The sequence below is a fragment of the Pteronotus mesoamericanus genome, unplaced genomic scaffold, assembly GCF_021234165.1.
Source record: "Pteronotus mesoamericanus isolate MK-2021 breed Mesoamerican mustached bat unplaced genomic scaffold, CSHL_Meso_final contig_90, whole genome shotgun sequence".
NCBI lineage: Eukaryota > Metazoa > Chordata > Mammalia > Chiroptera > Mormoopidae > Pteronotus > Pteronotus mesoamericanus.
Genome location: NW_026555277.1, coordinates 30,226,729 through 30,370,907, shown reverse-complemented (window position 1 = coordinate 30,370,907; position 144,179 = coordinate 30,226,729). Strand labels below are relative to the sequence as shown.

At 43.1% G+C, this 144,179-nt stretch overlaps 1 protein-coding gene and 1 pseudogene across 5 annotated transcripts; both read left to right on the top strand.

Moving 5' to 3' along the window:
• Positions 1–43,187: 43,187 nt before the first annotated feature.
• On the top strand, positions 43,188–43,985 carry LOC129080667 (60S ribosomal protein L7-like; annotated as a pseudogene).
• Positions 43,986–55,439: 11,454 nt separating this feature from the next.
• Positions 55,440–141,938, top strand: CD44 (CD44 molecule (IN blood group)). 5 transcript variants are annotated; one of them, XM_054585914.1, is made up of 17 exons: positions 55,440–55,682; positions 91,135–91,300; positions 94,710–94,843; positions 100,589–100,657; positions 101,895–102,125; positions 109,918–110,019; positions 112,512–112,625; positions 113,079–113,195; positions 116,189–116,317; positions 117,818–117,946; positions 120,835–120,936; positions 122,708–122,797; positions 123,587–123,793; positions 126,966–127,028; positions 130,517–130,588; positions 132,578–132,656; positions 138,538–141,938. In XM_054585914.1, exons 1-17 carry the CDS (start codon positions 55,616–55,618, stop codon positions 138,740–138,742), a joined length of 2,076 nt encoding a protein of 691 aa, XP_054441889.1. In that variant the 5' UTR covers positions 55,440–55,615; the 3' UTR covers positions 138,743–141,938. The 5 variants fall into 5 exon arrangements, with proteins under 5 accessions (XP_054441889.1, XP_054441888.1, XP_054441890.1 ...); XM_054585913.1 differs by having other exon boundaries at positions 109,897–110,019; XM_054585915.1 differs by lacking the exon at positions 116,189–116,317 and having other exon boundaries at positions 109,897–110,019.
• Positions 141,939–144,179: the final 2,241 nt, after the last annotated feature.

Below are 144,179 nucleotides of genomic sequence, written 5' to 3'. Positions count from 1 at the left end.
TGGTTTTTAAAAAGTGTTAGAACATTAGAAAAATACAGAGGACCAAAGAAGAAAAGCCTGGCACGATGTTGCCAGTGTTAACATTTTGGTGCGTTTCCCGTCCTGGGTTCTAGCTCGGGAAGAAGAGCTTTGGGGTCGATGGTACTGGCCCTGACTCACTCCGAGCCTCCTTCCTCTGTCTCACTTGGGAATGGTGTTTGAAATAAAGTGAAAGCTTACTCAGTGTAGCTAGTACAATGACAGATTTTAACGCATACCATTAATACCACTTACTGTAATACAAGACTCTCTCCATGTTTTAAAATTGCTTTGCCAGTATTATATAAATGGATTTATAATATTCATCAAATGGCTGTTCCGTAACCCACTGAAGCTGCCCGCAGCACTAGATGTGAAAGATCGTGAGTAGAGCTGTTTTGGATATTTCCGTGCGTAAACCAGAACACGGTTGGGGAGGAAGAGTCCAGCATTGCCCCTTGCTGGGTGTGTTCCTGTCACCTTCGTCTCTGTTAAAAAGCAGCTCTTAGTTGGACAAGGTGGAATTATCCATTTCATAGGTTCCTGTAACCTACTTTTCCTTCACTCTTTTTCCTCTTTTCATTTTTCTGGAAATCATTTCCTAGGTTGTTAGCAAGGATACTGGGATATGAAAAAGAGGACATTCTTTGCTTTAGGTACTTCTTGGGAGGCTATTAGGAGCCAAGGTAAAATGTATTTAGGAAAATCAATCAGACAGGTCTAAACACTGCTTTAAAAATATATATTAAGTGTTTATATTTTTTCAAACTATTGCACTGCTATGGTAAAACACACTTCCATTAGGTATACTGTAATTGTGTGTGACAATAATAACAATAACTTTTTTAAGGCAAAGAAAATAACTTACAAGCCCACATTATTTTTCCTCTAAAAACATCTAAACTTCCTGTCACAGAAGCTCCTGGGGGCCCAGATATTATTATTCCTCTTTCCTCCTCTAATCACCTAGACATGCATTTTTATAGTATCCACTAGAACAACAATGATCCAAATAATAGCAAGAACTAATATTAATTGAGTGCTTACAGTATGCCAGGAGTTGGTCTAAGACTTTGACTGGATTTATTGATATATTTCATCTTAACAGAGGGAAGATGTCTACTTCAGATTCAGTTTACCTTTTTGAGGAGGTGACAGCCACAGGAAGAGTTAGGGGAGATGCTTCTGGCGGCGGGGAGAGCCGCAAGTGTGGAAGGGCACAACCTATTCTACCATGGCTGGGAATCAGGCAGAGAGCAGGGAAGGGGCATCAAACGCAGCCGGAAGAATATTTATGTGAGTAGCAAGATCAAATGCATACCTTGAAGGTCATATACATCTTCTGTTTGGAGACAGATTGCAGGGGAAGTGGGGTGTACACAGGAAGCCACTGCTGATGTAGTCAGGCAATGCAGGAGGGAGGCCTGGGCTTGGGGGGTTGTGGGTGGTGATGGACAGAGGTAGATGGACCCAGGATGCGTTTCAGAGACAGAATGGACAGAACTTGCTGATAAATTATATAAAGAAGGCAGGATGAGGGGTATATAAAGATACAGTTCTACGTTTTTAGAAAAAATGTGAGTTCTTAGACTAATGGGTGTGCCATATTCTACAATGGCAAACTCGGGGGTAGTAACTGCGTTATAGGTAGGGAAATGGAAGGTTCTATTCTTACCTTGTCATTTGCCAAAATTAACACTGTGGCCGAAAATAAAGAACACACAACTAGAAGCTTTCACTCTAGTCATTTTTGTGCAGTAAAAAGAGACCGAGACAGACCTGGAACTAGGCTCAGACCGACGACTGCCATTTTTGAGTTGTGTGACTCATCGCTATTTGATGTTGCAACATCCTAATCCCTGCAAGGGAGTTAATATTGCCTGCCCCACTCTTGCCGATGCAGTGTATGCACAGCTCCTAGCCCACTCTCTGGCACATACTAATTCCATTTCTTAAATGGGAGTTGCAGTTCTTTGAAATAACCTGCACAAGATAAAGCTGTTGTATATGATAAATTCTTCCTTGAGTGGGTCCTGTATGTCCATCCTTTAGTCTAGGTGACAGAACATGACATGGATAAGGGACAGATGGAAGGCACTGGGGCTCCTCAATATCTTTGTTATTTGCTGTTAAAAAGCTTTTTTTAAAAAATTGAAACTGATGGCCTTGAAAAAAGAGAAAACAGTTTAAAGCACATTTGTGAATAGTAGATAGTCAGCATAATGTTCTGATTCAGAGCACGGAGCCTGGTTGTGTGGATTTGAACTGCTTCTCTGTCACGAGCTGTGTGACCTTGGGCAAGTTACCTGACATCTCTGTATCTAAATTCCCTCATTTGTGAAATTAGGATGTGAGTGATCCCTGTCTCGTAGGGATCTTAGGAGTTTTAGTGAAGCTAATATATATAAAACCATAAAAAGATGCCCGGGGAATAGTAACCTCTATATAAGTATGTGTTACATCAAATACAGATAGTTAAGGTGCAAGAGAACAGACGAGCTGAGAAGGTGAGGGAAAGGCAAAGCTGGGAGGTGAGGGAGACAGGGGGTGCTGGGCTCTGGAGGAGGGAAAGACGCTGCGGGCAGTGATGAGAGGGGCTGAACACAGACAGACATTTATGCTTCTTGGTTGAGTCTTGTCAGTCGCCTCCAAAATAGAAATCCCAGGAGGACCCCAGCCCCAAATATTAGAGCTAAATTTTCCCTTCTTAGAAGCAGCTTTTAATCCAAGTTGGGCTCAGGCAAGGCAACATGAATTAAAACATGCATTTCCACTGCTGCTGCTTCTGCCTGCAGAATCTCTCTACCTGGAGTTTGTAAAAAAAAAAACAAAAAAAACAAAACACCAAACTGTCCCCTACCCCTACCTGTCTAATTTGGCTAGAGTGTGTGACTTCCTGTGGCTTTTGGAAACTCAACTGAAATCCAGCCACAGATTACTCCTCCAAAGCCTTCAACATTTTCATTTTCAACATTTAAAATGGACTGGGGAGGGCAGGAGGCATGTAAGTTTCCTTTCTTGTCATCTTTTCTTGAAGGAAAATGCTTTGTAGGATGTTATATCTGGATGGTAGATGACTTTTATTATTAATCCTCATCTGAGCCAAACTAGGGAAAGAGCATCAACCTTTTTTAAAAATGGGGCAGGAGAAAGGCTGTTAGTGCATCTCCAAGCTCCCCTGGAACTCTAGGAGGCCTAAATAATGCCCTTCAACTTCTCCATATTCCCTGCTCTAAAAGGATTTGTGCTGTAGGAAGACCTAACTAGATGAAAAGTCAGGCAAACTGATACATTCCTTGCCCACTGAATTAGGCCCTCGGTTCACCTGCAATCATTCTGTCACTCATTCATTCAACAAACACTTTGGGTGCCCCACCTATATACCCAGGACTGTACTGGGTGCTGTGTCTACAGGGAGACAGACAACAGACTCTGCTTGTCCTTGAATGGAGCTTACATTATAGTGAGGGAGATGAACAGTATGCAACACATTCACGAGATAATTTCAGAGTGGTAAATACTAAGGATACAACAAAACAGGATAATGCAGGTAGTGTTGAGGGAGGGGAGCCTCTTTCAATAGAAAGTCAAGAAAAGCCTTTCTTCACTGCTAATTTGGTCTGAGAGCTAAATGATGCAACAGACCCCCAGAGCTAGGGAGAAAAACATTGCTACATCACCTTTAAAAAGTTCCCACTTTTGGTGAGAAGAATGCATAGAAAGGAAGTAAGAATGGGAGTGAGGGGACCAGTTGGCGGGCTGTTTCCATGGTCCATGCTGGAGCTGATGGTTTCCTTGACTAAGATTTTGTAATGAAGACAATGGCGCCATGTTCTGAGATGAGAGACTGCGGGAGAGGAGGGATGCAGTTTGATTGGGAGAAAGAAATCAGGAGTCCTCTCCAGTTGCATTCATTTTGATGTGTAATAGCTGTTTCGGGCCACAAACACTGTGCAGCTTCATTCATCTTCTCCCTCCTTTAGCATCGCTCCATGAGCTAAGTCAGTCTCCCACTCTGGGACATGCATGGAATACCGCGTGGCAAAGGTGGCTTCCTGCAGGCCAACAAGGGTCCAGATGATGCACACCAGAAGTGGAGAGGGAGCCACCCCGGGGTGAACCTTGAACGAGATGAAATGGGAGTTCACCGGAAGACAGACAATAAAGTCCTCATCCTTCCCTCTCCTAGGGATGACTCTAAGGTATAATATCGTCAAACGGTTCTTAGGGAGAAGTTCTGTATGCTGAGTGGACACAACTTCTGAGGGACCTTCTGGGACTCTGGGTGGCTCTCAGTGAGGTGGAAGCCAGGGCAGGGATGCAGCTCCTAACGTTACAGCACACCTCCCTTTGTCTCCTTCCCCTTTCTCTGCTACTCCCAATATCTTGCACACCTCCCAATCATCTTAATCCTTGCCTCGGGCTCTGTTTTACAGAGAACCTGACTAAGACAATATCCAAACAGCAAGGTCAGATAGGCAGTTAAATCCTGGGGCTCAGGAGAGAAGTCGGAATTGGAACTACTAACTTGGGGGCGCATCACAAGGTCTGTAGTGTTAAGGGTCATAAGACTAGTGCAGAGAGAGGGTGGATAGAAGTATGAGTCAAGAAGAAAATGTGGGGCACTCTAAAATCTCATGTTTAGGCAGAAGTGGGCAGATCCAGCTGAGGGGAAATGAGAAAGAATATTCAATGAGGTAGAAGAAAATCTGAGGGGGTGTAGTGATACAGGCAATAAAGGGGGAAAGTGTTGCAAGAAAGGTGGGACTAGTCAGGTGGGTGGAGGCTGGCTGAGAGGTCCAGTAATGGAGGGCAGAGGGGAGAGCCTGAGGTTCAGCAACGCGGACGTTGTGGGCGGCCTTGATGAGAGCAGTTTAAGGAAGAAGGGTTGGAGTGGGTCAAGGGGAGAAAGAGAAATGAGGAAGTGGGAATCGCTAACATCACAGATGAATCTTGGAAGAAATTTAAATGGAAATGGGGAGGAAATAAACTGAGTAGCAGCAGGGATGTCTGTTGGCTGGGTGCTGTAATCAGGAAATGTGTGTGGGAGAAGTGGATTGTCTGGGAGCCCAGAGACCTATGTTCTAATCCTTTGTCTGCCATTAACCAGCTAAGGAGGCCCTAAATAAATCAGTTCTCTTTCTGGATATTAATTTCCTCATTTTTCAAGTAAAACATCTCTCAGATCCCTTCTAGCTCAGAAAAGCTACGTTCCATGGAGATGTTGAAGCTGACAGAGGAGGAACAGTGAGTAAGCAAAGGAGAGTCCTCGTGGAAATGGTGTAAATCTTTAAGGGGCAGTAAAAGGGAACCTACTTCCCAGGGCAGTAAGGAGGATTAAACATGATAATGCATACAAAGCTCTTAGCGCGGTCCCTGACAGAACACTAAGAACAGTACACTTCCTTTATTACTAGAAAAACAGAGGTAGTCTCAGTAGCAGAAACGTGTAGGGTACTGTGGCGCACTGATCTACTGCACACACAAGAGAGTGCCGCGTGGAGACAAAGAAGGAAGGAGAAGAAGCGGTGGTGAGCGCGGCAGTGTCTGGTGTGACAGTGAGAACTACGCCAGAGGCGCCTTGTGGAGTGAAGTGTGGTTATCGACCTTGTGCTGTCAGCTCAGAGCTGTGGCTTGGAGGATGTGAGGGCCGACTGAAATGGGAAGACATTTTACTTTTAAAGAGCCTATTCCATGTAAAAGTAAGGTAGGGATGCAGAAGCCAAGAATAGCCAAGACCACCTCCAAAAAAAGAACAAAATTGGAGGACTTACTCAACCACATATCAAGATTTATTATAAAGTGACAGTAATTAAGACGGTGCAGCATGGGCACAACAATAGACAAATGGTGGGACAGAGTAGGGAGTCTAGACCCAAGTGTGTATGGAAGCACTGATTTATGGAGAAGGGGACACCGCAGGGACGTCGGGGAAAGGACAAACTTACAATAAATGGTGCTGTGTCAAATGGATATCCAAATGGAAAACTAAGAATCAAACTCAACTCCTGTCTCACACCACAAGGGGGAATAAAATCAATCCTATGTGCTCTGTACATTGTAATGAAAGCTTCTAAAAAATAACATAAAAGGATAACTTTTTGATCATGGTAGGCATATACTCTTAAATAGGACACAAAAAGCCCTAACCATAAAAAAGAATATCTCTATATTGAATTTTATTTAATTTTAGAATAGTAGCTTATCAAAACTAGTTTATCAAAAGGTACCATTAAAAAGTTTAAAGAAATGTCAAGTTACAGAGTGAGAAAAGGTATTCCAGCACATGGAACTGACAAAGAGCTCAAATTCAGAGTATATAAAGAACTCTTACAAAAGACAGACCACCCAGTTAAAAACATCTCACAAAAAATAGAATGGCTAATAAAAACATGAAAAGATGCTCAACCGGTCATCAGGGAAATACAAATTAAAATGTTGAGCTATCACTAACCACCCACAAGAAGGAAAATAGTTAAAATGACAAATAATACCAAATGTTGGTGAGGATGTGGAGCAACTAGAACTCACATACATGGCTGGTGAGAATTTAAAGTGAAACAGGCATTTGGGGAAAGTTTGGAATATCTACTGAACCTAAACGTAGTGTGTACAAAACCTGTCAAATCCATCCCTGGGTATATGTCTGACATGCACAAAAAAAATATTCATAATAACCTCTAGAGAGAAACAAATCAAATAGTCATCAAGTGTAGAAGAGATGAATATGTATATCCATAGAATGAACTACACATGAAAATAAATTAACCACTACTACCTTGGACACTGATGAATCCACAAGTAAAACTTCAAATGAAGGAAGCTAGATACAAGAGAACACATATGGTGTGATTCCATTTATATAAAGTTCAAAACCAAGCAAAAGTCACCTGTGGTGTTACAGGTCAGGATCGCAGTCACTTTAAGAAGCAAGAAGGAGGTAGCAGTGGGAAAGGGTGTGAGGTGGGCTCTGGGTGCTGGTACTCTTCTATTTCTTGACCTGGGTGGTGGGTACATGGGTGTGTTTGCTTTGCAATAATTCATGTAAGTCTAGCACACTTTTCTGTACGTATTCTCTGAGGAAAAAAAATAATAATAAAGGTTTATCTAAGGAAATAAGAAGGGAGGCGTGATTTTCATTTTAACAAATGATGAAATATTTCTCCCTGCCTCGTTTCTAACTCCACTCCCTTATCCAGCCGCCCCACTTGTATGCGAACTTGTTGTTCTTACCAAATGTGTCAGTCAGAATGGAAAAAATTGAATGGATTTTCACAGAATTTTTAAAAGTTTAATGTCTTCCTTGTAAGGCCATTAAAAAAACTGTATCCTCAGATAAAACCATCAAACCTCATTCTTTCTCCATTTATGGTTAAGAAAACTGAAATGCTGAGTCTGGGAACAACAGTAATCTTTGGGTGGAATCAGAGGGTGGGATCAGAGGGTGGCAGTGGATTGGAAATTCATGCAATCATTCAGTTGGGAGACATTCATTAAGCACCTACTATACCTCAGGCATTGCTGAGGGCGCTGCAAATACAACAGCGAACAAAAGAGAAGGTCCTGTTCTCATGGAATTTATGTTCTAGTGGAGATAGAAAATACACACGTGAACGAGCAGAGGCGATGGAGAAAAACAAGGCAGGGGCCTGGGGTAGCAGGTGCCAGGGGTAAGGTTCTGCTGTTGTGTGGAGAGTGGTCAGGGAAGGCTCACCCAAAGGTGAGAAACCTGGAGAAGAGGGGTGGCCATGTGGGTGCTGGAAGAAGAACGCTCCACGCCGAGGGAGCCTGAGATGAGAACAGTTTCTGTACTGGAGGGACAGCCGGAGACCAGTGCGGCCGGACGGGGTAAGAAAAGGCAGGAGCAGAGTTCAGAGTCAGGGACCATAGGGGCTTCCTAGGCCATTGGAAGGGCTGTGGTTTCTCCTCTATACAACATAGAAGCCACTGGGAGCTTTTGAGTGGAAAGTGGAACATGATAGGACGTAACTTGTAAGAGCCACTCAGGCTGCTGGGAAGGAATAGAAAGAAAAAGGGTAAAAGCAACATCAAGGAGCTGGGTCAGGGAGTTGTCATGGTGATACAGCTGAGAGACCCCGGGGCCTTGGACCAGTGGTGCAGACCGTGAAAACGGGGTGTATTTTATGGTAGAGACAAACAGGGTTTACTGCTGGATGTGGATTGTGAGACAAAGAGAGGAGTCAAAGTTTTGGGCCTGAGTGACTGGAAGAATGAAGTTCTTGTCAACTGACATGTGGGTGGAATGGTTGTGGTGGAAGCTTCCAAAATACTGTTTGCACATGTTCGGTCTCTGTCTATTAGACATCTAAGTGGAGATAAAAAGAAGCAGTTGGAGATAACGAGGCTGGAGCTCAATGGAGAATTTGGTACTGAGGCTGTAAATCTGGGTGTTGGTTAAAACAAGAAGGCTAGATGAGGTCACCTAAGAAGAGGACACAGACAGAAAGGAGAAGTCATCCAAGGGTTGGCCCCCTGACATCAGCCCTGCCCTAAATCTTACTTCCACTGCAGAATGAGATAGTCTCGTGCTGCAGGAATTGGTCTCCTGTCATTGTGTCAGATGGCTGATTTGTTCTAAGTGTAAGGATAAATGGGACAACACCACATTTTGAAATTGGACCTTGGTGGAGATCAACCATTCAGGGAGGGAAACAAGCGAACATCTTCACATCCCCTCCCTTCCCTGGCCTCAGCTCAGCTGAGATTTGAACTGGTGACCTGGAGGGCAAGCTTCTCCATTCTAGAACAGATGTGCCAAGAACCCATGGCCCTGTCCTCTGGTGTTCTCTGTGCCGGTCTGCCTGTCCAGCCTAGGGCATTCTGTTCTCTCAGAAGAGTTCTTCATTCCTGGGCACCATTTCACACCAAGCCAGAGACTGGGAGCTGGGGGAGGGTGGCCTCTGAGGAAGCACAGGTCTGGGTAGGAGTTGTCCTCTACATTTTTCCCATTCACTGAAAAGCCTAAACATTTCCACTCCCTTTCTAATGAATCATCAGCTGAGCAGGGTCCCTGCTAGAAAGTTCATTAAAGCCCTACAGGATTTTAAATTTTGAGCAAAGAGAAGAAATGGCTGGCAGACCCATGAAAAGCTGCAGACAGAGTCTGTCTCCACAGTTCCTCTTTATTTCTGAAAACTAGATTATGAGGGAAATGAATACACATGCTGCGGATGAAGCTCTTGAAACATCTCCTAGTTTTCTCCCTTCATCAGCTTTGTTGTCACCACTCAGCCTCCCTAGGACTTGTTTGAGGAAGTGCGAGCAAGAAAAGCACCCACAGAGAGGAGGGTAGTTGGAGGAATAATTGCAGCAGAGATGTGTTTATTGACCTGAATTTCCCAGTGTCCCATCTCACTTTCAAGAGATGCCATCATTTCCTACCTTAGCAGCCATCTTTTTGAATGATTCTGACTTGGTTTCCCTACCCATAGCCTCCCACTCTCAGCTTGGTCCCCTTTTCCTTTCTCTCTTCTCCTTTGTGATAAAGGAGTAATGCACACACAGAGCTACTCCAGGGTCTTCAAAGTCTTTAGCTGGCACCTGTCTGAAGACCTCCCATTCTTCCCTCTTCTCCCATTCACTGGAGATGCTACTCTTTGCTTTCCTACCTGAGAGGGAAGGTGGTCCAAGGAGCCCACAACCTAAAAGTGGGGGCTGGGTTAATGTAGCTGGTGCCCACCTCTTTCCAGGATGGGACTCCCTCCGAGGCAGCACTGAGGACTCAGTACACAGCAATAAAAATGGAGAAGTTTGAGATCTTTGAAGATCCCTGAAGAGTTGGAAAGACAGAACTCTCTCTTACCTCAACCAGAACACAAACATGAAATACAATTCACTCTCTATTTCTTGTAGCAGGTGAGACAGCAACTGTTTTGGTGTAGCCAAACTCCATACATGCAAACGCTGATGGAGGTCAATGGAAATGTATGTTTTTTGACCACCTCTCCATGTGTTCCCCACTGGATAACAGGTAAGTATTAAAAACAACCTTTTGTACTCAACAAAAATTTGGTGAAAATATTGATAGTACTAAGTGCCTTTTCTGCTCCAAAGATCAGCCTCACAGTTTATCCAGCCGAGCTCTGTGTTCTCTCACCTACTCATTCAATATCTTTTTATTGAATGATTACCATGTCCCAGCCTTGGTGCTAAGTGCTTCCAAAAAGAATGGAGAACAAGGCAAATGAGACAGTAAAAGTGATGGAAGAGGCAAAGAAATAAGCAAATACATCAAATTATTACCCATTTTAGTAAGCACGATGAGGTATCTGTGGGCCGTGAGCCCGGAGGGTGCGGTTTGATGAACTGCATGCTAAACATAGAAATAGGCGCAAGTTGCATTTTACATGTAACTTAGGAAATTGTTCTTTGGAGAGTCACAGCAGGATTTTAAAATGAAATTGCTTGCCCCTGAACTAGAACGTCAGTAATGTCCATGATCTCATGAAGGCAGTTCACATCTCATAAAAAGCCTTTCAAGTGATGTGACTTTGCCTCTATGAGAGGAACAACCCAATTGCCCCAGCCACAGACACTACTGGTTGTCTACCCGACAGCTGTCCTTTACTTGCCCACCCCTTTCCCATGATCTTATGTAATACACGGGGAGGTTTTTATGACAGAGAATGTCCCTGAGAGAATGGTCCAAAACTCGCTATGGGGCACTTGTTTGGAGGAAATGTGGATCATGTCATCTCCCTGAGAGAGATGATGGTATGAAGGTTCAAAGGAAGCAAGGTGGGCTGAGACTTTCTCTTCTTATGTTGTTGCTTTCTTGGACTTGAAGAATGAAGCCCTCTGACTTCTCAGTTCCTCTTCCAGGGACCCACGGCCACACTTCATCTTCTGTGGCAGCCTGGACGTGTGATCATTTTCTTACAACTAAGTTTCTGCCTGGTGGACAAGAAGTGAGTGATCATATTTTACAAAGACCTGCAAATCCTGGGTGACTTCCTCAAGTCTCCCCAAATCTGACCGCCCATGGTGAGAGTTCTAAATGTTCCAAAGGGCTCTTCACAGACCTCATCTCAACCTGACTTGATTTTAGATCACCAGCAGGTGTATATAACTCTTCCAACACAATTAGATTATGAGTAGTTGACTCCTTTGAAGGAGTTCAGATAAATTCAAAAAGCATTCTTCCTAAGAAAATGTAGGGAGTTTCAGTTTGGAGGTATAATGGTTATTGGAAATTTGTTATAATGAAAGAAAATAAACAGACAACTTTTTTTTTTTTTTTTAAAGGAGGGAAGGAAGACTCCAAAATTAAAGAGTAAGCTCTGTCTATTTAAAATAGGATTTGGCTTACAAAACCTTCAATTGCACTTAACATTTGAGAGAAATATCCCACAAAGAAAAAAGCTGTGTAGAAAAAGGCGGTCAAAATGACTCAGCTGCAGTCGGGGTCAATGAATGTTATTTGAAAAGGTGTGTGTGTGGAGCTCTTTCAAAACTGTTGTCTTTTCTAATGTAAAACTTTATTTTTGAAATACTTCTGTTAGGTCCAAAAGTTCTGCCCTGGTGAATAAGTGGACTTATTTATACTTGTATTTAGTTGCTTGTGAAGTCTACTTTGCATTTTCATACCATAATCAGGTCTTTCTAAGGTCATATCGTTGCTTTTAATAACAGCATCAATACAACTGATAATGTTGATTTTTCTTCAAGCTGAAGCACTACATGTGAAGCTTTGGAGTCATGTACTGGCTGCCTTTACTTGGTTCTGCGGGATTTTTCAATCATCTAAGAGAGACGGGTTTTCTCTAAATCTGTAGTTTTTGTAAGACAAACAAAGCCTACCATTGGTGGGTAGTCCCATTGACTTATGCAGCGGTAATAGGCAGATGAAGATTCCCCAGGAAAATGCCCAAAGAAGAAACAGAAGCAGTCCAAAACATTAGCAACTAGGTCTTAAACTAAGGTAGTATTTATGAAAAGAAAGGGGGTGGATCCTGGTTATAGTGTGGAAACAAAGGCAGAAAGAAGTTGGATCAGTTGGGTGTGCTTATCCTCTAGACATACTGGAGCCTCAGATGCTGGCAGAGGGAAAGAAGAAAGCTGGGAACTGCCAGGCCCAAGGCTGGTACACCAAGTGTATAAACTAGCACCGGCCCCTGATAGGGGAATGGGGCAGCCGTTAACATCATGTCAAAAAGCTGTGGCTCCCATGAGCTAATACGTCAACAACTATATCTAAGTGGAACCTTTTGGGCAGGATGAACAAGATCACAGAATTTTTTAGAACTAGGGGTCAGTTAAATCCAGGCCCATGACCATTTTTGTAAATAAGTTTTTATTGGAACAAATACTACAATACCAGAATTCATGCTACAATAGCAGAGTTGAGTAGTTGTGACAGAGACTGTAAGGTTTACAAAGTCATTTTTTTTTTTTTTTAAATCTGGCCCTTCACAGAGAATATTCGGTAATCCCTGTTCTATAAAATAGTGAGGTTTAGAGTCAACATTGTTGTTATAGGTGTTGTGTTTTGCTTGAAGGCACACCCTAGGCATGGGCTAAAGGAAACCTCTAAAAAGAAAAAAAATGGTAAGGTCTAGGCAGAATTTCAAAGCTACAACTGAACTAGAGTTAAGGATGTTGGGTATAGACAGAAAAGAAGGCAAAATCTCAATCCTATGGACAGGACAAACATGGCGGGGATTAAGGCAGGATTGAAACCCACTAGACCTGTGGGATCCAAGTTTACCTTAGTTATGGAAGATACCAAGTCTAGGACAGCAAGTTTAATTTCAGGACCTTCTGGTGGGTTTGAAACAGTGGTTAAGAAGATCTCAGTGCTCAGCTGAGCAGTGTAGGCAGAGGTTGCCCCCAAAGGAAGAAACTATGGGGGTCCAAATAAATTGTATCTTTTTGCCAGAAAGTAGGAAGATGGTGCCACCCTCTCCATTTCCTCCATATGTTATCTTATCACCCTCATCAACCCAAAGTGATGAGGTTGAAATGTCTCCAGGGTAGGTCTGCCAGATTTGGTAAATAAAAAAAATACAGAACACTAAGTTTAATTTGAATTTCTGATAAACAAAGAAAATATTTAATGTAAGTACATATGAAATATTGCATTAGACATATTTATACCAAAAATTGTTATTCGAAATCCAAATTTTCCTGGAGTCTTGAATTTTTTCTGGCCCAGGAAACTGGCTGCCTTTGTTATAAATTATGACTAAACTAAACAATATTTGGACTCCTGGAACAGCAAGAAATCTCAGGTCCTTTGGTGTCTCCTCCAGTTATTATTTTGTTTCTCCCTCCTTCCACATACAGGTTCCTTCCTCACTTCTTTTCATCTCCCCTCTGCCACTTCCTTTCCGAGGGCTGTCCGGGAGACAGGATCCATTGCATCCATCAACACTTCCAAGAATTATAATATAGCTTCAGCTGCCATTGATTAACCAGACAAGGGCTGAAAACTGAGAAAGAAGAAGTCTAATTTCTTAAAGTGGTGACTCACAGGAAGGAAACCTGGTGAACAGGCAGTTGGATGGTTGGCTTCTGACTCATAGGAAGTTTCTTTGCTAGAGATTTCGAGCCATCTATCACTGTTAGTTTGCTATTGACAAACCACTGAAGTTTCTCTGGCAGCACACAGAGATTGTTTGGTAAAAGACTTAGGTTTAGATGAACAGTTGGGCACCTGCTGGATGCAAACACTGAATTAAAATGGACATTTTTGGGATTTACAGAAAGGCTCAGATAAAAAGCAGAGGGCTCTGTGAAGGCCACATTCGTGGTTTTTAAGCAGTATGCCAGCACCGTAGCTAAGGTTCCAGAGGAGTCAAATCTACAATATGTGTCTTGCTCTATGCCATGGTCATAGTGCAAAAACCTCACCTGCAGTGAAGAGGAGGTGAGCTGTGTGAGCTAATGTTATAATAACTTTAAGGGCTTAGCTACGACATAAAATATGTAGAGAATATTAAATTGATGTGATTTTCATTATGTCCCCAATCAAGCATTTCTTTAGCAACCTTCCCATCATTGTGGCACTATTGGAGGTGCCCATTTGGGTCTCCCTTCAAGAAAGATCTTGAAATTCACCTGTAAGAAGTGCAGTAGAATCCACCTCACCTTTGAGCTGAGGACTGCTTGTCCTGGGACAGCCCCCAGCCAATGGCTGAGTGGGTGCTAGGCCTAGACTTTTCTTTTCGACATGGGACTCCTCTGATGAGCAATCTTTGTTTTGGAATTCCCTACTGGGTTGACCAAAACTTACTCAGATATGTCAGATATGGTCTGAACCCTTGTCCAATCCTGCTTCCTCCCTCTTTTATTTTTGCAAAGTGTTACTCCCACTTACATTCTTACATTCTTAATTCTGCCTCAGTGCCTGCTTCTCTGAGGGCACACTTGACACAACCCTCATGGGCCCAGGAAAGTGGGAAGGACCGGCGCCATTCTAGTGAGGAAAAAGATATTTTGAGGGATATGTCCTTATCAGAAAAGAAGGTGGAAAGGGACATGCTCCTTCCTGTTTAGGAGAGTACAGGAGTGAGAAGAGAGGTGGAGGCAGGATAAGAACTTCAGACATCAGGACCTTGCCTTGCCTCTTCCTTGGGGCCAAACCTTACTGGGGAGGGAACTATAGAAGCAATCAGAAAGCTATGGGGAGACTAAAGAGTATTGGGGCAAGTGGCCTAATTTCCCATACATGGTCTGGAAAAGGCTGAAGCCCACTTTTGTCTTGGCACCATGTCTAACATGTCTTGCTTGGGACAGCGCAGTATTAGCGGAGAGAAGAAACTTGGTACCTAGTGATGTGACCTATGCCTACATTTCTATGTGCCCTGGTGAAGGTCAGGCAGGTTCAAGGGGATCAGTGGAAATGTAGAGGCCTGAAGTTAGGAAGTGGAGGCCAGTGAAGTCAAAGAGTTTGATTTCTAGAGACAATGGCAGTATCAGTGTCCTGTGACTATGGATGCCATGGCATGCCCGTGGGCAAACGAGACCAAGAGCACCTCCGGGGACACCAGCACAGGACCTAAACACCCAGCAGAGGAGCCCACAAAGACCAGAGGCCACCATGCTGATTCCCATGCTCATAGTTACATGGTAATGACACTGTCACCAACCAGAGACCCAGGTGCTAACGTCAGGAGACCAGAGGCTATTGGTACAGGCCAAGGAATGCTGACTGATTGCACAAGTCCCGTCTTCTCCATACTCTGGAGGGTTGGGGCTTACAAGGAAGATCTGATGGAAAACAAAGAAGCTGCATATCTATACATGTTAGACAGTGGGTGAATCAATTAGTGACCCCACTACGCTGACATAAAATATTTTACATTTTGAATTTTTGCCCAAGCTACGCAGTGCAAGCGGGTCAGACTTGGTGTCTCTGAAGTCATATCTGAATAGCAGCTTCTTGCTGAGAACCTCCATGGATTGGATAAATTATAGCATCCATGTGTGGTGAATGTTTGGCTTCTCTCTAGACCACATTTTCCAGGAGGTGGGAGATAAACCACTGGTGATAGCTAAGATGATTTCAGGTTGTGTGGGAACACCATTAATTAACACTGAATCACACCCACAGTATCCCATTTCCAGTTTCCTTCAGCCCTTCTTAAAACTTAAGAGAAACTTTAGGTGGTGTTCTTGTCTCTAACCTAACACTTTCCAATTCCCCTTTTTAACAAAGTGAGAGCAGACTTCAGACTCCGAGTATCAGCAGCCCCCATGCCAAATCTGTTCTCCATGAAGTAGCTACAGGATTCTCAGACAGAAGTCAAGTCAGGCCACTTCTCTGTTTAACACCCTCCAGTGTCTCCTCATTTCACCTAGAGGAAAAGCCTAACCCTTTCCGCGGGCCTCAAGGCCCTACCTGACCTGACACTCCCCACGCTCCCTCTCTCCTCCCCCCTCACTCACTGCATCAGCCACAGTGGCTTTGTGATTAGTCTCAGAACGTTCCTTCCCCAGCTACCAGCTCCCGACTTCATCGGCCAAGGTTGGACTCAGATGCCACTTTTGTAGCAAGGACTCCCCTCGGTTATCCTAGATTTCAGATCCTTTCCACACTCCCTGCCCTCCATTCTGCTTTATGCATGTGTGTATGTGTGTGTGTGTGTGTGTGTGCGCGCGCGTACACACAATACATTTCACTTGTTTGTGATATTTTGTTGAAGTTTTGTCATTTTTTATAAATTTGTCATCTTTATCTCCGGCTTCTCTCACTTGACTGTGAGCTCCATGAGGTCAGAAATTTCCATTTTGTTTACTGCTGTTTTTCCAACATCTAAAACAGGGCCTGGTATGTGGTGGATTCCCACATAGTATTGACTCAGGAGTAAATGAATTCTCTGTTGCTTCTGTGTTATTGTCAACATCACTATTTACCCCTCTCACGTCTCCCTTTTAATCCTGCTTCCTTTCCTGGCAAAGCAAACCCAAACAAAATACCACAAGATGCTATTAGTCTCTCCTTCTCAACTTCATGGAAATTCTGATATACATATGTATTTATCTTTTCCTTCCAGATAGGAGGTTTGGGGTGTGGAGTATCAAGGGAAGAAAATTTGGAGAATTCTTGACCTGGCGGGGCTCTGCCTTTCCCCCAGCTCCCCATTTATGTCCCCTCTGCCCTTGCTACTCACACGGTTGTCAAATTCCTGCAGCTGAGCTCTGCTCTTCAGCAAATTGTGGGGTTTGGCCTGGAGTGGCTGGAGCCCGCAGACTCGGGGTACCAGCATCCCCTCATTGACTTGAATGTGCAGCATCAGAAACATGTGGGCTAGGCTGCTTCTTCAGAGGGCTGGAATTTGGAGTAGCCGGTACATTTGATTGCATGGTAAATCACAAACACCAATCTAGAACTCCGGAATGAAGATCAGTGCTCAATGGAAGGAGCAGGTGGAAGGAGCAAGCGGGCCCAGCCCCTCACAGCTGTCTGATTTCCGTTTGCAGTTTCCTCTCCTCAGGACAGCACAGGGTCGGGTTACCAAGGAGATAGAAAGGCATATTCTGATGAGAGGCTCTCCAGAGTGTGGGTGGCCGCAGACAGCCAGCATGACAACACCCTAATCCTTGGCTCCGCCCCTCCTCCCACACCCCAAAAGAAGCCACACAAACAGCTGGATTTGAGGGGTTGCCTTGGAATTCAAACCAGGGCTTGCTCACATATACTCTCTGGTTCTTGGTGCCTCTTTAAGGAGGAGATTCTTCCGTTGAATGGGCCAGCTTCTGTAAGTCTTGGGCGTGTATTTGTATTATAAGAAAACACCCGGCTTTTTCGAGGGTCAGAAGAGATTAGCGGCTGAGCTATTATTCTGTTTCCATGTGGATGTCAGATGGCGAAATGGGGCCCTTGATCACCACGGAGACCCCAGTAAACTGGAAGGAGATGGGCCAGAAGCCGGGCCCATGGTCAGGAATTCCTCCTCTGAGCATGGAGAATCTGCACCAAACTTTGAGAAGGAACAGTGCCGTCTAACCGCTAACTCTGAAGATGAACTGGCCGGTTTCTACATGCCAATATCTAAACAGGACCACATTTGACGAGCCTTTGAGAGTATACAGTAATTACATAATAAGGCTACTAAACACACCTAATGCTTTCATCTTTACAAAGCTTGTCTGTTCTCATTCTCTCCACATGAAAAGGGTTTACATCTCCCATTTTACAGATGAGAAAGGTGGAGGTGTAGTAAGTTGCTGCTACCACAAAAGTAGCAAGAAAGCATTTCAAACCCGGGTCTCATGCCCCGAAATGTGGGGTGTTTCCCAGTTTCTCCTGGTAGATGACTTTTTTAAAAATGAGCCGTGCAAGTCTAAGGCCTGAAACCGCAGAGCTTCCTGACGTGGCTGTGAACTGCAGCTCTGGGCCAGAACAAGAAAAGTCAAAGAGAAGAGGAACCAACCACATTGCATTGGAGGACCTTAGCCTGTTTCTCACGTGACGAATATTTACATGTGTTCCCCACACAGTCTCTATAGCAACTGGCAGAAGTACAACAATGCTTCATTGGTATTTGCATGAGGTTGAGAAGGGAGGGCTCCAAGATCCTCTTTCTTGCAGCAGACCCGGCTATTTCCATCCACTGGCTCCGTGACTTCTCCCAGCAGTCATTTGGCATGAAGCTTTCAAACAGCAGGGAGCCAGCCAGTGAATTAACCCAATAGGCATTTGAACCACAGAGGATGTAAGGGCCTCATCTGCTCCCTCTTCCAGGCAATTATGCACAGAGTCAGGAAGGGATTTTGTTATTAAGTAGTCTCAATAGTAAGGAGCTGAGAGGCTGTGGTTTCCAGCTTTTAATCATGTTTAAGGCATGTCTTCATTTTTCTTATCGTTTCTGAGGGCGCATCATTACCTAATTCTCCCTGAAGAGTGAAAATTACTTTATGATGCGTATGCATCAATGATACATATGAGCTGAGGCCCTGAGCCAGTAAACACCATTTTTCTCAGAAACCTCCTTCCTCACTCCCCTTTCCCACATCAGCGTTGAAATCATCCTTCCTTCCTTTTCTACTTCCAATGCTGCCTGCAACGCCTTGGTCAGGAATGAGGTCTGTGTTGTCACGATTAAAACCAATTCAACTCCACATGTGTACAGCAGAATATTCTGTCTCTCAGCATCTCAGTTTGTGACTTCTGTGATTTACGTGGTGTTCATTAGTGCATTTGTTTCAAAAGCACCATTCTAAGTGCTTTGGGAGAAACAAGAATAAAAGAATTGTTGACTTTCAAGTATCTTATGATCTAGTTTAGCAAAGATCTCATATGGCATTGAACAAAATAGTACACACTCAACATGTAACCAAATACATCTGTCATCTGTTAACACCCATACGAAAAACTGAGTCCCTATGCATGTGTCCCAGGCAGGGAAGGGTTCACAGGCAGGCCCCTGAGGCAGTCACCAAGACTCATGCCCAGAAGGCCTTGCACAGTGTTTAATGCACTACCATTGCTGTCTTGCATTTCTTAATTTATCTTTGAATTTATCTTTTGTAACTGAAATCTGATGGGACAACAGAGCTCAGCTCACTGGTGGTCCTTCCCTTGCACCCCCAGCCCCTGGAGTTTCAGATCTCACCTGACCTTCTCTTGTCGTCAGTGACTGTTGCCACCCTTTGCCCAGGGTGGCTGCCAGTTTGCCAGTAGGCAGGAAGACCCCATTCTACCTTCTTCCCCCTGTAGGAGACATGGGAGCAGATGTAGGGAATGTGGTGGTTGGGGATGCACCGCATGGCATCTTGGGAAAAAGCATGATAGTGTTGTCCCTACCCTGGGCTGGCAGTATGTATCATGGTGCATTTGACTTGGTAGGAGTCTCTCACCTGCCACATCTGAGTATCTGGTGGGTGCTGGAGATTGTAATCCCTTGGGAGGCACCATGGGTTGAGGCAGCATGCAACAAAAAGGGCTGGTTCTCAACTTCCCAGCCATACTCTCTCCTCTTGCACTTGAGCCCCACAGTTATGTACCAGACCAAACGTACTCCTGCGACCCCCTCCTTTCAGTCAAGGTAGGTCTTGAACAACTGCCATGAAAACAGACTGTGGAAGCCAATCCTGATTTCCTATCAGCTCAATGAAAAACAAATTGTGTTCTGTCTCTCAGAACCCATTTCAACCATAAAAATAACAAAATTAATTACGAAGGACGTGAGTACTATGAAGTCACTCCATAAGTATGTTCGATCTATTTGATATATTTAATAGACTTAATGTAAATGTGTTCCACATCTTAACCTTTTCCAAGCATGTGTTTATTATGGACAATCAAGTACAATATAAAATTTACATCCTAAGTGTGCCTTGTAGGAGATTTTTCTGCAGAGGCTGGACCAACTGAAGCTTTGTTCTCTAAACTGGGGCAGACATTGTAAGTGTTGAAAAGTGTCATTTTGATAATGATTTCTTTCAACGTTCTTCCAGCTTTGGAAAGGAAGAGTTACAAATAATAAGGCATGAGATTCTCCTCAGGGGTATGTTTTTAGCAAAATTACACCTTGTAAATTTTCCTCTCCTTGTGCTCAACAGCCAGGCAACTGCATGAGAGGGTGGTCCAAGCTGATACATATTCATTAGGCAGTTGCTATGATCTGTGCTGAACCCTGGGTCCTGGGCAGCACAGAAGATATGGAAATAAAGAAGAGGGTGCCTGCCTCCAAGAAGCATGTAAGACTCTCAGCTGAGGAAGGGATATAAATTTGAGGTTGCTGAAAGAAGCTGGCCAAGATCATGGGTGCCGGCCAGGCAAACCTTACTTACTGGTTATTCCACCCTGGGCACCATATTGTCAGCAGAAGGCTGCTTGGCCCAGGATGGCCATGGACAGGTCTTGATCTGCCCATTGGAAGTTGCTGTCTGCAGCCTGACACATAACTTTGCTTCCTATTCTCTGTCATGGACATTTTTTTTTTTTTTTTGAAAAGCATCATTTCTTGGGTCAACATGAAGATTACCCCATGGAAGATCCTGGAAATGTTAACTATTGTTATTAACAGATATTATTGAGAGAACCATGCCAGATTCCAGGCAAATTGTCCCTTCTTTCGAGGTGTCATGGTAAATTAGAGGAGATGTACATGTAAGCAAATGACAAAATAAAGTGTGCATAGAAATCAGACCCTGGGAAATGATGGTCAAAATATTTGACCTTAACTCTCAGCTCTGACTAGATGGCTCACTGACTCATAGTCAAGCCTCATAACTTCCCTGGATTTTGGTTCTTTATTTGTAAAATGGGCTTGTGGATTAAGGGAGAGAAGTTGTTTATCTGATTTCCAAGCTGCCTTTCTATTTTACATAGAAATAATCTTAGAAGTAATTTGTGCTCTGTTGGCAAGATTCTCTTTGACCTATGTGTTAGTTTTCTAAATACCTCAAACTGAGTGGCCTAAAAAATAGAAATATGTTGTCTCATAGTTCTGGAGGCTAGAAGTCTGAGATCAAGGTGGTGTCAACTTGGCTATTTCTTTGAGTGTGATGGCCTGCTCCATGCCCCATTCCTAGTTTCTGGTAGTTTTCTGTCAATCTGTGACATTCCTTGGCTTATATAGCACTGTCTTCATGTTCATGATGTGTTCTCGCAGGTGCATCTATAACCACATTTCTTTCTCTTTTGTTATAAGGGCACTGGTCTTATTGGATTAGGTTATATACCTCAGTATAACCTCATTTTAACTGTATAATCTCGTTTTAACTAATTGCATTTGCAATAACCTAATTCTCAAATATGGTTACATTCTGAAGAGTAAGACATCAATGTATAAATTTGGGGGGCACTATTCAAACTCATTTTATTCATTTCTACTTTGGAAGCCTTGGTCCATCCTTATGGTAAATCTTTTTCATTTCAGTTGCCAGCTCTGATCAATTGGAGTGATTACCTGGGGTGTCGCACAGAGATGGGTTGTGAATTGACATCCAGGATTAACGGGAAAAGTTAATGGAACTGGTTTGGATTTCTTTCCCATGGGTACAGGATATAAGGAATAGGTGTTTGTCATGTAACTTCTTGACCAAGGAACAGGGCTTAAAAATGCTGTTGCTCATCCCAAAAGGAGGGACCTCACCAAAAAATGAAGAATCCTCAAAAGAATTGATTTTTTCTTTAGATGTCTCCAAATGAGATGATCCCCAAAAGGTGAACCTTGCTACATTCCATAATCTTTGCAGGGCCTGTTAGACCAGCCCATGAGAATGACAAATGTCTAGCAGGACTCAGCTATTCCACAATGGCAGTAAAGGGAGTTAAACTTTTACAGACATCATCGGCCTGGGCTTTCTGAATGTGTTCCGCGTCGAGACTGAGAACTTGCCTTGGCTGAAGAGTTGCAGCTGGAACCAAATAGGAAGTAAGTTTATGGAAGCACCAAAAATGAATCCACACTCCCACTCTTGACACCTGCAGCATAAGCCACCAGATGATGACAGCACGTGGAAGGGTGCCTAGCTTGAGCTAGCCGAGCTTGCTACTAGAGCCAAGAGAAGGCGAGTGACAGGAAGCCAGTTGTCTGTGTCATGTGGATACAAAGAAAGTACTTTCAGGCCACAGAAGTGCCTGGGGACCTTAAAGACAGCTTGCACTATATAGAGAAGTCCTTCATTTTTGTTTCATCTGCTGAGGCCCTTGAGAAAAACCTGGCAGACTGACCAAAGCCAAGCTCATGTACCACCAAGAATATTTCAGTTGAGGGAAGATGTAGATAGGAAGGATTATTTTGCTAACAGCTCCGTAGGTCCCTGGGGTACAAGACCCCAGCTTTGGGATCAATGTAGAAAATTGTAAAGCTAAAGTAGCATAAGAGGACCTATGTGAACAAAGCACAGGTTTGGTACACAGAAGATTCCAGCACCTCAGTCAAAGATAGAGCAAAGATTGGGTATCCAGAAGAAGAGGACTTTAGTCATAGCTGTCTAAATAGCTATATTAATTCATTACTGCATTCATTTATGCACTCAACAAACATTGAGGGCTATCTGTCTCCCCTCAGTGTTAACTTACACTGAGGGGAGACAAATGCTTTTATAAAGTAGGACCCTGCCCATAAGGAGCCCACAGACTCGTTCACCTTTAAAAATAGGTTTTAATTTATATACTCTGATTGATTGGTAATGGCTGCCTAGAGTACTCCTTTGAGGAACATTTGAGAGCTCACGTCCTGATTCAGAGGAGTGCCATGATTGACTAGTGATGTCTACTTTGGCTGCCCACGTATCTGTAATCCTGGTGGCCTAGCTTTACGTCCTAACTCCATAGTAGCATTTAGTCATAGACCCATGAACTAGGCCACTTACATGTATTACCTGTAAAATCCATCTCCCACTGCCTCTTCCTGCCTTGGCTGAGTGACAAAGGACTGCACTGAGGCTGAAGAAGGTGGTTCTGAGTTTGACAAACAGAGAAGCATGATATTTTCTTTGCACCTATTTCTGCTCCTCCTCTATAAGGTAGAAATGGGGGGTGGGGTGGAGTTGCATGTGGAGGAGAAATCTATGGACAGTGACAAAAAAACACTCTACTTTCTTCCAGGGGTAGGGGAGATAATAAGTACAGGGAAAATAAGTACTATAATAGTACCAGCTCACACTGACTTGGTGTTATATAGACAACAAAATAAAGAAAATCCAACCAGTCAGGTTACTGGTATTTATCTAGTATGAATGTGGTTAATCCTTTGACAGCCTTGGCAAGTCTGCAGGAACTGGAGAGTGTTAGGTGGAGCTCCCAGTGGGTGTTCAATGAACCCTGTTCCGTAGCCCCGCTGAGGAGCTCAGCTTGGATTTAGACCCATAAGACTTAGGCAACTGTGGGGCAACAACAGATTTAAAATTCACTGTTCCTGAAAGTCTGTTGGTTTTGTGAGCCATCTAGTATACAAAGGCTGAGTACTTAATAAGTATTTAGTTGAATATGGACTTTGTCATCTGCAAGATCTGTTCTCTGCCATTCTCTACTCCTCTGAATTTGAGCAAATGTCTTCACCTTCAGGATCTTCATCTGAAAAACAGCAATAATAATAGGACCTTTCTCTCAGGGTTTCTGTGAAAATAGAATGAGTATGAAAAGTGCTCACCAGGAAGTCTGACATAGAGTAAGTACTCAGTAAATGATAGCTATCCTTATTAACAATGAAGCTCTGGACCCTTTTAGAGTATCCCCCACATTCCATCTCCTTTCCGCCTCTTCTTTCTACTCAGAAGCAGTATTGCCTGTAAGTCCCCATAGCTGGGTTTCTGGGCACAGGCCTCCTGTGGACCTGGGTCTCCCCTGTTTTCCCCAGCCAGGCCTCGCCACGCCCTGTGAACAAATGCCATGTGACCGTCCTCATGTTTCCAAAAAGATGTACTATTTTCTCAGCAGCTCAGCTCCCATTTTCAGACCCCCTTTGGCATGTGTCGCTGCAGACAAAGCTCAGTGTGTATGTGAGACCCAAGCCATTGTGACACTGTATAATGAGAGGGAAGGGCAGGGGAGGAAGAACCGGAGCTGCTCAAGCCAAAGCCAACAGCGTCCTGGAAGCCAAAGTGCTCTGGCCAAGGGCTGTTTACACTTGGCTGTGACAGTGCCTGCTTTCCAGGGGGAGGATCTCAACACCCAAAACCACAGGGCCCAAGCAGAGCTACTCCTGCCAGACTGCCCCACTGGGCCGTAATGATCTGGTCACCTGGCATGGACAGGGCAGTGGGGACAAGTTTTAGAGAGAAGCGTCATTGGATAGGGAGGTAGGAAAGAGGCCCTTTGGTTTGTTCTCTGGGTTTCAATTTCCTTTACTCTTCAGGAAAACAAGACTAGAAAACAGAGTGCCTGCCCCACTGTGTGAGAGTGGAGAAAGCATGGAATTTGGTGGAGATGGCTCAGCTTCAACACTTGTCTCTGCTGCCTTCCACCTGCATATTCTTGGGCAAGTCCCCTAGTCTCCCTCATCCTCAATTTCCATATCTGTAAAGAGGTGAGTCATCATTCCCAGAAAAAGCATGGTTTCCATCCCCTAGCAATGAAAGCATGATCCAGACAGTCTGAATAATGCCACTATGTAGCTGACTAATTGGGCCAATGGGTCTGGCCCCTCTTCCCCTTCACTGCATCAGAGTCAGCAGTCCCACTTTGGAGTTTATCTCTTGGTATTTCACTTAATGTTGGTTTCCATGGCTTCCTTCCACCCACCCTTCTCCACGCAGGCTTAGGTCCTGTCTAGCCAAGGGAACTCAGAAACGACTCAGCACACCCTATGTCTAGTTTTGTTTACAGTAGAACATCAGGCCTCTCCTCTATCAAGGCCCATATTTCCTGTTGGGACTGGGACCTACTGGGAGAAAGTCGTGAAAGGGGCCAACACTCTTCTTTTGGAACCTTGACTATTTTTATACAGCCTGAAGTTTCATCATCCTCATTAGCAGAGAGCCCTGAGGCCATATTTCAGTCTTTGAGAGAAGCAAAATATGATTCAAATTTTCCTGTGGTGGAAGGTAATAGAGGTGGCGCTGTGGATATTGACATCTTCTCTGCAGGATGCAGGCTGACATTCTCCTGAAAGCATGGCCTTGTCATTGTCTGGAACCAGTTGTTCCTTGCAAACCCTCTCCAGGGAGTGGACTCTGAAACCACTGGCCAGATTTCAAATATGTACAGCTCAGAAAGAGGGATATTTTTCCAGTTGGTCACTGGAAATAGAGCCCAGGAAAGAGCCCTAAAATTGGAAAGTACATTTCACAGCAGGTTTCTCCCCCGCTAAAATAGAAACGTGGCTTTGCTGTACAAGAGGCAGGACTTGGGGCCCTGGTTCAGGAAGGAGAGGAAGGCTGGCCTGACTGGCAGGCCAGCAGGGTCTTAACTTGCTGAGACCCCACTTTCCTACTGCAGAAGGAGTCCCATCTCCTGCGATCTGACTTCAAGACCTGGAGCATGGCCCTCCTGCTGCCCAGCCCTGCTGTATTTCACATGAAAGGTGAGACCCCTCCACCTCTCACCGTTCTGCCCAGACCAGTGTGCTGAGTCACCAAAGCGCACTTTGGGCTGTCTGGAGTCATTATTCTATGTAGACTAGCTCCTAGAAAAACCAATGTTTTGGAAGAACCTGTAGATATTTAAGGTGGTGGTGGTGTATTTGCTGAACGAACAAAGATAGGGATTTGTGTCTTCTACCATGAATTTAAAATGTGACTTGTGTTTCCTGAGATTGTGCCAGACAGGATGGCAAAAATGAGATGCAGTTGACAGCAGTAAGTCATGTTTCACTAGTCTAACTTGCTTTTACATACTTCAGCCCTTCTCAAAGTGCCACTCAAGTATATCTGAGCTTTCTTGGGGTATTTCTAATGTGCTCATCCATAAGCCTTTGTCATTTCCATGTGGTGCCTGCCATTGTCCTCTTGTCCACCTCTGACCTCTTCTAGAGGAGTCCCATGTCCACAGTTCTTCAGCCAATAGCCCCTGGGAGAACACGCTCATCCAAGACTTCGTCCCTGCGTACCAGGCCGCAACTCAGCTCCATTGCGCCTGCAAATCATCTCTGCTCAGGTCTTACTCACAGCCCATCTCTCCCCAGAACCTTGACGTTGAGGTCATATGGGGCTGGGCTCATGTAGATAACCAAGTGACATGACCATACTGGATCCAGAATTATCCTGCCCTTCCCATGATGTTTTGTTATCAGGCCAATCTCTGCGGACATTCTCTCTCTCCTTAGGGTTTCAGTCCCAGCTCTGCTGCTGACTTGCTGAGTGACCTTGGGCAAAGCATTTGACCTCTCTGGGTTTCAGCTGATGTGTCTTTAAAACATGAGAAATGTGTTGGCTGGTTTCTATTGTCCCTTCTGTTCCCGGATTTGATGACCCTTTGGAGGCACGGTGTCTCATCAATGGCACACAAGAAGTTATTAATGACTTCCATGTGCTAAGCACTGGTCAGGTGCTCTGTAAACAAGCAAATGCTATTTCTTTCCTCTTGTTGACAAGAAACAGACCTCTCAGACCACCATTCTGCTTAAAACCCTCCAGTGGCTTCCCATCATTCTTAGAAACACTCCAGACTCAGAGGCATCCTACATCGGTGACATCATGCCATACTTCTTTTACTCTTTTTAATATACTCCAGATGCATCAGCCTTCATCTGTCCCCTGGAGGTGCTGCATCCCTCACCCCAGGGTTTTTTCAAGTGGTCCCATCTAGAGTGCTCTTCTCCCAGACTTACAATTGACCCTTGCTTATCATTTGGGTCCTCAGGGTGCTTTGTGTGACATCCTTCTCATCCCCTCCCCCGACCCCCAGCTTCTCCTGTTCCAGGGCTTGGCAAATTATGGTCAAGGGTCAAATTCGTTCACATCCTCTTGTTTGCATATTGCTTAGGGCTGCCTTTGTATTATGGCAACCGAGATGAGTACAGGTTACCCCTGCTATCCAAAAACAGAGGGTTCCTGTGAAATCGTTCGCAAGCAGAAATGACATAAAACAAGGAAGCGGTTACCATTAACATGGAAAAATTTGTGAGTTTTCCCAGACCCCAAATATAACCTACCAAATCACGCCAAATACACTTACTTACGTGCAGTTTTACACTAAGTGTTAATGCCTTTATGAGCTCTCTTATGCTTTCTGATACCTTAGGACACATCTTGTTAACAGATGCATAGAATAAATGGAGGTAAAGCCCACATGTTCACAGACACAGTTCGGAGCGCCGGCAGCTTGATGTTGAGATGCTGAGTGTAGTTTCCGGGAAAGAAGGTTGGCAGAGCCACTCTTGCTGCTCAGCGTGCAAGCTGCCTCTGTGAGAGCTTGCCTTGAAACAAAGCCTGAATGCATTATCAAGTATCGAGGCCTGTGTGTCTTCACTTTCAATTCAATTATACACTCAGTTATTGACTGACTAGTGTTTTCTCATATGACACCAGTGATTGTTGTTGTTACTGAGGAGGATTTAAATGTGTGAATCAGTGGCTCTTAGGATAAGGTTCCAGAGCCAACATCGTCAGCCTCGTTTGGGAAATGATTAGAAATGAAAATTCTCAGGCTATACCCCAAACCTCCTGCATCAGAAACTCTAGGGGTGGGTCCTAGAAATTCTTATTTTAACAAGTCTGTCAAGTGTTCTGATGTACGCTGAAGTTTGAGAACCCTTTATCTAGAACAGCTGCTCCTAACTCTGACTGGAATCGTCTGGGACTCTCTTTCAAAATAGCAAACACTGCGCCCCATGACCAACCAATTAAATCACAATCTCGGGTTGAGACCCAAGCAGTGGGAGTTTTTAAAGCTCCCCAATTACTTTCTGTTAAGCAGCCAAGAACTGTTGATCTAAACACTTGCATTCAGTATAATCATGGATGTAAACAGCTCTAATGTAAGGCAAACTGACAGCATTTTAGAATAGAGACATTAAAAAAAAAGTGTTATGGATAAGTAAGGAGTAATCTGTAAGTAACGCCAGATGCTATAACAGATAAACATCCAAAGGACTGGTTTGGTACCATAAAATTTCATTTTTGCAACTGTAAGAGCCCAGTGCAGCTTTGTAAGTCTCTGCTTCCTGCAGCAGCTCAGAGGACAAAGCTCCTTCCTTCTTGCGGCTTCCTGCTCCACTAGATCCTTGGAGTCTTCTCCATTCAGCTGATGGAGGAGGAAAGACAGTAAGGGTCTCAGGTCATTTGGCGTCAGTGAAAGTTGGGGGGAAGTGTGAACCCAGGAAGCAGAAACTGCGGAGGCTTCAGCAGGCAGTCATGATTACATGTCATTTTCTCCAAGTGACTGTCAACAAACATCTTGACTATATGAACTCCAAGTTTGTTGGAAATATATAGACTTTGCCTTCTCACGAATAATAATATATGGTCTTACCATGCTTTTCAAAAGAAAGGCAAATGAAGTAGTTATATAGTTGGATATCCAATTTGGATAAGCCGCATACAGAAAAAGCATGAATGCTTTTAGAACATAGTGAAAACAGCAGGTTTTGAGGAGAAAGTCACAATAAAGGAAAGAAGAGGAGGAGGAGACTATGAGAACCTTTGGAAGTCAGGGAGAAAGTAATTTTACCAGTCTAAATATAACCGAGATGTTTAAGACAGAAAACTACCTGACAAATGTGTCTGTGACTGTTTTCATGTACACATTTATGTCTTTTCAATCAAGCCCTCTATATATTGTGGGAAATGTCATTTCTCGGCTGTGATAATCACTTGGCACTAATATCTACCAGAGGGTTTGCATGAGTTGCTTTCTGGGTCACGTAGTGACAAGTACTGGGCAGCCATGGCTGTGGGTAGTTTAGGGAAAGGCAATGGTCTGTGAGAGCCTGGCACAGTTATTTACAAAGCTCCTGCACCATGGCTTTGACTATTTTAGGCAAACCAATTTTAAAAGTTGACTGTTTCGAAGGTGTGTCAGCAGAGTTTTCAAATCCAGCCAGAGATGATGGTTCTTAGATCTAAGGTAGGTGAGCTACATCTAAAATCAGAACTCAAAGGGTTCTTTTATCATTGATTCAAGAAAAGCATATACAATATGCCATGTTTGTCAGAAACCGTCATGTTCCGGGGATGCACTTGTGAGCAACACAGAATGTGCAGGTCCTGCCTTTCCTGAAATAGCAGGCTTGTGAGGACTGTGTACAAGTAACCAGCTCATACAATGCAGTGTGGTAAGTCCTTTGTGGGATCTTAGAAGGCGTCCAAGGCAGCACTGACTTAGTCCTCGGAGGAAAGGGTGTATGGGTTATAATTATGCTTTCCTACAAATAGCCAATTCCACCCCTACCTTAACCTCTCTCCGGGGTGGGGGGAAACAGTGGCTTTACCAATTAGGAAACTTTATATTTCCAGAAGTAGGTAGTCCAAGGTTATATGACAGCCCAAAGGCCTTTTCTCAGTTACTCTAGTATGTGGATAGTGGCCTCATGGTTACATAATGACTCCTAAACTTCCTGGCATTGATTCTATATTCCAGGCAGTAAGAAAGAGAAAGTGTAGATGGTGAAAAGCCAGATGAACCTATTGGAGGTTTTCCAGAACCTCATTCCATTGCCTCCTTATCGTTTTGGCCACACCTGTCCCATGGTTACTCTAGCTGCCATGATGATGAGGAATGTAGCTCTTGGCTCTAAACTTAGTCAGCTCAGACTTAACTGAACTTCTGTTGATCAGAAAGAAGACCAAGAGGCTGCAGGGGAGACAACTGCAACAGTTGGACCCATGGTCATGGTAGCTCACTCTTTGACACCGCGTTGTTGCCTAGTGGTTCCTCTCGTAGCTTGTGTCTCACTCCGATCACAAGACTGGAGCAGGAAGGAGGGACACACTGAAGTCTGAAATCTCTCCCCTTGCACTCCTGCCATTCCAGGCAGAACAACCTCCAAACATTCTAGTTGTGCTCAATGCTGGAATGCAGCAGAAAACCTGACAAATACACTGTCCCTCGACTTCACGTTTAGTGTAGAAATCGGATGGCATCACCATTCCCAGTTAAAGCACCATTTTCCCCCCACATCATATTAATTCCTCTGAGCAAACTGCAGGGGAGAGCAAGCATGTGATCCCATTACATGGATAAGGACACGGGACCCCAGGGGGTTGAAACTCGCCCAAGGCAACACTGCTGGTTAAGGGCAAAGACTGGAGGAGGATCCAGGGCTTCTGCTTCCCAGACCAGTGCTCTCTCCTCCCCGGGGCCATGTCCTGGCCCAGGTGGGTTCCTGAGAGCTGCCTATGTTGAGCAGAGCAGAGGTGAAAGCCTCCCCTGGGTGGATGGAGGAGGGGAGAAGGGGCAGGCGCTGGGGTCGCAGGCACTGGAAGAGCCAGACTTGCTACCCACCAGGTCTGATTAGTTCCCTGTCAGCCTGCACCTCTCTGGGCTGCTTCATTCTCTTCTCCCAGTCAGGCCCACTGGTTCCTTCCCCTCTGTGCGGGGGGGGGGGGGGGGGGGTGGCTCAGGAAGATCGGCCTGATAACTGTTTCTTCTTTCTCTCCATTCTGACTGGGCCTCCTTGGCCATCAGCAGCACGTCCGCTTGGTCCAGGCAGAGTTGCTCTGAACCACGTTTGGGAAAGAGAAGCCCTGGCGGGGACCCCAGAACTTCCATTTTTTCTTTGCTCGCTCCCAGCTGTAGCGTTCACAGAGTCTCCCTCCTCCTGCCCAGTCCTGGCAGCCAGCCATGGCCTCAACATTAGATGCTAAAAGGAATCTCCACATTTCCTGTACGGACCAGCACCTGGGCAGGGAGCTCAGGCACCAAGCTGGGCCTTCATGGAGGCTCATGAAGAGGCCTGTGCAGATGGGGGATGCTGGGCTATACCTTTCCACCGCTGTACCTGTGGCCTGCAATGCTCTTCCTGCTCCTGCCAAGGCCAGCATGTGACTGAGGACCCAGCTCAAGTTTGCCTCTCCTTTGGCATTCTCCTTTCCTGCCCCTGCCCCCTCCGCCACCCCATGCTCCCCAGAGACAGGAGGATCCCTCCCCATTCCCCCAGGTCTCAAAACATTCAACCCCTGGCTCCAGCGTATGTGTCTGTTTATGTCGCTCTCCCCTGGACTGTGAGATCCTTGCATTCGCCAGGTGTAAAACAGCACACTTAGTAGGCCCTCAGTACAGACTGAGTGAATCAAGGATGCACTACATCGCAGAACATTGCAGAGCATGTGGGAGAAGCCTATGTTACACTCTCAATGTACCTGAGCTGAAGTACTGGGTGAGAAGGAAAGAAATAATATGGCCTGTGCATGTTGAGCACTTAATAGATGCCAGCACTCTCGAAGGCTTTTTGCATGTATTACCTCACTGAATTCGCACAATAACCCGGTAAGGTCTGTGCTGTCTCCATTTTGCTCTTTAGAAAACAGAGGCACAGAAAGGTTAAGTAACTTGCTTCTGGTCCCACAGCCAGGAAGTGGCGGAGGAATTCCAACAGCAGGGCTCAAGCGGTTAACCCTTCACTACGCAGGCTGCGTCTTTAATACCTGTTTCCCACTCTCCCAGCCACAGAGGAGCCTGTATGCAGCAAGGGCAAGACATCCTCATGGGGATCAAGTAGACAAAAAGGCAAGGCACTGTCTGCCCGGGTCCTTAGCATTCATCCCTCCTCCAAATGCTAATGTGAGAGCGAGAGGCAGAGATGTGCTGAGGGCCAGACGGGAGGGAGCTGGGGACGACTTCTGTGTAAAAGGTGGGAAGACACAGCAGCAGGTTCTGTGCTTCTTGTGGAGGGAAACTGGGCTGTTCCTCAACGATTGTGCCAAGGTGGGGCAAAGAGGCCTGGCTGGGCCAAGACCCAAAGCCAAGGTGGGAGAGCGGCCACCAGGTCCCCCACCACCTGAGCAGAAAGGTGACTTCTCTTTATCAATCAAGGGTTGACTGAACCTAAGACACCGTGCTGGCGTTTGGACCAGGGTAGGCTGCTTCTCTTGGGCTCTGAGAAGGGAAGGAGACAGAGGCCACCAGGTGAGTCCAGGTGAGGCTTGTTGTCACCCACAAATGTCTTCTCTCCTTTCAGATAACACCACGCTGTCTGAAATGCCACCATTAGTGAGAGATCTGGAAACATTATCCCTTCCTCTTCTTTTCAAGATAAAAAGAGTTTACACAGCCATGGAACTTGATGGGTTGCTAAAAGCATTCAGATTCTTTATCTTGGCTGAATCTTCCGGTATGAAGCATGCAGAGCCATACACTGTTGTTTAAGCACCCATTTGATGAAGCCATTTGGATATACTTCTGATCAATTAAGAAACCTGGGCTACTTGTTTACCCTCCCACTGCCTCAGCTTTCTTTGCCCATAAATAAGATGATGACAGGACCTACCTCATCGAACTGTCATGATTAAATAAGTGACTGATGTGATGTGGTGATTAAATAAGTGACTGATGTTATCTCCTAGAACTGTCATGATTAAATAACTGACTGATATGACTGGGACAATACTTGGCACATGACAAGTGATATGTGAACGTTAGCTGTTACCATTCTCCCATTTTATAGGGAGGGAAACGGAGGCTCAGAAAGGTAAAATGAGCTCCCCCAGGTTATAGCACTGGTTGGAGGCAGAAGGAAGCCCCGCCTTGTAACTGCTCTTCGGACTTGGAGCCAGGTGATCTACAGTGAGGAAGGATCCCCCGCGTTCGCCATCATTCCGGAACAGCACTACTCCATGTCTTTCAGACAAGACAAAAAGGCCCCTGGTGGAAGGGATTCAAAAGAAGATGATGAGAAGGGAGAGTAACGCTTGTTAACTTCGTGCCACGTGCCAGACCTTTCAGATCAGGGCTCAGCAGCCTTTTCTCCGTGAAGGGCCAGATGGTAAATATTTCAGTCTTCATGGGTTGTCTGGGCTCTGTCACAGTGACTCCACTCTGTTGCTAGGACACAAAGACACCTATAGGGAATATGTAAATAAAAAGGCATGGCTGTGCTCCAACATCACTGTACTTACAGGCACTGAAATTTGCATGTTGTACCATTTTCATGTTTTGTAAATGTTACCTTTCTTTTTACCTTTTCAGACATTTAAAAGTGTAAAAACCCTTCTTGGTTTGAGAGCCATACAAAACCAACCACCACGCTGGGTACCCCAGGGTGGTGGTTTGCCGACCCCAGACGGAGAGGGCTCGAGTCTGTGAATCCTGCCAGCACCTCTGATGCTCAGAAGGAAGATGAAGCTCGGGGGACCCTTCACCGGCTCGGGAGACAGGCTGGTGGAGTGTGGAGGGGGGATTTAGGTCCTCTGCTCTGCCATTCTGCTCCAAGATGCCCTCGGACCCGGGCGCTCGGTTCCCTCTGCATCTGTCACCATGTGTGAAGATGTAAGACCCACCCAAATGGGACAGGAGAAACTGTCCTGATGGAGGTGAGAGTGCACCCTGGGGAAAGAAGAGGGTGGGGAAAGGCATGGGCATGCTCCGTGGAAAGAGCTTCCTGTGACAGCATTTCTTGGGTTCAGATCCTGTGGGAAACAGCATCAGTCACCCAACGTTTAGACACGTTGTTCCAGGATGCAGCAGGCCTTAGTCAGGGCACTGGGCAGGCACCACGGTCCTGACTTAATATGACGTGGGGCAATGGTTCTGTCTAAACACACCCTCTCTGAGCTCCATGACAGTGGTGACAAGACCCACTGTCCCTAGGTTTGTACTTGGCAAGAAGAGGGCTGGGAAGTCCACGCAGCAGGCAGCCCTCAGAGGATAACCCAGAAAGGTGGCTGGGTCTCAAGGATGTTGGCGTCAAAGTGGGCAAGTGACAACAAAACGTGAGCTAGATGTGCATGTCTGAAAGATACAACCGAGGCTTCCTGGAGGGTGTGGCCTGGGAATAGGAGAGCTCCCAGGGAGGCCATCTGGCCTGTGTGTCACGCTTCCTCGCTCTCCACACATCAGACCTCAGGCTGGCCTCTGCCTCAGACCTCCAGACGCAGGCTCAGCTGAGCCGGCTGTGGGCCCGGAGCCTGGCGCCTGGCCCTTCCTCTCCGGTGCACACTAGAGACTTGGGAGTGCCCTGAGCCCAAGTTGCTGCTCCCAGGCTTGCAGCGAAACCACAGCTGTGGCTGCCAGTGCTCAGGTCCCAGCTTGTTTCTGCTTCCCCGGAAAGAACACCCCTGCCTTGTGCAATAGGTGCAGTCTGTCCTGGGAGCTTCGGCAAAGCCAAGCCTGCCTGAGGGAGGGCAACTGGGACCCTGGCAGTCGTCTATTTATTTTGTGTACTTTTAATATGATGGTTACAAAAATAAATACTCTCCAGGTACAAAGTTTAGAAAATATGGGTAAGACAAAAGAAGGAACGAAGGAAAACCTGTCTCCTAGAGGTAAGCTTATTTTATTCTTCCTTCCAGTCCTTTTCTCTGTGTGTGCACATGTTTGTGCATGTGAGTTCCTTATGGAAATGGGACCATAGGATAAATTCTGCTTGGGAAATCTGTTTCTTCTTCATTTCACACAGTAGAATGAGCACATTCCCATGTCAAAATACATTTTTCTTTGCCATCATTTTTTCCCATAGTCTGTTCCTGGTAAGTTCACTTTCAAAGGTGTACGATCCTTGGATTGTAGTTGCGGAGTCCACCTGGGTCACAGGACCCAGCCCTTTTTAGGTGAGAGGCTGGGGTGAGCTCTGTAATTCTGAGTAATGGAAAAGCCCCAGGCTTGCTATTTACAGCCAGAGTTTCTGCCCCAGCCCCACCCTGACTCATTGGGCCATCTGAAATTAATCACGTCACCCCTCTGGGCCTCAGTTTCTTTACCTACAAAACGGGATGGTTGGGTTAAAGGCTTTGTCATCGCTAATGTTCCATGACTAAACACTTGTAGACTCATGGGATTCTAGAAGCCTCTGGGAAACGTTTGCTGTTGAGGGGGAGTTGCTTCTCCCCTGGCTCTGGGCTAGCTAAGCTGGGGGACTCCGTCTGGACGGCCTGAAAACCCCTCTGGGGGAGGGGCAGCGCCCTGTGCTGTGGTCCCTAGGGCTCCCCACCAGCGTGGAGAGGGAAGCAGCTGCTTCGTTGCCAGCTCTGGCCTCACAGCTCCGCCACTTCTCAGCCTGAGCACTAATAGCGGGAAGCACCTGCCAACAGCTGCCGGCTCTGTTCTGAAATGTACACCCGTGGCTGGGCAGGGGACATAGGCTGGGCCAGGGCAGAGACCATGCAGCGGGATCTGGGAGGGGCCCGGGGGAAGCCTCCTTGGGTGGGCAGACCTTTTCTACCTCCCTTCTCCTATCATCAGCCCCAACCTCTTCTCTTCTTCCTTCATTGCTCCTGGAACAGCAGCTGGCCTTCATCGATATGGTTTGAAGGGATCATGCTGTGAAATTTGGAGGCCAAAGCAGCTGCTGTTGGAGGCTTCAAAGGGGCAGGAACATTATGCAATATAAACAGCAGAATCCCTCTCCCAGAGGCTTACACTGTTTGCCCTCCACAGCTTGTAGAAATAGCAATAATAATAACAACAATTGTAGTGACATCACTATTTTAAGTGTTCACTGTATGCTAGGCAATGGGCCAAATGTTTCCCTTTCTTCATCGTATTCAGTCCTAGCTAGACAGCTCTCCAGGGTGAGGCCCAGCTATTCTGTTTTACAGATGAGGACACTGAAGCTCAGAGGATAAGCAAGTTGCCCAAGGCCCTCCATCAGATGACCTGTGGGGCTGCCATTGGACTCAGGACTCTCAGACCCGAATTTGTTCTCTTAAGCACCTGACCCCTTCGAATTTCATGCGTTGGTTGGACAGGATCCTCCCACTATAGCTTCAGTTTTGTCCTATACGCAGAGATTCCCAGAGACTTCACAATTCTTTTGGTTTCAGGCATTTACATGGCAGGTCCTCTCCTCACCAAGCATGTACCTCAAATGTGTAAGTCTTGGTCCATAAGCTAGAAGTTTAGAATTTCATTGCTGAGACAAGGAATCCAGATCCTGTGGTCCTAGGATGCCCTTACCTTCCTCATGGCATCACGGAAGGAGAGCACGTTTTACTGCTATGCCTCCTGCGATGCACATCCTGCCTCTCCCACTGTAAAGTGGGTGACTTTGGGCAAGTCTCTTATCCTCTCCTCATCCATAAAACAGGGGTAATACTCTCCATTTTCAAGGGTAAATTTTAAGAATTAAAGAGAATGTATATAAAGTACTGTCACATTGTAGATACTTAATAAATATTAGCTCCTGTTAGAGTAACTGAAAGAATAGTGTCCCGAGTCAGGCAGCCTGGGTTTGATTCTACCTTGTCTACTTATCAATGACATGACCTTGGATTATTTACTTTTATCATTCTTTGCTTCAATTTCTTCCTCTGCAAAATGGAGATAATAATAAGATTGTTGTAAGGAGTAAGTGAATGTATACATATGTATCAGAGCAACAATAAATATCTTAGTAAATATTGACACATAGCAACCTCTCAATATATGCTAATTTTATTACTAATTCCTATTACTTCATTATTGGCATCATTTTAGTATTATTGTCATTGTTATTCATCATGCATCTGATTTATGGACTCAAAATTACCTCACTGACTCTCTTAGATGACTATATTTCTATTCATGGCACTGCATACATTTTTAAGTCATCCACATTTACAAGTTCAGAGTCATTTTTAATTCCCCTCCATCTCCAGTCATCCCGTAAGTCCTGTCTGGAATGTTTCTCCCATCAAATCCCCCTTTCCCTGCCCCCTGGTGTTATAGCTCATCAGCCACTCGTACCCGATATGAACGAGAACCACAGTTCCTTTCCTGGGAGCCACTTTTGATGCGGGGCAAAGACGACATGGCGAGAGTGGGCACATGGCAATTCCACATCCACTCCGCTCGGCTTGCTTATTTCTCATCAAAACATCCTAATAATTATGTCCTTAACTCAGTTTTGTCTGCTTTGCTGCTGAAAAGCAATCAGTGGCTCCGCATGCCTTTTATTTTACATACAAGCTCTTGAGGCTGAGATTCAGAACTGGCTTATGCCTACTCCAGGAACCTTGTAATCTGCTTAGGCAATTACTTTGTACCATTCATGGTAGTTCTACTGTCATTGATTGGTTCAGGATGGGCCGTTGTAAATCATTTAGTTTGCACAGGGCTGCTGGGAAAGCAAAACCACCTTCTTCCAAGCCCCAACGCAGCTGGCAGCCATTCTGTAACCATGAGGATGGCCACCACGAGGGCAGTGTGAATGCAGAGCAGAGGAAAACCAAGAGAAGAACAGGGAGACAAACATGGAGCTAAACTGCTCCTGGACCTCCAGTGTATGATACATTTTTTAAAAATTGCCTAAGCTAGTTGGAAACATACTTTAATTATTTGCAGCTTAAGGAACCCTAATGGGCACACCCACCTTTCCAGCCTCATCTCCAAATGCATAGAAACACTCGGCTGTTCTGACGTTTCCCCACAGACTCCTACCTTAGTGCTTTTGCTCATTCTCCTCTTCAGTTGGAAGGCTCTCCCTCAGACTCTACTTGTTTAAGTCTTTTGCACACTTCAAAGTCACTCAGAAGGACTCTCTACCTGAATCTCCAAGATGCCCTGTGTTATCTACATGATAGCCCTAGAGCATTCAGCTCATTTGCCTTCCCCACTGGATTGCATATTCCACAGAGGCCATTTTACTTTTACCATCTTTGGATCCCTTAGTCTGGGACAAGGGATCTTGGTAGATATTTGTTGCATTAAAATATGGAATTCAATGCAAATGATAACTAAAACTCAAATGCTGGTAACAAGAATAATCGTTGTTCTGTAAGAAAGGGGCATGACCTCTGTGGGTTGAGAAGCAAAGAAAGACTTCATAGGCCTGATGATGTGCCCCACCGTGGATGGCTAGGGTTTGGGTAGGTGGGACTGGGGGATTCCTCCATGGAGACAGCCAAGCTGGGGCAAAAGGTCTGTTTCTCACTCCTTTGGCCACTGCAGTGTGTTTGAGAGGTTGCCTTAACTGCTGGGAAATGTGGTCTCGGTAAGTAAATTCTGACAGGTAGAAGAGGAGGAAAGTAGTCTTGGATTGTCTTCATTTTTTTTGGTGATTACAAAATGAATAAAACAGAAGTAGGGGTGGAGCAAGAGTAACTTGAGACAGTTCTCTATAAACCCAACTAACTATGGGCTGTAGGGGGTGAGGCCCAGGGCAGGGAGGGATGTTTTACTTTACACCACTGTTCTTCTAGGTATCGAAGCACTCACCCTGCTTCAGTGGGCTTAAGTATTCTAGGTGGTTATATAGGGGGTTGTCCATGTAGACACCATCACAGACACATTGGTATGTATTCCCAAACTGCCTCATTTTCTCCATGGACACACAAGACTACATTTCTTGGACCCCTTGCATCCAAGTGCTGCCATGTGACCAGCTCTTGTCTGTAGAATGTGAGTGACAATGATGTATGCCGCTTCCAAGCCTGGCCCTTCGAATGGCCCATGTGATTTTCCTTGATCTCATTTTTAATTTGCTGTCTGGCTGAATGGTTGAATGCAGAGATACCAGGGAAGAATCTGAGGGGGGCGTAGGGCATGGCAAAGCCACCAGATCGAAGAAACCTGGATCCTTGAGTCACTGCTTAGAGCACACTGCCCAGGAATATTGCTTGACTAAGAGTATCTGCATTGAAGCTCGTATAAGAAAGAGAAAGTTTTACTCTTCTAGGTTACTAAAATGTGAGGTTGTTGGCTAGTTAGCCAGCCCTGCCTAATGTGGGAAGTAAACAGAGGGCTTAGCAGAATCTCCAGGCATAGGTGCAGAGCGGTTCTACCAAGCTGATCACCAGGTGACAGGTAAGAGGCCTTTCACTGGTGGCCAGGGGAAGGACAGTGAATTGAGGCCCTCAGCGCCGGAAATGCTGTGTTCACTCAGCTGGCAAGGGATGGTTGCTCACTCTCCTAACATCAGCTTCAAGTGGTGTCTGCTGGGCAGAGGCTGGGAAGCCTCCCTGTACTGACTCTACCCCTGTTCTTGGCATCCCGTCTGGTCCTATTGCATAACGGTTCTTCTTTTGAGGACCAATAGACCTCCTACCTGATAATGCACAATGGAATCTCCTCCTTTATCTGCCTTTAATTTGGATGGATATTACCCAACCACGAATCACAAATAATAAGCCCAAAGTCCCATTAACTGTTGATAGAGTGGAGGTGAGTGTCTATTTTACTCTGTACTAGCCAGCAGTGCATATTATCAAAATTTAATTTTTAAAGATGCATGACAAAAATTTTACCATCTTAATCTTTTCTAAGTGTATGGTTCAGAGGCTGTAAGTGCATTCACATTATTGTGCAACCAATCCACAAAACTTTTCTGTCTTGTCAAACTTAAACTCTTTACCCACTAAACAATAACTCCCCATTTCCCTCTCCTTCCAGCCCCTGGAAACCACCTTTCTATTTTTTGTTTTTAGGACTCTGACTACTCTAGATACCTTACCTAAATGGAATCATATAGCAATTGCCTTTTTGTGACTCACTAATTTCAAGCAGCTTAACGTTCTCAAGATTCATTCATTCATCAGCGATTCCTTTGTAAGGCTGATAATGTTCTATTGTACATATGTACCACATTTCGCTTATCCATTCATCCCTCAATGGACAAGAGGTTCCTTCCGTCTTTTTTAGCTATTGTGAACAATCCTGCTATGACCGTGGCTATGCAAATATCTCTTCAAGATCCTGCTTTCCATCCTTTTGTCTATATACACAGAAGAAGAATTAGCAGATCATATGGTAATTCTATGTAGAATTTTTGGACAAACCACCCTACCACTTTCTGTAATGACTACATATTTACCTCTCCACCAATGGCGCACAAAAGTTGCACTGTCTCCACATCCTTGAAAACGCGTGCAATAGCAGCTGCCTTAATGAATGTTAGGTGATAGAAATCTCCCTGTGGTTTTGATTTGCATGTCCCTGATGGTTAATGACATTGAGCATCTTTTCATATGTTTATTGCTTGAATCTGCTTGAATTTTTTATTTACATTTTTCCCGTTATATTTGGAGGTCCAAGAGGAACTCCTATCCCAATGATGAGATGCTTCCAGTTTGCAATCTAACAAGGACTACCCTGACTTTGTGAACAACTGCTTAGGCCAGGAATGAGTTACACCTCGGTGGTGGCGGGTGGGGGAAGTTCACATTTGATATCATGCTCATCAGGTACAAGGGTTATACAGCCCTCCCTAGTTTATGTTATCTCATTTGATCACCACAGCAACCTTGCAAGGTACAGAAGGCGGATGAGGAAATTGAAGTTTAGAGTTGAAAACACAGAAGAGGTTCTTTAAAATCATAACCACTGAAAAAAATGCCTAGTGCTGCACAACAGATATGGCTGGCTGCCTACCCAACATCCTCTCTCCCCTCTCTTTTGTCGGAGCCCCAGTTTTGTGAGGGTTGCCACCCTACCTAGTCATGTCTCCATGGATAGGTCTAAGACAATAATGTTGCCTACATCCTCCTGCTCAGAGTTTGATTCGGGCCAGTATAGTGTGAGGGGAATTTTAGGAACGATTTCTTCATTTTCAAAAAGGTAAAACAGAGACATCATGGCCTCCTCTCTTTTTCTGAATGAGGTAGCTCCTGGGTGGGATACCTGGAATCGCAACATCTATTTTAGGACCACAAGTGGGAGCAGTCTTAGGATGAAACCAAGAGCAGCTGACAGAGTAGAAAGACAGAAAGAGCCTGGGTTCAATGCTACTGAGTCACTGATAATAACACAGTAGGATTTTTCCTTCTTGTGGTATGAACATTTTCTTATTTCTTGGGCCAGTTTTGATTGGGATTTTTGTTTGTTTGGTATTTTTTGGATCTATTTTTAGTTTGCTACTGGCATAATTTTTGTTTGATGGGTGGGGTTAGAAATTGACAAGAAAGCAATTTGAAAACAGGATTCAAGAGCTGTAAATGTCAGAGCCCATTTCAGGGGTGCCAACTGTAGGCCAATGCTGTCTTGGGAGGGAGGACTGGCTGGGGTTACGGGGAAGGCCAGGAGAAAAGGAAGGAAAGAGTGGGTCTCACCATGGCTGGGTGACCACACAAGGTCCAAATGATGAAACTGAACCTATTGCCATCTGTCTAGCAGTGTGGGATCAAATACTCATCCAGAATGAAACCTGTCATTCCCTGGTCTAAAAATACACCTCGCCTCTCTGATCATCCTTTATGCCCTTTTTTTGGACAGTGAGTTTGGAGAAAAGCTGAACATTCTTATCTTCATCTCCTCCTTCTCCCTCTGTTTCAGATATGCCCGCCAGCAACAAGAGTCCATTCTGGGCTATCATCCACTCTGTGGTGAGTGGGGAAGACCTGAAGGTTTTTTGAGGGGTGTAAATTTCAAGTTCATTTCAGGGGGTAATATTAGAAAGTTCCCTGTGGCTGCATATTTAAGTCATATTTTTTTCTTTAGCTCTTCCTAGAAATGAAACTGATTTCTTAATCTCCACCCCTCTGACTTCTGAATATGTTTCTTGTTTGGCTTTGAAAACAGGAAGTAAGGTAGATAGCATTATTCATCAAACCCCTAAAGCATTAACCCCAAATCACAAAATCCAAATCAGTAAGTACTTAACTGAATATAAAACATCACATTACATCTACTCTTCCATGGCTCCCATATGACCTGCTGCTCCTATATAATTATATTTCCTGCAGGATGTGGGGCAGGTGGTTTAAATATGCCTGATGTGATTTGGAATGTGGCTTCCAAAGTTAAGAGGGCCAGGGTCCCACAAAGGCCTTTAAAGCACGTTGAAAGAGATCAAGTAAGAACTGAGATTTAACTAACGTCAGACTCAGGATGGGCAGTAGATTTGTGAAGAGAGCAGGTGAGTTGGGTGAGACTTATGAAGAGAGTGAGGAGTTCTAAAATAATTTGACCTGTTGGATGATTGCAAACAAACCCGTTTGCTTCTAGAAAATATTTTGGTTTCAGCCACGTGTTGTTGACATAGCTTGGTCTAAAGGAACAGAAAAATTGTCTGTGGTAGCCATAGTCATAACAGCAGTACTGTTAGTACTAATACTAGCTAAGATATATGGAATATCAAATACTTCATGTTATTCACTTCTCACTACAACCTCATGGATTAAATAGTACATGTTAGCCTTTTTTTACATTTGAGAAAATTGAAACAGAGATTAAGTAGTTTGGCCTAGGACACACAACTGACCAGTGCCAAACCTGAGTTTTTAACCCTGGTCACTGGGACTCCACCCTTAAAAATACGGACTGCATATTGCAATCAAAGTGTTCATAACCATTCCTGTTCCTGATAAGTGTTCTGAGGAAATACTTCAATACATGCAAAAAGTTCCATGCATAACATTCCCATTACAATGTTTTATATAATTGTGACCAGAGAAGTCCACTTAAATGTACATCAGCAGGGAGATATTTTAATACATTCTCCTACATCCAATCAATGGAATACGAGACCCAATTTAAAAAATAGTAACTTTTTTTTGGAGCTTACATTGAAAAATGAGCACTATAGACTACAACACTCAGGGAACAAGGCAGAAAAGAAAATGGCATGCACACCGTAATGGTAACCCTGTGAAAAGGAAAAATTTGTTGGCATGGGACCAAAAACTGAAAGCAAGTATGCAAAAGCAAAAGTGATTTTTAGTAACAAGTGGAGTCTAGGTAATTTTTTTTTTCATCTGAGTGTTTTCAACATTGCAGAGGCACTACCTTGCCAGTGAAAGCACATAGGCAGGATCACAGGTTTGCGCACCAGCTAATTCACTGGTGGGCAGAGAGGACCCTGGGCATAATAGGGGGAGCTGCACGCAGTTCAGCCTCCACCTGGCCAGCAGCACCTGCTGGTCTGGCCTTGAGGAGCTGCACTTCTGTTCCTTTCCTGCTCCCCAGTCTCAGGTAACTTTGATGTCCTGAGTGCAGCTTCCTAAAAGCATCCCACAGAGGAGGGAAACTTTGGCTCTGACTTCAGACAACCTGAATGCCGAAGCTCTACAGAGCAGGGAAGTTTTTTTGGAACTTGCTCAAGGCGCTGGTGACATCACTAAGCTGTGGGTGGAGAAGCGCCTGGGGCAAGTGAAGATGTCTGCGCAGTAAACTTTTCTAGAGGAAATGACACACAAATGAGTAAAGGGAAGGAAAGAAACAAATGCTGAAGTGTTGGTGATAAGAGCCATTCTTGGATGGTTAAGATAGAAAAAGGCAGCCCAAACCTGTGCCAGCTTCCCTTTTTCTGGCTGGAACTGTGGAGGATGCAGAAGAGAAGAAGATGAAGGTTCCTGATGTGCCAGAAACCTTTAAGAAAAAGCCAACGAATTTCACAGAGCTGGAGATCAAACACCTGGGAAAGAAGTTTGCCCAAAGGATGATTTGAAAGGCAAGGAGGGAGATTATCTATGAAAAGGCTAAGCACTATCACAAGGAATACGGGTAGATGTACAGAACTGAGATCCAAATGTCTAGGATGGCAAGAAAAGTTGGCAACTTCTATATTCCCGTGGAATCCAAATTGGCATTTGTCATCAGGATCGGAGGAATCGATGGTGTGAGCCCAAAGGTTTGAAAGGTGCTGCAGCTTCTTTGCTGTCACCAGATCTTCAATGGCACTTTTGTTAAGCTCAGCAAGGCTTCAGTAAACATGCTGAGGATTGTGGAACCATAATTATTGCATGGGGGTACCCAAACCTGAGGTCAATACATGGATTGATCTACGAGCGTGGTTATGACAAACTCAACAAAAAGCAAATTGTGCTTATAGATAACACATTGATTGCTCAATCTCTTAGTAAATATGGCACCATCCCCATGGAGGATCTGATTCATGAGATCTATGCTGTTGGAAAACACATCAAAGAAGCAAACAACTTTCTGTGGCCTTTGAAATTATCTTCTCCATGAGGTGGATTGAAGGAGAAGACCACTTTTTTTTGTAGAAGGCGGAGATGCTGGTAACAGGGAAGACCAGATCAACAGGCATGGGACTGGGTTCCACCTCTGGTCTTCTGGTTCCAGGCTGTGTGACTGTAGGTAAGCCAATGAACCTCTCTGATTCTAAAATACTTTATCCTGAAGTGGCCACATAACACAAAATTCAGCTATGTCCCAAGGAATCCTTTCTCGCATTGTCCCCCAGTAACATAAATGGTTCTCCTTGTTGTCTTCCCTTCTCTTTGTTGTCTTATGTCTCTCCATAGCCACTGAGACAACAAAACATGTTCTATGCCTTCTGCATCCACCCCATGCCTGAGGTAGCTTCCTGTCTGTCTGTCTTTCCAACAAGATGCCAGAGAAGTCTGTCACTGCTTCCTGAAGGAGGGGTCAGGTCTATCCTGAGGTTGCACCCACAGCCATCCTACTGCTCAGAGGGTGAGTTTCCAGATTGCATGTGATATGAGTGGAAATGCAAGAGAAGCCAGCATCAGACCGTGTCAGGGGCTGACACTCTGTGGGTGGGGAAACAGAAAGGGACAAACCCAGGCTGAGGAGGTGGCAGGGGGCAGACCCAGGTGGCAGAAGAGAGAGTGAAAATTTAAAAAGGGGGGAGTAGGGGTGGAGAGATTGAGCAAAAAGGAAAAAGGACTCATGTGCAAGGACTCTTGCAGGGAAGAGGGGTAGGGTGTAAGAGGACTAAATGGTAATGGAGAAAATAGAACAAAATAAATAAAAAAAAATAAAAACTCTATCAGGCAGGGGGAAAATAAATAAAAAAAAACTTGATTGCAGTGGTGGCTGTACAACCTGGTAGTTGTGTAAGTGGCTGAGTTTTATGATATGTAAATTATACCTCAATAAAATTGTTTTTAAATAATTGGGGAGAAAAGGACATAAACGCGGCTGGTGGGAAGAGAAGCCAGTCAAGAGATAGGAATGAAGGCAAGTGGGCAGATGTTGAGCAATGAAGAGGTGAGAAGGGTCAGGGAAAGAGGGAAACAAGTCAGGAGGAAAACGGACGTTAAAAGAAGGGAGAAAGAATGGGAAGAAAGATGAAAAGTACCTGAGAAACTGATAGAATTCCCATCACCCTCTGCATCGCGCAGCCCTCATCCACCCATCTGCAGGTACGCTGAGGGAAGCTGGCACTAGTCACCGGACATGGGACTGTTTGTCCATGAGATATAGTGATGGAAATGCCACTCTTGGTTGTCCTTGGAGATACATGACCCACAGTCTAGGGGAGGGGTTCCCCTACCCCACAAGGGTAGACCACAAGAAAGAAAGTTTTCCATCCTCGAGCAAAGGCAAGGCTTGACTTCAACAGTGCTGAACGTCATTGGTATAGCCCCACCTGAACCAGGGAAGGGGACAGGGCTTGCTCCTGAGAAGGCCAGATGAGGTACAACTGGAACAAAAATGTCTTTGGTACATCCTTGCTTCTTGGATTTTCCCTTCTGCTTTTTCCTGAGTATTTGGAGTTCTGCCCTTGCCAAACCTGCTGATGAGAAATGTTCTTCTAAATTCATTGACCCAGAGGCCAAAGTCACCAATAAGCCTTGAAAATTTCCGATGGTGGACATTGAGGCATCACTTGGCTGGCAGATGAGGGACGACAGGACCTTCTCTGAAGGACGTCACATGATGGCCCTGCCTCTTGCTCCCCAGGTTTGTTACCCTCCATCCTGCAACACTTTTCAGAGGCGACCTGAGTGGGCCACTCACAGGACTTAAGACTGGGCCAGATCCCCATGGGCCCCATGTCCCACCGAAGTGGGGTGAGGACGGGCGGGATCTCCTCCCCATTTCTGCTGTGGGGCCTCCTGGCACGTGGTGGGGACCACCCGCAGGACCAGGGTGCTTCCCCAGGGCCGAGGTCAGGGCCACTTAACAATGGTGTGTGTGCATGGCCCTGAATACGCCAGTTACGTTTGCTGCCTCTTAACATATTTTAAAAATAAGATTGTTGTTTGATTCAAAAATAATATACATTTTTATAATACACGTACAAACCTTTAGTGGAGAAAACTTAAAATCACCAATAATGTAATAATACTATTGTGGTTATGTTATTTTAAAGAGCCCTCATATTTTAAAGGTAACTGAAATATTTACAGATAAAAAGATACGCCCTCTGGGACTTGTTTCAAAATAATCCAACGGTAAAGAAGGAAGTAGGATGGGCAAGCAGATAAGATGGGCCACGAGTTGCTAATTGCTGAGGGTGGATGATGGCTATGTGGGAACTTACTATACTTTTATTACTACCTGTGTGTCTATTTTTACGATTAAAATTTTTCATAATTAAAAAGTCTTTTAAAAGATTTTTATCTTCCTTCTGTGCTGTATGTCTCCTTCCATTCACTTATTTGGGGGGAAAAAACACCAAGAGCCCCACCTCATATTTTTCCAGTACCTTGTTTTAAATTTTATTTTTCAATTACAGTTTACACTTAATATTATTTTGTTTCAGTTTCACGTGTGCAGCGTAGATCCCCCCTTATAATTCAAGCACCCACCTGGCACCATACACAGTTATTACAATATTATTGACTGTATTCCCTGTCCTGTCCTTTACATCCTTCTGGCTATTCTGCAGCTACCAATTTGTATTTTGGAATCCCTTTACGTTTTATATTCAGTCCCCCGCAAAACTCCTCCCCTCAGGCAACCATCAGACTTATCTCTGTATCTATGAGGCTCTTCTGATTTTGTTTTTCATTTATTTTGTTCTTTAGATTCCACATATAAGTGTAATTACATGGTATTTGTCTTTCTCTTTCTGACCTGTTGCTTAACATTATATCCTCTGAGTCCATCCATGGTGTTGCAAATGGTAAGATTTTATTCTTTTTATGGCAGAGTACTAGTCCATTGTAAATATATGGGGGGAGGCAAAAACCCTGGAATTTATTTATAAAAAATTGTGTATTTATTCTTAACTTGTGTATTTATGCATGTTTCAACTATGTCACCTTCAAAGTAATCTCTATTTGAGGCAATACACGTATTGAGACTTTTTTTCCCACTGCTCAAAACTGTTTCTGAACTTGTCAATTTTGATGCCTTTTAGTGCTTCTGCCATTTCTCGTTTCACCTCTTCCAAATCGGCAAAACGTTCCCCTTTGAGGACTTTTTTCATTCATTTGGGGAAATGAAAAAAGTCACTCGGGGTAAGATCGGTTGAATTGGGAGGGTGAGGCATCGAGGTCATGCCGCTTTTGGTCAAAAGCTGCTGAACACTCAGCTCACTGTGGGCAGGTGTGCTTGTAAATCACCCGTCATGAAACAGGTAAACATGTTGAAAGAATCTTCAAAAAAATTCACTGAAGCTGAATGAACCCTCTCACAACAACGCCTGCTGGTGCACTGAAACAGATGGGTTCTGAGAACACTCACCTAGCAGAGGAAGCCTGTACTACATCAAGGGACCTGCCCTCCAGAAGATAATTCCAGTTTTTGGGGGGTCCCTCCTTGTATGTATCATGGCTTTTTTTTTTTTATCAACTTGTCTATTTATGGGTACTTGGATTGCTTCCATATTTTGGCTATTGTAAATAATGCTGCAATAAATATAGGGGTGCATATAGTCTTTCAAATTAGTGATTTTGTTTTCTTCAGATATGTATCCAGAAGTTGAATTCCTGAGTCATAGGGCAGTTCCATTTTTAATTTTTAAAGGAAACTTCATATGCTTTCCGCAGTGGCTGCACCGATCTGCATTCCCACCAACAGTGCATGAGGGCTCCTTTTTCTCCCATCCTCACCAGCACTTGTTTGTTGATTTATTGATGATAGCCATTCTGACAGGTGTGAGGTGATATCGTGGTTTTAATTTACATGTCTCTGATAATTAGTGATATTGAGCATCTTTTCATCTGCCTATTGGACATTTGTACATCCTCTTTCTTCTAGTTCTTCTTTTATACATACATATACATAGAAAGATGTTGTACTTTATTGGGACTTGTCACAATATGTTGAAAATAAAAACTTATATATTTGGTCAACATTACAATTTTGCACACTCTATTTCAGGGATTTCAAAATTATGCTTTGCACCAATGTTTTGAAAAATTTCTAAAAAATGAAGAGAATGTCTCTAGGTCAAATAACTGGAAAAAACTGCATACGATGGTCCCTTCTCTCACCATGAAAATGAGCACTGGATTATATACTATTGGAGACTAGGGTGTGTTCATCACTGACCTACAGTGGCTGGGCACAGTGTCTGGCAGTAACAAACACTCAACAAACACTTGATGGGTAAAAAAACAAAGAAAGGTTCCACAGTAAGAAAACTGGTTAACTTATATTTAATCCAATATTTCCCAATTATGTTTCCCAAACATTTTGTCCAGGAAAGCCTTTTATTGAGGAGTACCCTTATATTAACAACCATTAAAATTAGTATTTTTGAGGAAATGGTCTCAAAGCACACTCAAAGCTTCCAAGGTCCCAGGAAGTTGGCAGAGAGGGGCACAGGGTTATAGTCTAGGACTACATGGACCATTTTCTTGACTATGAACTGTGTGCAAGGTCCCGTATGGCTGATCTTGGAAATGAGCCCATGCTGGCATCCCCTTCTCTTTCTTCCCCCGCCCCCAAACCTTCTCCCATTGTCTGCAGTGGGACTTATCCAGTGTCCAGGTGAAGTATGAAGAAGAAAGTGAACAGGAGCTGTCAGAAGGTATAGGCATGCTTAGTGAGTAAGAACCATCCCAGCCTCCTTTGCCATTATTGGGACATCGTAGGCAGATGGGAAAAGTGAAGAAACAGACACAGACTAAGGTATCTGCTTGAGGATCTCTCCACCAGGAGAAGCAATTGTGGAGAAGACTCGCAGGAGCAGCCAGCAATGGAGAGAGAAGTGTGGCAAAGACAACAGCTTACATTTTATGTTTCCTTCTTTACCCTGGACTCCCAGTTGCACTCCGTTTCCCAGCTTCCTTGTAGTTCAGTGGCTAGAACTGAGTTCTAGCCAATGAAATGTGAGTGGAACTGATGGTCTCATATCAACCTTAGCTCATAAAAAAACTTGCAAAAAGTACCATGCTATGCTCTATTTCCTTCCACCAATTTACTGGAAATGACCCCAGCAAATATGGAAGTCATGTGCTGAGAATTGCAGAGCCTCCAGCAGCCTGAATCCTCCATCTCTTCCCACCATTCTATTTACCCAGAAACCCCTGTGAGTGTTAGATGAGCCCAAAATAAACATCTATGTGTTTCAGCCATTATATATTGTTGAGTTAATTTATTAATAGCTAAAACTGGACCACAAATTCAGAAAGAAAAATCCGTCTGAAAGGTAGGATGAAAGATGGATTAGGGCAGAATTTATAAAGCCAAGAGAGGATGGAATTTAGAGGAAGAATGAATCAACAATAATAGTAAGGACATCTGGATATAAACTAGAAGTTGAGGCATGAGGAGGCTGGCTGGAGATGGTGACCTTCTGAGAATAGTTTTTCTCTTTAACTAACGGAAAAAACCATAGGACGAAAGACCATTTTCTTTCTTCCTGCCTCCTTTCTTTAGCTTTTGACATTATCATGTAAGGATTTAATGCTTGGATCTCTGGCAACTATTTTGTGAAGTGAGGCAAAGAGCATGAGAATGGAAGCTGGCAGTCTAAGAGTGGTCCAGAAAGATGAACAGATTTTGTGTCTGTGACAGTATGATCAAGCTACTTACCCAACTACCTTTCTCTGTATTTTTTTAATTAAAAAAATAGCTTTTCTTTAAAAAATAATAATAACTTTAATTTTGAGCCCTACTATATTCCAAATTATTTTAAGCTGAACAGATATGTTGTTAAATTATCTACTTTAATTTTCACAATAATTACATAAAGCATGAAATGAGGAACTTAAGCACCAGGAAGTGAGTAAAGTGCCCAAGTTCTACAGCAAATAAATAATGATTTTTTGCATCATACAAAATTGCATCCAAAATTATAAATAGAAAGAGCCAGGTAAGTTCAGAGAGCCCATTTCTGGATTGTGGATGGGGGTGGATTTTAGAAAGAGAAGGGTTTAATTGTCTTGTTATGAAGAGGATTGAGCTAGGAGGTGACCACCTAACAAAACACTTCCAGATCTCACTCAGATATTCCTTCTTTCTAGATCCTTTCTGAACTACACCAATCTCCCTCACTACTGTTTGAACTTCATTATTTACTGCTCCTCATCCAGCTCATTATGAACTGCTTTGGATGGTCACTGGACTTACTCTAAAGTTGACTTACATGCTTCATTTTTATTGCTTGCTTACATTAGGTTCTTCTCAACCTTTATGTAGAATCTAGAAGCACCTTGTTCCCTTTGAAATTCCAGGGTGCAACAGTCCCACTGACTATTTTATTTGTTATAATTTGAAAGCCTTCGTAATTCTAAGGCTTCCCAGCACCATAATCATGCTTGGTTAGCTTGAGACTAATTTGTCACTCAGTATCACTTATTTAGCACGAAGATCAGTTCCCAAATTACCAGTCTATTTAGACTTTACTAATAATTATTTCATGGCAACTTTCTTACCACTGCTCATTTGCATGTGTAGAATTCATACTAGGAGGGTAAACTAAGATTGGATTTTTTTCTCTTTTGAGTTAAAGTTTAACGGGAATGGCATTTTCTGTTCACCTTGCCAGATTGCTCCTTCTGTGGGACACAGAATTGAGTGCTGTCTCTTTAAAAGTCTGGTGGCTTACCGTGTTTATAATCCTCAAATTCCACCGTTTAGGCCCTCATCTCCCACTTTTGCTCCACATACTCCTGCTCACATTTGGTTTAGATTTGACCTTTCTTTGCTTAAGAAGAACAAGATTTATTACTAGTCAGAAGCCAACAAGCCCCAATATTTAGGAAAAAACAAACAAACAAACACTAGTCTACTAGAGCGAACCATGATCTGATTCCACTGGGTCGTCTGAAAGAGGTCACTCAGATATGACACTGCTGCTTGCCTTTGCCTAGAAAGTATCTAAATGCTTCAACTTACTGGCTTAAGTGATTTCTGAAGCCACCCTCGCAGTTGTGTCCAACCCATGCCCTGCGGGCTGCATGTGGCCCAGGGTGGCTGTGAATACAGCCCAACACAAAATCGTAAATTTACTTAAAACATGATGAGATTTTTTTGTGATTACGTGTTGCAATGTATTTAGTGTGTGGCCCAAGACAATTCTTCTTCCTCCAGTGTGGCCCAGAGACGCCAAAAGTTGGACACCCCTGCATCTAAAGTGCGTTGGGCAGAAAAAGAACAAGAGTCATTTACGCATTTCCATAATGCGTACTTACTGAGCAGGCAGCTTGTGCCAGAGACAGAACACTGTCAGCCACTGAGGGCTGAATGTGTACTAGTGCCTGAGACAGGCAGACATGTCCGGTCCTCAGGTAAGAGGGTGGGTCACGAGTCCCACCATGAGGCTGGCACCCCTCTAAAAGCATTGATGCCTTCTTTCACTTACTACTCATAACCAGCAGTGGGAAAGGTCTTCCTAATCTTTGTGGATGGGATAACAGGAACTCTCAGAGGTTAAGTGACCCAACAGGGAGAGCTGGTGTCCAGATTTGAGCTTTCTCAGTCCAGGGCTATTGATTGGACCCTGAATTCTTTCCAAATATATGATCTCATGTCAAACCAGATCAATTCAAGCTCTCTTTTTCAGCTTCCTATATCCCACGGTTTGGCATAGGAAGGTATCTGGTGCAACACGCAACAGGTATTGAACACCTGAAACTAGTAACTGTAAGGATTTAGTCCTTATGGAGGCCCAGAGAAGAGCAGGGGAAAGTTTTTGTGAGACCAGCAGTGTGGGTGGGATATCTGGACCGGAAGGAAGATGAGAGAGGAGCTCAGAGGGGTGATCCAGGAATTCCCTAAGACTGGCCCTCACTCAGTAAGTCACCGGGCCAATTTGAAATGAGTCAGTCTGGCGAGGGGGCAAACAGCCTCACTAAACTATTGGGAAGCAGGCAAGCTGAAGAGTTCCCCGCCCTCTGCCCCCAGGAGAGTGATCCTAATTGCAATCCCTAGAATTTGCATGTACCTCTACAGTTTACAAAGCACTGGCAACCTGTTTCTTCATTTGATGACTGTTGACTGTAAAAATACAGAAGGGACCAGGGACATCTTTTTAAAATATATTTTAAATAAGTAAAACACTTTGTCAAAATGAAATCATACAGTAATCTAGTGGATAAGAGTGGTATGAGTGGAACTTCTGCACATGGTGTGGGGACAAGAGTGGGAGAGGCACAGCCCATGTTTAAGCCTTTGCTTTGACCTCTGTGCCTGCTTCTGAGGGGTCTCCGAGGAATGCCCAAGTTCCAGGAAACATAGTGAGACAAATATCGTTTCTAGTGACTATCCACCCCGCTTCATGCCCCTTCTCCGAAAAAGGAAGGCTGCATGCCCCGGATGTAACATGCACAGGGCCGTTCTGACGAGGATTCTCTCCATGGGAATTCACCCGGACTGGTTTCTCAGGTGGTTAATGCCTGAGGATCTGCCTGGGAGCCAGCTTGCCCTCCAGTTGTTTTGGGAAAGCGTCTCCTCTGTCACAGACAGCAGCAAGGTCAACTCTGCTACCCACGACAGCATTTTTTAAAGTGTCTGCTTTTCAGGTGGGGCTCAGAAGTGCTGCCTTCATTTCAGACAGGCCACCCCTAGAATCACAGAATGCCAGCTGAGTGGTTGGGGAGCAGGTTAGGTGATTTTTTCAGTGCCCAACACTCTCTCTGAAAATGAAACAGAGGCACCCTATGCCTCTATGGGATGCAGGTTGTCCCCAACTCAGAAACTTACACTGAACTAGATAGTGGTGATTATTGGCTGAGTGTGTGTTTCCCTCCAAAATTCACATGTTGAAATCCTAACCTCCCTGTGAAATGGTTTTAGGAGGTGGAGTCTTTGGGACATCACAAGGATTCAGCCCTAAGAACGGAATCAGTGCCTTTATAGGAAGAGACATACATAAGAGCTTGCTCCCCACTCTCTTCCTCCTCCCATCCTCTGAGGTTAGGAGAAGATGGGCACCTGCAAACCATGAAGAGTGTTCTTGCCAGAACCCAGCCGTGCTGTCACTGTGGTCCCCAACTCCCCTGCCTCCTACCTGTAACAAATGATTCCTGTTGTTCAAGTCACCCAGTTTATGATATTCTGTTATTTAGCCTGAACTGATTAAGATGGTCGTGATGGCTGCCCAATTTTCTGAATGTCCTAAGTGCTATTGAATGGTTAAAATGATAAACTTTATATTACCTGTTTTATAGCACAAACATAACAACAACAACAACAACAACAATATAATAATAAAACTTACATTGGCTCCCTATTTCCTAGGGATCAAGTTCAAACTTCCTGGTATAGTTTATAACCTGGCCCCTGCTTACATCTCTAGCCTCATGTCTTAATGTGCCCCTCAAACTCTTCATCTGATCAAATGTTCAACTCCTCTCCATTGCCTCAACGAGCCATGTACGCTCATATTTCCATGTGCACTCACAATTTTGCTTTTAGTAATAGTAGCAAACACATACATAGTGCTCACTACATGCATATATACGTATCTGTCTAGCGTTTAATATATACAGACTGTTGATTCATTTAATCCTCACCAATTCTATGAAATAGATAGTTATTAACCTCATTTTATGCTTGAGGAGACTGAGGCACAGAAAGGCTAAGGAACTTATTCAAGGTCACATATCTCGTAAGCAGCCAAGGCAAGGGGTGAATCCAAGGACTCTGCCTCCTGAACCCTTGTTATTGATCACTATAGAGCACTGCCTATAGATGCTTTGTCCCTGTGGTTTCTTCTGAAGAGTGCTTTCTCTTCCTTCAAGACCTGGTTCAAATATCACATCCACTGTGAAGAGCCCCTTGATGTTTTCCAGGGAATGGGTGCAATTTTTTATCTAGGCTCAATATGCACACTCTGTGCATACATATTGCATGGTAAGAGCCTCCTCATGAGAGTGTGAGGCTCCTGAAGAAAGGTCTTACTTCTTCTGGTATTTTTGGAAACTTACTACATATTTGATGAATTAGAGAAGGCTGAGTGGCCCTGGCCTGGTGGCTCAGGTGCTTGGAGCATTGTCCTGAACGGCAAGATGTTGTGGGTTCAATCTCCGGTTGGGGCACATATGGCGGCAACTGATCAGATGTTTTTCTCTCTCTAAAATCAAAAAACATATCCTTGGGTGAGAATAAAAAAAAAAGATAGCTGAGTGCACTTTCTCTCCATTTTTCAATTTCTTTTAATAAATAACAAAATCAAAAGGGGATTATATTCCCTCAGAAATTCTGACATTGCTCTTTCAGGGTCTGGCCACAGTCACTGGTAATCACTTTAATTTTCTGTATGTATCACCAGGCAAGAAATCCATTCAGATTTACTTCCAGAAGTTCACATTAGTGATAAATTCTCCTTTTAATTTTCAAATATTAAATCACAGTATATGAGAGGTAGACATGAAATGATAATGCAAATACGACTTTTCAAATTCAAAATGCCTTTCTGAAGAATATGACAGTGTCCTTCTCTTTTGAGATTTATGGGGTAGGATAGGTGGGGAAAAGCGGATTAATTTTTGCACGAGTAGTCTTATAAATGGGAGCAAGGAAGAATGGACGAAAGTGTGGACAGAGGAGAGGATGGATAAAATGGTGAGTGTGTACGTGAATGATGGATGAACGATAGAGGGATATACTGATGAACAGGTGGATGGGTGGAGCACAGGATAGTGTATAGATGGATGTGGGTTTATGAAGACCTGTGGAAAACATGTATGCAAAGGTGAAGGAGAAGTGGTATGGGAAGGTGGTTGGATAAATGAAAGGACAGGCGGTTGTTAAATGACGGACAGGATGGAGGATGTGTGAGCCTTGGAGGGATGTTAGGAAAGATGGGTGGATCGATGAATGTGTGGATGGAAGAATGTGTGGGAGGATGGAGGAGAGTGTGGGCGAATGGATGCATGAATGGGGGGTGAATCCGGGTGCCAAAGACCGGAGGATACGCATGGGTTAGTAGAGCCAAATGCCAGCCCCATGGCTGACCATCTTCTTTCTCTGAACAGTCCTGATACGAAGCAAAATCCACCTGAGCCATGTGGACTTGGCTGTTCTTCCTCTCTCCCCTGGGAAGAATCGCAAGCTCTCTGTCTCTCCTCCCCACGGTGGGCAGGGAAGCACCGCTGTCCCGGTCCCTCTCCCAAAATAACCAGCTGCCTGTGAAACCTAGAGAGAATCATCCCAGGCCAGACTCAAAGAGAAACTTAACGGAGAGGAGAGGCCAGAGGTTGAACCCAGAGGGGTGAGATTTCAGGACTCAGTCATCCTCTTTCCTGAGGTCGCCCTTTCAGCCAGCCTTCCCTCTGCCTTCCCGGCGCACGCCCAGGAAACGATTTACGTTCTCCAAAGGGAAGGGGGTGGAAGCGCTGGGGCCCGCGCAGAGGGCCGGTACGTCTTTAAACTTCTGCCCGAAGCTTAGTCACAGCCCCCTTGCTTGGGTGTGTCCTTCGCTCGCTCGCTCCCTCCCTCCCTCTTAGTCAGCCCTTGAATAAAAACTGCAACCAACTTCCGAGGCGCTCTCATTGCCCAGCAGGACCCCAGCCTCTGACAGGTTCGGGCCGCTCTCCTCGCCCCGTCCTCGACCAGTCCCCAGCCCAGAGCGCCGGGCCCCTCCTGCTCCGCTCGCTTGCTCTCTCGGTCCGCTCCGACACCATGGACAGGTTCGGGTGGCGCACAATCTTGGGACTCTGCCTCTTGCAGCTGAGCCTGGCGCAGATCGGTGAGTGCCCTACGGGGCAGAGGGAGGGAGTGGCAGGAGGGGTCGGGACTGAGCCGCCTGACGCGCCGGCTGAATTGGCCGTGGGGACCGGAACCGAGGGGACGGCGTGCGCCGTGCAGCTTGGGTTTGGTTAAGGAGGGCTAAGATTTATTCTCAACTGTCGGAGAGTTTGTTGATGGAAATACCGTTTTGTTGAAAGGAAAGAGAAAGAGAGAAGAAAATTTGCCGAGCACGCTGCCGGCGCGCCGTTTTGGGCGAGGTCGCCAGAAGCTGAGCTCAAGGCGAATGTAACTGTACTCCTGGATGCGCGTAGCCGGAGTTTGGACCAACAGGCTCCTGTCCCAAAGGCGCTTGAAGACTGGCTGGGCTGTGGCCGAGGCGGGGGCTGGGGCAGGACAGGGGCTGTTAGAGAAGTGGCCACAGAGGTGGGCATAGTTGTATGTATGAGAGCTGGTTGCAGTGAGCTTTCCAGGAAGGGGTCCTGGCTTCCTGTGGCTGCCCGTTGCGCCTGGGTTTCAAAGCTCCTACAGCTGGCTCCAGTCACTGACTATCTTAGTGCCAGCAGGAACTTGAACCAGCTCTGTTGGGGAGGTTCTGGGTCTCCACGAGGTTCCAGCGGGGTGTGGGGGTGGGGGTACGGGGGCGTGCAAGGAGTGGGAGCCCGAAAGACAATGACTGGGCCAGCTGCTCAGTCCTTGTAAACTCCTGTTTCCGCCAATCAGTTAGGGGAAAACCAGACACTAATATGGCTAATATTTCCTGCCTGGAAGCCTTGGAGGAGAACAGGGAGCCTGGGCACCAAGGTTGCCTCAGGGACCCTGGAGCTGGCACTGCTGCCAAAATTCCATTGGGACAGGGTCCGCGCCTTTCAGGGTGTGTGGAAGGGGTGGCTGCGTGTGAGGTATCCTGGTGGGGCTGACTTCCAAGTATTCCCTTTCTTTGTCTATATATGTACAGATAATTACATGGCTGATTTGCTTATCACTAGCAAAATTAATTTTTCTTTTAAGAAGTGCCAGCTGGGTCATTAAGACAGCTCAGCCTATGGTTAATTCTACTCAGCAAGTATTTATTAAACTTGGCTCTGGGGGTACCAGGAGAGTAAAAGACACAGTCCTACCTGGGTACTTTAGACTGAGGGAAAGTGGGGGATCTACACGTTAGATTCTTGAAATAGAAATAATAATGATAATAATAATAATAATAATAGGAATGACAGAACTAGCAAACATTTGTTGCACACGTTTGCTATGCCAGGCACTGTGCTAAATTCTTTACATGTGTTATCTCATTTTACCCTCATGCTGGCCCAGTGAGAAGTGTCCTGTTATTAGTCCCATTTTACTCGGAGGAAGCAAACTGAGGCCAAGAGGTGAAATGACTTGTGTGTGTTCACACAGCCAGAGGATTGGGGCTCATGTAAACTCAGACCCATTAGTCTGTCCGCAGTCCGAATACTGTAATTATGGCAGGGACAACATTGAAAAGGATTTCAGGGAAGGAGGGTTGTGGTGGACCAACAGCCTTAGCAGAGACTGAGACTGGAGATCCAAAGAGCCCTTGAAAGGCAGAAACGCTGGGGATGAGAGAGAAGAAGGAAACTTGAGTGCAGGGAGAGCCCTGGGCCTGGCCTCCGAGAAGGGGGGCCTCTGAGGAAGTCTGTTTGCGTATTACCTTCCTATAATGTCTTCTGCTTTGCTTCTGAGGATTCTGACTCCTGACTCTTGCCAACCTCTCTGCCGTATTCTTTTAAAGGATCCCATCCCCCAATATTCAGTGCTGTCCGGACCCTTGAAGCTTTCCCTGAGATCAGCAAGCTCACCCCTGCCCCATGTTTCTGTGGTTCCTTCGGGCAGTGTCATTTGGAGAAAGCACAGAAAAGTGCCAGTAGCAATAACTGCCTGGACCCTGGCTTGGAAGGCTGTTTGGAAAGAACCAAGACTTGGAAAGGAGAGAGACATGATTTACCAGTGGGCTTGGCCTGGGCAGGCAGATAGCGGAAGGAGAAGGAGGGGCGGAAGGAAAGAAACTGTTGTTGCTCCATTCTGGGGGTGGGGAGGTGGGCTCCAGAAGATAAGAAGAAACTCTGAAAAAGGACAAGGCTTTGGGGAGGAGGAAGGTTCCAATCTCCCTATGGGAAAGCAAAAAGTAGAGACATGGCTAAATATAGTTAAACAATATTGGACCCAGAAACTCTGACCTGGAGAACAGATACCTTGAACTAGTTGTCATATGTGGGAGAAAGTGGCCTGGGTGTAGGGCAAGGGGGATGAGCCCTCCTGCCCACAGCTATCTCCTCCTCCTCTCTACTCTGGTTCAAAGGTCGTTGCTAGGGAATCGTGCCCCTACTGTTGAGAAAGAGGGGTGCATCTGAGAGCTCTGGGGCTTGGGGCTGGCATGTGCCTTCTGCTCCCTCTGAGCATTAGAGCCCCCTCTTGGGCATAAAGAGCTTTGGCTGTGTTTTCCCAGGTGAAGAAGCAAGGAAGCAATGCTCCATCACTGCATGAGGTTCACATCAATTAATTTAGTTATTCCCCAGATATACATTGGACATCTACTTCCTGCGAAGGCAGGCCAGCAGGTAGGCGTGTTTGAGGGTGGCAGCCGGTAGGGAAAGTTTCCGTTTTCTTCCAAATTGCACCATGGAGGAGGGAATGCTGGGCAGCATGAAATTCTTCATTTATGACAGCTCCCTTTCATTCATTCAAGAAATATTTCTTGACTCATTGTCGTAGACTGCGAGACACGTCTCCCAGGGTTCATTCAGAATAGCTCCTTCTACAAGGAAACGGGCCCTGAAAGAGAGGCATAACTTCCCTGCTCTCTGACAGAGTGTTAGGGAAGGATGCTCTCCGTACTTAGGGTCTCTGAAATACCACTGTCGACAACTGCTATGAGCCCCGCCTCTATCCACTGCAATGGGTGGACAGGGTATGGTCTACTGGTGTTCCAAGCCTTACATACCATTTAAACCCTCTTCACAGTTTTCTATTTTGCTCCACAATATACCTATTTTGAGTTTAATATAAGAATGAGAGTTTTTTTTTTTTTTTTTTTTTTTTTTTTTTTACCATATAGCAAAGATGATGCTCAATGAAGAGTTTCTGTACTGTCCTGGGGCTTCCAGGGCCTCCTGGACATTGCTGAATCCCTTAGAGTTCGAAAAAGCTTTAAAAAGCTTTTACAAGTTTTAAAAGCTTGACACTCAGCTATTTCACCATAGGCCCCTGTGCGAAGTAGCATCCCAGGTTCCCAGGAAATTGCCTTTACTGACCACTGACTCTATGCTTGGCATTCAGAGAGGGGTTAGCACAGGTTGTCTTATAGAAGCCTCACAACAGCCTATATACATTTAGCACTCTCTTAACTCCATTTTCTCGACAAAGAAATTGAGGCTCAGGGAGATGGCGTGACTGTCCCAAGGACACACAGCTAGTAAGTGGTGGAGCTGGGATCCCCCATTGCCTAACATCCCCCATGTTAGACTCCAGTGCCTGTGCTGCTTTGACTCATTCCCTTGCCTCTGGCAGACTTTGTAAACTGTGTGTGGTTCTCCCACTCTTCCATCCCTATGGCCAGCTAACAGGCAGCCCGGCCTGAGTGTCTTCCCCCTCCCACGGCAGGCTGTGGGACTCTTCCTGCCCTGGCCTGTGTCCTCTCAGGTTTGGCCACAGCTGTTGAGAGATGCTAACCTAATTATTTATCACTAAAGTAGGTCCCTAACATTATCAGAGTCCAGCTGCCCTCCTAGAAATGCTCTCATTTGCAGGCTTGGAAAAAAGGGAGAGGCTGCTCCTTGTCTCAGAGGCAAGTTAGGACAAGGTGCTCTACGTGAAAATTGAGGAAGAGGCCCCGCCCTGCAAGAGGCTCTCACAGGACCCTGCAAGCATTTAGGTGCATTGACCCAGAGGGCCCCCTCAACACGTGCTCGTTGGAAACTCACAGCGTTTAGCAGGTTGTGTGAGCCTCAGTAAGGGAAGGTCCTAAGGACTGAGGATGACACAGTTCTCTACAAAAGTCAAGGATGTGGAACTGAAAGCTGCTGTTGGAGCTCCAGGTACACATGGTCACCCAAGTGAGATTGCAGATCAGCCTGTGATGTCAGGTGGTTCCAGGCTGGGGTCCCCTGACAGAGCGGAGGGTGTGGGAGGTAAGCTGGGCCTCCACAGCTGTCTGTCGGGGCTGGGGCTGGGGCTGGGGCTGCGGTTGGGGCTGGAGTTGGGGCTGGGGCTGGGGCTGGGGCTGAGGTAGGGGCTAGAGTTGTGTTTCCCCAGCACCTCCGGTTTAGCTGACTCCACCCAGAGCCTAAAAGGGAAGTGGCTCTCATAAAAGAATGAGTGAAGCAGGTGCAGATGCTGCCAGACAAAGCACAGTTCACAAAGGGGATCTTTTCTGCCTCGGAGAAATTCTGGGGGTTTGCACGGAAAGAAACTGATGACTCAATTTCCTTTGTGCCACTGCTTAAATGGGAAGCACATGCATGTTCTTTAGAATTACCAGGGGAGGCTAGTGCGTCCCGCCTTTCATTTAAACTCTATTTTTCACTCATTTAGGAAGTTGAAATTTGCCTTAAACATGTATTCCTCGTAAGCTGGCTATAAGAGTGTGAGAAGCCAGCCCAATTTTCCAGAGCAAGGAAGGGGCACTTTCTGGAGTTAGTGTTTGTGGATCTGGCCTGGCATGGATACAGTGATTGTGCATTCCAGACTTCCAGGAGAGTTAGGATTTCAAATATGCAAATACTCTACCAGTTGATACATACTATATACTTTGACTAAATATTTATATATTTTTCTACAAGTAAATGCATGGGTTGGTGTGATTAGAAGTCAAAAACTTTCCAAGACTTTTTGCATACGTAAATTCACAGCTCCATAACTCTAGCCTAGTAGAGTTATGACTAGTCCAGTCTAGTCATAAGTCTAGTAGTTGATTAAATTGATGTTTGGTTCAAAAATGTGTTACTTTGGAGAGAAATATTTATTGTTTATTCCTCTGTTCTTCACTTCTTGATCATCCCAATATGTGAAGTACCAGGAAATGCCACATACTTGACTCTTGCTTGCTAGCAGTGGGCATACACCCCTGGGTGTGCCTGTAAGTCTGTACGCATCTGAACACATATAATGTGGGTATTACTGGTCAACTGTTAAGCATTTATAAGGTGTCTTCTGCGCGTTCCACACTGTGTTGAGTACTTTGGTGATCTAAATGTATGGGATGTGGGCCTTGCAATCAAGGACTTGATGATTCTAGAGGTATAACATAGTGCAGCAGAGTGACAGCCTGGCCAATTTAGAGGGTAAGGAGAAGAGCATTACCAACAAGAGGCACAGCCAGCGGACTGGAGGAATCAATGACAGAGAGGAGGAGGCAGCACAGACAAAATGGGATTTGACTATTTATTTATTTTCATTAATATTTGATTAAAAAAAATTTTATTGATTGATTTAGAGAGAGAGAAGGAGAGAGAAAAATCGATTGTTTGTTCCACTTATTTATGCATTCATTGGTTGATTCTTGTTTGTGCCTTGCAATCTGGGCATGTCAGGATGATGCTCTAACCCATGGAGCTACGTAGCCAGGGCTGAAGGTAGGATTTGAATATAGGAAGAGAAGGGGATGAAAAAGGGGTGTGCATTATTTCTGTTACTTTGCTGTTAATTCACCCACCTCAAATAATTAATTAACTAGGAAATATACTCAACAAATGTTTATGCACTGCCTGCTCAGGGCACCAGAAGTCAGGACGGGAGAGATCCTTGTCAGGAGGAGCAGCGCTTGCCTCTGTGCAGCTCACAGTCTAGTATACAGTTTCCTGGATAATGGCTGACTCCGCATCTCTGGTTTCCACATGCTAGATTCTGGTCATGTGCATCCCACCCCCCTCCAATTGTGACAACAAAAAATGCCGCCAGACATAGCCAAATTGGCCGGGGGTGGTGGTGGTGTTAAAATTGCCCCCAGTTGAGACTCCCTGGTGTAACAGGATGGCAGCCACCCCAGTAGCCTCATCTCTGACAATGCGGTATCTGGTGCCCCTAGGTACCCAGTTAATTAGCCTTCAAGCTTCACAGTGAAATCATGCAGGAAGGCCTTTTTAGCTTTGGGAGTGAAAGGGTGCTAATGACTTTTACCCTCCTCAAAGCGAGGACTCCCAAAACCTTCCGTATCTTCTGTTATCTGTCTTTTGCAGTATTGTGGGAGCCCCCTGACATTAGGGATTGTGTCTCGTTCATTTCTGTGGTTCTAGATCTCAGTGCTGGCCCATAGTTGTTACCAGTAACTGTTGAACTGAAACGAACACCCAGAATATAGAAATAACTCTGTTCGTGTAATGGATAGTGTACCTGGACAGCACACCGAAGATGCAAATACATTTATGTTATCTGATAACCGTGGTGATGGCGGTCTTGCTTAGGGCAGGCCAGAGGAGAGTGCTTGGCTAGCCAACTGCCCATCACAAGGCTTGGATCTGGTCTGCCCAGAGAGGGGGATCACACATCTCTTTGTGGCTTTGGTGGTTGCTTGCTATGGCTGGGGTGTCTGCCTAAGGACAGGGGTACTAGGCTCCTGAGCCGAGAAAGGAGTGGGAACCAAGAAGGATGATGCCATCAACCCCTAAATTTAAGCCTCAAAATAAAGCACTCCCCAGCAGCTGCCTGCTTAGAAGCCTGGTTAGTCTGGAGATGCATGCCTGAGTTTCGACTCCTTGTGTGAGAGGCCATCACTTGTCTGACCCCAATGCTTGTTCTGGAAGGTATTGGCAGTGGAGAGAGAAGCAGATCTTCACAGAGGATTCTTGCCTTCTCTCTGGGTCCCCTGCAGCTACTTCGGGGGCAAGTCTCCAGAGAAGCTTAACATCTGAGTGGGAGCCACATTGGCAATGACAAGACCTTGCCACCTCTGCACAGAGCTTGACGAGTCTGAAGTGGTCCACCAAGGAGGCAGGCCCTGCCTACCCATGCGTCTGGCCCAGTGAGACTGGGAGACAGGGAGTCAAGTGCAGAATGGGGATGGATATTGTGGGGGAACAAGACCTCACAACCCGAGTTTGGGGTGCATGGCCTGTCTGGGTGTGTCCTCCTGAGTCAAGTGCCCCTCCTAAGTGCAAGTGTGGGCAGAAAGGACCCAGGTGGGTGGAGAGGTGCTGAGTCACCAAAGAGGTAATTTGCAAAATGCAAGCCCCAAAAATCTTCCTTGAGTCTTCAGCTCTTGAGAGTAAAGGTTAATTGCAAAACTCCAGTGGAGGGAGAGATTATTCACATAGATTGGTAATGTTGAGCATTTGCTGGGGTGTCATTGCTGGTCTCCTTTGATGGTGCCTGAAAGTTCATCTTCCTTCCCCACAACCTTTTTTTAGAATTAGAGCTCATGTACCTTTTGCACTTGCTTCTTTGCAGCTAGTTGTATGTTTCTGAGAAACCATCACAAATATTAGTAATAATCTCAAACACCTCTAGAGTGCTAACCATGTGCCAGGAACATTTTAATTGTTTCCTTATACTAGCTTGTATAATGTAACCCTATATGCTAACTTATATTCCAATACACTAGTATATTCCTACATACTAACTTATTTAGTCCATACACCAGCCTTATGAAGGAGAGCTATTATTACCATCTGTGTTTTGCTTATGAGAAAATTGAGGCATAGACAGATTGAATAAATTGTCTAAGGTCTCAGGGCTGGTAAACGATGGAGCTGGGATTCAAACCCAGGTGCTACATTAGCTTAGTGGCTCATGCGCTTACTGGCTACATTACTGTGCTTCCCTTAGTATATCAAGATGTCAGGGCACCCCCAGAAACTCGAACAATGGTACCTGGTAGTATTCTGGTTGTTTTCATAAGCCCCATTTGGGAATTGGGTGTGGGTAGAGTACTGATGTTTGCAGAGCTGGTTTTGCCCTCTTTTTTACAACGATGTCAGAGGCTTGGGATTTCAAAAATGAAAAGGAAGTTGTAATGGAAACTTCTTCCCATTCATACTCTGAGTGGCTGATTCATTCCATTCCCGGGATAGAAGTGCTATTCTCTTCTGTGTGGTGGGAAGTTGTGGAGAAGGTCGGACTGAAAGGGACAGTGGATTGAATTGTTTGCTCATTATCACATCATTACTTGTCACCTGGATGAAAGAAGAAGGTTGCCGATTGATATTTCTCTATCACCTAGGACTTTGGCTTTTGATTGGACAAAGTGGGAAATGAGCCAAAATAGCAGCAAAATGTTTGCCCTCAGCCTAAGGGTACATGGTGCCTGGGCTTTCTTTTCCTATCAATTAGCATTGATGAGGGAGGGAGGGAAAATCAGAGAGGAGGATGCCAGGAACCAGGCTACACTCACTGGGCACCAGGAATTGAGCTGAAGCTGGAAGTAGTTCTGTTGCCCCTTTTACCAGCCCTAGCTCGAACCAGACAGCCTGGCGTCTGTTTGGCCCAGCAGGTGACCATTGCATGGGGAGGTGGGTTTGGCCTGGAGACAGAGATTCATCATAGATTACCCATCTGTCTCAATTTCAGGGCATCTCCTTGCACTTGAGCAGGGCTGCAGTGCCTCCTAGAAGAACCTGTACACCAGTCATGGACCTGGGCAGCATCTTCTATTTCCTCCCTTGAAGAGAATCTGCCAAGATATTAGAATGATAATTATCAAGTTTCTTCACATGTGGTCACCATTGTTGCAAATTGAAACTACAATTCTATGCAGTCAATACCTGGTGTCCTGCCTCTGGCCTAGAAGGCTGTTTCTGCTCAGACCCCTAGCCCCAGTCCTCATACACTCCAAATGTCTTAAATGAGCAAGTATCTACTCTATGCCAGTCACAATGGTTGCCATTTCTGAGTGTGTGCAGTTTAAGAAGCAGAATCCAGCAGAGCTGAGCATCATTTCACAACCTGCAGGAGACCAGCTGATGGAACAGAGTTAGTTAGCCCCAGAGCCACCACTTCCCTGCAAGGGTAGACAAAGGTGCCCACAAGTGTGCTAACCACGCAGATGCAGACAAAAGTTAGGAGGGGGTAGTAACGCTGCCATAGAAGTCTCCTGCCCGGAAGGTTGTCTTCATAGTGAATACTTGGGGACGGACCTACTTGTCTTCCCAATGTCAGCCTTAGAGGTCAGGTACATCCCTCTATGCTTTCTTGAGTGACTTGTACTTTCCCTATTGTTTCTTAGTTGTTCTTCCCTGACGTTTCATAAAAATCCTAAAACCAAGTTCAGGGAATGCCTCTAAGCTGTGTTATGGCAATCTGCTCTCTTTCGTCCGTGAACATATAAGCTCCTTAGGGAAACGCCCAAGCTTTCTGTACATTTCCATATTTCTCTAGCCCTTAGCTGTCAGCACAGTTCGCCACATATAGAAGGTGCAAAGTAAATATTTGGGTGGATGGCCAAATGAATGAAATTTCCTGATTTGGCTGGCAAAGACTTCGCTATCGTTTATCTTTTGTGATTTTAAAGGGTCTAATTCTTTTTCATCTTTAAAAAATTCCGGTCTATGAAAGTTTTTTATTTTAATTTTTCTAGTGTCGCTTGTAGTGATCCCCAAGCTTCCTTGAAATTGCTTTTCTCTGCACCATCTCCAACTTGAGAGTATTCCCTTGAGGTTTGACATGTCAAACAAGGCAGGGAAGTTTAGGGCTTATTAGGTTTTGTCCAATAGAACAGAAATCTTGACTTCCTGTAGATCTGTCTGCCTCTATGTCCCAGCACTTACTTCCAAATCTGACCTACGATATAAAGAAACCCAAGCTTCAAAATCATGTTCTCAGCGACACTCAGAAAAAAGATGTTGGCTTTTTGGTCACTGTGTTAAAAGAAAAAAAAAAAAAAAAAAAAGGAAGTTGTTTCTTTCAGTGGTTCAATAACCCTCCACACCAAAGACCATACCAAAATTGAATATGGAGGAATTGGAATGAGGAAGTTTGGCTCTAGAAGAGGGTTATGTAGAAGGACAGTTAAACAAGACAGATGTCAGGTTGAGTCCCCTATCTGCCACTTAAGAACAGCGTGAGGTTAGGCAGTTGCACACATGAAGTTCTATAATGATGTTTAGCACATAGAGCTGAGTGTCTAGCACATAGAAGTTGTTTCAGGAATGGAAATGGCTATTATATTTTAGTTCCTCTCTGTTACTGATTCACTGTGTGATGCTGAGCAAATCATGTAACCCCATTTGCCTCCAATTTTCCATGTGTGAAATGAGAGGTTTGGATTCTCATTGATCTGTAAAATCCTTTCCAGGCCTTGTGTTCTATAAATCTACCCCTGTGTGGGCCAATGAACACCTAAGCCTCACAAAACTTAGTGGAAAGAATAACGTGACTATAATGCAGTGCCATAAATAGGTGATTCCTGGTTTGTATCAAATGTCAGAAGTGAATTATTAATCCATGTCAGAAACAAGCATAGGGACCCAGTTTCACCCTGAATTGCAGTGGGCGAGAATGACTCGGAGGGACGAGGTGCTTTGCTCAGGGAACTCCACCGAATCCTCTCAACCACTTAGGCATGGGCTGATGAAACAGCTCAGGCCAGAGAGGTTAGCAACAGTCTCAGTCACACAGCTAAAGATACAGAAAGCCAGTGCTGGGATTACCTGCAGGATCTGGAGGTAATACCTGTTATTTTAAACTATATTTTACAAAACGTTGCTTCAAGTGGCCAGAGAAGCTAAACCCTGAACAAGAGAAAAGACTGTGTTCTTGACTTTCAAAGCTTTAGGTGCATCTTGGATTTCTCAGCATCCCTTAAAGGGAACTCTGCAACGTGTTTGTGCAAATTAACCACAATATTCAGTCAAAAGAGTGCTTAGAGGGTGAGCACTAGTGTCCTATAGGTGGCTTTGGGAATCTAAAATAAGCAAATGCAACAAAAGAACACATGCACACACTAGGGCACTGAGGAAGGTGGGCCTTTGAGATAAGTTTCTGCTTCTACTGAGAATCTCCAGGCTCTTACTAAGATATGTCTTTCTTTTCCATGAAACCAGAGACACTCTTGCTCAGGAAAAAAAGAAATAAAAAGGAAGTCATAAAGACGGCAGTACTTAGGAGTTTGCCAAAACTGGTCAAAGACTAAATCCCATGTTGGGGTTCCAACATTCCGTCGGTCATTCAAAGTCATTAGTCAGATTGTGGTCCTTCCTGGGTGTGCCCATTTCATATCCGTCTGAAATCTGCCGACCAGAAGTTGAAGTAAAATAGCAGAAGAGTTCAGTTCTCATGTCCTACTCAGGGCTCTCCCTGGTTGTTGGATATGGTTCAGTCGTCTGTATCTCCAGCCCGTCCCGCCGACACAGCCTTCTAAGAGAAGTGAGAGCCCACATGCAGCCGGCCAGAGACATAGCAATGATTCTCTGTTTCAGCCACAGGACAATTCTTCCCTTACTGGTTGCCTCTGTTTCCCTGCTTGTAAAGAGGTGACAAACTTGCCAATTCAGTTCATTAAACAGTACTCTGGGATTGGTGCTATGGAAAAAAGTGAGGGAAGTAGAAGATTTGGCTTCTGGGTGGGAGAAAAACTAAACAGATGAAAGAATGACACAAGATTGCAAGCCATAAAGTGCCAGTGGATGAGGGAAAGCAGATACTTCTGTGAGTGGCATTTGTATGAGACAGCGTCATGGACAGAGTGGAGTTTGAGGATGAGATGAGCGTGGGTAAGAAGGTGGGCAGAGAGAGGAGAGAGGAGATAGGAGAGCGACCCATGGAAGTGGGAAGCATGAGCTGAAAAGTTTTAAGTGGAGAAATTAAGTATGGCTTGCCTGGGGTCAGGAGAGGGCTCAGCCTGTCTGAATAAGAGTCTCTGTTAAGGAACAGGGAGGGAGGAGGTTGGACAGATTCCAGGTGATCAGGTAACACTGGCTCCGTCTTATAAGATCCAATTCTCCTGTCCCAGAGAAGTTCTCATGACACCATCTTCAGACAGTGCTATACAGAGTTCAGAAGCGGGCCAGCTCCAACATTGGCTGAGATAGAACTTGGGCAACTCTGCCTGAGTTGGAGAATGGCAAGTTAGGAGAATCTTGAACAAGCTCTGTAGCAGCAACAGCAAGTAGATTTCAGCCCATGTAACATTTCCTGTTGATTACTAGAGGCTGCCTAGAGGCCTCTGCTAAGAATCCAAACTTTGGCTCAGCTACAGAGAGTTCTCTGATCCATTAGTGATGTCTGCTATGGGCACCCTAAAGAGAATTTGAGCCTATGTGTTACATGAAGATCACCATAGAAGAGAAGCCTGGCTCTTCTAGTTCATGTTTCTGATAGTTGTGTGTAATTTGGGGAGTTTAGCTGCTAAGATCTAGTCAAGTAGCCATACTGTAGACTCTGCCTCCTTCCAGAACATTATTAAATGCAGTTGCCTACCCAGAGGAGTGAAGTCGCTTGAGCCTGCTCTTATGATTCATTCCCACTGTGTTTTTCCCATCACCCCAAATGAAGTTAGATGCTGGAAGCCAGAAGTCTCCTCTGTGTGAACAAGGGCCAGACTTCTTGGCAAAGGGCCCCTTCTCCACATCAGCTTCTCCATCTGCAAACTGAGAGGACAAAAATGATGCCTCACCCATAGCGGTGATAGGAGGAATTACGAGCTAATGTGAATGAAGCCTTTGAAGATGAAAGGGTTGTACGCGCACGTTAATTACAACTTTTATCAGCCCTGGAGCCTCTGCATTCCCAGCTGCCACTCGGGGCTCTTCTGTGCCTCCCAAAGCAGACAGGCAGCAGCATTCCATGGACTGGCCCCACGGGTCCCTGTGGTAGCATCCAAGTCAAGAAGGCTGGATTCTGAGCAGGGACTGGCCAGCCCACTGTGGGCTGCTCAAGTTTCCCACTACTCATCCCCAAGGGAAAAAGCAAGCCCACTACCTGGGCAGGTAAGATAAGATAGAACTAAGGTATAAACAAAAGGCTCCATCAAGAATTGACGAGAAATAGCCCCTGGGTGAGATTAGGACACTCTGCTCTAATTCCCACCCTGTCAAAGCCTAATTGTGTGACCTTGGGCTACTGGCTTTATCTGTCTAATGCTTCAATACACTGTGAACCACCTGGGAAATAATCCCTCTGCCTCCCCTAGACCTCTCCACCTTTGCCTGCTGGTGTGAAAGTGTTTTGTGCGGGTTGGGAGAAACACGTGATGTAGAATTACAAGGTCCTATTATTACCTAAGGTAACTTTCTCCTTTATCTCTGTCTCCTGTTGCTGGTTGACCCCAATCGTTGAAATTGTATTCTTTGGAATGCTCACTGGTCTCCTCCAAGCTGCTACCCTTCCTGGGCAGTGCTTATCAAGGAGGACGTGGTATGTGCTCAGGCTTCTTGGTTCTGCCATTTCCTGAAGCATGCAAATTCTGTCGGGCTGGCAGGGGATTGGGGGTGCCCCACCAAGTTCACTTGCAATGCCTTGTCAGGGTAACTTAGTGAAAATGTTAGAGGCAAGGAAGGGAGGGTTTCCAGATGCTTTGTTAGGGCTCAGAAGTGTGTAGGCTGAGCTTGGCCCCTACAGCAGCATCAAAGTATAGATCAAAAGAGACAGAAGAAGAAAAGAGGAAAAAGGCCCTAAGTGAGAAATTATGGGCTGGTGACAAAAACACAAAGATGATGGACAGAATGCAAAAGGGTGCTAGCAATTTCATAGCCTACTGGTTATATTGAACAGACAAGGGAAGGCCAGCTCAAAGACTGCAAGTGACTTGCCCAAGGTTGTGTAACTAGAGTCAAAACCTTGGTCTTTTGACTCTCAGTCCAGTGACCTTTCACCCTTTGAGAGGACAGAGGAAAGGGCACTAAAGGACAGGACAATGGGCCGACCAGGGCAAGAATACTTGGAATAACAAAGAGAGGAAGATAAAAGCATATTGGGGTTTTTTTGTAGCACAATAGGCAACAGTATAAGTGGAGCCTACATCATATACATTCCACTGGAACTTGCTACTCAGTGTCTTGTACATTAATATTTGGTGTTTGTTTTCCTCCTTTTTGACTTAATGAACATTTTGAAACCAGAAGGTCTGGCATAACCTGACCTGACTCCCAACCACTCCCAGTAATTCTGTGGGTCAAGTCAACAATCAATGGTTTTCAAAGGACTCATTTGTTCACTCAGCACATACTTATTGGATACTAAGACTTATTGGATACTAAGATGTGCCAGGTGTTCTGCCAGGCGCTAGGGGTATAACTTTAAATAAGAGAGACTCGGTTTCTGCTCTCATGGAACTTACAGTCTTTCTGGGAAGACAGATAGTAAACAACTAATTATGCTCTTATTTAATTATACTTGAGGTACATGCTGGGAAGAAGGAGCACAGATTGAGAGAGGGTTGAGAGAGCATATAATAGGGAGACCTCACCTGATCTAGCACACCAGAGAAGGCTTCTCCAGACCTGTAGAATTAATATCAGTAATTATGCTTGAGGTGCTCAAAATTCTGAAAGCACCTGCTTTATTGTGTCCATCCTGCAATAGACCGTAGTCCGAAGAGAACCATGGAAACTTCCAAGCTGACTCAGACTTTTAGAAGCACACGTTGGTGCAGCAAAGGAACCTAAACTCTGGGAAACAATGTGTCATGGGATGTCAGAGTTATTTTAAGCCATGGGGGTTAAACATTAGAAGTTTCTTGGTCTTATTTTGAGCATGTTGGTGGCTGGAGTGTGTGTGTGTGTGTGTGTGTGTGTGTGTGTGTGTGTGTGTGTAGGGGGTGGTTTGCAGGGTGACTTCTAGCAGTCATGCAGCCACATCTGTTGGGTCCAGGCAGGAGGCACAGGCAAGAATCCTGGGATTTGGATGTCCAGCCCCTTGATTACTAGGGCCTCACTCTTTTATCTCCTTAGTTGGGGGTAATTACTTAGAGGAGACCAGAGTGGACTCTATCAGGAGAGTGGGACAGATGTAGTGAGAAAACAAAAACAATCATGTAAGATGCTTTCAGATAAAAGCATAGATAATAATAACAACATTCATCAATTGGTAGAGGCACCAGCTAATTCAAATGGCCAGTTATAAACAACTGTGTCTTATAAATGGGAGGAGATTCAGGGTTATCCCCCCTGATGATGATGTAACGTCTGTTTACTCAGATGTGCTTTCTTGGGTAGGAGAGGTAGGGATGGACTTATAGCTATCATGATTGAACATAAGGTACAGCCTATCTCTGCATCAAACCATTATATATCCCTCATGTATTTGTTATCTGTCACATTTTTTTTTTTTGTATACCTGTCCATGCATGGCAGCTGAATATCTCTGTAAGTAACAGAGCAACTGACCCTCATAAAATGATATCTTTCCACAACAAGAAGCATAGAGGTAGGACAATTTCAGGAGCTCACTATTATCAAAGACCTAGTTTTCTCCCAGTTTTCTGCCACTTCCAGTGTCTTCCTACAGGTTAGCCCCCTTCATGGTCTCAAACTGACTTCCACAGTTCCAGGCATCCTATGAAAAAAAAAAAAATCAATGTCCAGCACCAGAAGATGGAAAGTTTATTCACAAACATCTCTTCTAAAAAAGAGAGGAATGTTTTTTCCAGAAGTCCTTTTTCAGAATTGACTTCCCTATATTGCCAATTGGAAGAAGTGGGTCACATTTCGTGGAATGCCCACACCAAACTAGTCAGTGGCAGGGAGTACTCTGACCGCCGTGCTTGACTAAGACCAGTCATGATCTACCCACGGGAGCTGAGAGTTGGGATCTCGCCTCCCTTCAAGCATAAGTTTGGGACTTTAAACAAACTCAGGGTTCAATTAGAAGAGCGTTGTTGCATTGGTAAGAATGTCTGTCACAATCAGTAAGGCCCCAAAAGGTGTCCACCTATGTAGCAGAATTGTGGTTTTGAGATGCTATACAAACTAAAGAAAAAGAAAAAGGCAAAGCTAAGTTCTTGTGTTCCTAAGCCACACCCTCAAGCTTCTAAAAAAACACACCTCATGAATAAGGTTCACTTGGGGGACACACTGCAGTTTGAGGCTTAGGTGATCTGTGCCTTATACTCAATCATAATAGCTATAACTTTATCTTTTTCTCTTCCCAACAAAAACATATCAGAAAATGACTTTAAATCAGTTATAATTCGTAGGAAATAGTCAATCTTTTGCACACTTGAGCATTTTATATCCGAAACTCACTCTTGCATCTCGTGTCGGCACTGCTAGAGCTACACCACACACAAGGACCACTAATCTGTAGTGATTCATTAAAAAAGAATTATTATGACCTTGGACAAGCATCTCTCCCTGTAAATTATGAGATGATGACCCCCAAGGCACATAGCCAGCTTCTTTTTTCTATAACTACTGCCAGCATGTTCTAACATGCGTGAAGTGTTTTCAGCTCCATTCTCTAATCTAGCCCTCACATTAACTTCATGGTTAGCATTATTATCCTCCCGTACCAGAGAGAAATTTAATGACTTTCCCAAGGTCATATAACTAATTAGTGCAGATTCAGGATTTGAACCCTAATTTTTCAGCCCCAAAGCTGATGTCCATATTGCCACACTATGTTTGCTCCCAATGAACCTGGCTTGCTTTCAAGGAGTCTAGAATGGACTATTGAATTTTATATTAATAATTGCTCTTTCATAAGCGTTTGCCATCCTTACATTTTAATGAGCCCAAAGATGAACAGGAGGGTTTTCTGAGCCAGCCCCCTGCCTCCATGTAGTTAGCTATGGAACCTATCAGCATGAGGAGAAACATCAGGATTTTTGTTTTTCATTCCTTTTTTTTCCCTCCCCTAAATACCATTAAAAGATTTATTATGGCTACATGCAGGGAAGAGGAGCCCAAGGGATGTTTAATGTAGACCTCGAGGATGCAATTGTTTGTTCTACAGGAAGGGGCTGCTTCTTTTCAGAATCTAATGATGAAAGAGCTAGAGGAAATGGATTCTATTAAACCAAAATGATTTATGTTTTATTCTGAGGGTGAATTTCCTGACCACAGGGTTTGCCGATTATTAGACTAGCCTGCTAGTTCCCAATCTATCCTTCAGTTCTCAGTTGCAATGACATTGCCTTGGAGAGGTATCTCTTGGGGACAGCAAAAGTCTTGGAGAGAAAAGGCACCTTGAGCTTTGTAACAACACTTACAGTGCTTTGTTTTTGACTTGTTGAAGGTCTGTCTTCTCCCCTGGACCATAACCTCCACTGGGACAGTGACCTTGTCTACCTTGTTTAATGTCCTGGTCCCAGTGCCTAGAACAGTACCCTGTACATGGAGTCACTGAACTTTGTTGAAATAATGAAGTTGGAACTGCTATTATCTTTTCTGAAGGCTAGTGTTCATTTAATGTTGGGTTGGTTTTGTGAGATTGTGACTTAACATGGTGGATTCTGGCTTTGATCTCCAAATTAAACTTTTTTAAAAAACTTGTTCCTATCCTATCCTATCCTATCCTATCCTATCCTATCCTATCCTATCCTATCCTATCCTATCTATTAGACTAAGAGATAAATGCTTAAAAAGCAAATGAGGGTCAGCAAGCAGGCCATACCTTCCTTCATTCTCTCCTTGCTTCTCATGGCTGTGCTCCACCATGTTCCCGTTGCTTTTCCTTGGCTGGCACCACCTAGGAAACAATCTCTTCCATGGTTTCTTGCAAGAACACCACAGGAAGCTGAAGATGTCCGATGTCTGACCCCTTGGGATGGATGGGAGAGACAAGGAGGAAACCTTTCTGTTGAGGGATAGGAAAGACTGGCCAAGGTTTGGGGATGCAAGCCTTGGATGCTTGAGGCTCTTCTTGCTGGGGGTAAAGGGAGGGGCTCCCTGTGAATCCCTTCTAGGACACGTTCAGGATAACTCTCCTTTCAAACAAACCTCATCAGATAATCCCCAGCCTTCCTGAAAGGACTGTTTCCCAGGGTATAAGAAATGTACCTTATTATCTGTTCAAGCATCCTGTTCTTTACATTGTTTAGGAGGCTAAAGTCAACAGCCACTCTTGTATTCTGCATTGTTTGTATTGTTACAACCTTTGGAAAACTCATTTGGTTTCTTCTCCAAATGAGCTTTCCATATCTCCCAGAACGCATTCAGGAACAAGCGTCACTTCCAACAGGCCCTCAGGGAACAGTGTCTCTGAAAGTCAGGTTTCTTAGCTTCTGCAGACCAGATTTGCGAATGTTTCCTGAAGCTCACATAGTTCAGTCTCTGGGCCAAACACAGACTGCCAGAGATGCACAGGTGGAGGGGCGGGTTGAGTCTAGTGTCTTCCGCACTCAGAAAGTAGTGCGGGTCCTGGAGTGAGACCTGAGTTTGAGTCCTGCCACTCATCAATTATGTGGTTGAGGCAATTAACATCTCTGAGCCTCAACTTTCTCATCTTCACAATAGAGTAGAAATACATACCTGTACAGTTGTGTGTGGACTCCTATGATCGTGTGCGTAAAACCCTTGACGGGGTAACTGGCATGGAGCAACCATTCATCTGTAGGCATTGTGATCACTGTTATTATTAGATGTGGGACCTCTCCCGTCACTGTCAGCCCTGACTTTGTTCCTGCTGCACTTAAATGTTTTCAGCTGCCTTTGGGGGATTTTCATTCCATTTCTGGGCAAAACATTAGCCAATAGAATCTCATTTAACTTGGTGGGGTGGGTGCACCAGCGTGCTGACACCCACGTGTGCTTACTGGAACAAATGTTGCTGAGCAGATAAAATAGCATGCGTTGTTCTGGAAACCTTGGCTATTGCAGTAGTTCATGAAAGCGAATGGGGAAACGGGCCCCAGGTCCTGTCTTTACTTGTACAACGTTAGTTGATTTCCCAGGTTGCTTGTCTCAGCAGGATCAGCCTCTTCCTGCTTTTGGTCCTGGCGGTGGCAGGGCCAGGGGAAGAGATAGTATTTTCCTCCCTCTCAGGTGAAGTGTTTCTTTTCAGTGCTGTCCCCTGGCTTCGGCTTATAGAAGGGCCATTAGGGGCAGTTTAATGCAGTAGCTTCCTTTTCATCCTGGAAATTTTGGGGTTTCTCAGAGCGCACTTCCTCCTCAGAAGCCCAAGCTTGAAATTTCCTGCTTGGGGATGGGGGATCAGGACTAAGGGAATAAAGCATCCATCCATCAATCACCAGGGCGTTCATCTCAAAAAAATACCTTTAATTGCCTTAAACTGCTTAGTTCTGCTCTCCTCTCAAGAAAGGAAGATCAGACCACTCCCAGCCCCACCTCTGAAGTGACTAAGACTTTTATACCTTTGAACAGGAGTGTTAGCATTTGTGTCAGCTTCTCATCTTGCTTTTACTTTCATGAGGACTGTTGTTCAGGCTGAAACAGAAGATTATCAAAGTGCACATGATTTTCCATGGCATAAATGCATCATGAATTAGAACTTAGGCATCCCCTTGGAGGGGCTGTGGCCAGTCGTCCAAAGTTTAATCTTCCCATGGGAGAAGGGAAAAGATTGACAGTTTTAAAGCATGTGTTGTGAACCCAGCTCAATGCTGGTGCTTGATTTATATTTATTATCCAACATCCACACACTTCTCTTTGAGGCACACAGCAAATATCTATTGAATAAATGAATGCGTTTCCTCTGAGCCATTTTATAGGCTGAGAAACTAAGACTCGTAAAGGTGAAGGAACTTGCCTAAGAATGGTTCAGCTCTTATGTGGTGGGACTGTGATTCAATGCTGAGCTCCCCTTTCCCTTTTAACATTACACCAGAGTTCCCAGGCGGCTTTATAGGGTAACCCTCTTCTTCCATTCCCAGAACTGGAGGCGTTGAAAATCAAGGTATCTCCTTTTCCTAAGAATCTGGATTTTTCTTGCTCCTTGAAAGTGAAGGGCTTTGAAACAATTTCAAACTACTGGGAATTCTCTTCAGGAAGGGGGCTTCCCTCTCTCCTCTGCAGGGGCACTGGAGCCCCCAAGACCACCAGTGATCAGAGATCCAGTTGGGGGTGGGCGTCTGGACCCCAACTGTGGAGGTGAGGGCTGCTTAGCAGCGCCTCACTTTAGGATTATCTCACGACTGAAGAATGGTTTGAATTGGCCCGTCATACGGAAATTCACTGCAGGAAGCATTGGGGCTGCTGGTAGTAATTCAGGGGAAATCTCTCTAAGGAAATCAATGATTCTGTAGGTTTCCTCTTAATTGAAACCATTCTTTCTTTCCAGTTTTAGTGGGACAGGTTCTAGCCCCTGCCTGCGCTGGAGGCATTTATTTGGTGTAATCTGAGAGCTGGATACTGGTAACATGCTCTGGTTTTGTCCATTGTTTCTTTTCATTGGCCAGTCCCGCCTGTTGGAGGCATTCATCACACCCTCTGCCTGGGTTCCCCAGTGCAATGCCACAACCCTGCAGGCAAGGGGGAGCCGCTGGGGTTTTTGGATTGTGGAGAGAACAAGTCACAAAGAAACCTAGATTTCTCCTTATAGAGGCGGAGGGCTAGATTGGCTAGGGACCTAGAGATCATCAAATTCAACTACTTCCTGGTCTGATAAAGAAACTGAAGCTTTTTCTAAGTACTGACAGCTTATCAATAAGAAGTCCAGAACAAGACCCCAGGCCACTGGACTCAACCTAGTGCTTTTCCCACTAAATCAAAGAAACATCTATTGGGCTCCATGTTATATATATCAGACACCGGGGATATAAAGATGGATAGTTCCAATGGAACCCACTTTGATTATATGGGTTGCTATCACTTTAGATAGGCTTCTTATTAGAATGATGTTTTCTAGATAGATAGTCTATCTATCATCTGTTCATCCATCCGTCTATCCATCCATACATCCATCCATCTGTCTAGTATGAATACATATTATGTAGAGTAAGAGCTTATGTATCTGAATAATTAGGTTCCTGGCACCTAATGGAGGTCTTGAGTGGCTATTACTAATGACACAAAGTAGCTGACTAGTTAATCAAGAATTAAATCAGGATATGAGACACCTCATATTTAAGTTGCCTTAAACCTACTTTAATCTTTGAGTTAATTGGCTAATATTTGTCAATACCCGGCATTTTTGTAAGTGTCAGGTACGTTGCTAAGTGTTTCATGGGCATTTCCTTTTTAAACCCCCAAAGCATCTCATGAGATAGGCATCACCTTCACTTTATGAATAAAGAAACTGAGGCTTAAAGGTTAAGAAAGAATGGCGTGCCAAACATTTCAGCAGAGCCCAAGCCAAGACAGAAGCCAAGTGCCTCTGATATGGACCACTATGAGCATGGCCACTCAGCCATCTCAGGATCATGTCACCATACCATGGGGGTAAGTTGCTCTGGTCGCCAGTCACCAGCAACTGTAAAGGATGCCGAAGACACCAGGTGGCCAGGGGCCTCAGAGGGCTGTGAGCGCATGCACCACGGTAGCGCTCAGATGGGCTGCTCTGACCTTCTGACTTGTCTAAGTGAAGTTCAGGCCAGGACTCAGGGCAGATGCACCCCAGTTCCACCAACTCTATACCTAGCTTATGACTCAAATGGAGCTCTTATTCTAGAAACCAGATTACTCAGCTGCCACAAGCTTTGCCTTCCAGGTCTTCCTGTTTACCCTACTAAGTACAAATTCTGGAGACACCTTCTAATGGACCATGGAAAGCAAAAATGAATTCCAAATCTGATTTAATCTGTGTGCGTGGATATGTGTGGAGGGCAGCATTTCCTTCCACCATGTATCTGAGCTGACCTGACCGAAATCCCCAGAATAAATAAGTAAAATATGCCCATAAGTTTATAGAAGGGTGAGCGTCCGACCACAGAGACTGCCTGATAAGGCAGCCCCCTGCCATTCTCTGTCATAGCATCACCTTTTAGTTTCTGTGTGGCACTGTCACTACCTGAAACAGCCTTATGTAGGTGTTAATCATTTACCTGTATACTGTCCGTCTCTCTCCCCACCCTAGAATGTAAACTCTTTCAGGGCAGGAGGGACCTTATATGTCTCCCCACCACCCAGGATCATGTCTGACATATAACACCTGTATCTTCTAGAAGGCATGTTGAAGTGATGTCTGCGCCATGGCCTACGGAGGCTAATGAAATTCAGGTGGCATACGTTTCACAGGAAGAGGCCCTGTCGACCTCGTCTTGATGATTCCAGAGCACCTCTCAAATGCCTGTGGTGGAAGGAGCTTGGGCTTTCCCCAGGTGTGGTCTCTTGGCCCTGTTTCATGGCCACTTATTTGAAGGAAACTCAAGGCCATATTTTCTTTGACGACTTCGCAGAAGGGCCATTTGTAACTTCTTTCATTTTTAAAGCTCCTGGATCTTTGCGTGGGCCATGCTCCTTAAAAGCAGGAAGTTATGTTTGGCCCACTCCAGATGAACATGAAATGGTAAAGATTTGGGTCCAAATCCTGTGGCTTGAGTAGGAATTAAAAGCTTGTTAGAAGTGAGTTTTCTGGAGCCCGGCATTTGAGACTGGCATCTGTGGTTACTGACGAGATTTCGCAGATTGAAAGCTCAGGAAGAGGTGTGAATTACAAGCTATTAGCTCACAGGGCAATTGGAACTGTACTGATCCTGGATATTTTTTGGCCCAGATTTTTAAAAAGCCTCTCCCCCTATAGGGCTTCTGTTTTTACACACACACACACACACACACACACACACACACCCACCCTCTTCAGGTTAGCACCTGATAGAGTGAGAGGGAATGAGAAAAGAGAGAGAAAGAGTGAGTTATTGGAATGTGACCTGATGATTTTTGAGCCCAACATATTCAGAATCAGTGGAAATCTAGAATTTTCCTTAGTCACTTGCAATACTTGTTGCAAATAAATTCTTTATAGTTACATCATTTCACTGTATTTGGAGAGGAAAGGGGTAACCTAAAGGCGTGATTCTTATTCTGTCTCGATCCACCTGTAGGTCAGGATTGGTTTTAGGTACATTATAAGTACAGGGCTAGTGGCGATCAAGGGGCAAGACTTATAAATATGACTGTTTTCTTAGAAGCTGCATCAAACTCATGGCTCTTCTCAGAAAAATTTGCATGCTCACTCACTGGCATTCAGATAATATTTTTTCTAAATGACAGAGAAAGAGGCCATTGGAGGTTGGAAGGCACCTCATGCCCATCAGAGTGTGACTGGCATTGCCCCTTCTATGAACTGAAGTAACACTAAGGCCGAATGAGGTTAAAGCTATCAACCTAAGGGGGGTCTGACCTGTACAGTTCACCAGAGCAAGAGCAGAGTGGTTTGTCTACTACTAAGACCAAGCAGAAATCTCATCCATTCACCAAGCTTTTCCTGAGGGTGCTCCTGAGACGCACCCCCCACCTCTCTAGGACACAGGCTTCTTAAGTCCCAGTGCAGGACTGATTTTCCTGTAAAATTCCCCCCATCTCGTTTGGTCTGTTAGTTATCCCACTGGAGGAGAGAGTAGTAAGCAGGTCCCATCCACCAGATCTGTTTGCATGGCACTAGAAAATATTAACCCAGGGGTGCTCCAACTCTCCAGCAAGAGACATTATTCTGCTATCACCTGGAATCTCCCTAAGTAAAGCAATGAAAGAGGCATTTGTGTGTGGCAGCTAAGAGAGAAGAGACTAGGCTGCCTGACCTCCTAATAGTGCAGCCTTGGACAGGTGTCTTTGCCTCTCAGAACCTCAGTTTTCTTATCTACAAAAAGTTGATGCTAATAACAGCACTTATATCCTATGGTTATTGTGGGGATTAAGTGAGATAATCAGTATAAAGCACTTAGCTCAGATCCCGGCAAACAGTAGGTGCTATATTAGTGTTGATATTCCTGAGACCCCAGCCAGGGGCTCAGCTCTAGGATTTGTAGGAGCTTCAGGGTCCCCACTGCATCCTTTATCCCACAGTGCAGTTGCATTTCAAACCCCCAGTGTGAGAATCTGCCTGGAGTAAGCAGGGAGGTGTGTATGGCTTTGGTAAACTGAGTCTTGGCTAAGTCATGTCAGAGACCAGGTACCATCTCAGGGTTTGACCCCGGGCTCTGCCACTTTCTCAGTGGGATGATGGGCCCACTGTGCTCATTTATTTCATCTGCAAAATGGGGATGATAACTTGACCTCTCAAAGCTGCTGGGGGGATCACATGGTGTAACATCTGTTGCGGCATCTGGGCTACTGCCCGGCACAGAACAGAGCTTCAGGAATCCCACAGTGTTTTCTTTCTCACTTGAGAAGATGCTGAAAGAGATAGACAAGAGTACAGAATCAAAGTTGGAGACACCCGAGACTGGGGAAGTTGGGCTCTGCAGGAATTGGTGGTGGCCTTTTGCGCCCCTCTATCTGGATGCCTCTCTTGAAAGACAACAGCTTCACCTCAGGTTCTGATTAAGTAAGTTCTATCAAGCCCGCAGTTACCCAGCCCCAGTCCCTGTAGGATAAGACTGGAAGTTCAGACTTTGCTATTTCCTCCTTACAGAGTGAACCAGGGAGAACTTTAAATTGCAAGGCACTTTTATTCTTGAGATCGAGGGGAGAAAAGCACAAAATAATAATACCCGGCCTGTAGCACTTGTAAAGTACTTTTACACAGTGCATTTCATCTGGACTGCAGAACCCTGTGCTAATTACAATACTTAACACTCTGACTCTGAGTTTCCACAGCTGTCATATGGGGAGACTAACCCTCTTAGGGCCCCAAATGCTTTGCAGCCGCTGGCACTTGTCAGGCCTTGCTAAGTGTTAACCACCTTGCTAGGTGGTTATCATTGTTATGATTGGCCCTTACTGTGGTGGTTTCTAGAGTGGTCCACTGAGGCTCCTAGACCATCGTGGAAGGTGTCAGGACCATTGGTGAGGTAGGGTGGGGGCTGGGCAAGAATAAGCAGTAGGTGGATAGAAGGTCTTCAGTCTGTCTCTCTACCCTCACCCCAGTTTCTACTGGGGCTGCTCTGCTTTTGCTTCCTCGGTATTGTGGTTCTGCCTGAGATATCATGGGGGGAGGCAGAAAGAGAGTGAAAACCATAACTCTCCTCTCTGGGTGCGGTCCCTTTTCCCCTTTGCCCGTTGACAACCCTGGATGGATAGGGCAGCTCCACAGGGAAGGGAGAAAATTCTACCTCAAAATCTGAGTGGAGGTCTGGATTTTATGCAAATTCTGTAAGACTTTTGAGTCTCTGAATCTCTTGATCCTTAGTTTCATCATCTGTAAAAGTTGACCAGTTCTTCGAAATGCTGGTTACACACCTGTGCAAAAGCTGTGCCTGAATTAGGTGATGTAACCATTCTAAGTACCTCAGGAGAAAGTCTAGTTATGAAACAAAGTGGGACCCTCTTTTATTTTTCTTCTACTTGCAACGGGGGAAACCCCATGTGTGCCCCTGAGCTGCTTTTTAATTTCATTTACCACATTCTGGGTTTGTGCTAGTCAATCTGCAAAAGGGATTTGGTCCCAGAAAGGAGAAAGCAAAGGTTCCAAGGCCAGAGCAAGCATTTCCTGATCACCAAGGTGACATGCTGGGGTATACCCTGGGGTTTCTCTCCTTCAGTCATCTTCCTGGAGACTTGCTCCCCAAAGACCACTTGGCCTTTCAGAATTATACACTGAGGTGACAATTCTAGGACACACACTTTCTTTTTTCAGAAAGACTGTTCGACCCAGGGTGGCGAGTAGGAGCCTAAACAGGTTCTCCCCACTTTCTCTGCTCCCCCAATCTCCATTGTCCCACTAGAAGACAGGGGCGAGGGCTCTTCAGACTCTGTTAACACAACCCAAATGCTCCATTGGTTCAATCATTTGGAGGCCTTGACTGAAGGGCCACAGTAGTGCTGGGAGTCCCTTCGGACTCCCCTCTGACAGAGTGAATATTATGGGCCCTGTTGGTTCAGTGTTGGTGGCCATGACGCTCCATGCTCCTCAGAGAGGTCAGAGGGTACAGCCAGGTGCCAAGAGGTTGGGGTGCATTTCCTTTCTAACTGCCAAGAGATGAATAATTCAGTTGAAAGCCACCCAGGACACATTCTGGAGGAAATTCTCTGGGTATGATGGTGTAAGACTATTTTCTCTGCTCATTAAACCCTTACCCACCTCCGGGGCAATTCCGGGAGAGGCTGAGTCACTCAAGACTCATGGTCTGCACTGGGCAGCCAAAGGCGATTCGGCCACCGAGTGTGATTTTGGCCTCATTCAGAAGTGGATGCTAAATAATAGAGCCTTTCACCAGGCCCCCATCACATGGGCGTCAGGGGATGGAGGTGAGTGACGTGCGAGCCGCAAGAAGGCCTGCCAGCCTTTTGGACAGGCAGGCCTGGGTGCCAACAGGGGCTATAATAGCTAGAAAGACTCCCAGATGGAAACTTCTGGGTTTCAAAGACATCAAACAATCAAAGAAATGAAGAACAGAATGTCTTCTTTATGTCTCATTACAACAGTGGATTATGGCGTAAGAACAGGCATATAGATCAATGGAACAGAATGAAGAGCCCAGAAACAAACTTACATTTTTATAGTCAATTAATATTTGACAAAGGAGGCAAAAACATACAATGGGATAAAGATAGTCTATCAGTAAATTGTGTTGGGAAAATTGGAGCGATACATGCATGAAAATGAAACTAGACCACTTTTTTAAACCATACACAAAGATACACTCAAAATGGATTAAAGACTTAAATGTTAGACTTGAAACCATAAAAATCCTAGAAGAAGCCTAGGCAGTAAAATGTTGGACATTGCCCATAGCACTATCTTTTTTTCTAATACCTGCCTCAGGCAAGGGAAACAAAAGAAAAAAATTAACAAATGGGACTATATGAAACTAACAACTTGTTGCACAGCAAAGAAAACCACCAAGAAAATGAAAAGACAGCCCAGTGAATGAAAGAACATATTCACCAATATATCTGATAATTGGTTAATATCCAAAGTTTAAAGAACTTAATAAAGAACTTAAAGAACTTAATAAAACTCAACATTAAAAAAAATACAACCCAATTAAAAAATGGGTGAAGAGCCTGAATAGACAGTTCTCCAAAGAGAACATGCAGATGGCCAAAGACATTTAAAAAGATGCTCAGTGCCACTAATTATCAGAGAAATGCCAATTAAAACCACAATGAGATATCACCTCACACCTGTCAGAATGGCTATTATCAATAAATCAACAAACAATAAGTGCTGATGAAGATGTAGAGAAAGGGGAACTCTTTTACACTGTTGGTGGAAATGCAGATTGGTGCAGCCACTGTAGAAAGCAGTGTGGAGTTTCCTCAACAAATTAAAAATGAAATTGCCTTGTGACCCAGCGATTCCACTTCTGGGGATATATCCAAAGAAACCTGAAACACTAATTCGAAAGAACATATGCAGCCCTATGTTCATTGCAGCATTATTTACAATAGCCAAGATCTGGAAGTAGCCCAAGTGTCCATCAGTAGACAAGTGGATAAAAAAAGGACATCTTACCTTTTGCAACATCATGGATAGACCTGAAGAGTATTGTGCTAAGTGAAATAAGCCAGCCAGAGAAAGACAAGTATTATATGATTTCACTAATATGTGGAATCTAATGAACAAAATGAATTAACAAGCCAAATAGAGACAGGGCCATAGATAGAGAGCTGGCTCACAGCTGTTGGGAGATATTTGGTTGGGGGATGGGGGAGGAGGTGGATGGATTGAGCAAAAAAGAAAAAAAAAAAAGAGAAGAACTCATGGATATGGACAACAGCCTGGTGATTGCTGGGCGGAAGAAGATGGGGAGAGGTAGAAGAGGGTAAAGGGAGGATACATAGTGATGGAAGGAGAGTTGGGGTAGTTGGCATGCAATACAGTATACAGATGATGTGTTGTAGAATTGTGCACTTGAAACCCATATAATTTTGTTAACCAGTGTCACCCCAATGAATTCAATAAAAATGATAGTGGATTATGACTGCATTGGGGATGGCTTGCTCAGAACTCTTATAAAAGCAGTTCAGTATAAGAGCACTGGTCTAGGAGTCAGAAATCTAGCAATTATAAACCCCTGAGGTCCTGCTTTTCTCATAACTGGCTGGGGGACCATATTCAGTCATTCTGAATTTATTTTTTCTATTGTATTTCAAGACAATTATATTAGAAGCTGCCTGTTGTCCCTCCTGGTATTAAATATAGGTGATCCAATTAGTAATGATGCTGTTTAAAAATTGACCTTTTCTTTTCCTACTTTGAGTGAGAATCAGTTCGATTAGGCTTGTGAGTTGTATAATCTTTTGCAGACGTGAGCTCAGCATATCAGAAGACAGAAACAGAATCCTGGCTATTTCATGATAAACACTACAACATTTTTTTGAAAAGTACGGAACTCACCGGTGCGTTTGGCTGCCATTGCCCAAGAGGCTTACATGTGACAGACTTCCACGAGCTCCAAAGGGTCAGATGCAGTCATCCTGAAGGGCTTGCTCCAGCTACATTGGCCTGGCATCTTAGCTTGGTCTGTTGAGATTTCAAGTTGAGCAGCAGATATCTCATAGTGCACAAGGACAGCCTGTGGTCTGGCTTCTCAGCCCTGGCCCAAACTTGAGTCCCCAGGTCCTCTATTATTTATTCTGCTTGACCTTGTCCAGGGCCCTAGTCTATAAAGGGTAAAGGAGACCTAAGCTGTAGCTTGGGTTGGATTCTCAGTTCCCAAAGGGATCATGGGAAGAACACAGGTAGAAGCAGAGAGAGGTAGCCAGCCCATTGTTGGGGAGAGCCAGTGAACATGGAGAACGTGCAATCTTCTCCCCAAGGAGAGGGTGGAAGTGCTATCAGTGAGGGTTTCTCCCCTGAAGCCATGCCAAGGTCTTGGGCAAAGGCCCCTGTCCTTTTAAGCCTTATTGTCTGGATTCAAGAGAACTCTGATCTTAAAATAATATTCAATAAACTCAAACTCTTCTCACCAGAGCTCTCTTATAATGCTCACCTTTCCACAGTTTAAAAACTACCTGGAGAAAAAGTGGATTTCCTGTAGTTTTAGCATCTGTCCTATGCCCAATTTAACACTGCGGGGTGATCAGCTAGACTGCCCAGTCTGAAATCCAGTCCACAGCTTACTAGCTCAGGTTGCCCGTGCCTTCTCAATTAATCAGTTACCTCCTGTGTCAAATGGGGAAAATAAAAGTGTCTGCCACATAAAGTTGTTGTGAGCGTGAAAAGAATTCTTATATGTAAAATGTTGAAAACTCCATATTGCCCATAGTAGGTGCTGGGTGAATGCTTGCATTTATCATGGTGGTGGGAACAGCACAAGGCATTAAGCTGCAGGAACTGGCTTTATTCCTACCTTCAACACACACACACACACACACACACACACACACACACGCCCAGAAAAAAGAAGAAAGAGAAAAAACAACTTCCCCAGACAAATAGCCTCCTCTGGGACCAAATCAGTAGGAAAAAAAAATCTAACTCTGCCACATCCCTTCTGAGGAGATGACAAATAGGGAGGGACCACATCTGGGTGGCTTGTGTTAGAAAATAAATTAATTCATTTTGGATGATCTGGAGACGTCTGGTTTGTAGAACTGAGGGTTACTGGGCACAGTGTGATGGTAGATCATCTTCTGGTGGTCCTCACATGAGATGCACTATGACTGGCATCCTCTCTGAGAAGATCTGAGAAGATCTTGCCTCAGAAATGTCCTTGTTGTGGAGATGATTTTTATAAAATTTGGACAGACAAAGCGAGTTACAAAACTGAAACTTGGTCTCTGAGAAATTTTTTTAAAAATAGATTTTATTTATTTAATTTTAGAGAGAGGGGAAGGGAGGGAGAAAGATAGGGAGAGAAATGTCCATGTGAAACAGAAATATCCATCAGTTGCCTCTCACGTGTGCCCCAACCAGGGACCGAGCCTACAACCCAGGCATGTGCCCTGACTGGGAATCAAACCAGTGACTTTTCATTTTGTGGAATGACACCCAGCCAAATGAGCCACACCACTAAGGGCTGAACCTTTGTTTCCAGGGAAAACGATGAAGTTTCTCAGAAGCAAATGCTTCCAGTTAAAGACATTTTAAGTGTCTTGTAGGGAATTTTCAACAAGGCCCAGCTGGCGATTCTTCAGACATGATAATGGGGAATGGAGCTGAGAGCTGCTCTTTTTGCACCCCAACGAGTCTGCTTGTCCTGTCAGGGCAGGGGGAGAAGGAGGATACTCATTCATTCATTCATTCAACATGTGCCTACTTTGTGCAGCACTGTGCTAGGTACTGGGGAACACAGTGATGAGGGAGAGACAGGCTCTGCTGTCTTGAAGCCCACAGGGAAGTTCCAAAATTTCAGAATCCTGGAATTTGATTACTGAGGAGACCTTGGAAATAATAACCCTGGTAAATCTTTATGTGATTGTGTCACAGACTTCTTTGAGAAATTAATGAAACCCAGGGATGTTGTTCCAAAACACCTACACATGCACGTGCCCACAAAAGCATGCATGTACACACTGTATACGTACACACAACATCTTGCATACAATTTCACAGGTTTATAGACCCTCTGAAGATCAGCTTGTAGATTTTGAAAGCCTCCATTCCTAGCCAGCTGTGAGACACCTGACTCTCACCCCCTCACCTCTCAGGAAAGTTTGGGAAGATGTAGATAATGGTGAGTTGGGTGAAAATCACACAGTGCTCTACTCCCAGCAGATGTTGGGATTTTTTTACTACTTAGGAAATAACTGGGACAAACCAAGAAGCTGTTATCTCAGGCCCTGCAACGCAGGCAAAGTTTCGAAACATGCCAGAGTGATTTTATGAGACAGATCTATTTTCCTTGAGGTTTAGTGGAAAATAAAGTTAAGATTAATGCTGTCTTGGGTCAGAGAGGGTTTCCCCAAGCAAGAGTGAATTGATCCAGAACTTGCCATCATTGGCAGCAGAGCACAGAGGTTATAGCCCTGAACTAGTGTACAAATCTTCATGTGACTTTGGTGCCAGAGTAGGTTAAACAATAAGACACTCTCTTGGAGAGCTCCTTTTTAAATAATCTCCCTAACAGAGCACACTGATAGATCTCTTCCCATGTGGGTAAAAAACTCCCTGGGTGTTGGACCCCATGGCCCCTTTGTCTTCCTGGCCACTCTAATGTGCCAGGTGGCATTCCTCCCTCCAGAGAGACTCCACCCTGAATCTAAAAGTGGCCTCAAATGGTTGATGTTGCCTTTAGGTCTCTCAGAGGGAGGAACTTGGACAGTTCATTTATTACGTGATACAGGAGATTTACTGGAGACCAGAGGGCTCAACGGAAAAACGTTCTTGATTTATTTCCAATTGGAAAGGCTTGTTTGAAAGATGCATCAGCCAGTTGCTATTAGCCTCTTGAGTCATAGCAGATCCCTAATCACAGGGGCCTCTGTGTCTCGGGAGAGGTGTGCAGACACCTCGGGAGTCCTGCGTGTCTGCAGGGGTTTGCAGCGTGGCCAGTGCCATGGCCAGTGCTCTCCAGTGACCTGTAGTCCATGGCTGCTCACACCTCAGCCTTACTCTAACTTTGCAAATATTGGCAGCTATACACTGGGGAGGTTGAGAACGCATAAAAACTACTTAATGTGGGGTTAGGAGTAGTATAGCCTATTGGATAAGCCCATGGACTCTTGGTACCAGACTGCCTGGATTTGAATCCTGCCCCATCATCACTAGCTCTTGGAACATGTTTCTTCCCCTCTCTGTGCCTCCGTTTCTGTCTGGAAAGTAAAGACAATAATATTACCCCTCTCATAGAGTTGTTCTAAGGGTAAAATGAATTAGTACTTGTAAAGTGATTAGAATAGTGCCCAGCAAATCCCTAATAACTGCATAACATGTATTAGCTACGATTATTGCCATATTGTTCCTTTTGGGGTAATAATTTGTTTGCATGAGTGTTAAGAAAGCCCCTTGGAAAGCCATCACACATTATCGGGACTTGAAGGATACACAGGCCTGAAGGTTCAGTCCCTTTTAAGGTGCAAGGGACCCAGAGGGATGGAACTGGGAACACTCATGGGACAGTTGACCTGAAATGAAGCTTTGACATTTATCTTTGCAATTGCAGCTGGATGAATGCCATAGGATTAGGAGGCGGACCTTCTTCATGAGATTAAGATAAATGCACACTGTGGAACTTTCACATTGCACAGAATTCCTTCATTCACTGGGCAGCCCTTGGCGGATACCTACTGTGGGTCAGGCCCCATTTAAGCCTTGAACTCTAGGAAGGCTGAAGGATGAGTTAACCTATTTCTTCCTCTCTTGGCTGAGCAGAGCACACACAACCACACACTGCTACTTGCACACAGACATACAGACACACTCACACAACGCATGCATGTGCTGTCTATAAAGTTATGTTGACTGTGGCACAAAGGCTTTTATTCGAAAGTCTCAGCCTGAATTGGTTTCTATCGTATTTGCATATCTGTGGGCCAGATAACAAAGCGGAGCTAATTTTAATAAGACAGAAACTTCCAAGGAGCGCCAAAACACCTTCTATGTCTCAGACTTTATTTTTAACCTGGGAGTGACAGAAGCCACCTCGCTGAGCACTGACAGGCAGTTGGCCTGTCCTGCTATCTGCTGAAGGCTCCTTCCCCTATCAGCCTCGTTTCCAAGAAGCTGATTGGGAGGCTTAGTTTTCTTTTTGTAGGCTAGACAAGCAGAGCCCCACATCGCTGCCACCCCAGAAGGGCTGCCACCCACAGTGACAGTTTCCCTTTGCTAACATTGGCCTACAGAGGCCAAAGCTGAAAATGTCAGTAAAAATAAACAGTATTTCAAAACGGCCTTGTGCGCTTCCCTCCTCTGTGCTCCCTGTGTGTCATCAGCCACATGCTGTGTGACTGGTTTAAGAAGCACACACTCCATTCCACCCAGCAGGAATTAATCTCACACAAAAGCACATTTTCTCCATTTCACCTACTTCTGATGCCCTTTTAAAGCACCTCCATGCTAATGAGACAAACAAAAGAAAAGAAAACCAGTTGATATTGGCTCATGTCTTTTGAAAGCTCCACTTCTTGTTTTTTCTTCCACTATGTTCAGTCAAGAAAGAGCACACAGAAGTTTAACAGTTCTCTTAACATCTCATTTTGCACTTATCTGACACTGTTTTCTTCTGGTTGGAACCCCTTCCTGCTCAGAAAGAAGAAAGCAGTTGTTGCCTGTACAACTCAATAACACTCATCCTCTCTTTGTTCTCAAGTCACAGTAGGTTAGGTGGACCTCTCTCCTTTAGAGGGAAAACTTGCTCTAATAATACAAAAGGAACCATGGGCGAACAGCAAAGCGGTTTGGAACATGGGTTTGACATTAAACAGACCTAAGATGAAATTCTGCTTCTGCCACTTAATAGCTGAGCAACCTTGGAAAGTTGTTTGATTTTTCCGAGCTTTTTTTTTTATTACCTATAATAATATGTACATACATATATTAAATTCACCTCTTAGGGTTCTTGGAAGCTGATGCGACCCAGAACCCTAAAGATTCTAGGTCCCCAGGAACAATGCAGTAACAGGTTACCAGTACCTGGGCTACTGGCTCCGAACTGTAGAACAAAGCAACTGAGATTCTGGAACGTGACTACGGGCTTTGGACAGAAAGCCTCATTTCCTTGGTCAACTCAGTTCTCTGAGTCCCAGTTTTCTTGTTGATTAATCAATAAGCGGAACCTTCCTGACTATCTCTGGAACTGCCCATGTGAAAGTTTGAGTAAAGCCAGTTCCGTCTGAATCCAGGCCTGGCTCATATCTAACAAAGTGATACCCCGCCTGGCGCATGGTCCACGACGTGGTGGGTGGGCTCCGAGGAACCCTCGGTAAGCATCCTTAAGGAAGGACTGCCTTTGAGGCTCAAGGTAGTGCTCAGGGGGAGTTAGGCTTCACCAGGACAGTCTGAATAATTTAACCTTTCTGTGTTGGAGCTAACTCAAGTGCAGACCGGGGATAATACACTCCCAGGGGGGAAAAAAAGAGTTTTCAATGAAGGCCTTTAAGACTTTTGAGATTGTTACAGAGGATTTTTCGGCTCCTTATTGAGATTTCAGAATAATGTCTGCAGAACTCACAGAAGTCCTTACATTAAACTGCTCTTTCACCAGTGGTCAGCAGTTTGGCTTCATGTTAAATGCTGTTAACTCTTGGGAGCAAACGACAGGTCTTGATCTATCTATCAAGATGTTAAAGTATGTTTTTCAATAAATTTCAATGAGTCAATATCTGTCAAGCCTCTCCTCTCTGTCAGGTACTGTTGTGAACACTAAAAAACAGCTGTAAACCACTAATAGGCCTTTTCTTGTTCTGGAGTTTTCCTCACAAAAAGGGCAGATGGATAATAACTAAATGAATACATAAATAAATAAGTTGCTGTTGAAGGTGCCAATGCAAGGTGAGCGGAGGGAGGCGCTACAAGTTTGGTAAGAATGCTCAGGGAAGGATCTAAGGGGAGGTGATGTGGAGCTGACAAACAAGAATGTGATAATGGAGGAACATTCCAGACAGAAGGAAAGGCAGATATAAATGTTCTAAGGTGGGAAAGAGCTCAGAATGCCCAAAAGAACTGAAGGGAAGCTTTGTGTCTAGGGCAGAATGAGCTACTTAAAGGCTAGAGAGGGAGCTAGGAGCCAGATCATGTAGATCTTGTCAGCTTTGATAAGGAAATTTATTCTGGGTACAACCAGAAGCCACTGGAGGTTATAAGCAAGGGAGCAACACCACATGATTGTGGAAAAATGCTCATAATATAATATTAAGTGGGGGGGGGGGAGACTCCAAAATCTAAAACTGTATATTTAGTATCATTTTAACTAGAAACACACAAAGACATTCAGAAAACAAACTGAAAGATGATACAGCAAAATGTTTAAAGTGTTAGCTGTAGTTTCTTAGTGGTGAACTTGCTTTTCTTTCATTACTTTCCAGAATTTTGTAAGTTTTCTACAAGTTTGTATTGCTTTACTAATCAGAAATAAATCATATGCTTTTAACTTTTTTCTTTTCTTTTTTAAATTTATTCATTTACCTATTGAGAGAGATCTTGGTTGCTTCCAAATGTTGGCAAGTATGAGTAAAGCTACTATAAGCATGTGTGCATAGGTTTTTGTGAGGACATACGTTCTCACCTCCTGTGGGCAAGTACCAAGGAGTGTTATTGCTGAATCATGTAGTAAGAGAATGCTTAGTTTTGTTGTGGCTGTACCATTTTGCAATGTCGCCGGTGGTAAAAGACAAGCTAGGGGTTACTAAAACTTTTAAGAGTTTATGTGAGCAAAAATCAGTTTTGATTAGACAGCACTAAACCCAAAGTGGTTAGGCGCGCTCCCAATCATACGCTTTTAAAAACGTTGCTGGCGCAGCAATGGGTGGAGACAAAGTGAGAGTGAGGCGACTTTACTGTGTCTTATTCCAGATTCTAGAGTGTAAAGCAATGGTGCTTTGGAATGTTGGAGTAACTACTGAAGGCTCTGGCCAGTAGAGAAGTTTTATTTGGCTTTTAATGAGGCTGCTCAAAAACAATCTTCTTACCCCTTCCAAATTACTTATGCAAAAGAATCTTAACATTTCTGCTTCTCCCCACAGATTTGAATATAACCTGCCGGTACTCAGGTGTATTCCATGTGGAGAAAAATGGTCGCTACAGCATCTCGCGGACGGAGGCTCCTGACCTCTGCAAGGCTTTCAACTGCACCCTGCCCACTATGGCCCAGATGGAGGAAGCCCTGAAAGTGGGGTTTGAGACTTGCAGGTGAGAGACCGGGCCCCCTGCCCGCGGGCTGCCAAGACCTATGGGGGCCAGGCTTATCGCTGGGACGGCTCCTCCCAGACAACTGATTGGATAATTGCCTGTCGGCCCCACCTATTAATTTGGCCTAGTCAATCCGGAACCTGCATGGCAACTGAAATTTAAGGCCTTCTAAAGCCTCCTTGCGAATAGTAGCAGGGTTGCCCAGAGGAGGCCATTGAGGGTCAGCCACGGGAATCTTCCTGCCCGAAGTGCTTCCCCAAAATGCTCTCCTGGCTTTGAAGAAAACGTGCAATATTATTGTCGGAACCACAAGAAAACGTAGCCAAATAACAGTGTTTAAAATAAATAAGTGCCTGGAGTCTGGGCGCTGCAGACTTGGCATGAAGTAGATTTTTCAAACAACTCTCTCTCTCTCTGTTTGGTTTTTGATTCTCTGCTATGTTGCTTTGGTTTGAGAGGGTTAAAAAAAAAGCGGGGCATGAAAATTATTAAGACAAATCACTGGCGCTTGGGAGATGATAGGAGGGACTCAGAAAGGCCTCCCGAGAGCTCCTGTGGATATCGCGTGCTCCGTGGAGCTTCCCTCACACCCGCCTGCTGGAGGATGGTCACCGCAGGCAATGGCCTTTTTTTGTTTTATTTGGTTTGTTTCTGATGGCCCCGGGGGGAGAGGCGCACTTTAAGAGCAAGCACGGGTGACCCTGCAGTGAAGTGTATGGCTTGGTTTGTTTTCACTAGAAGCTGAGTCATCTGAGCAACGGCTAAGTTTCCATCCCAGCCCATCGCTACCCCTTCTGTGCTTTTGCAGTGTAATGTCATTAGGAACATTAAATACACCTAACCCCCATCCTTGGCGAGAGGGTGAGGCACCCACTTGATGAGCGGTAGCTGAGGCTCTTGCTGAAAAGGAAAAGGAAAATCTTCAGGTCTTAAAATATGGTAGCCACGGGTCACATGTGGTGATCTACACTGAATTAAGTGAAATTGTAACCTTGATTCGTCCATGGCACAGCCGCTCCATTTCGACTAGTGACTCCCGTATGGGACAACATCAGTTATAGACCATTTGCATCATAAAGCAAGTGCGATTGCTTAGCATTGCTCTAAAACAAACAGCAGCTGTATAAGACATCTGGATGTGTTCAGAGCTGTGTCTGTGAGAACATGAAAGGATCAGAGAAAGGGAGCTGGCTCTGGTAGCTACTCACCCTGACCTGTAGTCTACACTGAAGGAAGGCCAGTTAGCCGATTCATTGGTTCTATTTCCAAGGCTAATTGTTTAAATATCGCCCGGACTAGGTCAGTAAGAAAGTGAGTTTAGTAAGCTGAATTTTGATTGAGAAATACAGGCAAGGCATAGTTACAAAATACAGAAATCTTTTCACATGTTGATAAAAGGGAAGTTCTTACTATTTCCACCAGACAGTCATCAAGACGTAGATGCTGGGCACTTGCTTACAACCCTTATTTAACCCTCAAATGGCACCATGGTCGACTATATTGCCCCACTTAGGGATGAAGCAAGTGAAGCTGAGGGAAGTTCCACAACTTGCAATGGGCCGCATCATTTGCAGGGGGAGGAGTCCAGATTCAGGTGCTGCTTCGTCTGAGCCCAGGGCAAGATTTTAGTGACCAAGGTCCCCAGAAGGACTGAGAACAAAAGGAAGATGCAAGTATGATGCATGGATTTGCTGAGTATTTCTTTTCTCCCTGTGAACAGCCACCTACTCAGGCTGCTCACAAACATATAAACTTTAATGTCCCCAGCTCATGTACAGTGCAACACACAAAACTGGCCATCGACCTGATGTGGCAAAACTCAGGAATAACTTACTAACAGAATGTAGATTCTAGAATCTAGATTGTCAGTGTTATACAGATTTGATGCATGCAGTAAGGGTGGGATGGAGTGTAGGCTCATCAGGGAGTATTATTGGTAAAAAAAAAAAAGGAAAAGAAGAACTATGCCAAAGAAGCCTATTGTTGCCTCCATAGCTGGTATTAAGTGTTTCAAAACTCATTTCCATAATTTCACTCATAGCTATGAATCAGTTATCTGCCATAGGACAGATGGCAGAGTCTCAGGCTATGATAGAACCTTAGCAGCTACTTTCCTCTGTCTGCCCCACCCTGATTAGTAGCAATTCTCAGATATATGGTACTTACTAACATGTAATTGCCACCCTCCTCCCACCAAGCTAAGAAGTCTTTGAAGAAACCAGACTGTCAGTTTAGATGAGGAATTAGTCATGCATGCTACGATTGCAACATAGACATTAATGAGTTCTAGTGCTTCAAAATTTCAAACTCACAGCCATTTCCATGGGTCTTATAGGGCAATGCACTATTGTTGCTACTGGCAGAAGAGATTTAAAGGATTGTGCAGTTTAGCCAGCTTTGCATTTTTCAGAAACCTGCTGGATTTAGCTTCTCCCTCTCTGCCCTTCCCCGCCACCACCTTGTCCCTTGCAGATAGTATTTCCTCAGCCCACGTCTCTCTCTCCTTTTTTTTTTTTTTTTTTTGGAGGCATTTATATTCTGGAGACATTGTGTGGTGAATCTTTAGCCATCATGATGCTGATGGAAGTGGCTGGGTGTTGCATGTTTTATCTGAAATGGCCTCTAGCTCCAACATGCTCCCAGAAACACATTGGTGGGGCAGAGGGGCTTAAGTGCTTCCCTGGCTGTGTTGCTTCTGGAAAATTCCTAAGCTAAATGAGGCATTGCTATCTACTTATTCATCACTATTACTCCTATTTTAATGCTGGTCAGTTTACTTCTACTGGCAATGAAATTATGCCTGGGATGCACATGAGGCAAAGTGCTCTCGTATCTGGCATGTGAACAGGCTTCGTGTTTAGGGTAATAGAATCTGGAATGAAGGAGTCACAGGAAAAGGTGAGGCGGGGAGAGAAGTTTAGGGATGGGAAATAGGGCAGTTTTGACATTTGAGCACTGAAATGAAGAGTCACCTAGTTTTGTCAAGGTGGAGCTTGTCATTTTACGTATTTTGTCAAAAATATGGTGGTACTGGGGAACCAGAGTGAATCTCACATCATAAAGTGGTTGTTCTTTTCTTTTTGGTGACTCAGGCTTCCTTCTTGTTCATATGGACTTGACTACAACTTTTATTTGATACAGTTTTTTTTTCTTTTCATGAATCTTTTTTTTTAAAAAAACCTCTCATAGAGCCCTCCATGAAATTACTTTGTCTCGATCAGCCTTGTTGATCCTTCTCACTTCCTCTGCTGTTATTTTTGGATTTCACATAACTCAGTGGTTGAAACTTGTAATGCTCTTTGGGGCGAGCTGAATGAAGCATTGCACTGCATGACATGTCATTTGATGGGATGTGATGAAATACCCATCACAGCCCTGCAAGGGGATAACCACTGATGTTTCTTTGCAGGTACGGGTTCATAGAAGGGCACGTTGTGATCCCCCGGATCCACCCTAACTCCATCTGTGCTGCAAACAACACAGGGGTGTACATCCTCACCTCCAACACCTCCCAGTACGACACGTACTGCTACAATGCTTCAGGTTGGTCTAAGTGGATCGTCTTTGTGTGTTGGGTCACTGTGGGCAGGTAAGCCTGTGGCAGCATGGCCCAGAGTGGCTCAGTTTTGGCTTACGTGAGGCTTCATGTAGCTTCCAGATGCTCACTGACTATCCAGGGTGCATACCTGCTAAGTTGGGGAGGCCAACAGTGAACATATAAATACTTAAATACCTCATATGAAGTCAGAGGGAGACAAGAACTATAAAAAGTAAAGCAGAACAGGAGGCTTTGGGGTGCTAGGGATGCTTTCTTCTGAGAAGGTGGTCAGGGAAAGAGAAGGTTCATTGAGGAGAGAGCCCTGAACGAAATGCGGGAGAAAGTCCTGAGCAGAGTGGGTGGCCAGTGCAAAACCAGGTGTGTGGGAGCACTGTGGCCCGTTCCGGGAACAGCAAGGAGGCTGTGGCGAATGAAGCCCAGTGCTCATAGGAAAGAATGCCAGGGAATGAAGTCAGAGAGGTAGGCAGGCGCCAGATCACAAAAAGGCTCATAGGCAATGGTGGAGAGTTTGGATTTTGTTCTCAATGTGATGGGAAGTCATGGCAGGGTTTGGATAGGGGAGGGATGTGAATCTAATGATAGCATTGGGGTACAAGCCAAATGGCTTAGCTTAAAGGTGTTATTATATCTTGAGAGACAGTTAGGAGGATATATGGTAGGCCTCTGACCTTGTCGAGTGTCCCTGCTCAACAATTGAGAGTCCAGCAGCTAGGGAATAAGGAAGTCAAGTTAAGATCTGCAGGCTGGGCTGCCAACCAGGGCCCCTCCCTGGGTATGGGACTTGCTTCCAACCACTAGCCTAGAAACACATGCTTGCAAGTCTAACCCAGGCCCTAGCAAAACTAAAGGATTCTATGCATCATGAACCTTGAGAGTCTTTTGAGAAAGGTTAAGCCCATAAATGTCAATTTTTTGAATGCCAACAATAAAATGTTTTGCTTCTTAAACAGCCTTCTGTTCTGCCTAAAGTTTTGAGATTATGTGAAGGGGAAGCTAAAGCCACAAAGTAAATGTGACACATCTACCTGGCATACCAGTTTTCATTAAAGACAGGAAGGGCATCCTTCCAGTCTTTAAATGAAAGTGACTTAAGACATTGTCTGTATGAGACGAACACCGATGTTGTTATATAATGGCTTAAGACATTATTTTTATGAGACAAACACCAATATTATATGTGGTAGTAGAATATAAAATCTGCATGACTTTTAAGCTAAAGCAGGGACATCAAAGAAATAAGATTACATCAATAGCTTTGGACCATGCCACCCACCTACTGTTGCATGAACAGTGGGGACTAGAGTGAGAATTCAGAGGGGAAGACTAGAATAAAGAGAAAGAGAAATTATCAGGGCTGGTTTGTTGAAATGGAGTGACCAAAAATATATACAGGTCACTAACCCTATGGAGAGGCACTCAAAGTAAGGAGAATACTGTAGAATATTTACTCCTCCCTGTCATGGGAACAAAGAACACAAATGGAGTTTAACCAAAAGGAGGAGAGTCCCACTGAGGCTACACAGTATATGTCCCTTACCCAGGTCCCGCACTCCTACCTAGAAGGTCCATTCTAAACACATCATAATGAGAAAAACCCTTGCAAATAAACAGGAACTGAACACAGAGCCACATGTGGTATAGCTAGCTTATCTTAAGGCCAGAGCTCATGGAAGATTTGGGAGGACCATGCTTTAGATGAGGGCCTTGGTCATGTTGAAAAGAGCTAGCACCAGACAGCATACTCGAGTATCTCTGAGTGCTGCCTGCTGCACCTCCCACTGAGTTGTGTCAAATGTATGCAAGTTTTTGCATATCCACATTGTCTCGCCTGGTTTATAAGTTGCTATCACTTGCTGAAAAGAAACTTAATTTGAAAAGGTGGAAGCTCACGCTGTTTTATTGCTTGGAAATGAAGCCATCTAGGCAAGTTACTACTGAGATTTTTCTCCCTGTCCTTATTTTTGCCCATAAGGTTGGGCCTGTCCTCAGAGAAAGGAGTGAACAGTACTGATTAACTTTCCTTTTCATTTGGTGGGGGTGAGGAGGGTAGTTTAGTTGAAAAGTTTGAGAAGTCCTGGGGGGTGTATTGCATAGAAAAGTGGCTGTATTTAAGTAGTGAAGTTCAAAGTGACATTTTTCTTTTCCTTTTTTCAAAATTTACTCAATAAGGATAGGCTGCTTTTTTAAGTTTTTCTTTAAGTTTTAAAAAGTTTATTTACTTTTTACAGCTATATGAGTTCAATACTGTGTAGGGCAGAGTGGAATGAGAAAGAACCAGGGACCAAATTTCTTATCTGGGATTTAATCTTGTTGAAACAACAAAATAAAAAGTAAAGGGGCTTGAGAAAAATGTTTATTTAAGAAAAAATGAATTCTAACTGTCTTGGTTTAGAGTGAGATGATAGGGGACATTAAATAAGCTATGGATCTTGACTACCTTCTGCTCCATGTGAAGGATCTCATAGGAAATGTCCTTGAATCCAACTGAGCCTGAGAACTACCAGGAGGACCCAGTGATATGATCCCCCTATAAACTGGTTCCAGGGACGAAAGCCAGCTCCGTCTTAGCAGATAGCTTCTGTATGCTTACAATTTCAGCAATGCTTTTATAAAACACAGCCTGTGGCTTACAAATGAAAATCAGGCAGACCCTGAAAAAGCTTTGTAGTTTTTTTCTTGCTTCAGCTGTCAGCGATGGGCCCCCTGTGAGCCTGCTGACTTCTGTGTCAACTACACCCAGAGCTGACTTGAATTCGTTCATTTTTTAAATTGGCTTTGAATTAGATGCCTCATCCTTTCTTGAAGGAGAAATGTAGAGAAGATTCTACATTTATTTGTTTACTCATTTACTCATTTACTGAACAAATATTTATTGGATACCTAGAATGTACCAGGCATTGAGGAAGGTGCCTGTCTCTCTGGCACTGAGCGATTGGCTAAACTGAATAATTAACATTTCTCGTGGCTTTTTAGTGCAATAGAGGCAAGGTTTTGAGATGCAGCCCTCCAGGAATCTCACCTCGGAGTCTCTCTAACAAATCTTTAGGTTCAGGAAAAGCGCACCAGGCCTGATCCTCCCAGCAATGCTATGCTCGTTAAACAGAGTGTGAAAGCCTGTCTAATGAGGCTCTGCTATCTGACGTGGGAGCGTGAATGTATTAATTGCACATTTGGGTCACCATCCGTCTTAGTACACTTGCCAGCTTTGATGTGCTTATAAAAGAAGGTGAACTGGAGCATGAAGGGAGTCCGTTTGAACAAATGCTCTAATCATTTACAAAACTGTCTCAGTGTTTTTGACATCATGCCCCCTTCTATTACTACTTATCTCTTAGAAATTCCCAGTGGACTCTACTGTTACCCACAGTTATGTTTGAATTTGGGGGAGTTTCTTCCATTCCGCTATTAAGAAGTCTTAATCCAAGGCCTGCTTTTGGGTCTGTGCAATGTGACGATATCAGAAGCACATCACAGGTCAGGCCAGTTTCTGGTGGTATCCCCAAAGCAGACTGAGGAGATATTCTTCAAAATTTCCCAGGGTGGCTTTTTGCCCTGATTTTGAAGTGAGGGATTCATTGGAAAAATATTTGGAAAACTTTAAAAATCTAAAGAAATGTTAATTATTACTGTCTCCCATGACATTGTGAATTCCTCAAAAGTGGGCACAAGAGCATGTTTGTTTATTTTTTATTTTTTGCTCTTTTTTTAAAGTATGCGATTTGTCATACATGTTGAGTAAATGCTTAAAATGAATAATGAACCGATATATCTGGAACTCTCTTTATTTCTACAGCATTGCCATTCAGGTTTTATCTAAATGTCTTTTTGATCTGTTTATATTTGCAGGCCATTTTGAGGTGTAACTTCTTAGGTGTGTTTACTAGAAGAATGTACTTCTTTCCTTTTTCATTCATTCAACAATATTTATTGAGTACCTCCCTGTCCCCATTGCACATAAATGTTCTGGCCAAGACAGATGAGGTTCCTACTCATCTTCCGGAGCTTAAATATTTCTATGGAGGTGGGCGTGTATGGAGGTGGTGGGGGTTGGGGGATGTGCCACGACCGGCCTTGAAGTAAAATGAACAGGGTAATTTAGATAGTAGTAAGCGTGACACAGAAATGAGAGCTGGAGATGCATGATGGTGGCAGGTGGGGGTGGGGGGGTTGGGGGGGGGGACTGGTCTAGACTGGATGGTGAGAAATGGCTTTTCCAGGGAGGAGACTTTCTCTTTGGAGGGTCCCTCTTCCGCAAAATCTTTTAATCAGCCTTTGTAAGAATGGCTCTCCTAAAGTCTGCTTTTCTCTAGTTGAAATAGAAAGCTGCCATTTAGTTTCACTATGAGGCCAAAAAATAGGCAGGTCAAGAGCATCTCCTTAATCTGTGGGAAAAGATGCTCCTAGGAACTGGGAAGCAACCAAACCCTGTTTTGTTCAACTTGTGTTTTTGTCCAGTGTTTTGAGTACCTGATGGTTTATGGCAAGACACTTGGAGTACTTGTGATAATACCCTTCCTTGTAATAGCATTCTGCCTGCATCCATCTATTCATCCATCCATCCATCCCTTTCTTCCTTGCTCTTTGCCAACAAGCAGCTCTGGGAGAAACCAACCTACGAAATAAGTTGCCACTTTACATTTAGTTGTGTACATTCCTACACACAGTGTAAAAAGCTGTAATGCACAATTGGATCCATCCTTCCTATAACTCCAAAGCCAGTTTAAATCTCTTTGAGATTTTAGAGCTCAGCACAGGTCTAGGTACCGAATAGAGCAGGTGGACATGAATGAAACAGTTGGTAAAGGTATTCTGACATCTTCTTTGAGGATCCAAAGGATGGCATGCAAGGTTGGACTTCTAGGGCCTGTTTCCACAGAGTTCTACACAGTGTTTCTCAGAGGGCTGCTATTAACATCTTGGGTAATCAGGCAGGCCCAAGGTCTAGTCAGAAATCTTTATTCCCAGAGTTGGAGTGGATAATAAATGGAGGACAAAAGAAACAGAAGCCAGAGATACCCACAGTGAGATATGCCAAAATAGCAGTCTCAGGAAATATTCTGGGCGCCTAGACCAAAGATAGACAACCTCAGAAACTTCATATTGAGAAGTCAAATTAATAAAAAAATTAATACATTAACAAAAGACTGAAGACTAGTCTGTTTTTAAATATTTCTATCAAGTATATTTTGTTGGTTATTTTAATCTTTAGATTCTCATACCATTCATGTTAATAAACGATTGTATTTGTCATGTTTTTTCGTTACTTTTGTAGATTATTGGGATTGCACATGATTTTCTTACATAGTTATACATGTCTTTAAAGTTTTTTTTCAGAGTACCCAATTACTTATATACTAACAAATTAAAAAAATAAATTTCTATTGTGTGCTTCCTTAGAGAAGGACTACGTGTATCTTATTCATCATTGTACCCCCAGCCCTCTACAATGCCTGATACAGAACATATATGTATTTGTTAATGAATGAATTTGCTGGCATGGAAAGAGGAACAAGTGAGCTTCCAAAAAATGTATGAAGCTAAATAAAAATGGAGACTGCGTCTCCAAGGCCAGAGACATTCCCAGGAGACTTAACCAAGGTTCAGAAAAAGAAAATTACTTGGGACAAGTTATGATAAAACTCCATTCTAATTTACTAATAGAAATAGGTATTAATTTTGCTCATATTTTTTAGAGTTCTCATGAGTTTTTTTTCTTTTCTACCTCATAGCACCGCAGGGAGAAGATTGTACATCAGTCACAGATCTGCCCAATGCATTTGATGGACCAATTACCATAAGTATGTATCTTTTCTAACTTTGATTGGGTTTTCCTGTTCTTGGGAAAGGGATTAGGTGCAAGTTCTATGTATGACATTTGGCTAGATTAAGTCATTTCACTAAGGCTGGGCACATTGGCTATGGTTCAGTGTCCCTTCCTCTTTGCCTGTAATGGCTTAAAATGCTATCTGGTTTACCCCAATTCACTTTTCCTCAAACTTCAGTCGTTTGAAATCCACTTTCAGTGTACTTGGCACTTCTATGTACATAGCATTATTGTCGATATTTTTCATTTAATCGACCCATTCTTTTCTACCCAAAATACATTTATTTTTTTAAAAACTGAAAATGAAATACCAATATCCCTGGTCATAATTAGAAGGTAACCTTAAAAATAAATTGAAATACAGGGACAATTAAATAATGTTCTTAAATCCTGGCAGCCGAAGGTTCTGACCTGTGTTCTTTCTCATAGGGGAGGATTAACAGGTGGTAGGGTAGGAGTGTTCTGTCCCCCAGATCTTGTGTTTGATTTTACTGGAGTACTGAAAAATAATTATAAAAGGTATGATGTACTGAACTCCACAGAGGAAGCAGAGGCTCCCTCAAAACCCAAACATGCTAATTTCTTAGCTAGTAGTTGGGGTAACTTAAACTGACAAAATTTGGCCCTTAGAAAGAAAATCTAATTCTTTATGGGTTTGCCAGTCTGTCCCCTGCTGATGCTAATAGTCTCTCTGTCTCCTACTTCATATCCTTTCTGGAAATTGGTGGAATTAATAACATAAAGTTTACTTGTTCTTGAGTGGGCAGAGTAGGGAATTTACCATTTATTGAGCACAAACTATATTTTGAATACCATGCTAAGCACTTTACATACAATACTGTATCTTGCTCATAACAGATGGTAGTATTATCCCTATTTTACAAATGACAAAGCTGAAGCTCAAAGAGTTACCTACCTTGTCTAAAGCCACACAAAACTGGAACTCAAACACAGGGACTCCCAAACACACCCTTTTGTCCCATCCTCATTTCCAAGGTATGTGAGTGGGCAGGGGAGGGTACACTTTTCTCAACGCTCCGGCTACATTCCCACCTGCCCCCCAGCCACTAGAGAGGTAATTAAGTGTTGCTCTTCTCAATAAAAATGAAAAGCAACGTTGCAGTTCCTGTCTTACATGATAATTCACAGTCTTTTCTATACTCAGGGAATGTGAGCTGTCAAGTTCTAAAAGTGCCTTCTCTTTCTCCCAGCTATCGTTAACCGTGATGGCACCCGCTACACCAAGAAAGGTGAATACAGAACTAATCCTGAGGACATTGCCAACAACAGTACTGATGAGGATTTCAGCAGTGGGTTCCCCAGTGAAAGAAGCACTTCGGCAGGTTACACCATCTTCCACACCCTCCTTCCAACTGAACACTCGACCCAAGACCGAGACTATCCCTGGGTGTCGAAATACCCAGAGGATACTGCTGCTACCAGTAAGGACAATGGATCACTGTGCTTTCCGATAGTGATTCATTTGCAAAAAACATTTTCTTCTTGAGACAGGCACTCCTGGGTGGTTTGTCTCCTGTCTGGAGGTTGGTGATGTCTTTTGGGGAGGTGGGATGTGGCGGCTGTCGGTGCCCCGCATGCATTGACTGCTACTGCCAACAATTTTTTTTTTTTTAAATCTGCAACATTTTTTTTCTTTTTTATGTTTGTGAAATTTTTTCTTTTTTCTTTCTTTCTTTCTTTTTTTTTTTTTTTAATCTGCAAGGTTTTTCTTACCTTGGGATAAGAAGTGCCATATAAGAAGTTTTTTAGAACTTCCCTTATTCTCTTGTCCCAGGGATACAGTGACAATTCAAGCTTGGTACAAAAGTTGTTTTCATTTTTACATGTTTCCTTCCAGTTCTCATCCATCTCTGAATAAGACTGTTTTCATAAGTTGGGATCACAGCAGATGTATACCATTCCATCTGCTCCTTTATGTCTTACTTAACTTTATGTTTTTATATTTTAACCTGATTTATACTCATGTTATTGATTGTATAATATTCAGTCATATTCGTCACCCATGATTTACTGAAAAATTCCTTTGTTTTTGGTCCAGGGAAACATAGCTGAAGGAGTTATCTGATCAAATTAAATCTGCTTAAGAGTTTTCTAGCCTAGCCTGTAGAGGAAGGCTCTGAACACTTGCTTGGTTTGTGAGGGTAACTCAATACCTTGGTACTGTGAGAGTGGAAATATGTAAACATTGCCTTAGATTTCTATGGGTATGGGTCCCTTGTGCTTTGCTTCATGAGAAAGTGTTTACAGCTCTCTCTTGTCTCCTTCTTCACTTTTCTCTTTGTGTGTCCCCCCCCCCCCCCCCGCCGCCCGTCACCGCGTCGTGGTTTGCTTTAAAACTTGTTTCCAGATTGGCTGTGTTCCTGCTGTGGAGGATTATTCAAACTTAAATAAGGCTTGGGTCTCCTGAGCCGCTTTCCTAGTGTGGTTTAGACTTGCTCCTTTCCTGACTATGGCTCTGGAGGGGTGGGACTCCGCTCTCCAAAGTGTGTGGCAGAAATTTCCTAGTTTGTGAACACTCAAGACAGGAACCTTTTCTACCACTTGTCTCCCAGGAGCCAGGAAAACCTCCAGAGCATGATGATTTAATGTAAGGTTACTCGCTCAACCATGCTTTAAATTTCTATTGGCAGCTTGCAAATAGTGGTACAAATAGGTTTGGGGTTCTGGTCATCCTCTGCAGATTGTTTGAATGTTTCAAAAAGCAGATTCTTTCAAATTACCCGTGCTGCCCTGGATAATCGGCTCTCTGGAGCCAACTGTTTGCCACTTCATTGTTTGTAATCCCGCGGACAACCTTCCTTGAGAGAAGCTTCTGCAAACCAAGCTGGCGGTGCTGCTGGCTCCTTGTTGCGCCTCAATTTCCCCGCCCTTTAAAGGCAGCCCCGTTGAAGGTGCTCATCCTCAGGGCATTCAGTTTCGTCAGATGCTGGCAGATGGCAATTACTGGTCTCAGCAAGAAGCAGGTCAGGTCTATGCTAAAATACCATTTCCCACCAAAGAAGAAAATCCTAACAAATGCCTCTGCTAATAGTGAGTGTTTCACATGTGCTTTAAGAAAGTCAATTAGCACATTGTATGAACAAGTCATAGCACATCTTGTAAGGACTGCACTTTTCCTGCCTGTTAGTTAGCCAGCAAACACATTTTGAAGACCTACTCCGTATTAGGTCTATTCTAATGCTCAGGATCCAGTAGTCAACACCATTAGAGAGGGATAATAGAAGAGAATGAGGATTAGTAAGCCAGTCATTTGTTCAACCAATATTTGAGGTCTTCTCTGTGCCAGATGTTGCTCTAGTTCCTGAGGACTCAGAGTTGGACCTAATTCCATGGAGCTGATACACTGTTCAGAAATCAAGAAAGAAGTGTGCTATGAGATTTCACTGATACCTAGTTTAGGATTTGGGTTGAGAAATGAATCATGCTTTCCTCTTTCCAGAGCACTTAGCTAAGTGTTTTTTAGTACTTAAGGAAGAAAGAGACTCATTTGTCCACCAGAGTGAGTCCAAAGCTAATCCGAGAGTTATTGAAGTGCTGCAGGATCCAGTTAGGCCAATGGCAGCTCCAGTACATCAGTGCATACAATGAAGAGTGTCAGAAAGCAATCAGGTGTAAACTTGCAAGTAGCATATGGCCTACCAGGAAAAGTTAGCACTGATAAGTGAATAGACCGTATGTTCTAAGCCCAGTTCAAAACCTCATGACTATTGGACTGAGAGCTGGAAATTAGTGAGAGGGAGTGATTTTAAGACCTCCCTAATGCATGCAGGAGGGCAGAGGTCAAGAGGAGGGCTGGCTGAGTACCTAGAAGCACTCTTTGGCTTGGCTGGCTCATTCCTTCTTTAAGGGTCCTTAGTGGGTGGCAGTAGGGAAAAACAATAAGAACAACCATCTGGGTAGGTTTCAATTTCCAGTGAACTTTTTATTATAAGTGTTATTTTTGGAAGAGCTCTCCTGGAGACATGTCATCAGCTTCTTTTATATTGGTGATCTGGAATTCTTTGGAATCCAGAAACCTGAACGAATTCAGGAAGCAGACTCTTGTCTGGGAGCACTCTTATTTCCTTGTCTTCTGGGTGTCAAAGAAATATATATATATATCATACATACATATGCATATATAATAGCTCACTTGGGTGAGGAAAATTGGAAACTGCTGGCTAAGCAGTAGCTTTTTCCTTTTCCCCCAAATCTTTTCAGGAAGAGAGAAATAATGCCAACTTCTATATTGCTCCTGTGTGTTTACTTACTGTTCGTCTCTTCCTGGTGTACTATAGGGTAAGAGTAGCATGAATCATGCATCTTTAATAAGTTTCTAAGGTAAGAATGTCTGCGAGTATTTCAGGGAATTCTCAGGTTTATCTCGGGGCATCATTGGTGAAATTGGCTCCTATCTTGCTACTCTTTATTCTGAGCAAATGTGTTCTTTGTAGTATAGAATGTACTGTGCAGGTGGTTGACATTTGGTATGCATAGAGTCAAAGTTTTTAACCTGGAATTCATGGACTTCTGGTAGGTTCAATAATAGACCGTAAGGTGTACAAGACCACCTGAAATAATATGCAAAATTTTGAGAATGTGTACATGTAGCATCACTTTTTTTTTTTTTCAGAAAGAAGCCATAACTCAAATCAGATTTTCCAAAGGGGTGTGTGACCCAAATGGTTTTTAAAATCACAAGTGGTTTAGATGTTTATCCTTGTGATCTTTGCCATTCTTCTTCTACAGGAAAACATTTTGGACTCAGTCCAACTTGAGAGTCAAATAAGAGATCTCAAAGTGTAAAAATATAGCCAATTATCCTTCGTCTAATTTGAACAGAGTCCAGAATTTCTCTCATGTGAGAGTTTTGTTTCTTTTCTGGAAATATTGTGCACTCTGAATTAGAATGAAAAGTTACAGGAAGTGATGGATGCATACTTGAGATCTGAGACCAACATGTTGAACACATACCCTTTGCAAAGTTCTTCCTTGACATACATACAGCATAAAGCTTGACTTGAAGTTGATAAGTGTCAGTGAAGCTTTCAAATGCTAGGTGTCATTGTGAGCTACTGGATGAAATGACTGACCCAAAAGATACAGGCGAGCACCTCTAAACACACTCCAAAAATAGATGAATAAAAGCAACATTGTGAAATTCTTCATTGAAGACCTTCAGTTCATGGCTGAGTCACCCAATCAAGTTAATATAAAGTCTCTTTCCATCATTGGATATTAATTTGCTACTTGATTTTGTTCTGAGCCTGTATGCAGGGGATTCCATTTGAAGGAGGAGTAGCATTGACTTGATACCCATTTCTGATGTTATCCTAAGATCCCAGGAGACTTTAGGAGAGTGGAAAGATAAAATCAGGCCTCTCTCCTTTTCTAATCTTTACCCTGTAATAGATCCAGACATTATATATAGTCAGAGAGTAAAGGTTGTTTAGAAAGATCTCACTAAATGAATATTTTCATAATTGATTGAGTTACTTCAACTGTGCTCTCAAACAGCCATGCAGCAGCTCAGAAGCAAATTAATTGGATATGGTCCTCATTTGCTAACTCACAGCCTAAGACTTAGGATCAAACAGCAGCAATGACAGGTAAACTGTTATTTCCTTTGCTTATTTGCTGTCCCGAACGCCAGGTCGGACAGTGCTGAGGAAAAGGACACCCTTTATCATTTTCTGCTAATGCTCCATCACGACTATTGGGAGAACAGGGTTTGGTACCATCTCGTTTATCAGGGAGCCCTGCAGATATGCCTGGATACTCCTAAGTGTTTTACTTGTTTTCATTTTGGCAACATGTCAAATAATCAGAATTATTATTATTTTTTTCTGTAGGGGCTTCTCTGAAGAGAATCTTTCAAAACAAGTACTCTAGAAAGTCGGTTAGAAAATGTATACTCCTACTTTGTGCTGATTATCATAGTTAATAATAATAGAGGGACGTATTGATTTACAAGTAGAAAGCGTAGACCCTGGACACTTGTTTGGACATCTAAAACCTCAGCTGCAAAGTGTAGGAAGTGACTTGTTGTTTTATACCAGGATCCAGGCCTCTAACAAGCTCCCTGGATGTTTAACTGTTAACCCTAAGTTCCTGCAAAGTATCTTGACCTGAGAGCTTTTGTGGGAAAAGATTCAAAATCTGTAATACTGGGAGATTACAAGCATATTGTCATTTACTAACTTTTGTTGATGGAGGATATGGTCATATTTTAAAATAACTAGGTATTCTTTCTATAGAAGGAGAGTAATAAAAATGGCTCTTTACATTTGCTTAGCTTGTAAGACATTGAATACACTGTATTCTTTATTTTGACAAATGCTCAATGAGGACAAGAGTGCTGATGTTACGATTGCATATCATGGTGATTAAGATAATGCTGGAGGGAGGGAGGGATATACTATTTTTAAATGTTTGAAATGTTTATCTTCAGAGAACAAACACTGTGAAGGAAATGGCCTTGTCTGTGTTTCACCTTGGGTCATTTCTAGGCTTTCTTGACAGCTGAAAAAGGAAATCTAATTCACCTTACTTTTGTATTTGGGAAGTTAACGATGGTTTCATTGTCTCTGCTTTCACTTTTTTCATTTCATCATCTGTTATCTAATATACTTCTGATGCACATCATGGTTACAGAAATGGCAGTCTTTAACAGTTTTCATATGAAGACTCTTGCTTCTGGTCTTATTAGTGAGGTCATTGGGTCGCTTTACCTCTGTCTTTCCTGATTAATTTTCCTCTCTTTAAAAGCTGGAACTCAAAAGATCCTGCTCTGTTTTGCAAAAGTGTTAATATAAAAAGTGACCATAGGCAAGGTTGCTAGAGGATTTGGACTCTAAATGGAAAAAAAATAGAGAAGCTTTTTTTTTTTTTTTTTTTTTACATTTTTTTCATTTCAGGTGTCATTCTTCTGTGTATCTGGGATTTGTAGGGTTATGTGTCTAGAATTGCTCACAGAAATATCATATCCTAACTTTTGGAGAATGACATTGGTTGGCCAACATAGAATGTGCAGAAGATGAAGGGCCAAGACTCTGAAGAGCAGGGTGTTAGAATCAGAGACTCTCAGATTTGGAGAATATCTTAAAAGGTCTAGTTCAATCAACACGTCTAATCATTTAATCACTTACATGACTTTCCTCAGTGATCTTTCTGATGGTAGGGTATATAATCCTTTATGAAGAGGCTCATGACTGAATAGTTCAGATTGTTAACTTTTTAAATTCAACATTTGAAAGAATTGTCCTCTCCACAGGTCCCACCACAGGTCCCAACTTAGCCTTTTGGGAGCATGGACAACAATTTAATTCCTCTTTTACATTATAGTCTTTCAAAATTGAAGGACAGTTTCATGCTCCTTTTGAGGCCTCTCTGTTGGTTAACCTTCTGACTTCAGACAGGTCAAGGTCTGTCCTATACAGTTTTTCATCCTTGAGATGAGCAGCATGCATTAGATGATATTTGACATCCTTCCATCCCTGACATTCTATGAACTACAGTTTGGGCCTCTGAAAGAAATGGAACTTCTGTGCTTTTCCCCTTTCTTTCCACCATCTATATCAAGTATCGATAACTCCCTTGAGTGGAAAAAAGAATAAAAGCATATACAATGCTATTTCTAAGGAACCGATCATTAACAACAATCAATTCAATTATCCTTACAACAGCTTTGATGGGAACTAGTGGTACACCTCCCAAAACAGTACCCAAGAGGCAAGAAGTTCAGGATTGGTTTTCATGGTTGTTTCAACCATCAGAGTCCAAGAACCATTTTCACACAACAACAATAATGGCTGGTGATTAGTTATTACTCTTTCACTTCATATGTTTTCTTGACAGTCTTCAGTAATTCTCATTGACATAAAGTCCATTCTGGCCTTACAAGTGTTTGTGATGACTTTAGAAGGATCATGAGCTCTGAATCTATATGTTTGATTTCATAGCACTGTTAAGCAGATTTCTTCTTTCTACTCTATAGAATTAATATAGTCCAGGGGGAGCCTGATAAGGGGACTGTGGAAAATGGGATAGGTCTTTCTTGATGACAGAACAAAATTATGACTCTGAAAGGTATGGTAAAATGGCCAACGTCATTTGAAATTTTTGACTTCTCAAGAGAAAATACAATAGCATAGCTAGAGCTAACAAAATATAGAAAATCTCAACCAGTAGAACTATTCTTGGGATAGATACTAACAGTATGAAAAAAAAATGGTCATTCCAAAAGATAGCATGAATATGATTCAAAATGGAGGAAACCCCTTTGCAGTAAAGAGACATCTACAGTAACCGTGGAAAAAAGGTGGAGGGTTTTCTTCTTTCTTGCAATTGCTTCCCAAAGGAGAAAAGTGAGAATTTCTCCTAATCTTGGCTACAGTCCACTTTAGTCAGCCAAAGTGGCTGACTAATAAATGACAAGAATGACTTCTCTGTTGAGTAACTTTTTTTTTATTTTGCTGTATGCTGAAGTCTTGTTGGGAACTGCAGTGCAGATTTCGTTTGCATTTACAGTACAGTGATCTGATGCTAAAGAAGATAAAAAATGAATTGCAAATTATGAATACAACTATGATACTTTAGAAATGACTAACATGTGCTTAAATTCCAAGGTTTTTTAGAAGGTAGCTTGACAAAGCAAGTAGGCACATGTGAAACTTTTCTATTCTCTCCTGGATGCTCTACCTTTAATGACGTATTCTTAATAAGTTAATAAGTGTATCTAAAAGCATGAGGGAGTGTTTATTGGCCTTTTTTTCTTTTACTGTTTTGGTTGGGTTGTGTCTGTAATTATTCTTTAACTTTCTTAAAGAGACCGTTCAGTTGTAAAATCATAGCCATGTGTTTTTAGATCTATAGATTAGCTTCAGAAACCAAGATATAGGAATTTGGAGTAGGGCCTGGCTGGGTAGCTCAGTTGACGAGAGCATTGTCCTGATATGCAAAGGTTATGGGTTCGACCCCTGGTCAGGGCACATACTAGAATCAACCAATAAATGCAACAACAAATCAATGTTTCTCTTTCTTTCTCTCTCTCTCTCAAAATTAAAAAAAAATTGGGGGATATACACATCAAATATTTCACTTTTTTCTTATAATCTTGGTAATTCCATCATACACTCTGAGTCTGATTTTCTTTCTTTGTCAAATGGGTTACTTGGCATCCAACTCAGCTATTAATGCAAGTCACCACAACAGGTATGGATTCAAATATCTCAGCAGGCTGGGAGCCAATTGAAGAAAATGAAGACGAAAGAGACAAACACCCCAGTCATTCTGGATCAGGCATTGATGATGATGAAGATTTTATCTCCAGTACCAGTAAGAATAATCAATTACAGTAGAACTATACAAGGCTTATCAATCTGAGTGACACCCAACAGTATTTCTCTTGGGAAATAGTTAATATGAAAAATGAGCATAAGCCTATGATCACACCTTAGTTATACATTGATTAGATTTTAAAGGATGACATAGATTTTTTAATGGAAACCAAAACATATTTGGAGAGAAATGGGAAAAACATGTTTTGTAAAATTCCTAATGCCTCATGTTCTTCCTGTAGTCTGCTGCTACAGATTCTCTTTGAACTATCGAACTTTGTCAGGAAATGGCATAGGAGTAAAATTAACTACAAATATTCATTGTGTAGATACTGTCTAGGTGCAGGGAACACAAAGATGAAAGAAGCCAGAGCTCTTGCCTTCAAGGAGCTCATGGTCCATTATAGCAATGGACTTGAGAATGTGATTGGGAGAATATTAATTAAAAGTAGTAGACGATCCTAAACTGAAGACTTAGAAGGCCCTAGAAAGGCTTCAACAATGGGAACCAGAACTCAAGAAATGTCTTAGTTAATCAAAACCTTACTGAGGTCAAGGGAATAAATTCAGAGTTTTTATAAATTGATAACCAAAGGCATTTAGGCAAAAGACAAATATCAGCTGAGCTTTACTAAAACAATGCCAACTATTAAAAACAAATAGAAAAATCACTGCATAATAGTATCCAAACTTGTGACAATTATAAAACTTTTCAAGAACAGAGATGGAAATTAAGCTGAATAATGTCCTTTAAAAAAGGCAATGATTGGTCTAATATCCTGTCTGAAGACTGAATTTCCTATTCATACCTGTAATCATCTAAGATATTGCTGAACAGTGATGAGAATCCTGAATCTGATTCCATAACAGCTCTACTTTTCCTTAGAGAAGCTGTCACGTTGGGTTGTTACGTGAGCTCTTTTGGATCACTGAAGTTCTGTCCCTCCCAATCTGAGAGTATCTTCCTCAAATGGACAGCATCAGGGAGGGAGAGATCCAAAAAATAGCTTCGAACTTGAAGGCATCTAACTATATATAGTATTGTTAGAACAAAACCTTGATATGCACTAGATGCACTGTGTCTAAGCTCTTAAGTGGTATACATTTAAGCCTGGACACCTCAGAGCTTAGTCTATGGAATAAGGAAACTCTTTTTAATGACTTCAGAATGAAAGCCAAATAACCAAAAACACTGAAGCTCTAATATTATGCTGTCTCTGGGGTTTAGGATGTGGCCCCATCTTTCAGGTAGGGCCACCAAAAAACTGTGGTCTTAATACTTGAGAAACTAAACCCTTGGGTGGCCATCCAAACAGATCAATGTGAAAATAAATTGCATGATCACACTCCAGGAGAAAGCTTCCCTTGGTAATTTTCATCTCTGTGGCATATTTTCCAGTTTCAGTTCACTTTTCTGCTTGGCCTCTATGCACATAATTCAGCAGGATGCCCTCTTTCCTCTGTAGGGGTATAAAAGCTGCCACTTTTTTCAGGCTTATTGAAAATGTGATCAATGACACTAAACTTGATTTTCTTAACTTGTGAAATAGAGCTGATAGTTGTATAGTTCTGAAAAGAGTATTGTATTATTTGGGTATCAAAGGGAAGTTGGAAAGAATTAGGGTGGATTTGCAAATAACCTTTTCACAAAAGACATTGATTCTGATTTTTTCATGATCCTTCTGTTGGGTGCATCTCCTATTCTAGCCCTATCGTTTTTGGGTGACAGTATGCCTCTTTCTTTTCCTTGGAGATCTGCTGTGATGGTGTTTGGTTCCCTATGGTGTTTTTCTACTGAATGTATGCATCTTGTTTTTCTTTCGCCGCCTTTGAATGGCTTGCTTGTGAAGCGCTTTGTATTTGATGAGACTACTATAAGTGCTTGATAAATATTCAGAAATGTGTAGGTAAATCATATGGCTGTTATAGGTAGGTATTCTTTCTTAGAATTGCCTATAGGAAAGCTCTGGATACCCAGAGTTTTTTTTTTTTTCCTCACCAAAACTCCTAACAAAATAAAGTGATCATCATGGTATAACTTTCAGGTATGTACCTCTTTATCCTGAGGATCAACATGTAGTGTACTTGCCAGTGATACAAGATTCCTTGGGCTTTCAAGTGCAAAGGGCCATTACTGACTGCATGGATGGGCAAAGTTCTGTTGTCTTTGGTTCTCCTCGGTGGAGGGCTGGTGTTTTCAAAGCTGCTCTTCCTCCTGCTGCAGCTTCTTTGGCTGCTTCGTCCAGCAGATCTCATGTTCTAGCCCCAACGTATTCTGTGGCAGAATGCAAAGGACGCTGGGATGCTTCACCATGTGGCTGAATCAAGCTGAAGGCACTCTCTGCTTTCCTTCCATTTCCACTCAACCATCTATACGACCTGGTATAGATGATTCACTATATAGACCAAAGAAGGGGAAAAAGTGCAAAACAGGTGGTGAAGGCTCAAGAAATGCCATTTTCCTAATAACTTCAATCATCATTATCACAGTTTCAACCACACCACGGGTTTCTGACATCCCATCACAGAACCAGGATTGGAACCAGTGGAGCCCAGGCTTTTTTACTCCAGAAGTATTACTTCAGACAACCACAAGGATGACTGGTAATGGGATATGCATTCTTAACTAAAGATTTTCTTTCTTGAACTATGACGCTGCAAAGGTCAATGGTCGGGGCTCAGTGGGAAATTTGTTCATATCTCATCACAAATTCTTAGAGAACTTTCATGATGATACTCAATTCAACTTAGGGGTCATTTATCAATCACACCATCTGGGCAGAAGATATTTTATGTTGCTCTATTATGAAAATGAATACATTAAGATGGTTTATGGTGCTGCCCTTGAGAAAGTGGTTGTAGTGGAATAACAGGTCTTCGTTATGATATTCCTTGCCCATTGATTTTCTTCTTTGAGAGAGATTAGTGAAGTCACTCAAAAGTGTTGATGGTAGATGCTCTGGCATCCAACTGTTAAATATCATGTACTTTAATGGAAGAACAGAACTATCAAAGGTTGATAAAAAGTCACAGTGCATGTAACCATCATCACGACAGATGTGGACAGAAGTGGCACCAGTGATTATGGAGAAAACTGGACCCAGGAACCACAGCCTCCTCTCATTCAGCAGGAGCATCATGATGAAGAGGAAACCCAGCATTCTACACGCACAAGTAAGAAGGATGGTGGTCAGCAGTTCTGAGTTAGATGAGCTAGTGAAGTAATTCCAAAAAATAGGGAAGACTATTTTTAGACATGTCTGCATCTTCTTTTTCCACGCAGTAATTTTTCTTTATCCCCAGAGCTTGAAAAGCTGCCGAATCTGCACACAAGTTTTGGAAATTAGAAGAAAAATGCTAACTTGTCAGGTTGCCCAAAAGGCCAAAATATTTAAGAAGGAAAATTTTAAAAAGACCCAAGATAGGGTTTTATGTTAAAGATTCCTAGAAGTTCCAATTGAGTGATTTTTGTGTGTTTATGAAAATGTATAAGGAAGACTTTGCTCTCTTGGTGCTTAGCAGTGGCATCTGGAAAGAAAGCTTGACTGGTGCATTGTTCTTTGGAATCCTTCTTTTCTCTTCTTTTCTTTTTTTAAATTTTCTCCATGGAATCTTTATTTTCTATGAAGGCCTTTGATGCATCCAGTTTCTTCTTCACATTCTTTTCCTCATTGTATTGTAGAAAGACATCCCTTATCCTCTCTGGAGGAAAGTCAAAAGCTCAGATGGTCTACATTTGAGTTCTATGGCTGATCTTTTTCTGTTTTTAAGCCGAGGGTCATTTGGGGAAGGCCTTGCTGCTGTTATTTCTACTTATGTGCAAACATCTCAAGTTTTCTTAAACACTTCTAAGTCTCACTACTAGACGGTGAGGATAAGAAAAAACATAGGAAGTATATACTCTTCTTTCATCTATTTCTTGGAGAAATGCCTATCATGTTTGGAATAAAAGGAGCTTTAATTTAGGATAACAGCCTGTAGCATTTTAAAACTATGGCTCAGACACCATCTTCATAGCTGTGGATATCTCTAAAGCAAAAATGTAAGAAACATCTACTTAGAATCCAAAAGGCAAAGCCAAAGGCATTTGGTAATTCATGGTTTGAGGGATGTCTTCAGAAACAAAAGAAGCATTTCATACATTAGCTAAGACATTAGTTATTGAGCCCTAGATATTGTATTGAATACATACAACACACCTACATCTCACTGCTTACTCTGATAGATCTGCCTGCATGCGGATTATGGGCTGAGTTAAGAACAGTCTTCTGATAAAAGAGAGAAATAAGAAATAAGAATGGGATTCTATACCAGTCCTCTCCTTAGACCCAACACTATATTTTAGAAATAATTTAAGACAGTTTGTGCTTTAAAAACTGAAAGCTACTTAAGAGGCTTGGAATTAATGAGCTTATTGTCAAAAGGCAGTGGGGAGGTCATTACTGAAGGTTTGTTGAAAAACAAGACACAGCAGAACTACCAGAACCTACTAGAGGGAGAGCAGCACCAGCCTCAGTAATTCTCCTATCAGCACTCACAAAACGCGAAGAGATTCTTGTTGGTGACCCTTGGGCTTTATCAAAGGAACATTGCAACACAATAGACATGTCAGAGAGTTATGTGGCTATCTCACAGGACTGAGGAAAGGCCCTGGAGAAAATTGATAAAACCTTTAAATGTTATACAGAAATGACCCTATTTTTGAAATTTAGTACAAAACTTAAGTATGAAGTTAAAATGTCATAATTTTATTAGAAAAATTGTGCAAAAATTTGAACATGTATATTCTTGCTCTAAGAATTTTCATATAGTTATATAAATGTAAAAAGGCTTATTTTAAAAGAATGTTACATTTTCTAGAAGAGAGTCATATTTTACAGTGGAATTCCTACTCTGCTAATCCATATGTTGAAAATAATAGGGAGAGTTATAGGTATTTAAAAGGATCACATTGTTTGTAAAGATAATGACAGCAGGCATATAGAATAGTGTGTTGTGTGTGTGTGTATACACACATATGTGTGTGCATTTTCTTTTTTAAAAACTTTGAGTAAGAAGTTTATGTTTGAGTTAATTTTTCCCTTTTTGTAGTTCTGGTTTTTCTAACTTCATTACTTGTCAGAAGACAGTGATTTAGTCCTTGGGAAAGAAAACTTAAGATTTGTTTTTTTTTTTTAACTCCCACTTGATAACCCCAGGAATGTTTTGGCCAATCCTAGGGTAAAGTGAGGACAATATGTTTTATTTTAAAAATGTTTTTGCTATTATAAAATCACACGTATTTTCTAAAATAATGAAATACAACCAGTTTCACATGTTGCAAAGTCTACTTCAACTTGGCAAATTTGTAAGTCTCCTTTTATCTTGAGAACTAAAAATTTGCTACTAGTTGCCCTAGATGAAAATGTGAGTGACTTTTTCATTTTTCCCATGGGCACCCTGATACAATTTTATTCCATTCATTTTGTTCTTTTAAAAACTGGACAGCCACAGCACTCAGTGGTTGAAATTTAAACCTGTCACACATTGCTATTGTTTATATAATGCCAAACACTGGCAAAAGTAGTTTTCTTCCACTGAAGTAATTTTGTTAAAAAATGAATTTGTCACCCTAATCATGTGCTGGTGGAAGAACATCCCTGTCATTCCGAACATCCTTCTTCATTCTGGGCAAATCCATTTCTGGTGCACTTCCAGGGCCTGTGACTATGGGTCATGTGACCACCATTTCAGAAGGCCTCCTACTGGGCTATTTTGTCACCTATTACTATGTAATATATTCTTTGTAATAATGTCACATGAACAAAGAGGATAATTCTTTGAGCGATTCTCTCAGACAGGATCTATGAAGCCATAACCTTTTGAAAAATAAGAATAACAATGGGAGTTCACAGACCGTGGTATAGTTCTGACTGTGCCAATCTGCCTGTGTGACCTTGAGCAAATGAAAACTTCCTTGCACCCTAGTTTTCCTGTCTGAAAAGTTAAAGGATTGGGCCATTTGATTTCTAATATCCCTTTCAGAAGATCAGTGATCTCTCCTTGCTGCTTTCCTTTTCTACCTTTTCTACCTTTTCTCTCACATGTATATGCCCTTCAAATAGATGGATAATGTGTTGGTAAGGGAATTGAACAATAATGGCTCACCATTGAAATTCTTCTCACAGCTCTGGCAACCCCTAGTAGTGCAACAGAAGAAACATCTGCCCAGGAAGAGCAGTGGTTTACAAATGGATGGCGTGGAGAATATCTCCAAACGCCCAAAGAAGACTCTTATTCAACAGCAGGGACAGATGGTAATGGATGGTTTAACAAGCAAACTTGGGTGGCAACTTCCTCTTGGGTTAAATGTTGAACATTGAGGACACTGAACAAATAAGTTACTGAAGGAATTGTCACAAGATGTTAAGGTTCCCTAATAAATTATGGTGTGGTCAACAAAGAGCCAACCTTTAAATGCTCATAACAAATCACCTGAACAGGAATGGATATTAGCACATAAAGGAGACACAGACAATGCGCTCTTGTGTATGTCACTTTCAGATTTAGTTTGGGGCATCCCCTGGTGAGATCGCACCCGAGATTCTGATCTTATAAAATACCCCCTTTCGTTTTATAAAGGAATCTACTCTATGATGTGGGTCTGCACTTTACAGATGGTTCTATAAAATACTGGGCTTGTTAGAAAGCATTTGATTGGAACTCCAATGTTTGAAGAAATGGAGCCAGACATTTTGAGAAAAATACCTGTCTGATGTCATTTGGCCCTTATTAGTGTCTGTTTGGAAATTTCTCCTTGAATGTACAAGGTTTTCTTCTTAGATTTACAAAAAATACACCTTTTCTATTCTTGAATTGTGGGATTGTAGAAATCGGCCTCAAGTCTTGTCACATCTCTAAGCTCACTTTTATCTAAGCCAGATAACTTCACTCTGCAAACTCCTGTGCATGATTCTTTTGCCTGTGAGACAGAAACATTGAAATACACTCTGGCTTGTAAAAGAATGTGAATTCCTTTTAAGAATGATATTCTCATTTAGCGTCAGTGAGAAATATCCCCATGTTTCCATTTGCAATATGGAATATAATGCATAATGTCCTTCCAGTATGTGGCAACTTCTGAATTCTTTCTTGGCAGAGCGACGGAGTCAGTGACTGGCTATGTGTTGTGGTTGGTTGTTGCTAAGGGGCTACTATTGTAATCTTTTCTACCTATACCTCTTCATTGGCACAGAATGGAGCAAAAGCATGTGCTGCATTCTTACATGTTATTTATACTATAAATCTCACTGTTAGAAGGTAATACTTCTAATGGATTCTATCCATGCCTTTGAGGTGAATGGCATTTACTTTCACGTTTATCTCATGAGAAGCTGTTACCTGATCCCTTCTCTAAATTTACTACTGTCGTAATGTGCATTTCTCTGGGATGTGGTTGTCTCAGAATGACATCATGTGCTTGGGCTCTTATACTTCCTTCTTTTAGAGGTGGTGGCAGCATGGTCAAGAACTACTCCTTCATCTTCACTTGATGTCTGTAACTCATCTTCTATCCACTGGAGAAGTCATTAATGATTTTGTGTCCTCCAGTTCAGATCCTGATTGCTAAGAAAATGAGCATGAATGAACGCATTCCTGCTAAACCACTCTGTTTATGCAGATTCCTGGCTCTCAATGCCAGGAAAATGTTTTTATTGTTTTGTCTAGATAAAAAAAAGTATTTAAAAAATTCAGTGTATCCGTGGCAGATATCAACTAACACTTTGACAATTGTTTGAACTGCATGATCACAACAGCCTCAGCTCATGACAGCCATACAAATCAAGAAATGACAACGCAGAGTCAAGAGGACAGCTCCTGGCCTTATTTCTTGGACCCTATCTCACATCCAATGGGACGAGGTCATCAAACAGAAAGAAGAATGGGTAATAGCCTCTAAGCCTTTTTTATGTTATGTTTTTGAAAACTGCCAAATGGCTGTTGTCCTAGAAATAGGCCTTTGGTTTTAGACCAGTCTGCTTTCTTAAGAAGGAAATGGAATTTTCTTCAAAAATTTACTTTCTTGGTAGAAGTGATATGCCCATTTATCTAAATGTAAGGTCCTTAGCTGAGAGTGAAGAATTTGGCAGAAGAGTTAAAATAGAATTAGTCCTAAAATGATGGGAGTGGAAGTCATTTCCTCTGGAGGAGGAGCAGTCTCAAGATTTCTTTCTCACTTACTCCTAAGTGCAAGGTTTTTAAAAAGTGAAGTGATGGATTCAGTGATGATTTCCATTGTAGACCCAAAAATAAAACTGTCTTTGGTAGAGAAATCTTAGAGGGCAAAAAATTGCTGAGTGCTCATTCTGAACAAATAACTAAAAAACTCAGAAAATTATTATTGACTCTTGCCACATTTAAAGATAGATACAGTATCCAGTGACCTAAGATTTAGATCACTCTTGGCCCTCCATAGATGTTTGTGAATTTCATAAGTGGACAACTTTTGCACAGAATGCAATCTCTGTTTTCTTCAACTACATTCTTATTTACCTATAGGCTATTCAAAAACAGAATTAAATGAGAGAGAAAGAGAGTAAAAAAGATAATAGTTGTAGTTCTGTAAGAATGGAGGATTGTGATTTTATTTGAACAGTTTTTATATTTAAAAAGAATCCTTCTTTATCAGAACAGATAACAACTTCTCTTAGAGAATCTGCAAGAGTTGGTGGTAGGTGATGTCCCTCTTTTCTTAGTCCTTATTAAGTTGAAGAATCCAGGTTTCTTACCATACACATGAATAGTTTTCAAGTTTTGTTTTGTTATTTAACAAGGTATCTTGGTCACAGAAATGTAACATTCCAAAAAGGGAGATAAACCAAAGAACCAATATGGGGATGTGAATTATTGCTGATGGCATTGAATAATCAAGATCCTAACCGCAAAGAGTATGCATGGCATGAACATTATTAAAATGAGTTCCAAGAGCACAATGACCATATCTCTTGGCAGTGAATTTAAACAGTTATCTCCGAAATGAACCCAAAAGTTTTTATGATTTCATATCTTTAGAGCCCCGTAACTATGTCATTCCCAAATATTCCCAAATATTAATGATACGATATCACCAGGTATGAGCGATTAGAAACTATATTGGCATTGAATATCTGCTAATGTGCAAGGCATGTGGAGACAAAACAATGTACAATTTGTGGCCCATGCTCTTAAGGAACTTAAAATTTAACTAGATAAAAGAAACATTTAACATCAAAATATATCTAACAATATGAGACAGCAAGTCACAGATGTCAAATGAACGTTGCCAACAATAACACCAAAGAAATTCAGAGGATTCTCCAGAAAGTGTCAGAGAAAGGAAGCCAGGAAAAGTTTTTGTAGGAAGAAGACGCACACAAGGAGAGGCATATAGGAAGGAAAGCCAAGGAATGAATTTGTTAGCATGAACAAAGTTGTTGGTCAGAAAGGAAGATGAGTTTGAATGGCTAGGTTGTGGCCATCATGGCTACAGCTGAAGTTACACGCAGACCAGCATGTGTTTATGCACGTGGCTGCTGGAGGCTCTGATGATATGCACTGTAGAAAACCAAGCCAGTAAAATAATTTCAGAATTAGTATTGACTTCCTGCTGATGAACAGAAAGAGATTGTTAAATTGATGAACATGTCAAGGACAATGAAATTAGTTCAAAGTGTAGAATGGTGTGATACCTCATGAAGGATTCTATTTATTAGAGGGAAGATAAACAAGGGTGTCTAGAGACCACCAACAGGCATGACTTTTTCTGGAAGAACATCCATTTCGGGTTTGGATTTGGGCTAGCTAGCCTGTTCTCGTTTTTCAGTCTGGGATAATGGAGTCAGCCATGTTTGTTTGTTTGTTTTTTCTGGGCAAAGATCTTGAGTTTCCTTTCTTTTTGTATGGAAAGACTGCAGTGTAGGTGGGGGTGCCTAATATTCCAGTTTTTCCTGCTCGAGTCATCTGGAACTACTTAAATCTCTCTAGAGGCAGCAGTGTGGGTGGACTTTGAATTGGAGAGCCAACAATAATGATGGTGTTTATGGGTCATTTGGCCTTCACTCAGGACTTGTTATTTCAACAGAACTGATTTGCGATAATTATTTTAAAAGCATTTGTAAATATTTCAGTGAAATTTCTTACCAGTCAACATTGCACATGTCAATTTCCAAAGACACCGCACATTTGTGTTTACAGGATGACTAATTCACTGACACCCACTGTGCTTATTTTATGCCCCTGAATACTTCCCATGGCTTCTACCTAGGTAGTATTGGGTGATGAGTGTATGTTTTATTTGCATGTTCACTTTGTGAAGTGGAAGAGGATCAAATGAAGGAAAGAGGCTATAAAAAACGTTCTTTTGCCAAGTAAGGTCGATATGGCAAAATGGTCCCTAAACCAGGGCGCTTTATCCTTTCTCTGTGTGGCAGATCCCATGTGTCTATAAGAAAAGGAATGTGTACAGAATGGGACAAGTCACACAAGGTTTGTGTGTTTTTCTCTGCAAAGTTTGGGAGGCCCATCATGTGCCCATTTAGAGTCCTTTGAGACAGCAAAATTAAACAAAAATTGTTGCTTTTATACAACTCAAACCCTTAAATGAAAGCCAGTTACTTTTTGTGATATTCTTTTGAAGAAACCATAATGTATTCCAATTCTGGAGACATCACTAAGTATGTGCTTTCTTTCCTTTTATCCAAGTTTGAAATATAAGAATAATTTAGCTCTGGATCATATAGCACCCTGAAGTAGTGGTTTAGGAGATCAAACAATAACACTAATTTAATTCCTTCAGATATGGACTCCAGACATAGTACAACACTTCAGCCTCCTGCAGATCCAAACACAGGTTTGGTAGAAGACTTGGACAGGACAGAATCTCTTTCAATGACAACCCGTAAGGATAATGACACCCAGTCCTTTTTAAGACCTGTGTTTCTGCTTCAGCTCTTGCTTACACTGGCCCCTATGCAGAGCTTGGTGGCGGAATGGTGCATTTAGTGCTTTGTGGCTCGTCTCAGCCCAGAGCATAAAAGCTCTCTTCATTTTTATATTTTCTTGGTGAAATTCTTTAACTGTGATTTTTCCTTCATTCTTGGTGCTTTCCAGATTCAATTACTTTATGTTTAAAAAAAAATGGATGTGGGGCTCTATGCACCTTGATTTTCCTTCCCTAATTAGTTATGGCATTGTCACCCAAGCCCATGGTTAGGACAGTGATCTCTGTATGTTTTAACTGACCTACCCTTTTGGATTCCCATCTTTTCTCCAAGGCAGAAGAGGGGTAGGATTGTTTTACTGGTTGTGCAAAGACAATTTGGGGACAGATAATGATAGAAAATAGGGAAATCACACTAGCCTATGTAAGAGGGGCAAGGCATGTTGTTGACAATTGACAAAGGTGGCAGGGCACATGCACAAAAGAACATTTGCTAATACCTCTTCCTATCACTAAACATCTGGTAGAAGCAATGTTAAGCTTCTAGTAGCCTTAATTTCCATTGTGTACATAGGGCTCTCCTAGACATCAGCCTAAAGTCATTCATAATCTCTTGACAGACGGGGAAAGAAACCCAGAATTAAGAGGCCTCATTTCACTGCTTGCTGCACATAATGGACAGAGCCTCTTTAGGCAAAGGAAAAAATCAGCAAGCACTTGTTGATCATTAGAAATGTAAATAGCACAGGGTTAAGCATTAAAGGAGACACAGATGGGCCAAAAAATGGTCCCTGCCAATGGTCTTGTGTTTTCACTTTATGTTCCTGTTGACTTTTGTTCTAATGTTCAGTTGGGATTTAGGAGATGTCTCTCTCCTGGTTGTCATGCTTACTTGGTGGTGGACGTGGCTTATGGATGTGCTTTACGGAGTGCTTGCACCTGTAACTCAGAGGTCAGTACTTTTCTGAGAAAAACACAAAGGAAATGAACTCCAAATATTCAAAGAAAAATCAAAGATGGGCAATGGCTCAACCTCTAATTGCATACAGTACAGCGAGGGCACTGTATTTGCCCAGGCAAGCGTTCCCTGGCGTCTCAATGTGATGATGAGAATCCCTGTCCACAGATGAGATCAAAAACCTAATAATAGAATAAAATGGTAACTTTAATTTAATGTTCTTTAGGATGAACTAAAGTATTTCCTTTTATAAATTGGATCTGAGTTACTTGAGCAAGTTATTCTAGATGAATTTCTTCCTCTTTGGTGGTTACAGGAATACTACATGCAATCACGGTGTTTATTCTCCTGACAGTCATGCTTCTTGACACACAGCTAGGTGCTCTTGATTGTTGATAGGAACCCTGGGACTCAAACATTTCTTTTTCTCTATCTCTATGTCCTCTGGTTTTTCTCAGTGACTGGTAGCAATGTTATTGTACAATTCAGTAAGGATGATCCAAGATAGACCAAGTTTTGCCTCAGACTTTACGTTGGCACCCTATCTTTGTTGATTATACTGAAATATCAACAAAGGGCCGTAAGAGCCAACTACGGACAAAACAGAGCTCTATTGTACATTTTCATCAAAGAAGAATGGCATGCACAAATTCTGGAATTCTTATGCCTCTACCTGTCTGACTCTATATAGCTAGATCCTTCCTGCCAGCAGATAGCAGGATTTGTTGCAGGGCTCCAAATTAATGCTGGATTCATCCTTCGTTGACACAGAGCAGAGTCATACTCAGAGCTTCTCTACATCACATGGAGTCTTGGAAGAAGATAAAGACCAGCCAATAACTTCTACTCCAACATCTAGCAGTAAGGATTGTAAAGCCCGCATGGCTTCAGCTGCGGGTGTCTTTGCTCAGTGTCTTTGGTGGAGGTACATTCATTGTTGTTAGTGCTGTTACTTCTGATCAGAAGGTGTGCTGGTGATGGGTCTCTGAGTTTTCTGCTTTGTAGACTTTTTAGAAGCCATTGTACATTAAATGTCACTATGTTTCTTAATCTTAAAGGTCAGGTTTCTTAAATTCTAGAGTTAGATTGCTTACCTATGATTTATAATGGACTTATATTGCTTGCTATGTTTCTTGCATTAGTAATATTATTTTGTCATTTATACTCTGGACCATAAATTCATGGTGCTGGTGTGTAAGAAACAGTGCCCTCTGACAAAGGAAAAAATAAAACCTCAGCTCTTTGAAGCCTTGCATTGGCTATTCCAATCACAGACAGCATAATTTTACCTTCTAGTTCAATGATATGTGTCCTCCACTTCATCAAAGGTGGGCCTAATTGAGTAAGAGCTCAAGATTATCAATGTCACAGTTGTAGTGGCATAAAACTTACCTTAATAACCTAGGCAGATATTACAACAAATGTCTGGGTATTAGAGTCACCAGAACCTCTTCTGCTGAGTAATGTCCAGATGGTGTCAATTGCAAAATATAGATTCTGTGGAATAGTGTAACAAATCACACTATCTTTTGCTCTGCATTCGTACATTACAAGTGGAAAACTTTTGCAGCAACTGCACATTCTTAACACACACACAATGATGGGTGGTGGTCTTATTGTACAGATTACCATTGATTCTACCTCACACAGCTAGGAATGATGGCAGAGGTGGAAGAAGAGTTGGAAATCTTCCTGAAGACTCAGCTACCTCAGTGGAAGGTTATCCTACTCATTCCCCAGACACAAAGGAATTCACAACCCTACTCCCAGTGACCCCTGCTAACACAGGGGCCCCTACAGTTAATGAAGTTACTGCTGTTGGAGACTCCAACGTTCAGGTTGATCTGTCCTTGTCAGGTAATTGGGCCATTCGCTATCTGGTTTGCTTTCTTTATGTCAAAAAATAACACATACGTTTGTGTTACAGGGGACATTTTCTGTGCAGGCTATTATTAGACTGATCTGTGACGTGGGATGGTTTTTGTTGTGCTATCATTCTAGTACAAGTAAACTTAGATTTATCGTAGATAAAGAATGCTTTCATTTGACAATGTAATTTTTACTTATTTTTGTGACTTGGTTGTTATGGTAGAATTTCTTTGTCTTGTTATTGATCTTGTGATATATTAAGTTGATACATAGGAAGTTGATATTTTTGTAGGTCAAAGAAGTTAAATATTAGCTATTTTATTTGATTCAACTAATAGCATGCTGCCTATTTATTAGGGTTTTACCCACCATGTGAATAATTTCCATATACTAATATCTTTGTTCGGAAATTATGATGTCCTGTTGGTGATGAATTGGTGAATTTTACTTTTGGCGAAGGCCTGTAGATAAGCCTCTCCTAGTTGTGCTGCACAGTTAAAATTTTATGATTTAATTTACTATTAATAAATAGACACCATTTCTCTTGTGATAACAGCAAAGAGGTAGCTGAAGATGACTTAAGTTGGACATAGACCTAGAATGAGACTTTTTTTTTTTCCCAAATAAACAGTCCCTACTTTTGCTCTTTTTTGTTTCTCCATTTGTGTTAAAAAACTAACATTGTAAAAAATGGAACTAGAAAATACCTACTCTGGCTAAGAAACTAAAATCATATTCTCTCTTCCTGGTGCCAACTATTTGAGTACCCGCTACCACTCAACTACTAAGACCTATTAAAGATTAGTGATTTTAAGTATACAGTTGTCCCCTCCCTTTACCTATGGTTCTGCTCTCCACAGTTTCAGTTACCTGTGGCCAATTATGGTCTGAAAATATTAAATGGAAAATTCTAGAAATAAATAATTTAGAAGTTTTAAATTGTTCGCTATTCATAGTAGCTTGATGGAGTCTCATACTGTTCCCCTCTGTCCTCGCCAGGGTTGTGAATTATCCCTTGTCCAGTGTATCCATGCTATTCATGCTACCCACCCCTTGGTCACTTTGTAACCATCTTGGTTATCAGTTTGACTGTCATGGGATCCCAATGCTTGTGTTCAAGTAATACTTATTCTACTCACTAATGCCCCATTCACATAACTTCTATTATAGTATATGTTGTAATGGTTCTATTTTATTATTAGTTATTTTTGTTAATTTCTTACTGTGCCTAATTTATAAATTAAACTTTATCATAGATTTGTATGTACAGGGAAAAAATAGCACATTTGCTACAAAAAAAATATAGCAGTCTCTCCTTATCCACTGGGGATATGTTCCAAGACCCCCAGTGGATGAGGGAAAACCACAGATAGCACTGAACCCTATATGTGCACAGTTCTTTCCCTCCCTTCCCCAAAGAAGAATAAAGCTTATGAGAACACAGTACACAGAACAGATGACATCTGTGAGGCTCTGACTGAGGTGAGGACAGAAAGCCCAGACTGCCGCACATGTCTCTTTACTCTGGGCTGTCCGTCCAGGCTCCAGGGAAAACAGTCTTAGTTCTGACCTTGGCAATACTGGCCAGACAGAACCCATCACACCCTTTGGTTCTTTATTCAGCATGGTTCTGTCCTCTGTTATTAAAAATTCTACATATTGTTGTCAGTATTCATTTTTCTGTAGATACATATCTTAAGAGCACTGCTTAAATTCACTTGGCAAAATAAGGCCTGTCATGCAACCCAATGAATTTAAAGTTTAAATGGCAATTTTAATACTTACAGTAGCTTAAAAGGATTACAGAAACCCTTTGTTAGCAAATAAGATGCTCTCTCCAAAATTCATATCCACATACTCTCATTTCTTCTACATTCCATGGTGGTACCAACCAATTTTCCATGGTTCTCCATGGATTACATGCTCAGTAAGTGATCCGACTCTTATTTTTGTTTTTTTTCCCCAAAACATTCAGATAATGGTTCATTTCTTCCAAAACATTTTTCTCGGTATTTATGCTTGATCTTAAAAATTAAAACATTTGGAATCATGATGATGGTGGTGGTGGTGATGCCGATGGTGGTTTGGTGGTATTGGTGCTGGCATTTCAGCAAATGCTGTTTTTCGTTATTTTAACCATCAGCCAATGAACAAAACAATCTGTCTCCTCTGTACAATTACATGAGAGATAATAGGCCACCTATCTCCACCTTATGGGAAATGGTGGTGATCAGACTATGGTATATTCCTTATAGGTACCTTCATAATAGGTGAGTATAGCCATTTTATGAAGCCATTGTCTTGTTTTGTTTTGTTTTAAAATTTCAGTATAGTTTGAAAAATGTACATGAGAGAGGGAGAAAAGCAAGAGTTTCCATGTGCTAAATCCCAGATCTGACATGTGGATCCAGAGTTTGGCAATTCCTGAACTTGTCGCATTTTAAAGCCTGTTGGTGATGGATGTTTGAGAAGATGGATTATATTAACTTTTGGTGTTGAAAATGCATATTTCAGTTTTGAAAAGTATTTCTACTTGACACACATTCTAATTAGTTACATGTTAGCTATCATTTCCCAATTTCTTTTTCACTTTTCAGACTTTTTTTTAACCAAGCAGTTGGCTTTTCTCTTTGAATCTTTACATAATTCAACCCCAAGATCTTTTATTGCACACCAAAACCTTTTTTCTATGTCCTGCCTCAGAGAACTTTCTTTAAATGTCTCATCCCCTGAGCCACAGAGTACACCCATTCCTAGTTATCACATTTGTCTTAATTGAAAGCATATAATGCCTACTTCAAAGACATAGTACCAGATCCCAACTTCAGACCTGTGAAGACATCATGATATTTCTGTTTGCATGTTACAGTTATTGGGTTTCTACCAAAGCCATACTCCTGTCATCATCCTTGATGGTCTGTACTGAAGCACTCTCCTTAATTTTGATGCAAGCTCGAGCCCAGTCATCAGTGGATTAAGAAATGAGCAGCAATTAATATTGTGAACCCATTCAAGGCTCCTTTGCCATTGTTTTGCTTCCCTTTAAAAGACTAAGCTTTGTGATGATAGCAAAGTACATGAAAATGCAAATGTGAGGAAATGCAGGTGGCAGTGTAATGGGAACACACAGCACTGAACCTTCTCTGTTTGCTCCTTACAGAAGATCAAGACTCATCCACTGACTACAATGGGAGGCACACCACTCACAGATCTGAATCAGATGGTAAGTTTGAGCTGCTTTAGTTATTTACTGTCATCATCATCGAACCTGCTGATTATTAGTGAAGTATGAGTCAGTGCTTCCGGAAAAGGGTTTCTCAAACTTTCTTAGCATGCATCACAATCATGGGGAGGGCTTATTAAATCACATTGCTGGGCTCCATGCTTAAAGTTTCTGATTCTCTATGTCAGGGGTGGAGCCTGAGCATTATACTTTTAATAAGTTCCCTAGTGATGCTGATAATGCTAAAACAAGGGCTGTACTCTGAGAACTACCACTTTGGAGGAAATTCTTCCCTTTGAGAGGATCAAGGAGAATCCAAGCAAGGCCTCACTTCAACATTGGACTATACCAGAGTGATTAAAAACAGGGGTCTTGGAATAAGAGTGGCTTGGGTTTGATTCCAGCTCCTCCAAATACAAACTGAGGACGTTGCTTAAAGGATATAAGACTCGATTTCCTAATCAATGAAGTTGGGATAATAATAATTGTCACAGTGTATTAGGTTGGACCATATCAAACAGTAGGTCAATCATCAAATATGAAATTAAACAGCTTTCATATCTTTCACTTATTATTAACTCATTTAATCATCCTTCATATCTTGCTACCTACCTAAGTACTGTTATTACCCTAATATTAGAGAGGATGGTAAGGCTCAGGGAAGCTAAGTAACTTAGCTGAGGGGTAACTTAGTGAGTTGAGTGGTGGAGCGCCATTTCAAACCCAAAGGTTTCATATCGCCTCTCATGAGCACAGCCTGAGAAGGCACTCTGGAATGACCATAATTACTCACATCTCACTCCCGGAAACATTACTCCAGGCAGCGAAAGTCTGATATGAAGCAGGTGTCCTTGCAACCACTAACGCTGGGGCTGTGCTCGTCGTGCTGTCTTACTGAGGTGTCCCTGAGCATCATGAGTCCAGGTGGCCCCACACAAGCCAGGTCATCATTATGAACCATTGTCCTCCCCTTCGTGCTTCCATTGGAAGTAGGGTTGCCTCTAGGGTTAAATGTTCACACACTTAAAGCAAAATGATTATGGATATTCACATGGTAGTTTTGGTAATAACAATTTACATAAGAGGACAGGGGCGTGGAAGCTCATTAGAAATGCTTCTAAAATAAGAACAGAAATCCCAGGTTCTCTGGGGACCTGGCTGGGGCATTGAGCCTTACCCAACTTCCATTTATTCACTTGAAAAAAGGGATCAGAACCCTGGCCTGAGTTACCCCTAGAGTTCTTGTGAAGACCGTGAGGTAACAGGGATTTGAAAGTATTTTGGAAATGATAGGGAGCTGATACTAAAAGGCAATGCTCTCTAAAATCAGGAGACCCCCAGTTACTCCAAGGGTGGTCCTTGGACCAGCAGCAGAGACATCACCTAGGAGATGGTTGGAAATGCAGAATCTTCAGCCATCCTAGACTTCCTGAATTAAGATCCTCCCCCTCCACTAAGTAGCTTGTATACATATTAAGGCTTGAGAATCACTATCGTAGACCTAGACCGCTTTTCTCACAGTTAAAGCCAGTCAAATTATCTCTGTGCACGCGTCTCAGATTGGATCTCATCTCCCAGCTGCAGTATCAAGTGTTCCTCTTTGCAGAACTTGCTTTCCCCGCCAGCCTTACCCAGCTACATTTGCAGGCCTCTAAGGGCGCAAGGCAAGACCTGCTCTATCTCTTCCATCTTCTTGGCTTTTGCTTGAAGTGAGAACCAAGTGGGTGGGAGTGGTCTCTTTTGTTTGTCTCTTGTGCAGGTGTCTGTTATTCAAACAGGAGGCTTCATCTGGCTGTACACACACCCAGATCTTTCCTTGCTGGGAGCACTTCTTTTGGAAAATAGAAATAAAGAGATTATGATGCATGAATGGCCTCCCTTTCAAATATCAAAGGCTGTTGTGAGTCAGGGAAAGACCAGTGAGAATGACTACATCTGAGGTAATTTTGAAGGCCAAAGATCTTCAATTTAAATGGCCAATATCCCATGACCAGTGCAGGTGACCATCTGCCAATGACCAAGGACTCTGGTCGACAGATAAAGTATGTTGGATATCTTCTGAGGTGTGTTCAAGAAAAGGCCGCTGTCAAAACGGTGTAGAGTATGTCGAAATGGCTAGACATATGGTAAAACTTGAGTTTAATGAAAACGTCAAATTGTGTCAAGAGCCACCCTACCCAATTAACCACCCTAATCAAGACTTCACTGTCTACTGTGCATAGTCAGAAATTTGACTCTCTTTGGAGAGCTTTACATGTAAGGCCCAGCCACTTTTGTTCACTGGTTACCCAGACTTCCCTGTTTTTGTTTTTGTTTTTTCCTTCCCTTGCAGACCTGTGGGATTCTGCCATGGGGTTCCTTTTATCAGGGAAAATAGAGTTCATTTTAGTGGGATATTTTCAGTTTTTGTTTGGAAGCAGTGAAGGAAGCATATAAAAACACAAAGAAAACACAGAGCTTTCATTTGGATGAGTCTCTTCACCAGCCTTTTGTTCTGACTTGTGGATCCTTTGTGTTGCAACGCTTCCTTTCAGTCCAGAGACTTTGTTTGTTTCCTTATTTTGTTTTGTAGCAGAGGAAAATATTCATTCTTCAAAAACAAAGCAAGTTTCAATAATATAGTAGCAGGATTCAATAACAGATTGGCCTGATCAAACTGAACTTTTCCGAGATCTCTTTCTTACCACACTTTGTAAGTGCCTGTGGCTGGAATGTATAAATAGCTTTGCAGTAATGTGAAGGCTGGCCCCGTGCACTGCTCTGTAAGCCTGGTTATGCATGATTTTTTCATAGATAGAAGGGGCCGTGGCCCCCCAAACCCTTATTTTATATTTATGTTCACTTTTATGATGACATAGGATGTGATTTTTAGATTTGCTTTGGCCTTTCTGGAGCACATGAATCCCTTAGGGATCTTATTAAAATGAAGAATCTGATTCGCTAGGGCTGGGGTGTGGCCTGAGATTCTGCGTGCCTGGCATTCTCCCACGTGGGGTCCATGCGACGACATTTTGAGTAGCAAGGTCTGAAATTAAAAATAGAAAATAAGTACACATGGTTTTCAGTCTTATGTACATCTTTAAGCCTCTGTAAAATTATGATAAAGTAGATTCTAGTATCACCCCAATTAAGAGTGAGCAAACTGAGACTTCAAGAGAGTCACTTGAGCCAGCACAGGTTACTAACAAGTAGCAGAAACAAGACTTGAATCCAGGGCTGTCCTACTCTAGAGCCCAAGGGCTTAAACATTTCACAACACTGCTGCTCTGAAGTCTCATGTTCTTGATGACAAATAACATTTTCAAACCTTAGTTTGAATCAAACCAAACTTTTCTGGGGAGATCTCTTTCTTGTAGCGCCTTATAAATGTCTGTAGCTGGGATGTTTAAGTACTCTTTGCAGGACGCAGAAGCTGGCCCTGTCTGCCACTCTGTAAGCCTGGTTATACATCCCAAACTTTGGTTGAGAGATGTTGTTTTTCTCCTTAGGACACTCCAGTGGGAGCCAAGAAGGTAGAGGCAACACAGCCTCTGGTCCTATAAGGAAACCTCAAATTCCAGGTGAGTTTTGAGCTTTGGGGGGAGAAATGATGCTAAAAGCAGGTCTCTCTGAACGTCCCAGAAAGGAAGAAGCAACGGGTTTGAAAGTGCGGTCTCCTAAATGTCCAATCTTTGAAACTGTTTGTTCCTCTTTGCAAGCTAAAGACAAAGGAGAGCAAAAGAGAGGAAAAGATGGAACATTTTTTTCCCCCTGGGATCCATAGATTGGCTGAGCCCATATTCACACTTTTCCCTCACCTGTCCCAAGGCAGTGCTGTGTTAGTTCCTAAAGCTTCCTCTTCAAAGGAGTGATCACCCTGGGGACTCCAGGTCACACCCAGGTCCTGCTTGTCCCAATTCAGTTTCCCCTTCATGTCCAGGGTTGGGGAAGACACATGCAACATTCTTCTCGCATTGCACACAGTGTGTTGAGTGGAATGAAAACATCCTTCTGGTCCCCAGACTACTTTTTCTCAAGGGACTGCCTTCACTGCTCCAGACAGAAGACAGTTTCAGAATATGTTACATGTGCAATGAGGGCACTGAGACAGCTGGCTCTCTTCTTTATTTGACTTTGGCTCAAAATTCACCATTTGTAAAAGGGGGATTACAAAAAAGGAAGGGTTTCCTTTGGGTTGCAAAGTACCCTTTTAACTCTCGCTCTTCAGAGTTCTCCAAACTGAGCCTCCCATGGGGAAGGGAAGGATGTGGCATGTGCCTGCCCCCCCGCCTCAGCGGGCCTGGGCACCACTGCAGGCAGAGCACATGGCGAGGGAGCGCGCTGCCTGGAGGACAGGGTGGGTGCGGCGTAATTTGCTATAATCAGGCAGCAGGATTCTTCCCAGGCTGGGTGAGTGGGAATGTGGGGCATCTCAGAGCTGGAGACCCAGGACAGGACAGAAACGGCTCTCTCCTATTGGCTTTCCACCTCCTGACTCACATAACCAGGCAGAGGTCAGGCAAAGGCAGCACTGAGCAGGGAATCAGAGAAGAATTGGGACACCCAGAGATGAATGGGCAGTGAATGACTATCCATCTTTCTTGTTTCCCAGGCTCTAGTTCATTGCACAGATACACAGGCCACTTGGCAACTGAAGTTATTCAAGTTGTCAAGTCATATCTTAATATGTTAAAGCTTGATTAACAAACATGTAAATAGCATTTTATTAGTCCATGAGTGATGCATTAATTATTGCAGACATTTTAGAAAATGCAGCTAAAAAAAGGACAAAACTATAGATCACCTATTATCTATCTCACCATCCAGAAATACTGTGGTTACTATTTTCATACATGTAATTTATATGTCATTTATCAATATAATTTATATACAAAAACATAATTGCTATTTAGCAAACTACCATTCTCACCTGGCTGGTCACAGCTTTCTAATATCATTAAATATTCTTCCTCTGTATTATAGTATGTAATACAATGAATGTACTCTAATTTATTCAATCAAGTCCATATTGCTGGACATTAGGTTGTTTTCAACTTTTTTTATTATAAATAGTTCAGCAATAAACATCTTCATAGCTAATTCTAAGGTCCTATACATTCCTGGAAGTGTAACTGCTGGATCAAAAGCATGTGCATTTTGAAGGCTTTTGATGAATTTTGCCAAATGACCCCCTAGCAAACACTGTTATATAGGAAAGGAATCTTCCTTTCAATGGAAGAATACACTTCTTTCAGTTTACTTAGTAATTGCACCAACGGCACCTACAAGTCTCAACAGGTCGTTCTACATTTTTTTGGGAACATGTTTCTTCTGAAGAGACAGAGATTCTGATGGTAAGAGATTAAAACAAGAGGCTAGTGGGACAAACACCTATAGCAAAATTGCTTTTCCAGTGTTATTTGCCTACTGGCTGGGCCATTTGTTTAGATTCCTCTGTAGTGCTGACTGTGGTTCTTGGTTGGACCAGGTCTAATTTATAAAGTGCATGTTTTGTTTTCACAAAACATAGTTTCCAATTTCATGGGTGTCTTTTGCTTTGCTCGTACCAGAATGGCTGATCATCTTGGCATCCCTCTTGGCCCTGGCTTTGATTCTTGCAGTTTGCATCGCGGTCAACAGTCGAAGAAGGTAAGGGGGTGCTCCTCAGAGACTTTGACTCGGGAAGGACATCATTTAACTTAGGCTCTATGTACTTGCTGCTCAGAGGGCAACCCTTGGAACCAGGAGCCTCAGCACCCTGGGGGCTTGTTAGAAATGCAGGATCTCAGGCTCCACTCAGACCTTCTGTATCAGATTCTATTTGGACAAGGTCTCAGAGATTCATGTACATGGTACAGTTTAAGAAGCCCTGCTCTGGCATGTTCTTTGGAAAAGAGACACTGTAATTATCTGGACCACCACTTTTGAATAGTGGTTGAATTTCTTGGGGATCTTCATTATTTTGGAGTTAAAGCCCATCGAAACTTTATCTGATGAATTATGAACTATCACACCAGAAAGGCATAAAAGTGTATGCTCATTTATTGATTTATTAAATATATATTTATTAAGTGCATTCGCAATACACAAAAACACCATATAAAGATTCCTGGATTGGTCATCCCCTGTCTATGGCCCATGGAGCTTTCTAGAACCCTTACCTAAAACAGGCATTGAGTTTGTGTGTTTGTTTTGTTTTTTGTTTATTTGTTTATTGTCTGTAAGGACACTATTTTCTGTTTTCTGGAAGTGGCTGTTGAAAGGATAGTACCCCCCTACCTCAATCAAGGCCTGTTGTTTTGGAAGGCCTGTGTATTTAAACAACACATATACCTGGTTGAGCTGTGAGCAGGCTCCAGAACTAATGCCACCTGGAGTGAAATAAAGGAAAACAGTCATTCTAGCAGAAGAGGAAATGAACCTTGACTGGGGTGCTCCACAAATACTAGTCTAAATCTCTTGCTTAAGATGCTTCTAAGATGTGTTATTTTTCTCTGAGCATTTGCTTTGGAACATTAAACCTTTTGTAAGTGTCTCTTGAGATATCTCTTAAAAGGTAAAAAAATCTTATTTCCAAGTGGAGGCACCTTCACTGTGTCACTAGATCATCTAACAGGCCAGAAAGTACCCCTAGGTTTGGGAGAAGACCTGGAAAAAATGATAGAATCTCTCTCACTGGCTTCTGGAAAACAACAAATACCCAATTCCATTGCTGTGTGCAGCCCATGCAGCATTGCCAATTATCTGAGGAAATTAAATAAGGCTGTCTCACACGGGTACATGTTAATAAAAGGGCTCTATTACAATCCAATAGCTATGCTGCTATCTGTATGTGTGAGGGCATAATAAAAATAATTATTCATGATAGCTGACTGTATAAGGAATAAAAACTAGGGAATAAAGCCTGAAAGCCCCTCCTAGTTGTCTTCTATGACTAAATGGAAAGGGATTTTTTTAAGTTAAATTTAAATAATGCAACTTGAAGTAAGGACCCCTTCCAAAGGATCTTTATACTTCCCCTTGGCTTCCTTATTTTCTCTTAGGTTACTTTTGCTCAATTAACAATGAATTTTCAATTGTTGGAAATCAGTCCGTTTGCCCCAGGCCCTAGAATATACTGCCTCTGTTCACATACACAGTCCATGAGTTCTGCACATGCCACCATAGAAACAGTGGTTCCTGATGCTGTCGACACGGGGGAGACCTTAGAGAAGCATCGCAGCTGTTCCCGAGAGCCGCAGGAGTCCATGCAGTGTGGCTGCTTAGCTCCCACATCGCTACCCACCATGTCAGCAGTGAAAACAGGTCCTGTTACTGTGCCCCCTTCCCAAGACCAGCAGTCACCCTAGCAACAGGCAAATGGGGACACACGAGGTCCAGCACAGGCAGTATCTCACCAGCAAAGGAGCTGCTTGGATGCTATAAATTACTGTGTCCTGATCTGATCGTCGAAAACAGTTTTGCTAGGCAGCTGAAGGGTGGTTGTGGCTTTGCAGGCTCCTTCATGTGTACTTGGGTTGCTAAAGTCAGCAGCCTTTTTCTCATCCTCTTAAAGGCTGGGGCCTTTCTGCTTTGAGTGCTGCATGATAGAGAGATGCAGAATCTGATGTTCATCAAATAAAGTTTGGTTGAAAGTAGGGACATACAAGAGGCATTTGTGTATCTGAGAAACATCTTTTGAGGGGCCGCTATGACTGTCAGCCCTGGGGAAGAGGAAGAGAAGATTAAAAAACAAAGAGAACCATCCTTTCCCTAAAAGAATCTTGAGGTTCCATGGCAACATTGGTTGGATTTAAGTCACCTAATATTTATGGAGAACATACTCTGTGCCAGGCCCTGATATATGAATTATGGTTAAAAGGTAAAAGTGAAAAAGCATTTGTCATTGAAGGTGACATTCAAGGATTGACCACAGGATTCTATGACAATGTCATCTGAGAGTGGCATCACCTGAAATATGCTGATTTAGGAGTCCTGTGGTTTCCTTAGCTTTTTCCATCCCTGTCATAACTCACATCACCTTTTTTTGCTGTGCTTTATGTAACCAGAGTCCTTGAATTGCAACTTGCCAATGAAAATTCACTGTCCTTAAGAGCAAACAATGGTTTCAGGAGTCCATTGTACTGGTAGATAGATATTCAATGAGGCCCAAGAGAAGAAGTTAAGTGCATTTTCCTTCAAGTATTTATCTGATTTGTATGAAGAGGAGAAAAAAGTGGGAGGGCCTGACCAGAAAACGCTTCACAAAGCAGAAATGGTGAAAGAATGTTTCTACACTGCTTGTGTAGAAATGGCCTTCACCAGTTTCCCTCTCATAGAAATAAGCATCTTTTCTGTAAACCCCAGTGGACAGTCATCCACCCTCTGCTTGGCAGGTGCCCTCTTTAACCTCTAGGATTTAGAATGTCTGCCTCCTCTTAAGCTGCAGTCTAGTTCGCCATGATCTGTGCTCACCCCGCCTCTTTCTGTCCTCTAGAACAGAGCTGTCCAGTAGAACTTTCCGCGGTGGCAGAAAGGTTCGACACCTGTCCTGTCCCATACACAGCCACAAGTCACGGGTGGCTACTGAGCACTCCAAATGTGGCAACTTTGACTTCCGTGAATTTTAAATTTTATTTTATTTTAATTAGTTTAAATTTAAATAGCCATATGTGGCTAGTGGTGACTGTATTGAATGGCCTGGCTCTAACACAAAGCAAAAAAAACCCTCTAAATATTTTTAAGGATTGCCAGGTAGAAGAGCTATAAGATTCATTGTTAAGTTACCCACTGTCACCCCTTCCCCCAAGTCTTTCAAGCGAAATTCTGTTGTGCCCTAAGTGCGTTACCTGGTTTCCATACTCCATGGAGCCTGCCAACCCTCTCCTGGCAAGGCTCCAGCCTGGATCCTTCCATATTGTGTGGTCACCATGCTCAGCTAATGCTTGAGATTTAAGGGCAAGGGATAAAAAGGCAAGATGCAGTTCGGTGGAGACCTCTGACCTTTGGATTCAGAGGATCTAAGTCATAGACACAATGTCGGCCCTGCCTTTGCTAGTGGTGCAGTGTCGGATGGTAGCCTTGACTTCTTGGACTCAGTCTCCAGTTAACATAAGGACAAAGTTGAGCTGGATGATCTCTGAAGTCCCTTCAGTGTTAATGGCCCTTTTAGCATCTCTCTAATTCAGAAGGATGAAAAAAATAGGGCATGTCTTTTAAAAGTACTTATTTAAATGTCTGGAGCACCACACATTGGACTGAGTTATTTAAGAGAATTGTCCTGCTCTCCTGAAAGAACTCAGGCAGGTAACAGAGACACATAAATCCAAAGGGAAGTGTGGGCAGGACAAAGCCAAGTGCCACATTGCTAAGCCCCACAGGTCAAATGTCACCCACCTTCCCAATCAGCTTTGTTTATGTCAGTAGCATCAATCCTCACTTCGCCCCCATGCACAAGCTTTTTTATGCTTATTAATCACTTTCTTGCAATATTTCATTGAACTTCTCAAGTAAATGGGGGATTACGTTAACAAGACACCTTTCTTCCAAAGAACACCCAAAATACTACCCAAGAATTTAAAATAACATGAGCAGCATTCTGTCTTCGGCCTTTTAAGTCATCTTCATAGTAAATGTGACAAGGTGGTGGAGGCAGCTGAAGATACAAGCAAAACCCATTATATGTGGTGCTTGTTATATTCACAATTACAGCCAGTGATTCTTGAGCATTTACTGTGTTCCAGATACTGTTCTAAGTGCTTATCCAAGGCTTTGGTTTCCTTACCCCACACTGTTCATAAAAGCAACAAATAAAACAATAATAAACTCATGAATGCAGCACCAGGCTCTGTTCTTAGGGCTTTCTACAGTCTTGTGAAAGGGGTACTGTAAATAGCCTGAGATTCCAGATAAGCAAGCTGAGGTTCAGAGAGCGTGAGTGAGTTGTCCCAGGTCACACAGCAGCAAGGTCTCAAAACCAGGCCTCCCAAGCCCTTGTTCTTGTCTATGTGGACTGCATCTGCACTCATAGGCCCACGGCTCTGCAGCCAGGTCAAGCATTCTTCCCTCTGCCCTCAACAAGCATCCTGCCAGAGGAGACAGGATCTAACACCTGTTGAGGAGGTATAATTTCTATTTCCCCAAACAAGAGATTAAAGTTTATGGCCTTGGCAATCCTAGCAGGAATGGCCCACGGTCATGAATAATAGAAGCCTTGTCTCTACAACTCCAAATACCCAGCGGCAAAGTGAACAATTCCGACTTCATACTGTTTGCAAATCTCCAGATGGTTGGCAGCATGAATAGAGCTGGGCAGAGTCCAGGCTTTTGGTCATAAAGGTCCGGAGTTGAATGCTAACTCTCTGTTTTACTAGATGTATGACCTCAAGTTAGTTATTAAACCTCCCTGGGCCTCAGTTTCCACTGATGGGAAAAACAGCTGCCTTGTGGGATTATTGTGAGGATTACATGAAATTACATGTAAAGTGCCTGTCATACAGGAGGTGTCCTGAGCTTGTGGTTGTCACTAGGCAGGTGGGGTGGTAGTTGTGAGGCTCTGCAATTTTGCTTCCGAGAAACACAATCTGACTTCTAGATGTGTAGCAGTGATCATGTTACAGGAAAGAGGAAGCATTGCATCAGGCTGCATGGGGGGAGGCAGTGCTTTGACAGTGTACCAGGGGTAAGACTAAGGTCATGCTCTTCCATGGAAGATCTTCTGCATTTAAATCTTAAGAAATATTACTGAGAAGCCTTAAGGTAACAGGAACATCACTAAGAAACCTTAAAGTAACTGAACTATTTGCCTTGTGTAGTTAGTTCAGCCTCCTATAAGCAGGGTTATATGGAAAGGTAACCCAATGTTAGGGAAAAATCAATACGGCCTTATATTATACTTCTAGAAAAATGGTGTTGCATTCTCCTCAGTACATGCAGTAATAACCCCGGAAAGGCCAACAGAGTGTTGACTGTGAGAGAAAGTAATGGGATTTTCTTGAATACACATACCAGAATGATTTACAGTCATCGTGTTGGTTTATCTGAGCCTGCAGAAATTGCTAAAGCACTAAGAAGAGGCAAACATTCCCATCGCATAGTATGGTCAAAGGAGAATTGGAACTTGGGAGTCAGACACTCCAGGAGTTGAGTTCTGATTCTTTTATTACTTGCTGAGTAACCTGGGGCAAGGAACTGCATTTTCGGATCTCCAAGGTTTCTTTACCCATCATAGCCTTGGCTTTTCGAGATGTGTGACCCCTGGTTCTGTACCTCGAGTGGGCATCAGAAGCCCCTTGGAGGCTCATTAAACCATAGATCCTGGGCCCCATTCCTAGAATTCCCTGATTCAATACATCTGGGGTGGAGCCGAGAATTTGCATTTCTAACAAGCTCACAGCTGATGCTTTTACTTCTGGTGTAGGGGACCTCACTTTCAACAGTCCAATAAGATGAAACATACATGCTAAGATTGTTATAAACCGTAGTGTTAATGACTGTGATGATGACAATTGAATCATTCCACCCTTTTCACACATGATCTTTAAATTATTAGGTGTGGGCAGAAGAAAAAGCTGGTGATCAACAATGGGAATGGAGCTGTGGAGGACAGAAAGCCAAGTGGACTTAACGGGGAGGCCAGCAAGTCTCAGGAGATGGTGCATTTGGTGAACAAAGAGTCGTCAGAGACCACAGACCAGTTTACAACGACCAATGAGACGCAGACCTTGCAGAATGAGGATGTGAAGATTGGGGCGTAATACCTACACCATGACCTGGGATAGAGATCACACATAACCTTTACAGGGAGCTGGGACACTCACAGATGCAATGTGCTACTGAATATTTCATTGGGGTTCTTTTTTTTTTTTTTAGCATAAAATTTTCTACTCCTTTTTGTTTATTGTGCTTTGTTTTTTGAAGTCAATCCAATTTATAAAAACAGCATTGCTTTCTGAAATGAGGGCCCAATTAACAATCAGCAAGAATTTGACTGTTTCAGTTCCCACCTCGAAGCTTCTCACTCCCTGGGGTGTGCTATGGATGGCTTCTAACAAAAGCCAGAAATATGTTTTTCCCATCCCCAACCATCCCTCCACCCCATCTCCCAGGTGACAGCCACATGCTAAGGATATCCCCGGAGATAAGAGGGACTGGTTCCTGGGGGGACATCTGAATGGGTCCATATTGCCTCTCCAGGGGCCCAATCCCTAGGCCCTGCTTTCCAGTGGAGTAGGGGATCGGGGTGTACTGGTTACACGTGCCCTTCTACGGACCCCCTGGAAATTTCTCATTTGCTTCAGAGAATGCCCAAAGGGTGAAGCTATTTATCTGTAGTAAGCTATTTATCTGTGTTTTTTGAAATATTAAACCCTGGAGGTCCTTTGATTAGTATGATTCTTTTTGTTTCTTTGTCAGAGGCATAAAGGGTTTTAAGCTGATTCATAATAAACATCTGTACTTCTTCCACTTTTACCCTTGGTGCTGTGATCCTTCAGTTTCTTAACCAGCCAGGTCCGGGCCTGCACAGCTCATCGCAAACCTGTGAGAAGGTCTCCTTGAAACACTTCATCTCAGAGCAGAGTCCCGGCTCAGGCTCCCTCAGCCAATCTCACAGAAGATCAGGGACGACAGCACTGTTTTATTTCTGAGGACTCAAAGGCTTTCTGTTTTGTCCTAGAACCAGAACTGGGAGAGCAGGAGCTTCAGCAGCTTTGATGTTTTAATGGCCACCCATGTGCTCCCCTGAAAGACTGTGAGAAGTCACATTACATCTGCGTGACTTACCGTGGCTGTGGCCCATTTCATGGACACTGACCCTATTAGTGATGTCCAAAAAACAATATGGAAGTGCCTTTTGACCTCTTGAAATCAAAGGAGAAATAGTGGGAATGAAAGAGAGCATAGACAGTAGCCAGCTGATTGGCACAGATTAGGGAAGTCGGGGGAGGGAACTGTGTAGATGTCGCTTGAGTATTTTTATGGCTTGGTTTGTTTATACTTTAACATTCCAGTTGTCTGTCCCCAATGAAGTTGCTATTCAGAAAGTTAAGTGCCTGGAGAATCTCTCAAAAGTTTACAAGGTTTCCCACCATTGGAATCCTATCACCAGATACTAGGTTTAATAAGAGATTAATGACTTTATCCTTTGCATGGCAAGTCCTCTGTGGTCTTTATTCCTAAAATCAGAAGGCCCCATTTATCCTGGAACTTCCAAAGTCTACTTGCAGTAGAAGAGATTGGAGCTATAGAGTAAGGGCTCCTATAAAATGGGACCTCATTCCTTAGACCCCCATACAAAGTTATCTGTTGCTTAAACTAACATGCCCAACTAGAAAAATTTCTCAAACAAAAGAAAAAGAACCGGAAGGAAGAGGAGGAGGAGGAAGAGGAGAAGGAAGAGGAAAGGGAGGAGAAGGAAGAAGAGGAAGATGAAGAAAAAGGGGAGAATAGAAAGGAGGAGGAGGACGAAGAGGAAAGGGAGGAGAAAGGGGAAGAGAAGAGAAAGGAGAGGAGAAGGGAAAGGGGAGGAAAGGAGGAGGAAGAGGAAAAGAGGAGGTAGGGGAGGAGATGGAGGAGGTAGGGGAGGAGAAAAAGGACAAAGCTCCTACATAAATTAGGGCTGGGCTTACACAAAGAGCTGATTCTGAAGATGCTTAAAAGAGAGACGCCCACTTTCTGCATTCATTTCCAACCTCTCCCATCCACGTTCACATCCCCTCCCTGCCATGATCTTTGAAAACCCCTTTCTCTTCTTCCATCTGGTTTTCATTTTATTTTCAAGTTGAAAGAAAAGAAAGTGGACATGTGGTCTCTCTGTTGTTACTGCCATTAGTGTCTAAATGCCTTCTGCTTCCAAGGCCTTTCCTGGCTCTTTCACCTGAATGCCACAAGCCACTGTAGGATCAGGTTAAAAAGGGCTACTGCAGGCCTCCACCTGTCCCCAGATTCTCTTTAGGGCTGTAGATAGTCATATAAGTCATATCTAGGGATGGTTTTCCACCCCTTCTAGACATTCCCAACAAATAGGCTGAGAGAGGAGCCTTTTATTCAAATTTATTTGGGAATTAAATATGATCTTTCCTTTTATTACTGTTGTATCCCCCCATTTGGATATGCCTCCGTGTTCTTGAATGGGACTGGGGGAACTCTAGAGCTTCCATCCCGTGGAGGCACTCCACCTGCAGTATTGTCTGAAGTTCATGGACCAGGATGCACTCTCCCCCCCTTGACATAATGGTGTAACTCTGGACGCACAGCTTGACTACACATCATTCCAACCAGCAACTTGCCAGGTGACCTTAGCTAAGTCATTAAACTGGGTCTTGTTTGTATTAGTAAGGGGCCAGCATTTCATTATTTTGCAAAGCTTAAGAGAGCAGAGATGAGAGCTCTCCAAAGCTAAGAGCTTAAAATGTAACCTGTCTTACAGTCATAAATCCTTCATGTCTCCTGAGGGCTTCCATTTAATTGGCATTGGGTGTAAAACATAAGAGGACAAAAGACACCTTCCTATCTATATCCTTCAGATTTTAGCCTGCAGAATAGATTTTGCCAGCAAAGCCTCTCAAAAAGTTTTACATAGAGACCACAACACCAAGGGTCAGTTTCGTAGCTAATGTTGATTCAATTCTGGTACAGTAGGAGTAGGAGAAAGGAAACCTCCCACTTCAATAAAAGAGTAAAATGTACTTAAGAACAAAAATAACGTGATTCATTCACCTTTATATCATCATTATGCCTTTTGTAAATCACTTCGAGTGTTCAAAGAAGAGTTTGTTGTTCGCACGTGTATGATGACCATTGTTACTTTGATTTTTCACAGCATGCCCTCCCTCTGATTTTTGTGTATTTACTGATGGGCCAGTAATAATAAGGAAAGCAAAATATGTATATTGCCCAGTAAAGCACTTATTGGAAAATATTAAAAGGTTACTATTGGAAAGTTAAAGAAAATGGACTCAGGAGTCTCTGATTTAAGGGGTGCGGGAGCCTGGGAGGGGCTGAACTGGGATTATCTGACTATCTGGGTAATTTAGCAGCACAGGTTAAAGGTGTAGGAGATGGCTGAAGCTTCACACTCACATTATTTTTTCTAAAAAGGAAAAACTTCGTGGATTTCTATCACTCGAGTGCCTTCTTTTGGAGAAAGTCGAATTTTCCATAGAAAGTGTATGGTCCACATATTTCAAACAAAATGAGTTATTGTGAAGTGTTAGTTCTTTAAAGCCAAGAACTACTCCTATACTTCCAGGTTAAGAGAGGAAAGTGCACATACCTCCCTTTCCTCATACAAGACTCAAAAGACAATAAGAGGTATTCCAAAAAGGCATAAACTAATAGGGCCAAAGAGAATGGAAGAAGAGACAACAGTAACACAAATTTGAAGCTGGAAAGTGACAGTTCATTTTTTTATCGGCTGAGTATATTAGGAAAAGCTGAAGCTTAAGTCAGAAATGGGGAAAGTTGAAAAGCAAGCAGATTTGTGTAGCAAAATCCCCCAAAGAGTCAGGAATTGGTGGCATCAACCTCTGGATGTGGTAGAGAAGGTGGGACTAAAATTAGGAGGATGGATTTGAAGTCTACTTATGAGACAGAGTTAGAAACCCAGACCTCCTTCCCCACTCTAAGTAGCTGTGTGACTGTTCTGTACCAATTCCAGCAAATGACTGAAAGTTTATCCTCTGAAGAGGGCAAAATAAAGAGTCTCTGGCTGAAGGGCAGGCAACAAGGCAACACACAGTTGACACTAGAAATACCATACTGAAAAATGAAGCCATACATGAGGAATGTCAGGGCTGCATTGCCTTCTCTCCCAGCTTGGCCCCCAGTATGTCAACAACTAAGCATGGGTCCTCCGGGCAGAAGTTCAGTTTTTCTGGGGAATCTGTTAGTCCTAAGAGAAAACCATAAAGACACTGACACAATCGTTCCCCAAAGAAATGCCAAGCATAGCAATCTACAGTGAAATTCCCCTCTCAAGACTCACCAGGACCACACAGGACTCAGCTTTCTGTTGCTCGCTCTTACACATGAGAAGCTGACGTGATGCACCGAGAAGAAGCCTTAAAAAAAAAAAAAAAATCATTAATAACCTCAGTAAGGTAAGAGGAGATATTGTATCTATGACATGAGAACATGATGCTGGGGTAAAAATCATTCAGAGAACACCTTATAAGGGAGATTTTTAACATTTAAACATGAAAGCACAGATTTAAAAGTAAACTGAATAGGAGGTTTAGAAAATGCAGTTGAAGACTTGTCCCAGAAAATGGAGCAAAGACAAAGTAATGGAAATAGAGGAGAAAAAATAAGAAAAGTGGAGACTCATTCCAGGAAATCTAATATGCAAATAATAGGAGTTGCAGAAAGAGGAAATGAAAGAAAGGAATCATCCACAAAATAAATCAAAATGATTTCTCAGAACTGAAGAACATGAATATCTAGGCAGGAAGAACCAAGTGAGTGCTCAGCGCAATAGATGAAAACAGATCCATACTAAAGCACATTATTTTAAGAATTCATAACAATTGAGGCAAAGAGATTATTCTGTAACCTCTAGGGAGAAAAAAGTGATAATATAGAAGATCAAGAATCAAAAAAGAATCAGACTTTCCAAAGCCACATTGAAGACCATGAAACAGTGCCTTCAAAATTCTGAGAGAGGTATTTCCAAGCTAGAACTCAAATTTAGCTAAACCAAACTAAGTGAAAGGGTAGAATGAAGACATTTCAAATATGCATTGTCTTCAAACCTGCTCACCCATTCTCAGGCAACTCCTTAAGGATGTATTCCAACAAAACAAGGGAGTGACTACGAAAGAGGAAGCCATGAGATTCAGAAAACAAAGTAAAAGGAATTCCTAAAATGATGATAAAAGGAGACATTGAAAAGAAAGCTGTACAGTAGATCTAGGGAACAATCAGCCCAAATTGGAGTACAGACTAAAAAGTGAAACAATAAATCCCTTGGCTTCAATGACCTCTAATAAAAAAGAAAACTACTTTTTGGTTATATCAGTTAACTCTTGATGCATTAAAAACCACTCCAAAATGCAATAGCCTAACACAACACATGTTTGTTATTTTTCACCTATTGACTGGGTGCCTCTGCTGATCAGGGCAGGACTCAGTGGAGCATGGCTGCACTCACACAGGGGTCTGTGGTTATCAAACAGGTCCACTAGAATCTATGAT

Coding starts and splice junctions, on each gene's coding strand:
- CD44 (XM_054585913.1), top strand. CDS start 55,616: ATGGACAGGTTCGGGTGGCGCACAATCTTGGGACTCTGCCTCTTGCAG. Junction 113,196..116,188: donor CCAGCATTCTACACGCACAA/GTAAGAAGGATG, acceptor TTCTTCTCACAG/CTCTGGCAACCCCTAGTAGT. Junction 123,794..126,965: donor GGTTGATCTGTCCTTGTCAG/GTAATTGGGCCA, acceptor TGCTCCTTACAG/AAGATCAAGACTCATCCACT.